The 144,179-nt window shown below is 34.6% G+C and overlaps 6 protein-coding genes and 2 pseudogenes across 10 annotated transcripts; 4 read left to right on the top strand and 4 right to left on the bottom strand.

Moving 5' to 3' along the window:
- Positions 1-7,756: 7,756 nt before the first annotated feature.
- LOC122303407 (ABA-inducible protein PHV A1-like) lies at positions 7,757-11,610 on the top strand. The gene is made up of 2 exons (XM_043115185.1): positions 7,757-8,335; positions 10,642-11,610. Exons 1-2 carry the CDS (start codon positions 8,072-8,074, stop codon positions 11,260-11,262), a joined length of 885 nt encoding a protein of 294 aa, XP_042971119.1. The 5' UTR covers positions 7,757-8,071; the 3' UTR covers positions 11,263-11,610.
- Positions 11,611-36,623: 25,013 nt separating this feature from the next.
- Positions 36,624-39,378, top strand: LOC122303403 (probable cysteine desulfurase). Its single transcript, XM_043115179.1, has 5 exons — positions 36,624-37,176; positions 37,369-37,870; positions 37,964-38,165; positions 38,286-38,789; positions 38,888-39,378. The coding sequence occupies exons 1-5, from the start codon at positions 36,816-36,818 to the stop codon at positions 39,320-39,322; spliced, it is 2,004 nt and encodes a 667-aa protein (XP_042971113.1). The 5' UTR covers positions 36,624-36,815; the 3' UTR covers positions 39,323-39,378.
- Positions 39,379-46,143: 6,765 nt separating this feature from the next.
- LOC122304527 lies at positions 46,144-62,492 on the bottom strand (annotated as a pseudogene).
- An 18,881-nt stretch (positions 62,493-81,373) lies between these two features.
- Positions 81,374-84,533, top strand: LOC122303404. The gene is made up of 5 exons (XM_043115180.1): positions 81,374-81,924; positions 82,116-82,617; positions 82,712-82,913; positions 83,372-83,875; positions 83,976-84,533. Exons 1-5 carry the CDS (start codon positions 81,579-81,581, stop codon positions 84,408-84,410), a joined length of 1,989 nt encoding a protein of 662 aa, XP_042971114.1. The 5' UTR covers positions 81,374-81,578; the 3' UTR covers positions 84,411-84,533.
- Positions 84,534-84,862: 329 nt separating this feature from the next.
- Positions 84,863-100,155, bottom strand: LOC122303401 (probable inactive ATP-dependent zinc metalloprotease FTSHI 4, chloroplastic). Of its 4 annotated transcripts, none has more exons than XR_006240667.1 (18): positions 99,883-100,155; positions 99,141-99,396; positions 97,904-98,279; positions 96,616-96,874; positions 95,754-95,885; positions 91,091-91,165; positions 90,891-91,016; positions 90,216-90,325; positions 90,055-90,133; positions 89,815-89,952; positions 89,621-89,732; positions 88,285-88,448; positions 88,067-88,172; positions 87,546-87,622; positions 86,509-86,652; positions 86,260-86,423; positions 85,424-85,490; positions 84,863-85,255 (listed from the first exon to the last, which is right to left on the bottom strand). XR_006240667.1 is itself a non-coding variant. In XM_043115178.1 (18 exons), exons 1-16 carry the CDS (start codon positions 100,153-100,155, stop codon positions 86,280-86,282), a joined length of 2,571 nt encoding a protein of 856 aa, XP_042971112.1. In that variant the 3' UTR covers positions 84,863-85,255; positions 85,424-85,466; positions 86,278-86,279. The 4 variants fall into 4 exon arrangements, 1 of the variants encoding a protein (XP_042971112.1); XR_006240665.1 differs by having other exon boundaries at positions 85,424-85,466; XR_006240666.1 differs by having other exon boundaries at positions 86,278-86,423.
- Positions 100,098-110,707, bottom strand: LOC122303405 (O-fucosyltransferase 38). Of its 2 annotated transcripts, none has more exons than XM_043115183.1 (11): positions 110,293-110,707; positions 105,952-106,030; positions 105,578-105,645; positions 104,491-104,579; positions 104,202-104,379; positions 103,282-103,410; positions 102,822-102,958; positions 102,261-102,474; positions 101,981-102,165; positions 101,794-101,889; positions 100,098-100,333 (listed from the first exon to the last, which is right to left on the bottom strand). In XM_043115183.1, exons 1-11 carry the CDS (start codon positions 110,488-110,490, stop codon positions 100,258-100,260), a joined length of 1,449 nt encoding a protein of 482 aa, XP_042971117.1. In that variant the 5' UTR covers positions 110,491-110,707; the 3' UTR covers positions 100,098-100,257. The 2 variants fall into 2 exon arrangements, with proteins under 2 accessions (XP_042971117.1, XP_042971115.1); XM_043115181.1 differs by lacking the exon at positions 100,098-100,333 and adding an exon at positions 101,331-101,532 and having other exon boundaries at positions 110,293-110,706.
- A 14,544-nt stretch (positions 110,708-125,251) lies between these two features.
- Positions 125,252-126,092, top strand: LOC122304526 (annotated as a pseudogene).
- A 4,987-nt stretch (positions 126,093-131,079) lies between these two features.
- LOC122303587 (probable indole-3-pyruvate monooxygenase YUCCA10) lies at positions 131,080-133,869 on the bottom strand. Its single transcript, XM_043115426.1, has 4 exons — positions 133,191-133,869; positions 131,770-132,003; positions 131,560-131,682; positions 131,080-131,439 (listed from the first exon to the last, which is right to left on the bottom strand). Exons 1-4 carry the CDS (start codon positions 133,797-133,799, stop codon positions 131,263-131,265), a joined length of 1,143 nt encoding a protein of 380 aa, XP_042971360.1. The 5' UTR covers positions 133,800-133,869; the 3' UTR covers positions 131,080-131,262.
- Positions 133,870-144,179: the final 10,310 nt, after the last annotated feature.

Raw genomic sequence — 144,179 nt, 5'->3', positions numbered from 1 at the left:
TCTGAAGCATTAGATTGCTTTAGACGATACATGAGTTTGGTTGAGAATCAATTAGACAGGAGTATAAAAGCTTTAAGAATAGACCGTGGACGTGAATATTTATCTGAGTAATTTAAAAAGCTCTGTGATGAAAAAGGAATTAAAAGGCAGTTGACAATGCCATATACGCTACAACAAAATGGCGTGACAGAAAGAAGAAATCGGACACTGCTTGAGATGGTTAGATCGATGATGGCGCAATCAAACCTACCAATATCATATTGGGGGGATGCACTTTTGACTACAGCCTATATCCTTAACCGAGTGCCCTCCAAATCGGTGTCGTTCACCCCGTATGAACTTTGGACCGGTGAGAAACCCAATTTGAATAACTTGCAGCCATGGAGTTCAACAGGCTTTGTTCACGATTCTTTCCATAAATATGGAAACCTGGGTCCTAGAGGAAAGAAGTGTATCTTTATAAGGTACCCTGATCACTCTAAGGGATATGTATTAATCGGTGAACAACCTGATGAGACGGTATCTGAAATTGAGTCACGAGATGTGAATTTCATCGAGGATGAATTTCCAATTAGAGGCGAGGTTGATAGGAGTTTGGAACTCCAAGAACTTGTGGATCAAGAGGAAATCACTCCAAGTGTCGTAGTTAAGAATGATGAAATTTCTCAAGCTCTTAGAAACAATGGGAGTGATTTAGCTCTGAGCAATGAAACACCACTTGTTGATTATTCACAACAGTTTCAACCACGTAGAAGTTTATGCGGAAATATTCCCCGTCGTCGATTTGAGATTGAAGGGGAGATTTTCATGGTGGGACTGCAAGATGATGATAAGCCTAGAACCATCCAAGAGGCTTTCTCATCTTCTACTAAAGATGAGTGGATAAAAGCACTAAACGATGAGATGGAGTCTATGAGGACTAATCAGGTCTGGGATCTGGTAGACCTACCGCCAGGACAAAAGGCCATTGGGAACAAATGGGTTCTAAAGGTCAAACGTAAAGCGAACGGGTCAATAGAAAGGCATAAAGCTCGCCTAGTGGTGAAAGGATATACCCAACAAGAGGGTATAGACTATGAGGAAACCTTTTCTCCAGTAGTAAGGTTTGCCTCAATTCGCTTGATTCTAGCCATTGTAGCACAATTGGACTTAGAACTCTATCAAATGGACGTTAAGACAGCTTTTCTCAATGGAGAACTAGATGAAGAGATCTATATGGATCAACCCACGGGCTTTGTGGTCAAAGGTCAAGAGCACAAAGTGTGCAAGCTCAAACGATCTATATATGGCCTAAAGCAATCATCTAGATAGTGGTACCTCCGATTCCATCAAGCCATTCTTTTGAATGAGTTTACGATGATCGCAGAAGACCACTGTGTTTATATAAAATGGTCCAAAACGAGTTTTGTGTTATTATCATTATATGTTGATGATATTTTAATGACTGGAAATTATAAGGGGATGATTGTCGCCACTAAAGAGTGGTTGTCCCTCAATTTTGAGATGAAGGACATGGGTGAGGCTGAATATATTTTGGGGGTTAAGATCTATAGAGATCGTTCAAAGAAGCTTCTATGTTTGTCTCAACAGACTTACATAAAGAAGGTCCTTGAACGCTTCCAAATGAGTAATTGTAAACCCATTGACAATCCCATTGCTAAAGGCGAGACCTTATGCCAAGAAATGTGTCCTAAAACTCCAAAAGAGAGAGAAAATGACTCGGGTTCCCTATGCTAGCGCTATTGGTAGTCTGATATACGCAATGATATGTACTCGACTGGATATATGCTATGCAGTTGGCTTGGTCAGTAGATTCCAATTTAATCCTGGACTGGCTCATTGGAAAGCAGTCAAGAGGATTTTCAGATACCTCAAGGGAAATGCAGACTATACATTGTGCTATCAGGGTTCAAATTTGCAGCTAAATGGTTACAGTGGTGCTGATTGGGGCAGTGACCTAGATGAGCGCAAATCGACAACTGGATATGTTTTCTTGCTAAATAATGGCGCCATCACATGGAGTAGCAAGAAACAATCCTGTATAGCTTTATCCACTATGGAGGCAAAATACATAACATGTTCAGCAGCAGTTCAGGAGGCTGTTTGGTTGAGGAGGTTCCTTCAGCACTTAGATATCGGCGCGGATTATTCTAATCCAGTGACGATTTTTTACGAACAGCATGGCTGCTCTCGCATATGCTAAGGATCCAAAATATCATGGAAAAACCAAACACATTGATATCCGATATCACTACATAAGAGATATGGTGGCACAAAAGGAAGTGGTCCTGAAACATTTATCTACGAATCGCATGGTTGATGATCCCTTGACAAAGCCCATAGCGAAAGTCGCTTTTATGACTCATGTTAGGAGTTTAGGACTGCGTAGATTGTGATTCAATTGGCACTGTTATGTAAACTTTCTTTGGAGAAATTAATGCAGTGTGTTTCTTTTCTTTTGATCATATTGCATGAATTGTACACACACACAAAGTATGTTAACAGACTTAGATCGACTCACTCACACGAGTGATCACCTTTGGCGCTGTAAAGAGATAGCGAGTAAAGATGAGACATTGTGTCACTTGTTACTTTTCCTGAGAGAGATAAGTATGACACAAGAGATATGTTGCCTTAGTAAGAACTAAGATGAGGTTCATTAAATTTAAAAGAACCGCGCATGGACACTCCACAATCCATGTAGCCTATAGTAAGCCAGATGTGAGATTCTCTTTGGCACCTTGGGGGTGAGTAAATTGAGAAAATCGAGTTAGACATGTGTCTAGACTAAGATCTATACAGTGTTTGATATGGACATACGCTCTTTGATAGAGAGAGATTCACCGTAGCATGTATTTCATACTACATGTGTTCTTGCGACCAAATATGGAAGTGAATGAATAGTTCCTTGTTTCTTCACTGTGTGAGTCCTATACTTCATATTTTAAAATGATGCCCTTTCATAACTTTTGACAATGTCATAAGATGAAGGTTTTGATGTTTGCTACTCTAGCATACTTTCTATGATCATGATTGATACGGTCTAAAGAGATATTGTTGGGAAAGCAGTTAGACTAACATTGAGTGACATGAGGGCAAAGGGAAGACTATTCGACAACGCATTTAGATTGTGTTTGCTGACGTCAAACTTTGGCGCTACAATTTGGTAGTGACAATTTTTGTGAACACATCACGAAAACTAAGAAGCAATTAAAGCATAGTTCTGGGTTTATTTTTAAAAAACTCAAAAATGGTTCGAATATGCTTGATTAGATGCGATCGAATGAGTCTAGGGCATACGAGACACTTTAGGGATGATGCTATGCTGGTCTTCTCGAGGAGAGATTTGGTATAGTGCTCCCAATTTTTTTTTTTTTTTTCAGTTGTACTCGGTGGTCGCACGGCCTATTTATTTTGTATGAACGAGATAGAGAACATGTTGAGACATATATGCCTGAGGATGCTCACTATGTGCGAGTGGGAGATGTAATAAAGCAGGGGCGCCCTTAGTGGGCATGCCCCTGCCTCTTACCATTTAGGGATGCTGGCATTACTCCAGGCGTTATGCCTGGAGTCAAGGGCCGTAACTTTGGATGACCATAAATGGTCAGCCAACGGTTACCATATGAAGGGGCGCGGACGACTGATAAATGAGTCTCCCATTTCTTGGCAGATGTAACTCTCTCTTGGAAAAATCTCTCTCTGTCTGTGAGTGAAAATATTTAGGTTGTGGGCATTTTGAATGTGACTCTAGATTCATTTACGTAGCACATTCACGCACTGAGTGGAGAAATCTATTTGAACACTGGATTCACTCGTGGAACAACTACACAGACTATCCTTGAGGTATTTCTTCCGCTATATACGTTTATATAATTACTAACAGGTCTTTTAACTCTTTTTATTTATACGTTAATATATACCTTTTATGGCGAAGTATTTCCATCGAGGAAGTCGTGAAAGGTTCTTGTCGCAAATACTACTTTATTTCTACCGATTTTAGGGGTTTTTTTTTCCACCAAAAGTAGTCATGGAAAACAATCTATATGTTGTTGTGTGCATACATCATGTGTGTAAGTGTGATGGATCATTTTCACGTTGGGGTCAGGAAAGACAGCTCTATTTTGGCTACTAAAATGGAGACAGGCCAGGTACGTACATATATATATATATATATATATGGGGCTAGCATAAGTTATAAGCTTGGTTTACAAATCAAACATATATATATATAATTAATTATCTTGGTGGGTTAAAAGTATGTAGTTTAGATGGCATGAGACTCAACTTCCATAAGAGAGATCCTGGTTTAATCCCCCTCTCCAAATTCCTCAATATATATATAAAAAAAAAAAAAAAAAAAAAAAAAAAAAAAAAAGGAAATCCTGATGGAAAATAGTCCAGTAGTACTCTTATAATGTCGTGATTGATTTTCTCTTTTTTATTTTAATTATTCCTTTAATGATCAATATTATTTCATCATGCGCGCGCACTATTTGATAAATACGTTATCCGTCAGTATTCCGGCCATAAACGAAGTCGGTCGATCAAAATCATAGCTCGATCGCGTGGTTGGAAGTTGGAACGGAGGTATCTTGGACCGGAGAGTACGACGTAGAAGTAATTAATAATGTTTAAAGCGTGTCATCGAAATCTTTATATTCTGGGAGATGGATATATTCCTATATATGTACGTATGACTTCGTAAACATCGCTCATTTATTAGGAATAAGATTTGTTGATGTTGAGTTTTAGACGTACAGGACGGTCGATGCGTGCATGATATCCGATGGGTCGATGAAAATAATTTAAAGTAAAACATTACACAAAGTGTAGGTTTTTCTGTGTAGGATAAAGCTCGATCACTTGGCGTGAAGATCACGAATTGACCAAAACCTTCGGAATTAATCGTTATACAAAGGAAAAAACATAAAGAAAGTAATGGCGCTTTAAATCACATCTAAGTTACATTTTATCATACACTCTTTTTTTTTTTTTTTAAATTAATTTTTTTAATATAAATTTTATATATATTTACTCTCTCTTTTTTTTTTTAAATTAATTTTTTTAATATAAATTTTATATATATTTACTCTCTCTTTTTTTTTTTTTTTGAAAAAAAATGTGTACCGATTGTGTGGGGACTAAACATATCATTTCTCTTATATAAAATGTGACAATTTTATTATGATTAAATTATTTTTTATTTTTAAAAAGAATTAAAATTGATAAAAAATATCACCTCAATAGAATAAAAAAAAATGATATATAAAAACTTCCAATAAAAAATGTTGGGATTAAGTGAATGTAATGATAAGTACTCATGCAAAAGGAAAGTTACAGAACGTGGAAGCATGAATACAAAAGTACAAACGGACAGAAAAATAAAGAAATTAGAAACAATTGATAGTTAATTGTAATGGCCAACACGACGTAATTATTGGGACACCACCACTTATCGACCTTCTTTATACTTATTCCAAAAGCCAAAGCAGGATAGGAAATCGGAATAGGAAAAATATAGTTATAAGTTTAATTATATATTAATTTATGTATTAATATGATGTGATTAATTAAAAAATAAATTTTATTAAAAATAATGTTAATTTAAATTTTAAATATGAATAAATTAGTATTGATATATAGATTAGTACGTGACTATATTTAAATGTAGTAAAACTCTCGAAATATTCCGCCTGCCAAAAACAACACTGCTCTGCTTTGTTTCTGGCTTTCAATGAATATTTTCCATTTTTTCCGAGTCATGAAAAATGATAAACAATGTCTCCAATAACAATGTATTTACTGTCATTTAATTGAGCCTAATATTGATCATCATTTTAATTTTAATTTTTTATTATTATTTTATAATGTGATATTAAATGATTTGATATTATTTATTATATTTTACTTATAAACCTACTATTTAATAAGAGGATGATTAGAAAATATACGATAAATAATTTTTTTAATTAATACAAAGGATGAGGATGCCAACAGTTCACACAATCTAAGAACTCGTGAGAATACAAAAGTTTTATATGTAGTTATTTTTGTGTGCTCTTTTGTGCACTCCAGTAATATGATTGGTTATATATTAAAAAAATTAACCCAACTAATTATATCAATAAAGTGCGTAAAGAGTATATAAAAGTGACTGTATTTAGCATACTCCGAATGAATATATATGAAAAATTCCATTCCTCATCTCCACAAACCATATATTATATATAATCTCTTATTTTTTTAATTTTTATCTTATGTATAGATGATAAATAAAAAATTCAATTAATTTTAAAAAAATAAAACAAAAAAATTTTAAAAATATATAAAAATAAAAATAAATATAGTGTGTGGGACTGATGAATAGTAAATCTCTCACTCTCTCTCTCTCTCTCTATATATATATATATGCTTGTAATTTGTATGTGTAATTATATATTGAAGGATGATGAAAAGATAGAGAGATTGTGACACCACACAATTATGAAAATTTAAAGGATACCTCTATTTCTTTTATGAAAAATTCTACTCACAAATCTTATACTACACACTAGTTGAGAAAAAAATAAAAGAATTGTTCTGCTCAACCAGAAGTATGGTGTATGGTTGCTGAACAGAATAATTTGTCTTTTATTTTTATATTTTTTTATTAGTTGGTACATATATAAAATTGGACATGTTACAAGAAAATTACAGATAAAAATGAATATGCCCTTTTAATTATGAGATCCTAAAGCCATTATTTTTAGAAGCATAATTTTTTTGATTGGCCTAAAGTTGGGAGTACCACTTAGTTGCGCCGTCATCATCGGCACAGCATATATTAGCGATCGATGACTGTCGAATAATCTCTTAATAAGTCATTAAGAATAGCCATCAAATGGGCAGGTGATTGCATTTTTTTAGATCTATGCAGCTGGAAGCATCCTCAAACTGAATTTTAATAGTCACCCCCCAAACATTTTTCTACATACTTATCAACATCACTATTGATAATTACAAAGTAATTATATTCAATTTATTGCATTTCATTAATGAAATTTTAATGCTCCATTGTTGCTTGCATAACCCCTCATGCCCATTTAAAACGATTCACTATTAAAAAAAAATTGATAGAGTCAATCATATTAATAGAATACGTAAAAAATAAATAAAATTGATTGTACATAAAATTTTTGTGATAATATATTTGTTATATCAATAAACAGATTAACAAATAAATTTCCTTTTGAACCAAAGGGATCAACAAAAAGACTCAAAAATATGGAAGGGTCACATAATTAAACCAAAAGAAAATGAATGTTTATTAAAAAAAAAACACAAAAACAGAATTAAATTGTTAATGGACCACTAATCCCATGTTCATCAAGGCGGGGGGTCCACATGACTAATTACAAACTCCAATAGTCCATATGCCAACCAGGATGGGAGGGACCCGGTTACAGAAAACATCCACCTCACATTACAAACGTCCACAACCCTCCAATCACAATTTCTCATATTCATAATATTCACATGCCTCGCTGTAAACGAGAAGCACGCACGCAACCCCACCAAACCCACCCAAGCAGCGAGAGATCCCTCGGTCAAACCGTCCGTTTTCACCCAACAATCTGTCGAAAACTCTGACAGACAATCTCCGGCCCTCCACGTCCCTTAAATTTTCAGTTCTCAAAACCTCCTATTCAATCCGAACAAGTTGCCCTTTATTTTTGTTGTTGTTTTTTTTTTTTTTTAATCCTCCTAATGATTTAACTAATCGCAACAGTCAGTAGAACTGTGACCCTCAAAAATTAACAGCCCGTGGCTGTGACCCTCAAAATAAAAAAGGAAAATGGCATTTGCAAACCAAAAAATATGTCATTTTACTATATATATTAGTATTGTGAAAGTTTATTTCTTTGCCGCAGAACAAATGTCGGAACTCATACACAACAGCCGAATTCTTTCCTTATAAAAAGCCTTCTCTGTTGGCCTTCAACAAGCTCTGGAGAGATAAACTAGCAAGGAGTTGTGAGTTTTTTTTATAGAGAGAGAGAGAGAGAGAGAGAGAGAGAGAGAGAGAGAGATGGGAGGGTGTGCGACTAAGCCGAAGGTCTTGAAGGAAGCGTCGGTTCCGGAGCCTGTGAAGGAGGAGAAAGCCGGTGCAGCTGAAGAACCGGTTAAGAACGAGAAGGCTGTTGTTGTCGTTAGCGTTAACGAGGAGGAGCCGGCTGAGAAGACTAATAAGAAGGAGGAAGACGATGATCATAAGGTCAAGGAGATTGTTGACGATGACAAAGTTGACGACCAAGATATCAAGCGCCGTTCTCTCAGCCACTTGTTCAAGGAGGTAATCATGGTTTCTTATTTTCCTCCTTTTTCACGAAGTTCCATAAATAAGCAAATAAAGAAATAAAAAGCTCTGATCTCATCTGGTTGACGTTTTTTCGAAATGGTTTTTTGTTGCTTCTGACTTCTGTTACGGAAGTAAAAATCCCTCCTGCTTTCGTTCCCTTTTGTTTTTTTTTTTCCTTTTCCCTTAAACTGCCCGATAGAAGTCTGTGAATTTTCGCTTTTGATGATTGGCGATCTTGTCTGGTTTCTGTTTCTCTAGTTTCTTGGTCAGAGAAACACAAATCGTTGTTGCGTTTTCAAACTTGGTAGTTCCTTAATATGCTTTTATCCGGTTAATAAACTGAACGAGAAGGCCGAAAGATCACTGAAAGATCATATTTTTCATATGCTTTGATCTTCGAATCCGGGTAATCTTAAAACACGACGGGCCTCAACGTTTTCCGGGGTCCCAAACGGAGTGCTGTTAATTTCGAGAACTTTAGCGAAGTTTGTGGTAGTTTATTTTGATGGTAGTTTATTAATCATTACTATACCCAGAAAAAAGAAAATTAATTATTACCATACTCCCTAGGCGAAGCTGGCCCATTTCTTTATGCTTTGCCGACTCCTTTGTCGCCATCCTCAATTTTCCTTTATTTTTGAAGAGCCATGCTTAACCGAGTGGGATTTGAGTTGTTTAAGGATTTAATTTATATAATATATTTTAATTTTAATAATATTATATAATTATATGGATCAAATCTCTCAAACCTTATCCATTATTTTCATATTAATTTCATATGACGTTTGTGACTAAAATGATCAGTTTTGAACGTCATGTGTCTGGTTTAAGTTGTGTGAGTTCGGATCATATTTAAGTCAATTTTAATCTGATCTATGTAATTCGCGGATCATTTTTTTTAAAATTTTGATTTATTGATTTTGTGTAAAATTCGCGAGTCCCAAAAACATTTGAGGCCAAGGACGACGTATTTAATGTTGATTGCTTTGGTTAGAATCTTTTTAGTGGTAGAGAATCAATATTAGGTATATTCATGATTGAATCACATCTTTGATTTCACGACAAACAAGCGTGTCCTAGTGGGAACCCCCACCAACTTCTTTGGATCCCGTTTGGATATTTTCTGCGCAGTTACGCGGTTGGTTCATGCTGCCGTACCCTTTTTGGAGGGCAAGCCATGAGATCTGTCTGCCTTTTCAAAGCTTATCTTGTGTATGTCTTCATCTCCTCTTCAACCAAAGTGGGGATTTGTGTTTCATTTTACCATGGAAAGTTGCACACAAACCCCGTACCTCGTTTTAAATTTTGCCATTCAATACTATTATGACTCTTAATTTATACTACTCATTTTGTCTCGTTAGTCCGCTTAGATATTAAAAATATTTTATCTTATCTCATCTCATCATTATAATTTTTTTAAATTTCTACACAAAATATAATAAAAAATTTAATATTTTTAATTTTTAAAATAATAATAATATTAAAAAAATAATATGCTAAAACTTTCAATCAAAATTCTCATCTTACCATCCAAATTGCACTTTAATGTGGCGCAAACATAAAATGATAGATAGAATTTAGAGTTTTAGTCTTCTTCTTTTTATGTTTTCGAGCCTCATTTTGTTTTGAATATATACTTTTTCAATTTTGTTTTTTAATAAGTCATGTAACACCATACTGTAGTACCACGTCCATCCATGGGTAAAGTGAGTAGGATGAAGTAAGAAGCATAGTAACATTTCTATTTTACCATTTTTTAGGTATATTTTAAGTAATATTAACATATGATATATACAAGTGGAGAGGTAGATTATAACTAAATCAACTTGGATGGCAAAATTAGACAGCTTCATGAGTAACTCTAATACTGTACTAAAGCTGGACTTTGATTGCATTGAAAATGATTGTTGATAAACATGATACAAGGATTTGCCCAGTTGGTGGGGACGTAATAAGGCCTGAACCTGATTTAGGTGAATGTACCAAATTAATTTTAAGACCATTTTGTACTGTTTGTGTTGGGAGCATTATTGATTTGATAAAAATGGGACCCCTTGCACGAGATTCCTCTAGTGGTTGGTGATGACCATTGAATTTCTCATCTTTATTTCCTCGGCTTCAAAATCATATCATTTGATTTGCAGGCATATGATTTAGATTCTGTTTTTTTTTTTTGTTTGGTTGTTGATTGGTGCACTCTAGAATTTTTAAGAACTAATTAATATATCACAGGAGATTATTGATGACATTTTCTTCCATAGCCTCTGCAGTAATTCTTTTGTCTTTTTATTGACTTGCAGAATGAAGTAGGGAAGGAATCAACTGATGGTAAACCTGCAATGGAGCCACTAAAACAAGAAGAATTATCAGTGACAAAAGAACCAGCAGATGAATCTGAGACCAAACTTTCGGAGGTTGAAAAATTTGAAATTTTGGTAGAACAGACCGCCGTCCCTAACGATGATGCTCTCGAGAAGGCCGCCGAAACAGAGAAAACAACTGAAACGGCACGGCCAGCTGCAGAGGACAAAACTGATGAAACATCCGAGGACAAGAAAATAGAAGACCCAGATGTTGCTGATGCTCCTAAGGAGCCTGAAACCCAAACCAATGAGAAAACAGAAGAAAAGGCCGAAACACAGGAAGCACTTGAAACTACGGCAGCTGCAGAGGCAAAAAACGATGATGCATCTGAAGGAAAGAAAATAGAAGAGAAGGGCGAAACACAGGAAGCACTGGAAACTACGGCAGCTACAGAGACAAAAAACGATGATGCATCTGAAGCAAAGAAAACAGAAGAGAAGGCCGAAACACAAGAAGCACTTGAAACTACAGCAGCTACAGAGGCAAAAAACTATGATGCATCTGAAGAAAAGAAAACAGAAGTGAAGGAGAGTGTTGAAGAAAAAGCCAATGTGTGATGGAAAAGGTCTTCTTGGCACGATAATTGTCGAAAAGTGACGATGCATTTGCCTCTTTATTCTACAGGGAAGGCTGCCTAGCGATCGCATGATCCCAAATAAAGATAAGTTCATTGGTGCATATAGCAACTTATTTAGAGGCGTTGTTTGGAGTTGTTTCTTTTCCTTTTGTTACATGTCATTCTTCTTTCCTCCTCGGCTCTTTTCCTCCCCATCTCGTGTTTTCTTTTTCTTTTTTCTGGTTCTTTAGTTTTTTCTTTTCTGCATGTGGACATAGATGGGTAATACTTTGTAGAGGTCTGCTTGTCTTTTTATAAGAGGAATGCTGTTTAAGTTTTTGCTGGCAAATTCGGTAGTCAGAATAACGTGGGATAATGTTTGTTAAGTTAGATGGGGTTCAAACTAATCTGTTAAATTTTTTGTTACACGAATTTAGAACTCATACTTACGTAAGTGAAGATAAGGCGCAGCCAAATAGACTTGAGGACTTGCAAATCAGTACTAAGTACGTCTGTTGTTGATGTGTACTGCCATTGAGTGTAGGGAGGAGAGAATATATATGATCTCCATGGACACGAGTGCAGAACTCCTTGAACTTGAGAATACACCCGTAATAACCCGACTCATATTATTAAAAATTGAACGCAAATAATTTTATCTTTCGATTTTCATATTATTATACAATTCTCTTATTGTTATTATTAGTATTATCAATTTTATTGGATTTTATGGCATTAATAAGATGTTTATATTTTAAGTACGGATCCATTGCCAGCCGTGTGCCACGGTGTTCAGGGGCATTGCTCCGAGAACAAAAAACACTGGTGGTCCACATGGTGGCCATTGGAACCTGTGCTACACCTCGATGCGATTGAGTCGAGGAGTTAATGGCCATTGCTGCGCCCATGTAGCATCCTGTAGTTAGGCAGTCAAGGACCGTCTATGACGTGGCTAGGTGCTCAATGATCGTCTCCAGGAAAACAGACAACATCAGAAGACCACAAGGTGGTCGCCTGCCCCCCAGCCCTGTCATGTGGTCCATCTAGTATGCAAGGAGAGGTGGACACAGGAGAGCTCCATTCACGGCGTTCACAACCCCTGCAGGAGGGGGTTGTCATGGCTGAGGTCATAAAACGACCGCCTATGGGTCACTGGTGGTCAGTGTAGTGGTCGGCAGAGGGAAGGAGAGGAGGGGAGAGCACAGAGAGGGGGAGAAAGAGGGATATAGAGGGAGAAAAAAAAGAGAAAGAGAGACGTGGCACATTGCTAGTATGCCACAACAATGTATAGAATCCCTTTGCATTTCTGGCATCTCTCTTTTTATACCTCTCTTTCCTCCACATTGTTTCTCCTTCACGCCATTATCTTCTCTAGGGTATTTTCTTGATTCAGAAGATATCGTATATTGTAACCGACTTATGCCCACTGAGTTGAAAAACTTTTAGTTTTGTAGCCAATAGATTCACATGAATCAAAACCTACACAACTTCTTTAGATACCCACGTAGCCCATGCAGATGCACGTCTTTCTTGTCGATTTCATCGTAACTAACTATACCTCAATGTATATATCTATACATATGCACGTAATTGACAGACAGTGCCCCTAAGTACGTAGGAAACCCCAGGCACTACCTAGGGTTGCCATCGACCACTTTCTACCAAGCCTCCTATTGATGTCTCCTCCAATCCACACCCAACACCCTCTTGGCCTCCTCCTCAACCACCGTAGCCAAGAACAATCCCTCCCTTCTAGCTTTGGAAACCCCCTAGCAACTCTAGGATCTCACCATTAGGCACGATAGCCCCACGTTTAGTTCTCTTTCACCAAAACATCGATGCCAGCCAACCACTATGAACCACCCAAAGAAACGACAACACCTTTGTTATACCAACCCGAAAACATAGCAGGAAGTCTTAGCCATGCCTAGCACCGCCATGTCATCTCCTCCACGCCACAACCACCTAATGGCACCTCCCTCATCCCCAGCCTTAGAACAACATCACAACAAGGGAAAATGCCACTGTCAGCTATCACATACCAAAAGATCCCCATGCACGACAACTGCATTAGGGAGCCATGAAACCAAAGTGTTTCAACCACCACCTTGCGGGAAACCATCGAGAAAGTCATAGAAAGTGCCGCCGGTTCACTCTCTGTTAGCATCGTGCCACTCTAGTAAGCCCATGCCGGGATTCCCTCATCTTTTTGTTGAGTTCTCAGTTTAATAGTTCTCTCTCTCTCTCTCTCTCTCTCTCTCTCTCAAAGCCCTCGCCACCACGCACAAACGCTTTCGCCACCGTGAATATTGGCATAATAGCCACATGAACTCTTGGTGTAAACCCAAATTGATATGGGGTATTTAGGTCTAGATTCTACGTTGATTGTGTTCAAGTACTGCTTTAAGAAGATGAATCTGTACAAATATGAAAAAAAAAACTTAATATTAGTTATTTTCCATCAAATCATATATTTATTTTCATTTTTGCCTTATTATTAAATATTTGGTTTTAAGTTTCAGAAATGAATTTGATTTTGGAAAAACTTTTAGTAGGATTCTTATTTATTTATGTATTTATTTCTCATACAATAATTTAGATTTTTTCAAAAAAGAAAAAAATCTTCATAATTTCAAATTTTGGAGCTATTTTTAAGTTCAGCTTGTGGATTTCATAAAGTGATTTTGAATTTTACTATTACTCAATATTATTTGAGTTTTTCTGTGTTTTGGGTGAATTTCTTGTCTTCTCCATTTCGATTATCTATTGAAACTAGCTGTCAAAATTAATCTAAATTATGTCTTGCGTCAAATGGTGCAAACCCAAATTGATATGGGGGTATCTAGGTCCAGATTCTACATTGATTACATTGAAATACTACTTTAAGAAGATGAATCTGTATAAAAATAGAAAGAAAAACTTAATATCTTCCTTGAACTAGGAAAATATTAGTTATTTTCTATCAAATTATATATTTATGATCATTTTTGCCTTATTAGTAAATATTTGGTTTCAAGTTTTGAATGTGATTCTAATTTTGATTTTGGCCAAATTTTTGGTAGGGTTCTTGTTTATTTATATATTTATTTCTCATAAAATAATTTATATTTTTTCAAAAATGGCAAAATCTTCATAGTTTCAAATTTTGCAGCTATTTAAGTCCAACTTGTGGATTTCATAAAATAATTTCAAATTTTACTATTAATCAATATTATTCTAAGTTTTCTTTGTATTTTAGGTGGATCTCTTATCTTCTCTTTTTTTATTATTTGTTGGAACTAGCTATTAGAATTAATTTAAATTATGTTTGGCGTCAATTAACATAAGAGTTTAAGCATATTTCCTAAGGTTATATCTCATCAATTTCCAAGGTTAGTGGTCGTGATCTTCATCGTGAGCAGGTTCCTAATGAGAAAGTTTTACACTGTGATCGTAGCGTTCAAGATGTGATAATTGAGAATTTGCAAAGATAGATTGCAAAGTTAACTCGGTGTCTAACGTCGCAGGATATCAGTAACCTAAAGATGGCAGATAACGATTTCAATTCCAATTTTGAGAACCTGTATCACAATCGTGCTTTATTTTAGAAGTATTATAGCAGGGAAGAGCATCATGGGGATCTCGATTTTAGAGTAGATTTATCAAAATTTTTAGTTACTCTTCAGGTTGAAAGTTTCATTGATTTATTGCATCAAATTAAGTAAATTTACTGCTCTAGGGAAGAAGAGCAGTAGATTAAGGATGGACATTCTTTCATAGGATGGATACCAATTTATGATACTTATCATGATGAAGATAACCTAGTAGATGAGGTAATTATTTTTATTGAAAACATAGAAAATTTGAAAAAAGAAAATAGTGGTGAAGTTTTGAAGTTTAAAGATCACTAAATAACTTTTGAGACAAATAACTATGCTGATTTTCTTGAAGTTGATATTTTTTTTCAAATTCTCATATGCAAAATATATTTTTTGGATTTGAGACATAAGAAAGATACTTAATTTTGGAGAATAAGATATTTCATATTATTTTATTTCAAACCGAACAAATCAATTTTAAATTTTTCATGATCATCAGGATGATACAACAAAAAGAAAGAAAAATTAGTCTAATTGGACATTCAAAAGATCGAGGCAAGAAAGTTTAGAATTCGAAGACAAATTCTCTTCAACCAAGTGAGAATGGTGCAAATCCAAATTGATACAAAGTATCTAGGTCCAGATTCAATATTGATTGCATTTAAGTATTACTTTAAAAAGATGAATCTATACAAATATAAAAGGAAAAACTAAATATCTTCCTTGGATTAGGAAAATATTAATTATTTTTCATCAAATCATATATTTATGATTATTTTTATCTTGGTAGTAAATATTTAGTTTCAAGTTTCAGAAGTGATTCTAATTTTGATTTTGGTCAAATTTTTTATAAAATTATTGTTTATTTATATATTTATTCATCATGTAACAATTTAGATTTTTTTGAAAAATAACTTTTTTTTATAATTTTAAAATTTACAGTTATTTAAGTTTGGCTTGTGAATTTTACAGTTATCTATTGGAACTAGCCGTAAGCCACAGCGCCATTTCTCTCGGTGAGCCCCCAGACCCGCCGTCGCACTGCTGATTTGCCTTTGTCCAGTCCAGTGGCCATGTTATTTCTTAAATAAATGTTTCCTTTGCTTTTGTATTTCTACCTACTCACTTATTAATACTACAAAAGTGCCATTTAATCCTTGCCGTGTAGTGTTTCTTGAAGCATGAGTTATTTTTAGTAAAGCAAGTGTAAAGCTTGTTAGATTGTTTAGCTTGGAGTTCACATGTGCCTTGTTGTTGGACTGGGCTTATTTTGGGCTTTGCCTGGGTTTCATTTTTTTTTGGACTTATATTTTGAGTTAACTTTGTGGTAAATAAATATTAGTTTAAACCAATCTTATATTCTTTCTCTATGGTGAAAAAATCAAGAGTTCGAGATCTAATTTTCACAAGAGGGTAGAAATCCTCCACTCTCTACTTCTCTCATTTTTCTATTCATCCACCTTATTTATCAACATTTTTTTTCTTAATTTTATTTTACTTTCTTCATAACCGAAAAAGACAGGTTTACAATTTTTCAGCAACTCCCGAAAGACACATATGACACAAACATAATCACAAGTTGAAAATCATTCTGAGAAAAGTGGTGCTTTTGTAAACATTATGGTGCGTGATTCTCATGCACCATCGCTTTCAACATCTCTTCTCGATACAGGCATGAGATTACCGGACTTGCCATCACCAGACGTTTCATATCTAACTTTTGTGGCTAATAAGAGACAAGTGTATTGCCTTCATAGGCCGTCAAAGATTCTGAAATCTACTAGAATTGGTTCAAACTGTAATCGATCTTTTTTTGCATCTATCTTATTGCTTTCCTTTTTTGTTTCCTTATTATTAATTAAAATAATAAAAGAGTTTGTCTCTCGGATGTTTATCTGTAGAGGTTGAGTCATCTCTTTTTATGAAATGTGAGATTAAGTCTCTGCCTAGACAAAAAGTTTTATCTCTTGAACGTTTATCTGTAGAGCGTATCGACAATAGTGAAGACCAAACCAGCCACGAAAGGAGCTAGTATACTGGGAGAGCTCCAAATATATTGTTTTAGTTTATGATGTCATGTCTGATATAGGAACATCCTATATTGTATCCGATTATGGATTAAAGTTTTTTTAATAAATGAATGATAACAATTTCCCTTAAAAAGAATTATAATAAGTTGGGTCTTATATATTTCATAACGGGCTTAGTTTTTAAATTGGACTTGTATTATAAATTTGGTTGGGCCTAGTTATATATTTTTCCAGAAAATCATTGTTTGTATGTGTATATATATATTGTTTTACATGGACTTGGTTTTATTGTTATTTTAAGATGAGTTATTTTGTTTTAAATTTGAGTAGGCTTGATGTTTAAATTAGACTTGTGTGCTATGAGTATGTTAATGGATTATTAAGTTGAACGTATTTTACATTGGGCCGATTATATGTTTAGAAAAACCATTATATTGTGTCTTACGTGGGCTTGATCTTAATTTAATATTTATATTACTAAGAAATCTTATTCTCAAAGAAAACATCTTAGAGATAAGTTAAAATATGATATTAAGTATTAAATTATGATTAGACTATAATAATAGTTTACGAGAATTTTAATATTAAGTATTCTTAAGCCTATTTTACGAACTAAATATTTTCACCGCTATTTAATAGATTTAAATAAAAAATATGTTCTTTATTGGATTATATTTGAAAGACTAGGTATGATATTATTATTAAAATAATTATATGATATTGATATTTACTAATTTTAGTATATAACTGAATATTTTATTAGAATTGAATTTAGTCTAAGTAATCTACTGAATTATAATATGTTATTTGTGTTTAAATAATATTAAAAAATAAACACTCTTTGATTTACGTGTTAAACAGAATATTTAATTGATTATTTTCAACCGTGTAAATTTAATTAAGTAGGATATCCAGTCACATTTTTCTAAACAGATTTAGTAACATTTAATGCTTTGTATAAGTGACAAGTTACAAAGTGAGATTCAAAAGGTAGTGCAGCTTATGTACCTCGTATGTTATGAGTTATGTAAGCTAGCATTCATTTTAGTTCACAACAATATTTAGTTCTGCATCACGTTTAATTCAGCATTCCATAATTATGTGTAAAGACACGAAAGTCTCGTTTGGTTACACAATTCATATGAGATGAGATGAACTATTTTAAATAGTAATAAGAATTTTGAATTAAAATAAGATGAGATAGTTTGTAAAAAAATATATGTTTGGATACTGAGATGTGATTAGATATTTTGTAAAAATAAGTGTGATTGGATAGTAAAATAAGATGAGATAGTTTTAAGTTTTTGAAAACTTGATAAAGTTGTGGATCACTGGGTCACCAATTATTGAAAAGTATTTTTAATTATTGGGTAGAAAATATTATAAATATATTAAATATAAGTAATATCTATTATTAATTTAAAAACCCATAAATATTTTGACTTTTCCAAAATATATTTTTTGTAGTTGGCCGTGGTTATTTCAATACTTCCAAATATCAATGCATTGCTTTGTTAAATGAAATTATTTTATGGCCTATTTATTATACTACATTTTTTAAAATTCAAAATCTGTTTTTTTAATTATATATTACAATAAAATAAAAAATTTTAATAGATAATTATATATATTAAAAATGTGGTAATAAATGTTACTGTAGCAATACTGTAGAGGCATATAAAACTTTGTAATGGTAATTAGGGGTGGCAATATGTTAAACGACCCGTTAACCCAACATGAACACGACACGATAATAGCGGGTTAGGGTTTAGTCCTAATAGGTTCGGGTCAAAACGGGTTGACCCGTTAAGACACGATTGCTTAATGGGTTGATAACAGGTCAACCCGTTATGACACGTTAAGAAAATTAAAGTTACAATTATACCCTTATACTTATAAGTAAAATTGTTAGAATTTTAATATCAATACTTTTATTGTTTGGATTGTAATTTTAGACTTGTATTTAGCTTTATATTTTTTTATAAATATTGTGATTTTTAAATTTATATAAAATTATGCTAAATTTAATTAGGTCAAATTGGTTAATTATGACCATTTTAACCTATTTAAATAAATAGTTTGAAACAGGTCGTATTATGTCGTGTTAACTTATTTTGTAATATTTATTAATGGGTCAAAATAGGTTGACACGACACGACCCGTTATGTTAACAGGTTATGTTAGGGTTTGAGATTTTGACACGATAAGGTTAACGGGTTGAGTTAGGGTTGAACTATATAGTATAATATATATACTTTGACACGACACAAACACGACCCATTAACACGATTTGACACCCCTAGTGGTAATGTATCGTTACTGTAGAGGTATTGCAATGGTTACCATAAAGGGAAGGGGCGTGAATTGAAGATAAATTTCAAGGAAAAAAAAAAGGATGGGGTCGCTGAAGAAGACTGCTTTTCATTGTTCACCTACTTTTTACTGTTTACTGTCAGAGACTTGGAGGATGGTGAGCGCGGGGGGCAAAGGCCAATTTCATCTCCTATATGGGCTTTGCCATCCGGCCGCCTATACCACACGTTACATCTTTTTTAATTATTATTTTTTATTTCTACTAAACTAGTCAAATTTTTCTACTGATCATTTATATATTAATTACTTGTTAAGAAAATAAAATAAAATAAAATAAAAATAGGTGTATAATATAAGAATGATGAGTATAATTTTTCTATTTGAATTATGCCAAATGCATTGAAACACACCCAAAGGCAAATGGATGCATAGCAAGTTTTTCATGCAAGAGATTGATAATCAATGAAATTTCCAAGATTTAAGAGAAGAGAATCATCATAGCATGGTGGCACAAGTAAAGGGAAATCCATTGGGCCATCAGGGAGACCTAGGTAGCACTGTTCATATGGGCTTGGTTTTTACTTGGCCCAGTCTGAAACTCGAAAAATTGGATTCTGGTTCTTGGTTCTGGGCCAAAACTCGGGTTGCAAAACTTGGACATGCTCGGTCTAGATAATGGTTTAAAACTTGGGTTATCTGGGTCTTTTTTAAAATCATAACCCCTCAACAAAACGACACCGTTTTCATTTTAGTTTGAGGGTTAAAATTAACCCCCCGATTCTCTCTCTCTCTCTCTCTCTCTCTCTCTCTCTCTCTCTCTCTCTCTCTCTCTCTCATGCCAAAACCCTAGCCTCAATTCAAACCATACCTCTCCTGATCAAAGCTCAATTCCTCATGGCCCTCATCTTCTTCTTTTTCATTCTATCGTCGAATTCTACAACCCAAAGTTAGTTTTTTTCCATTTCACACACTGTCTCTTCATTGGTGGTATTATTTCAATTTGGGTTGTGAGAAAGCATTGTGTTTGAAATGGGTTCTACTTTATTGCATTGTTGTAGTGCTCTTCTATGTGTAATTGAATGTGTTTGGGAACCTGATTCTCCTGTAGTGATGGATGATTTTTTCTAACTCATAGGTGAGAAAACAGAATTTACTAAAGGCACTATCTCGTGTATTTCAGTGATTATTTATTTGTTTGATTTTGTTGTTCTTTTTAATCCTCTAGCTGTTGAAAGAGGCTTATATATATGAAATATAATTATTTGATGGGTTGTTTTCTTTTTCTGGCAAGTGTGAAGATGGAGGATGAACAATAATTGGGTTTAAAAAAAAGACGTGCAAATTTGTACTGTCCATTGGATTTTCCCTTTCAATAATAATAATAATAATAATCTATATGCTTCAATTGGGTACAACTGAAGAAAAATCTATAAGTTTCAAATGATTTTCCCATCATCCTAACTTATTAGACATTCAAAATCTTTATGCACCGTTGGTGTTTTCCTGTGTATGAAGAACATTTTTTTAAAAATTTCCTACGTAATCTATTAATAAGAACCCATGATTTGGATATGCACTATGGCTTAAAAATTGGAATTTAACTCGATGTGTTGACCCCAGGTTGCTTTTCAGGCAGTAAGAAGTAACTGCATTGTCTCAGGGAGCCTCCCTTTCACTCCCCAATTTCACATAACTAGTCCAATTATAGGTGTGACTTCCAATTTGGCTTCCCAGTCTCAGCATACTTTAACCATTTTTTTTTTTTTTTTTAAATTTTATCTTCTTTTTTTCCTTTTTAATTGAAAATCACCTTTTTGTTCTTGTAACACTCAACTTCAGTGTCCCTGCCTCAATTAGGTAGTATCCCATTATTGTAGGAAACAAAAGATAACACATGTCATCACCAAATTCACTTTCAGGAAGTCTCCCGCTAATCATACAAACATTCCATCGAGGAGTTTAATGATGGACTACAAAAGGCTCAATACTTCATAATTCTTCTATACATTTAGTGTAAATTATTCAACATCGTGGAGTTTAATCCAAGTGCCTATTACCTATTTAACCTTGATTCTCAATTCTATGTTAGAAATTGGACACGGATTTTGAGAAGTCAGTACAAGATTCTTATAAATTGTTTTGGTCTAAATATGATTTCTACTATATTTATTATATGTGTGTTTGGTTATGTATTTGTTTTATTTGATAATTTATTATATTGTGTTTTGTGGTATTTATTAATTAATAATAGATGGAAAAAGATTCTATAAGTTATAATATCAGTACAATCCCTTGGGTTGGTAGTAACTCCTCTTCTATTCCAGTGGATGTGGAGGAGCATAGGAGTCTTCCAACCTCTTCATCCACATATACACAATACCCTACCCGTTCTATCCCTCATTTATCTAAGAAATCCATAAAAATACCTAGTAACCAATCGGTGAGTAGGAAATACTTTATTAAAGTGCAACCTATTGACCACGATATTCCAAAAGTTCAGTGTAATTATTGCGCTAAGCTATATATTTGTCACTATAAGAATGTCACTTCATTTATAATACACCACCTCCAGAATACATGTGAAACTTCCCCTCTTAGAGTTGAAGGAGTTGGAAAAAGTCAATCCTCTAGTGTTAAAAGAGATGCAGATAGAAGAATATGTAGCTCACAAGGATTAGTGAAATATAATGTAGAAAAACTTAAGGCGTCAATTGTTAAGTTTTTTATTAAATGTAAATTGCCTTTTACGCTTGTGGAGTATAATGAGTTTATTGAATTTGTGACTGAGAGTCTGGATTTACTTTGCTATCCTGAACCACTTTAAAATGAGATTGTATTAAACTGCATAATGAAGATAAAATACAGCTAAAGAAATTACTGGATAGTCAAAGAATCTATCTTACCACCAATACCTGTACATTGGTGCAAAATATGAACTATATGTGCATTATTGCACATTTTATTGATTGTAATTGGAAATTGCATAAAAAAAAAAAAAATTGAAGTTTTGCCAAATTACAGACCATAGGAGCCAACTTATTGGAAGGGTGTTAGACTTGAGATTGCTTGAATAAAATGTTGATAAAATTTTGACCATTACAGTTGATAATGCCTCCTCAAATGATATTACTTTTGACTACATGAGGAAAATAAAAGATAATGATTGTACTATATTGGGTGATGAATTTCTTCACATGCGATTTGCTATCCATATATTGAGTTTCATTGTTATGGATGACTTGAAGGATGTTTATGAATTTGCAACAAATATTAGGGATGTCATAATGGTTGAATTCTCACTGCCAAGATTTACTAAGTTTAAGGCTTGTGCAACAAAGGAAAAGATCAGTTGGAGGATGATTTGCTTGAATGTTCCTATTAGATGGAACTCTACATATTTGATGTTGAGTACTGCTGAAAAATATAAATAAGCTTTTGAACAATGTGTTTATGGATTAACAATTCGTGAACTCCACTAGACTACTAGTGATGATTGGAAAAATGTAGGGATTTTTGTAGAGTTACTAAAAATTTTTTATGATGTTATATTGAACATTTTTTGTTCTTTATATATGACGATTAATGTATATTTTGAGTAATTTTACATAATTGAAGAGGCATTAAATGATATGTACTTGAATAATGATATTATCACTAATACTATGGGTATAAATATGATAAACAAGTATGATAAGTATTAGAGTAGCACAAATAGGTTCAACTTGATGATATATATTACTTTTGTGCTTGATCCACGATATAAAATTATGGCAATGAAGTTTTGGTTACAAAAGTACAAAGGCTATGAGTTAGTGGATAAGATAGAGAATAGGATTAAACTCCTTTTCGGTTGTTTGATTGAACAGTATAACACATTTTGTGTGGCTAGTAAGGGGAGTTCTAATGTAGCTCAAGGGAGACTAAGTACTACTAATACAAATATTGGTAATGAGCCGACACTGCCTACAACTAAATTTTGGATCATGTTCACAAAATACCTTGAGAAGCATGGTGTTATGAAGTTTAGATCGGAACTAGAAAGTATTTGTTTGAGGTGTGTGTAAAAGACTCGCTCAGTTATGATATTTTAGATCAGTTGAGAGTTAATGTTATCAATTATCCTGTTCTTGCTGAGATAGCATGTGATGTGTTAGCTACCCTCATTTCCATTGGAGTCTCTGAGTCCGCATTCAGCATTGGAGGACGCATATTGGATCTTTTTAGGAGTTCATTGTCTCTGAAAACTGTCAAAACTCTCATTTGCACCCAAAATTGGTTAGAGACCAAACTAGTCGACATTGGAGTTGGAAAAATACATATAGTTGATGAACCTTGAAGGTAAATCTAAAATTTAAAATATTTTTTTAATATCTAACTAAATTAGTTTATTATCTATCTAACTTAATTTAAAAATCTTGTTTTAGATGATTATCTAACTTCATTTTCAACTAAGATTGCTATCAGTCTCACATCTAGGCCATCCCCATTCATGCTGAAAAATTTAGAATCGGTTATGAGAGAATATGTTCATCTTTAATAGAGGTAAGAGATTTGTTTCCTTTTATCTTCCCCCTTTCTCCTATTCTGTTTGTCTTTTTGGTGGAGTAACATTATATCAACTACATTAAACTAGCATCTCTTGACACTGCTGTATTGCATTAATCTAGAGTTTAGCCACATTGACATTGGCGTTCATAGGACTCTTAAATTATGCACAGTGCACCACTTGGGCCTCTCTTCTTTTCTATACAACCTACAGGCTTGGTCTTCAATTCTATAGGCCCCCCACTCAACTTTTAAGATTCCAAATGCATCTCAATGCAGTGTTTTGATTTCAAAAATCTCCAAATTTAGAATTGTTTGTTTAAAACTAAAAAGGTGAAATAATTATTGTGCAATGTTGGTGGGGGTTAATCTTGGCTATCCATTACATGTCATGCCTGTAAATCCTTCAAATATTAGGACATAGGAGGGCCACGGACTGAAACTCCAATATACAGTAATCCAAAGACTACTTCTCTATGTTTATTAGCTGTATGTCTACTCTTAAGTAGATTAGTTAGAGCTGTCCAAATCTTAATGGAAGCTTTGTCTACGACTTCCCATCTAAGAGTATTCTGCCACGTTGATCTGGTGGTTTCCCGCACTAATAAATTGAAAGCAATTATAAAGAACGGGCATTAAATGCTTGAAGCAAGAAATAAAATTTTTTAGCAAGGGAATATTTTAATCATAAAAAATTTATATAAAAATAAATTTATAAATTGATGTAATTTAATTATATCAAATCATATTAATTTATAAAAATAATTAAATCACATCACTTTATAAATTTATTTTTATATAATATTTTTATATATGTCGTAATTTTCTTTCTACAACTCTAGTAATAGGTGACTATTAGATAACACAATTTTTCTTTTATTATTTTACTTAAGTGTTAATATAATATAAATAATTAAATTTATTAATTTTTATTCATTTAAAATTTTAAAATAAATAATAATTTTACATATTATAAAAAAAAAATTATGAATTCAAATATTTACTCAACACTCTATTTTAATTAATTATATATTTTCAATATAGAACTCATAGAGAACAATTGGTAATCTCAGGTAAAATAATTCTTGAATGATCAAGTCTCCCTCCAGAATAAATTTCTTTGTTTTACATCCTTCGCGTATCTTTGCATGAATGACTGTACACGAAGATTACATCATCTTTTAGTCAAAGGAAAATGTTAGTCTGGTCAATGAATTTATTCTTTTATTTTAACCATTTATCTATTTTAATTTTTTTATTTAATTATTAAAAAAGTAAATTTTACTGTATTGATATATTTTTTTTATTTTAAAAATATTTAAACATGTAAAAAATTAAAAAAAAAATGTGACATTTATCTTATGGCCGCGTATAGCATAACTATCTTTTTGACCCGTGTGCACGTTTACTCGTGTTTATTGCACCTCTCCAAATTATAATGCTTCTTTAAAAGGATAATCATTCATGAAATAGAAATTTATCTACACTATAGCCGCCACACTCAAAGAGAGTATGAAGACTCATTGTGGCGTTAATAGTCAAAAGATAGCATGGCTCACTTTAATAGACCTCAACATTCAATTTTTCCACTTATCAACGATGACTAAAAGAAAAAGAAACTTAATTCACATCATCAAACTGAGTCAACATAATTGATTTATAGATCATACTCTTATAGAAAATGCTTTCATTAATCATTTTTTATTCATATATATTTATTCAAATCCAAGCTTTCTAGAAAATTTATTTGAAAAGTAAATTATAGACTAAGAAAATAAGAACCTCCAAGCAGTGCCATATGAGATAGAAATTTTCAGTGCTCTAAAACAAATTTCAAACCATAAATCACTAGGCCTAAATGGTATGACAGTGCTTTTCTACATGCATTATTGGAGCATTATAAAACAGGAGGTAATAGAAACAGTGCAAAATTTCTTCAGGATTGGCAAATTGCTAAAACAAATTAACCACACCAACATAGCTCTTATTCAAAAAAATTCAAAATTCAAACAATCCGAGCCACTCCCACGCAATCAGCCTCGCAAATGTCATTTATAAAATCATTATCAAAACCATGACCAATCATTTTTAAACAACATTAGATGCCATTATATCCCCACTACAAATAGTCTTTGTCCCAGGATGCAATATAAATGAAAACATTATAATTGCGCATGAACTTATTCATCATCTCAAGAGGAAAAAATGAAAAAAATATCTCATGGCAATAAAGCTAGATATGGAAAACACTTTCGATCTAATTGAATGGAATTTCTTGTTCTTGGTAATGAAGTTAGTGGGTTATAGTCTAAGCTGGATAAATCTGACCAAAGAATTTATTGCCATAGCAAGCTTTTCTATTCTCATTAAGGGTTTGCCACGAAGTTTCTTCAATGCCGATTAAGACAAGGAGATCCAATCTCCAATTTCCTCTTTATTCTAGTGACTAAGGTGTTATCTAGAATTTTATTAAAAGATGACGCAAGAGAAAAGATGGAAGGGATAAAAATAAGTAGACTTAGCCATCCAGTCTCATGCTTTCGGTTCACAGATGACACGATAATCTTTGCAAGAGCAACCATAGATATTGCCCAAGTAATCTCTGAAAGCTTAGCGAAATTCCAACAGTGGTCAAGGCAAAAAATTAATATGCATAAATATACCATCTTCATCATAAGGAATGTAAACTTAGTAATCCACTATTGGCTTTCGTACAAAGTCTCCTTGAAAAAAATGAAATATTTGGACCTCCCAACATCTTTTGGCAAAAATAAAAAAGAAAGCACCTAGGAACTACTAAGCAGAGTGGAGAAAAAAATTAGAAAAATGGAAATTAAAACTACTTTCTAAAGCAGGCCGAAAAATGCTGATAAGAACTGTAGCCAGTAATATCCCTACTTATTTTATGTCAACTTTTCAGCTTTCTAAAATTGTGTGCAAGATCCTATATATGAGCTTCAAAATTTTCTAGTGGAATTTCCCAAAAGATAAGACTCATAATTGGACTCTTAAATCATGGAAATCCATATGCTACCAAAAAAATTTTTAGGGTCTTGAAATAAGGCAAATGACTAATATGAACCAAGCACTGCTCACAAAAAAGGATAGGAAATGAGTAAAAGCCAGAATGGTCTTTTGTATGATATACTAACAGCAAAATATCTTAAAAATTTGGATTTTTGGCAAGTAACACAAAGGTAATCAGACTCATATTTTTGGAAAGAAATTCTACAAACTAGACTTAGAAAATGAAGATGCTTTCAGATTAATAATGGTCTCATGACAAATATTTGGGATGCACCATGGATACCTAGCCACTAGAATTACTGCCTCATCTCAACACCCTCGAGTAATTTTTGAAGTCGACTCTTAACAAGTTATCTTAGTTGTGGAAGACTCCACATATGCACCAAATTGGCATATTTCTCTATAATTAAAGACATCAAACACTTATTCGCTCTCCATAGGCACTGAAAATTTGCCAAAATCTATCGAATTGCAAATCGATGCGCACACCCTATTGCACAAAACGAAGCTACCAATTTTGTTTTTGGAAGCATACCCTTAGAAAGTTATTTTCATTATTTTCTTTTTAATCCTCCCTAAACTTTGTAATATTTTTTATAATTTATAATATATAAAACTTCATTAGAAAAAAAAAATTACTCTATAAATTATGTATAACTTTATGTTAAAGAATTATTTCTTTTACTTTAATTCAAAACTATTATCCTAGTAACAGTTTAAAGTACATGGAAAAGATAATTATTTAATCCTTAATTATAAATAAATTGTAATATGGTATTTTCTTCTTTAAAAATAGGCTTTACAATTTTTTTTCCCCCAATAAAAGGTGTCTTTTATCAAGTAGTTAATGCAGACGGCTGCATTAAAACCAACTTTTATGATATGGAAAATATTTCTTTTATAGGAAATTTTTATTGAAATTTTATATTATATTATAATTTATTTTACTTAATAATTAAAAAAAATATTTTTTTTAATTGAATTTATGATTTTTTTTAAATATTTAATTTTATTTTTAAAAAAAATTAACTATTGGGTGACAATTGATGTAGCAATGCCCTTCTGACATATTCATTTCTGCGTCATGTCACCAATGAGATGTCGGCAGTTGGAAGCCTTTATGTATGAGGAAAAGAGAGCCTGCAGGCCGGATCCGGTGAAAACCATCTAATTCGTTTATATATATATATATATATATATAAATTAAAAATTAAATAACATATTATTAAAATATTATGTTTAAATATAATTTTTCTTTTCAAATTTAAAACAAAATTAAATTATTTATTACATTTTATAAGAAAATTTTAAAAAATTTTAATATTTATTATATTACATCTTATCTTATCTACTAAATTAAATCAAATCAGCCTAACTTATATACCGTCTAATATATCAACAAGACACGGTCAAGTAAGCTTTCTCTCTCATAAGCTAAGAGCATAGCCATTGTAAATGTAAATCTAAACTTTAGTTACATGTGAAAAAAATATCTATATTAGATTAATCAATGATTTAAAGCTTAACACTTGAGTTATTGTAATTCTTGGATGCTTTCTAAATTTAGAGAGTTACTGTTCACATTCCAAAATGTTATTTTATAAAGTTCTACATTATATTGTTTTTTGATTAATTACTTCCATCCATTGCATTTTATCATTTGTCCAATATATTTGTTTTATGCATTCACCTAATATGATCATGTTGCTTTTTTTTTTTTTTTGTTTTTCATGTTATTAGTTAGTTTCATGAAATGGATTTTTTAAACAATAATAAAAGTACTACAAATTATTAATTAATATATGAAGTGTATTTGTAAAATATATATAAAAAAATTATCAAATATTATAAAAATTTATAATATTATATTATTATTTTACCTTTAAGATAGCTAGTCCAATGTGGACTCATCTATCTAAAACTTGATGCTATGGCCAAAATGTTGGTCCAATGCTCTAAGTTAAGCCTATGTCAAGACTTTCTTTCTTTATTAGAAAAAGCTGGTCTGCAGCCCCACTTGTATCGCTACAGTGTACGACTAGACATTTATTTTTACTTAGTAATTAAGAAAGTAGTTTTTAGTGTATTTGTGTATTTTTTTTTTTACATAGTGATTAAGAAAGTGATTACAAATATGAAAAGAAAATTAAAAAAAAAAAAAAAAACTTGGGCAGTACGCCCAACGGTATCCTCCAGGCGGCATAGTAGTCGCACCCTTCTTTATTATAAGAGCATTGACATGTCAAGTCTAAATTTTGATTAAAATTAGAACTTTTAGTTAAAGTCTAAATTAATAGAGATAGTGATTCATATTAGACTAGATATTTTAAAGTCAAAATAATAATATAATATTATATATATTGAAATAATAATTTTTTTAATTTTTTTTAATATTTTACAAATACACTCTGTATAATAATTAATAAAGAAAATTATTGTTTCCCACTGCTTTTCCCTCACTACATAGCAGTACTGTGAGAAGTACAGTAGGAGTTAATGAGGCTTCGATAGCTTCAACTGTGTTAATCTTTTCAAGTCGATCATCACTTGCCTCAAATTGAGCATAAACAAATTCAGAGCCACAGGAACAAAATAACAAATATATCATCAACCTTTGCTTCAAAAATACAATTTGACCCATTCTTCTATATTTCATAATCATTTACTTCACCATACCTTTCACTAAATGATTGCACATGATATAATTATAACTTCAATGAAGAACTAACAGTGGGGCAAAAATATCTCAAGTCCAAGGTAGATTTTGCTTTGAATAAAATTGAATCAATTCGAATACCATAAACAATGTTAGCATTGACAGTAAGTCTATTTTCAAACCACATTACACTTATGAAACTATCCCTTCAATGACCAACCTATCACTTCCTGCAACCGGCTGCAGTACTAACCCAACACAACTTTGCCTACATTATGTATGTGTTTTGACATTTCTACCAACATTTATAAACTAGCAGTAGATTCACATTTTAGTATCAAAATAATGTAGTAGCAGTACAAACAAGTTCATAAACCAACAATAGACTCACATTTCAGTATCAAAATAATGTAGTAGCAGTACAAACCAATTCAGAAACTAGCAACTTTAGTAAATTCACATTTCAGCCTCAAAATAATGTAGTAGCTCCACAAACCAGTTCATAAACCAGCAACTTCAGTAGCAGTATATTTCAATATCAACATTTCAGTAGTAGTAGAACAAATCATTTCATAAACCAACAACTCCTAATAGTAGCAGTACCAACACATCAACATCAACATTTGACACGGCTACTTCAAACAAAACCAAATAATTTCAGCAACTTCAAATACATACAAGTTCAGACTATGTCAAATACTAAATGGTACACACTCTATGTCAAACACAAAAACAAGCCACTTCAAGTTCAATCTAAATATATGACACCTAGTTGCTACCATGTCACATGTTTCTCCAACCCACATGTGGCTGGGCAGCCACTATAATCAGAACATTGTGAAATCCCTCCATAGTTAGTTACACATTAAGATAAGGTGTCGATAGAGATGTAGATGTACCTCCGGAATGGAACTTTGATGTCTGAAAAATTTCCATTTGAATATTATAAAAGTATTCTTGCTGCATGGCATTCATGCCAATAAGATCCAATCTCATCATCTTAGCCTCAAGTGTTTTTTTCTTTAGTTCAAATTCAGCACATCTATCTCAATCTGCCTTCAAAACACCTGCTCTTTGCTCTACCATGTACCGATGTCTATTGTTGGTCAATTGAGCTAGGTCATGTTCATCTCGATATCATGGCCATTCTAAGACTTTCGCTTCCACTCTCTTTCTTTCTCAACTTTTTTGTTAGGAAATCTTATTGTGATACTCCATATTTACGTGTATTTTTATTGAATGATTATCTAAATTATTATAATAAGTAGTTCTTTTATTTTAAATTCAACGTGTTTTTCGTTGTATTGTTTTATAATTTTTAAGTTGTAAGATTTAAGTAATTTGTTTTCTTGTTATTAATAATTATTTTGCATTTAACTTACTCTCTAGTTTGAATTATTTTATTGTTGGGCTTTAACTATTTTATTTTATTAATATTGAGTTGTAGTGTTTTATTTAACTTTTATTTATTTTATTATGATTTTTATTTTAAAGTAGTTTATTGTTGAATTCTATTATTTTATTTTATTGTATAAAGTCACTGTGTTTAAATTATTTTATTTAACTCACTGTTTTAAAAATCTATTTCGTTGGATCAGTTTGAAACCCAAGTTGAAAAGACTATATCTCATTTTCTTTCTCTTCTTTTTTCTTTTCCTCTTTTTCCTTTTTCTTTTTCTTCTTTCTTTTTCTTTCTTTTTCTTCCTCCCCTGCCTTCCAACCGCGCAACCCCCCTTCCCTGTTTTCTCTCCGTGCATTCTCTCCTCCCAGCCATCCATCATCTGCCATAGTCTGTAGTCAACACCCACCCCCACCACGGCACCACCTTCCCCTCATGCCGGCGACCACCTCCCTATCGGAATCAGCCTCCATCTCTCAGCCACCCTCTCTCTTGATAGCACCTGAAACCCACGAGTTTCTCCTCCTTGGGACATCGCCACCGCCACCAACCATCTCCTCCCACACCAGCGACCTTCTCCCCACCCCAATTTCCATCCCCATGGTCTCTCTCTCTCTCTCTCTCTCTCTCTCTCTCTCTCTCTCTCTCTCTCTCTCTCTCTCTCTCTCTCTCTCTCTCTCTCTCTCTCTCCGTGGCCTTGGAAACCCATTTGGGTTCTTTACTGTTGTGCTGCCGTGTGTCGCTTCCTGGCATCATCGCACCGTCCGTCAGCTTCGTCTCTCACTGGCCATCTTCTAGAACCAAACCTAGCCCCTAACAACAACTCTTTTCCCTCCATCGAACACCCAACCCGAAATGGGTTTTACATCCTCTCACGGCTAGATCTCCACTGGGTGCCGCCACCCACGACTCCAAACCACCACCACCTGCCTCACAACTCCTCCCTTAGCTCCTCCATGTCCCTCCATAGCTAGCCAAGCTCCCTTTTCGAAATTTCCTGTTTTAGACCCACAACGATTGCTTAGAAAAGCATTGTCCACCGCTACTCCGCCACTTTTGGCATCGCAGTGATCTTGTGCACTTTTGATCCTCCAGATTTATTGCCTTTAAAGCACTGTAAGTATTTTCCAAACAACTCTTGCGATTTAAATATATTTATGCTTTAACAAATATTTTTGTGGATTGGTTTGTTGTGTCAGACTGAGTCCGAAGAGTTTGGGGGTCGATTGAAATGGAGGAAGGAGTTGTTTGTTGCTTTGGTTGATGTTGGGATTTGCTGGATTATTTTGTGACTTGTTGCAAGCATTTCATGGTGCACGCATGATCATGGTTGTAAAATAAAAATGATATTTTTCCGCATGGTGCATGCATATTCATGGGTATGAATGGAAATTTGGGTTTTCTTGTAAAAGTAGATTTTTGGGTGCGTGTGTATCATGACTCCAAGCCAAAATGGAGCATTATCTCAGTGAAGCCCTTCTGGTCACTTGAGAGCGCAATATATTAAGTGACGTCTCCTGAGTTGTCGCTGGGAGACAACGTGAGCGGACGGGATGGTAACGCTCTTGTACTGACTCTGTGGCCCCTCTGCTGGCAGGGGTTAGAGGATACTTGGCTACGTACTCGCTGGACGCGGAACTGGGTATCGCTCATTACGAAGTCACATGCATGGTCGTTACCCATGATGTGATGAAGGGAGTTAAGGTGTGCAGATGGTCTCTAGGGAAAATCATGGTGCATACGGTTAAGAAAATCGGATATTGGTTTTGATAATAGATATTGGGTCATTTTTCGGAAAAATGGCGTGATTGGACTAATGGATTTTATATTTGGTCATTTTTTAGGAAAATGGCGAGGAAATGTTTTAAAGGAAATGTTTTGGGCCAAATGAGATTTTTGGCGTGTGTGGAAAATTAGTCTTTTTCAAGAAAATGATTATTTTGGAGTCTCATGCTTATGGTATTATGTTCATGTATTTTTTTTTTTTTGCATGAATGTATTTTTATCTCGATGTTTGTTTGGATTATTACTTACCTACGGTACCGTCTTTGGTACCGTAAACTTTGATGCAAATGAAGAGTAGGAAGTTGAATCTGAGGAGGCGGCTCCGCCGGAGTACTAATTTGGAGTTGCTTGTAGTATTGAAAATTATTTTACTTGCCTTTATATTATATCTTTTGGATTTGAGACAATGTTGAAACTTGTAGTATTTTATTACACTTGTTTTAAGCTAGTTTGTATTTAAGTAAAATTTTGGTACTTAGTTGAAAGAGTTTTTATTACCGTTGAGTTATATTTATGTATACGTGTTGCATGTACACACACTTAGCACTTAGCAATGAGATGCGTAATCCATGTTGTCATCGTCCTGATGTTTCGATTTCCATGTGTTCGTACGTGGGAGTTGGGGGCGTCACACTTACCATACATAAATGTTGGGTTGCTTGTGCATCTCCTAGTTAGTGTTTGAATCTTCTTGCACTAAGTGGATTCAAGAAAGTATCTACTTCAACCAACTAACTATTGTTGGATGGATGTAGGATGAGCACTTGTTTGTGATCTTTATCAAAGTACCTTATTTGGTAGTCCAGGCTGTATGAGCTACTGATTCCAGTTTATGGAAGGGTAGTGCTTTATTGATTCTAGACATTTTCTAACCCCAATTCCCGCCCCACTCCACCAAAAAAAATAACAAATAAATAAGGACAACAAAATTTGAAGATCACTGTCTTGTCTACTTAAGAATATGAAAGTTCTTTGGATGATTAAATTTGAAACTAAACATTTGGAAAAAAAAAATAAAAGAATAAGAAAAAAAGAACTTGCACAAACAATTAGTTTCAAATGTATATATATATGTGGTTTATGTATTTTTCCTTGATTTATGTATTAGTTTCAAACAATTGGAAACTTGTAACCATAAAACCCAAATTAGCTAGCACAAACAATTAGTTTCAAATGTATATATATGTGGTTTATGTATTTTTCCTTGATTTTGAAAATAAAGAAGCTATAGTTGTTGATTGAAACTTGGAATAGATTTTGCATAGATCTTTCCCAAGTACAGATTTTGCACAGATCAAGCACAAATTAGACATACCCAATGGACCAAAAGCCTACACAAAGAAATTTTACATGCCAAGCATAGATCAGATGGCGAATGGGTCCAGTCAAAATGGGTACTTGATGTCAATTCTTGCCCATCTTCGATTGTCCCTACCAAATGGGTCCTGAGCTACGCCAAGAATGAGAGAGCAAGTATTGGTGTGGTGAGAGATAACGAGTCTCAGTTTGGATAGAGAGAATGAGAGAGATGTCTCATTTGTTTATGGGATTTACTGTGCATCAGCCACTATTCATTTTACACACCACACACTTATAATTTTTTATAGAATGTATGGATACTTTTCATAGGGTATATGGATGTTTTTAATAGGGTGTGGTATGAGTAGTAAATAATAGCTGCTCCCAATATTTTCTCTTTGTTTATAAAAAAGAATAGGAGGCTCATCTATTAACCTGTTACTTGAAGATGTAAAGCAAGCTTTTACACCAAATCAGGTAAGAAGGCATAATGAACATAACAAATCAAGACTTTAATTAACACAATAGCTCGTCATGCAAATAGATTTTTTGTAATCTTGTTATGATCCTATGGCATGACTCAATAGAAAATGGAATAGCAGAGGGAATATGAAGAGAAGAAAAAATAATTTCATAAACACAGAAAAAAGGCAAACAAATGATAATTGGTAGCTCGAGGCACCCTTCCTCTAAAAAGAGTTCCACTAGTTACAAGCTCAAAAGATGATCTCTCTACGTTGCCATTTTTTCCCTTATACATCCCATATGCCTCTTATGTTTACAAGCTAGAAACAAAATCATAATAGAAAGTAAGGAATTCTATAAAGACTGTATAAACAACAATTTCTACAAGTTGCCTCACAGTCACAAAATGCAATGTTTAATGTAAAATAAAACACATTATTTCCTTCTTCCCAAAATGGTGTCGCTCCGTTCTTACCTAAGACTTCACTGTTATTTCATCTCCACTTCCTGTACCATTGTTTGAAATGAGACTTATCTATAGAAAATAGATAAATAAATAAAGTTTCCAAAATAAGACTGTTGTTTGGTGACAAAATGCAAAGTCAATCATTTTATTTTATTTCTTAAAATTTTAAACAATAATTAATTCAAAGGGCGATCCGTAATATCATATAAATATAATAAGATATGAACGTAGAATGTAGTACAACTTAAATAAACATATAACATGCTTATGCTTTCCACATTTATAAGTTATAATAGAATTAGGTGCTCGGGCACCGTACGACCGACTTGTTTTCTATGTGCAAAAACTTGCATAGTATGCAATTACTAGTGGGAGAGGGGCCAACCGATTCACGCGTGGAAGTCTACGACTACAGCCTGCCCCTGTTTATTAATTAATTCAACTTTCAGGGGGCAGAGCACTACAATTTGTTCTCTTTATTTATTTTAATCTATATGAGTTTAACTGTAATTAATTATTGCCAACAGAAACGCTCTAAAAGGTTAAAACCATGGCTCGGGAGTGGCAAAAATATTCTTCAATATAGCGTGACATGCATGAAGAGTCTAGAGATTATATGTGTCTTCGTTCTTAAAAGTATAAGTAATAAAACAAGGTTTGTCTCAAAATATATTAAATCCGTCATCGATGTAAGTTTTTTTTAAATGTGTATTAATCAATGAGAAATGATATTTGTAATAATAGAGCATCAGCGACCGCCTTTTTTTCTTTTTTTTAATAAGTAAATATATAATACAAACATCATAGAATATATATATTTTAGTATATAAATTATAGAATATATATATACATATATATATATATGTATAAGATCCATACGTACCAATCAGGTTTCACAAATGTCCCTCTAATGCAAGACAACAAAAACGCATTTTGAAATAGTAAGAAAATAACAAAAGATCAAAAAAAATCTTTTTAACTTTTTTTTTCTTTTTTTTTTAAAGAAAGCATCACTTTTTTAACTTTCTTAAAACAAAAGAAATGGCCAAAGCCGCCGAAAATAAATCTCAAGGATTCGAGATATATATTTTTTAATTAAATGACTAAAGAAGTAAATTTTAATGAAATTATAAATTTTTTTAATAATGTGAGACTTCTTATATATAGTCTCTTTTGGGGCTAAACAAAAATCTAAAAATCCGATTGCGCTTCTGATTTCATAAGTTAGACTTGGAGGTAGCGATATACTGACTCTAACTCTTGACTCCGATATAGATTCTAATATTATACATATTTTATAAAAATAAATACATTTTTTATATATTAATTTACAACAATATCAACAATAAATCTCCAATAAAAATAATAATAATTATTATGAGGCACCTGACTTGGGTGTACGTGGAAATTGCCCAGAAGTCAGAACACGCCCATACTTTACACCTTTTTGGTATTCTAGCCGTCGTCTGTCGTCATATGCCATGTCATCTAGCCAATGGCAAAGAGCCAATAGAGAGGCCGGTCAAATACAACTTCCCTCGTGGTCTGGTCGACAGGGTTAATAGTGCTTTGCTGTTCCACGTATCGCATATTTTTTTTATTTATTTTTTATTTTTTCAATCTTTTTTCAAATATTTTTTAAATTTATATTTTTTAAAATAATTAAATTCTTCTACTCATTATCTATATATCAAATATTTAATAAAAGAAAAAAAAATTAAAAAATATGTAATTGTGGTTTATTATGTATAGAATTTTCCGAGTTAATATCCACTACGTTTTTTGTGCCACTTGATTTTAAGACAGCCTCTTTTAGCACCAACCCATTGGAATTCATCGCTCTCTTTTCTATTTAAATTCCCTCCATATCCTCCCCAATCCATGAAAGAAACTTTGTGTTAATCTTCTTCTGATCTTCGTCATCTACTAGTACTTCATCTTTATTTTCTTCTACATTTTGTTTCTTTTTCATCTTCCTAGCTAATTCAACCATGGAGTTTGAGAAACTCATGTTGGGAGAAGCTCTTAGTGCTCAAAGAATGAACCATAACATGAATAGCAAAACTGGTACTGGGAGCACCGACGGCGAACTTAAACCCAGCAGTTCTTGGCCTCCTGGTGATCTTTGCCACGGCTCTCAAGCGGCCTCTAGGACTCTGGAGGTGGGTCTGCCAAGGAACGAATCGGCGGATAGAAAACTATCCTGGCTGCGCTCTCAAATCATCGGGGTAGATGCAGAAATAGATTCTCCATTCGGGAAACGAAGACTCACCTATGCTGATCACACTGCCACGGGTCGATCTCTTCGATACATCGAGGATTTCCTCATCAACAACTTACTTCCTTACTACGGTAAATTAGCATTACTTTTTTTAATCATTATCTTTCCTTTGATTACGATCTAATTGATTTGTTTCTCAAATTCGTTTGGCTAATGGAAATAAAAAGAAGGTTTGAAGTAGCAGCCAACTTTTAGCTGCTTCCAATTCCGTCATCATTATTTTTGTTCATGTTTGACTTGAATCTTGCCTTCCTCATGTGTAGGGAACACGCACACGAGTGACAGTTATGTGGGGCACCGGACGACAAAAACATTGCATGAAGCAACGAAGTACATCAAGAAATGCTTAGGTGGTGGAGAAGATGATGTGCTCTTGTTCTGTGGCTCGGGCACGACTGCAGCTATTAAAAGGCTTCAAGAAGTAATGGGCATTGCCGTGCCATCGATGTTGAGAGAGAGGCTACTAAAATGCCTTGGAAATGGAGAAAGGTGGGTGGTTTTTGTTGGGCCTTATGAGCACCACTCGAACCTTCTTTCTTGGCGGCAAAGCTTGGCTGAAGTAATAGAGATTGGTTTAGATTCCAATGGTTTATTAGACATGGAGACTCTACGACTGCAGCTTGAGCAATATCAGTCTGCAAACAGGCCAATTTTGGGTTCTTTTTCTGCTTGTAGTAACGTGACTGGAATTTATTCAGACACCCGAGCAATTGCTGAACTTCTTCACCAATATGGAGGTTTTGCATGCTTTGATTTTGCAGCAAGGTACGTAAAATTTGTGTATTAAGTTTATTTTTCAAACGTTTCTTTACGCATCAAGATGCCAACTTTCTTGGCCTAAAATTCCAATGTTTTCAGTGGGCCTTACGTGGAGATTGACATGAGATCTGGGGAGCTTGATGGCTACGATGCAATTTTCCTTAGTCCACATAAGTTTCTTGGGGGACCAGGATCGCCCGGCATCCTTCTGATGAGCGAGGCACTTTATATGCTAAAATCTTCTCCACCGTCGACTTGTGGAGGTGGAACTGTGATGTATGTCAACGGCTTCAACGAAAAGGTAAATTATATAAATCGATGGAAGATCAGAGCAAAAAGATGCTGAGGAAACTTCATGAGATGGTGTGTTACTTTTGAAGTCCTACTATATTCACTTGTTAATCTAGTCCAAGTTTTGCAGGACACATTATATTTGGAGGACATTGAAGAAAGGGAAAATGGTGGCACTCCTCAAATAATCCAAACAGTTAGAGCAGCTTTGGCTTTCAGGATTAAGGAATACATTGGTTACGAGAATATTGAAAAACTGGAGCAAACCAATATAGAGAAAGCGCTTGAGAGGCTTCTCCCAAATCAGAATATATGCATTCTAGGAAATACAAGCACCCACAGACAAGCGATCTTGTCTTTCCTAGTTTATAGTACCACTAATTCCTCCTCGGCTAGCCTGAAATATGGGTGCAATATTGATGGCAAAGAGAGCTTGGACGAGCAGCTATACATGTGGAGAGAGATGGGGAACAAGAGAGATAAGCCTCTTCATGGACCATTCGTCGCAGCTCTCTTGAATGACCTTTTCGGCATCCAAGCTCGAGGTGGGTGCGCTTGTGCTGGACCCTATGCTCACATTCTGCTTGATGTCGATGAGTCCCATTCACTGGCCATCAGAGCTGCCTTTCTCAAGGTAAATGATTCTTTAAGTGTTCCTGCCAGGAGCTCTGAAAAATATCTTGCAGAAAACTTGTGTGTTGAGTTGATTTTTTCTCATTTTTTGTTCAATAGGGTTATGTTGGATTAAAACCCGGATGGACTAGGATCAGCCTTCCCTACTACGTATCCGAGGAGGAATTTGAATTTATTTTAGCTGCAGTGGAATTTGTAGCTATTTATGGGCAGCGTTTCCTTCCATTGTACCACTTCAATTTTAGAACAGGAAACTGGGCTTTTAAGAAGAAAGCACTCCAGGAACTACTCGGAGAGGAAAACAAATGCTATGTACACGTAATGCCGTTGGCCAGTGCAATGCATGCAGCAAATCAAGAACAACGCAATTCAAAAGCGTTTGAGGATGGAGGAGCTAAGCAAGCCAAGAACATAGAGAAGTATACAGCATATTTAGAAGGGGCTAAGCATCTTGCCAGTCTCCTCCCCAAGTTTCCCTCTCAGCGTAGAGTTCCTGAGGACATAGATGCCAACCTCATTCTCTTTCGAGTCTAGTCATTTTTAGTACTCTCGATTAATACTTGTAATTTCAATATTACTATTCTATTATTTACTGAACTTTTCTTAGGCAACTAAAACCTCTTTAAATGAATTCGTGACAAACCGAAGAAACTGCACATGTCCAAGGACTACGATGGGGCAAACTACCCACACCTTTGGCGAAAAACAAAGGGAAATTATATTGTTTATAGAGCATATATAACTTAAATGGTTAGAAATGGGGAAGAATATGCAAAATATAAAAGTGACTCTTTTTTAAGGAACCCAACCGCTTGGTTGCGCCACACCTATATTCTGAATGTCTGAGGATGAATCAATCTTCAAGACCTTGTCATGTCTAAAGACAAATTAGCGATACCCTTATTGAATATGTTGAAAGAAATCAAGGACACAAACTGTTTGAGGAAAGACTACACACATGCTCAAAATTCATTCTTTTCTCATTGCGTTTTCAGTACACACTACTGTTCTATTTATAATGTATATTCTATAACAACCAATACAAATGTTCCAATACTTAGATGACACATGTCTATAAGAATCTCTTATTCTGTTATGGGAGTATCTTCTAGAATGTTGGTTTTGCCTGAAGCTTTTACTGTGTCTTCTAGGGCTGTACAGAAAACTGGAAAACCGGCCGAAATCGATCAGACCAGCTGCCGAAGTAAGGAATCGGCCGAAACCGGCAGAGAACCGGTCAGTTGGCGGTAGATTTTAAGTCAAACCGACGTCGGCCGGTTCGGTTTGCGGTTCGACCCAGGGAAAACCGCTGAACCGGTCGACGTCAGCTTATATATATATATTTTTAAATATACTTATATAGAACGACGTCGTTTCACTCATTTAAAGTGAAACGGCGTCGTTTTTAAGATGCAGTGTGTCAAAAATATATATGTAACGGCACTGTTTGGCATAAGCCAAACGGCACCGTTTTGAATTAGGGTAACTATATCCCTCTCAATCTCATCGTCGTCTTCAATGTGCATTTGTGTTCCCCGTAGCTTCTACACTCCCCAGCGGCGGCCACCCTAGCCTCTCGCTCTCTGAGTCTCCGTCGTTCCCCAAGCACTGCGTTCAAAGGGTTATATGGCTAAGCCTCAGCCTCGTCCCTCGCTTTCGAGTTTAGATCTCTCTCTCTCTCTCTCTCACAAGCAGCGCAACCATGGCCAACCTCTCCAATGATGTGATTCGTTACATCAAATCTTACTTCCAACTTCATTTTTTTCTTTTTTATGGATTGTGTTTGGAAAGCCTTCTGGTTTATGGTTTGCGAATGGTGATGGGAAACCGATTTTCAAACCGAAGAACCGATTGAACTACGGTCGGTTCCCTTCCCCCCTGTCAATCGGTTTCGGTCGAGAAAGATGAAGGTTTTAGGTGTCGGTGGGGTTTCGGTTTTGGACCGAAACCGCACCGAAGACATCGGTTTACAGGCCTAGTGTCTTCTACTGCTGCGGTAGTGGGTGCTGCTTTTGTAGTGGAGCCTTTGCGCATAGTGTGCAGAGGTGCCTTAATACCCTCCCGCGATGCAAGCGGCACTATGGTCTTAGCGAGGCTTGATCGAAGTTGACTGGACCGAATAGCAGACAGAGGCTTTGTGAGAATGTCAGCAATTTGTTCCTTGCTAGAAATGAATGAAACCTGAAGTGTTTTGGCTGCAACTCGTTCGCGCACAAAGTGGTAGTCGAGCTCAACATGTTTAGTACGGGAATGGAGGACAGGGTTAACTGATAAATAGGTGGCTCCTAAATTATCACACCATAAAACAAGGGGATGAGTAAGAAAAATACCAAGCTCTTTGACTAGTGATTGTAACCACAAAACCTCACAGGCAGTGTTGGCAACAGATTTGTACTCGACTTCAGTGGAAGACTGAGCAATAGTTGCTTGCTCTTTTTTTTTTTAGCCCCAAGACAAAAGATGTTTGCCAAAGTAGATGCAAAACCCTCCCGTGGATCTGCGGTCATTCGGGCATCCAGCCCAATCCGCATCAAAAAATGTTGAGAGTTGAAAAGAGGAAGAGGGAGAAAACCAGAGACCAATGGAAGAGGTATGACGGAGATAACGAATAATCCTCTTCACTGCCTGCCAGTGTGATATTCTGGAATTATGCATAAATTGGCAAACTCTATTGACAGCAAAAGAGATGTCAGGACGGGTAAAGGCTAGGTACTGGAGACTGCCAACCACACTTTGATAAAGTTGTGGATCCTCAAATGTGCAGCCTTCAAGGAGAGACAGTTTAGTCGAAGAAGACATGGGAGTGTTAATGGGTTTGGAGTTATGCATCTGAGTTTTATGTAACAAGTCATTGATATATTTAGCTTGGGAAATGAAAAGACCTGATGAATTCCTAGTAACCTCAATACCTAAGAAGTAATGCAGAAGACCTAAATCTTTGACAGGGAAGTGCAAGCCTAAGGCAAAAATGAATTTAGAAATGAGAGTGTGATTTGAGCCAGTAACAATCAAATCATCAACATAGATAAGAATGTATATACAACCAGTTTCAGTATGCAAAATATAAAGGGAAGAATCAGACCGAGATGCAACAAAACCAAGGGAAAGCAATTTATTAGTCAATTTGGCAAACCAAGCCCTATGGGCTTGTTTTAACCCATAGAGAGATTTTTTAAGCTTACAGACATGCGATGGATACTCTGGATGTGCGAAGCCAGGTGGTTGTTGCATGAACACAGCTTCTTCGAGGTTGCCGTGCAAGAACGCATTCTACACATCAAGTTGATGAAGCGGCTAATTGGAGGTTACAGCCACAGAGAGGATGAGACGCACAGTTACTAGCTTGAACACAGGGCTATAGGTTTCATGAAAGTCCAGACCAGGCTGCTGATGGAAGCCCTTGGCCACAAGCTGTGCCTTACGGCATTCAAGGGTTCCATCAACACGCCTTTTAGTTTTCAGTACCTATTTCGACCCTAAGATATTGAGATCAGGAGTGAAGGGAACAAGTTTCCAAGTTTGATTGAGAAGGGCTTGGAACTCCTCAAACATGGCCAAGCACCATTCTGGATATTTGTTGGCCTCAGTGAAGCAGGTGGGTTCCTCCGAAACAGAGGAGGAGAGGGAAGATTGGGCGAATGAAGAGGTAGTGAGAGAAAGAGATGGTGTTTTTGAAGGCCAGGGAATCGTGTCGTTTGTGCATACACGAGGATAGAGAGTACGTGTGTGGGAACGAGTAGTCATAGGATGATGAGAATGAGAAATCCGAGGAAATGAGTTTATGGACTCGGGGGAAATCAAAGGAGAAGCTTGTGTTGATGGTGATTGTGCTGCAGATTGAGTGGGCGAGTGAGAAAGAGTTGGGGACACGGGTTTGGCAGAGGAAGATGAAGACGAGCTAGGGCATGCATTGTTTGAAGAAGGAGATGTGGGCTGGGAGGATGTACGTGGACTTGTAGAGAGATTCAGGCCGGAAGAGTGGGCCATTAGTGGAAGAAGAAGGGTCGTAGAGGTAGGTGAGACAGGTCAGGAGGGATTTCATGAAGATGAGCTAGTGGGCTTAGATGAAAAAGGAAAAACTTGCTCATTAAAGACCACATCACAAGAGAGATATAGGCGACCTGAAGGCAAGTGGAGACACTTGTAGGCTTTGTGGTCTAGGCTGTAGCCCACAAAGGTGTTCAATTGAGACCTAAGATTAATTTTGTGGTGATTATAAGGCCTTAAATTGGGCCAACAAGCAGACCCAAAGACATGCAAAAAACTGTAATCAGGGGGATGATTCATTAATACTTCAAAAGGGGATTTGTCCTGAAGTACAGGAGTGGGCATACGGTTAATTAGATAGGTAGTCGTCTGAAAAGATTCACTCTAATATTGCTGGGGCATGGATGCATGAGCTAGTAAGGATAAACCGGTTTCAACAATTTGTCGGTGACGACGCTCAATAGTCCCGTTTTGTTGATGGGAATAGGGACAAGTGAGACGGTGTGTTTTCCATGTGTTTGAAAGATGGGACGGAGAGGGCGAAATTCCCCCCCACCATCTGTTTGTATAGACACAACAGTAAGGGAGAATGAAGTACGAACATATTGTAAAAAGGCAATAATGATAGATGACACATCAGACTTGAGATGTATAGGAAAACACCATAAGTATTTAGAAAAATCATCTATGATAGAAAGGAAATACTGACACCCATTTGTGGATAAAACTAGGGATGGGCCCCATACATCAAGAAATACAAGTTGAAAAGATTTATTGGACTGAGATGGGGAGGAGGGATGAGGTTGGGCATAGGCCTTGGCCTGGGAACACGTCGAGCAAAATGAGAGTGTGGCTGGACTTTGTTGGAAGCTTGTCTTTTTGAAGAGTGAGCCTTGTCGTGCGAGGGGAGGGGTGTCCTAAACGGTGGTGCTAGAGATCTGCAGACGTACGAGTGCCAATGAAAGCCTATGGAGAATAAGAAACAAAGGGGATAGGTGCAACGGAAGAACTGGGTGGTGATGGCAGAACGTAGAGCCCATTCTCAACGAGACCCCGAAGAAGCTCCACTTTGGTACGCAAATCCTTCACAGAAAAAATCAAAGTGAAACTCAAAGAAAACAGAATTATCAATGCAAATTGTCTAACAGAAAGAAGATTTCTAGAAATTAAAGGGATGTGAAGAAGATTATGTAAGAGAAAATTGCCATGAGGAGACTGGAGCTGAGCGGAGCCAACATGCTGAATGGGAAGAGAGGAACCGTCGTCGATGCACACTTGATCAGAGCCTTGGTACAACACAGAGTCAAGATTGAGGGTGGAGAGTTAGGGGTGAAGTGATTAGTTGTTGCAGTATCAGGAAACCAAGTAGAAGCGTATGAAAGTGTAGAAGAAAGATGAGAAAGATGGGCAGTCAAGGAGGAAGGGGCAGGTGCTTGAAACGCATGGTCAAATCAATGATAGCAGTTTAGAACTGTGTGATCTGATTTTTGGCAAAACTGGCAAACAGGACGAGAATCATTGCAGTTTGAGTAGGAATTAGAAGGATTGCCACAACCAGATCCAGAAAAGGAACGACCACCCTGACGACCCCGACCCCGTCTGCGAGAAAAGTTTCCACGACCACGAGTAGGAGAACCAAGTATGGATGGTGCTCTAGTGGCAGTGTAATTTGCAGAGAAAGAAGAATTGGAGAGCAATGTCTACGTCTAGTGTGAAAGACGTGACTCATAGTTAAGAAGATAGCTGTAAATTTGGTTAGGAGAAAGAGGGTCAGGACGGGTAGTGAGGGACGTGACGAGAGACTCATAATCAGTCCCAAGACCAGACAGGAGATAGACCAAGAATTCTTGATCCGTGAGGGTATGGCCAACTGCACCAAGGAAGGAGGCAAGTGATTTAGCTTTGTTAATAGTAGTCATAGATAGACTCTAATCCTTTTTTGAGAGTGGCTAGCTGATAGTGTATATGGAAGGCATGAGCCGAAGATTAAGCTTGAAAAAGATTGAGAAGAGTAGTCCAAACTTCATGGGAAGTTTTACAATCAAGAACTTGAGCGAGGACAGAGTCGGAAAGAGAGGAATTAAGGGCAGAAATAATGAGCTGATCTTGGATGACCCATTGAGTATACTCAGGGTTAGTTTTACCATCAATAAGAGCAACGGGGGGAGGTATAGTGTCAGTAACATAATCAAAGAGTTAATGCCCCGTAAAAATGGCACAATTTGAGCCTTCCAGAATAAGAAGTTGGTGTTTGTAAGTTTGATGGTGACAAAGTGAAAGGCAAAAGTAAGGAAGGAGGTGGGAGTAGGCGTGGAGGAATTTTTTTTGTAGGCCATGGAGGAGTGGTGACGCGAGTCCTAGGCTCTAGATACCATGTTGAAAGAAATCAAGCACACAAACTGTTTGAGGAAAGACTACAGACATGCTCAAAATTCTTTCTTTTCTCATTGCGTTTTCAGTACACACTACTGTTCTATTTATAATGTATATTCTGTAACAACCAATACAAATGTTCCAATACTTAGATGACACGTGTCTATAAGAATCTCTTAATTCTGTTATGGGAGTATCTTCTAGAATGTTGGTTTTGCCTGAAGCTTCTGCTGCGTCTTCTACTGCTGCGGTAGTGGGTGCTGCTTCTGTAGTGGAGCCTTTGCGTGTAGTGTGCAGAGGTGCCTTAATAGAATAACAGGCACCAGCCAAACACTGCTCATCAAAGAACACAGAAATATAGAAAGGAAAAATATAGTTGCAAGCACAATTATGCACTAATCTGTACACCAATATGATGTAATTGATCAAAAAGTAGATTTGATTGAAAACAGTGTTAATTTAAATTTTAAGTATGAATAAATCAGAATTGGTACACAGATTAGTGCACAACTGTGCTTTTGTGTAGCAAAACTCATAAAAATATGGGATATTAAGAAAAGAAGAAAACAAAGGTAAAGAGAGAGCGAGGAAATGCAGGCCCAACTACCTCATTCACTCTCGGAGCTGGTCCAACCCTGTGCACGAAAGAGGTTGGCAACCTATGGTTAATAAACGCATTAAAACTACCTATCAAAATAATAATAATAATAAAAGTAAGGAAGAAGCTTTATCTTTGTTTCCCTTCATTACATATCCCCTCTCAAGGAAAAGGAGCCCGTGGCTCTCACACCTTAGTCAGTGGCAACTACCTTTGGCTTTGCGCAAAGTCCAAAATTAAAATGTAGAACTGTGCCCCTACCCTCAAGAAAATAATAATAAAATAGCTAAGAGTACCCTCTCCATCCCAACTTATCTTGGTTCAACGTGAGACACTTAACAAAAACGTAAAAATATAGTGAGTTAAGCATAATGTACTTCATATTAGAGGCGAGATGAGTTCAATAAAAATCTTGTGTGCTTGTCAAGAAAATGTATATTGAAGATCTTCCATTTTTTGAACGTGAACATGAATTTTGGGACGTCCCATAGAGGAAAGCAATGTATAATTGGGATGGTGGGGGTAGTGACTAACAAAACTAAAATTTACACAAGAAGAATTTGCGTACAAACCAGGAAAAAATTGTTCATTTTCAAAGGAAATGGCTAACCATCAAAAGTTGTGGGTTTTTTGTCTTCTTCAACATCCATTGAGGCTTCAGCTCTTATTTCCTCAACCCTTTTATCCCAGATACCATCTATTAGCTTCCAAGTTTCATCACTAATGACTTGGGTCTGTGCAAAGATCGAGATGAATGTTACAAGCTGGACTATGATAACGTATGAAAGCATAGAACTCAAGTATACTTTTTCACATACCTCCATTGGGCGGGGAGCACCAAAAGTTGAATATCCAACATTTCCAGGTGCAAATGTAACCCTTCCAGGCAGTGTAATCCCATGGATTCCCCATCGTCCAGCATAAATTAGGGCTCCATATTCATCAGCCGGATTTACAGCTGGCTGAACATGTAGCAAAGAAGTTTTGACCTCAGGAACTTTCAAATAATTTGACCCAAAAATAAACCGTATAATGTATGCAAGTTAGAAGAATAATCTAAGGCAGCATCATTGCCATAGCAAGCCCACGGCAGGTTCAAAGAATATTAAAATGCAAAGCTGCCTCTAAAGTAACAATCATTGCTCTAGTCTGAAAATCTGAAAATAACTGCAACAATGTTATTTGGTGCATACCTGTCAATGGCCATGTCACAATGGTTTAGGAATTTATTCACGAATTCCAAAATATGTGCGCACATATATATACACAAGTTTTTTTTTGTTTGGGGGGGGGGGGGGGGGGGGGGGGGGGGGGGGGGGGGGGGGGGGGGGGCATAGCTTTTATGCTCAACTTTTTCTGCCAAAAATATCCCCCAAACTTCACCGTCCACCTGCAACTAGTAACTGAATATGCAACCATAAACCATACAAAACCTTATAGAGCAAATCTGTAACAAATAAATTGTCATTGCTTCTCACTTCATATATGTAATATACCACACCTTTTAATAGCCCTGTCCATGAAAAGCTATACAAAAAATATCACAAAAGAAGTTCTGATACTTAGAGATTTTTAAAATTCTAGGATCCTAAAGCAACTGACATAGAATGATTGATAATAGATTATTGCAGAGTACCTAAGGCAGCAAGGATTACAAAAATTATAAACTTAACATCTATACCATGGAATAACATTAAATGTAGGAATACTGAGTACTAAACATGAATTCTACTTGGATGTGATGACGACCAGCACAATATGACAATCAGTAATCTTTTCCTGAACTCAAGAAATACCTGAGGTATTCGTGGAGCCCTATTATATATGTCCCAAATTTCTCCAGCTTTAATCTCTCCCTTCTCAAGTAAAACATCTGCCCAACATGAAAACACGCAGCCTATCAGCACCAGCTATAACCTTAAACTGAAATTCAATCAAACATTTGAGCTTAACAACACAAATGAATACAATTTTCTCATAGTATAAACTAAATGATCACATTCACTACTTTTAATTAACTTAAGTTTTTTGGATAATTGATCGTTCAAAATAGTATAAGAGCAACAGGCCTGAGTTCGAATTTGATTCCACACTTTATATCCATTTTAGTTGAATATGCCACATATTGAGCATACTTATTAAGGGAAAGTTCTTACTCCCGTGTGAGGGGAGTGCTAGAATATAATTAAACATTGAATTCACCCCTTCCTATCAACTCAGGATTTTGGAACAACTGATAATTTAACACGTTCAACTGACAACCAAATGCAAGGCATTGTTCAATTAACTAATAAACGAATCAGAAATTAACATGACCTGTGATTGTCTCTACGGCTGAATGGTATTCTCTCAAGACTGATGAGCATTTTTCCACAGCATAACGCATGTATTCATCTCTAAGTACTTCAAGTTTGGCAGCAAGCTGTTTTAGTGATGAAAAGTAACTGATATTACATATGTACTCCAGAAAAGCTCTTGTTCCAAAAATAATACACACACACACACTTGGAGTTTTATGAGTTGATCTTTCAACGTACATTTGGCACAAGATCACCTTGATTCCTGTAGTATGCTTTCCCAAATGCTGTCATTCCCGTCTGTAGAATCAAGGATTCCTTGCGCTTTGAAGCTTCTAATGTAGCCTTTCCAGAGATCCAACACACATTGTCAACCCCAAACATCTCCTCCTCAATTACTCTTGCTAAACATTGGGGCCATCAGTGAGACATAATCACATTTACTAGAAACCAAACTCGAAATAAACATTTTTTCTTTTGTTAAGTAAGAAAATCGATATAAACATATGAATAGCATATTCAGCGAATCACTGTTCCTCAGTAATCAGGATTGGTTAAATCACATAGAAACACCTGCTAAGAATATGATCTCATGGCAAACCATTTAAGGAATCCACAAAATTAATTGAACATGCACACACTTTTTCTGTACATTATGCAGTAACTACACTTGCGGTTAAAATTCTTCAGGCCTAAATAGTAAATTCACTATACAGGTGCCATAGACTTGCTATGTGCGCTGGTAAATCAATAACTATGCAATCCAAAATCAAAACTTCATACAATCTATACCCCAAAAAGTTGGCAATATAGTAACGTAAAATATAGTTTGGACGCTTACAAGGTTTTGAACCTCTTTCCAATGGTTTAGAAAATCATACCTAGTAAAACATGTGTGAAAAGGGGTGCTCAAGATTGACCTGGAATCTCGACCCAACTTGAGATGGCAGCTTCCAACACACGTGAGCTCAGGTGGCCAGAGACCTATAGGCTTCTGACATGTAGTGGGTTGAATCAGAATAATGTTGGTGGCATTATGACTTCTGACAGAGCCCTCTCATGCTTCCTCTTCCAAATTTGTTTCCCACTCTCAATAATTCGTCCCAATGAACAATTAACTCATTATCTAGCCACATGGAGGAGAGAGTCCACCCAGCATGCACTACAGCTGTCAATCACGCGGTAGTAGTCAACGGAATTTAGGAAAGAATCATTTTAACCCCACCCCACCAAAAAAGAGGGGGAAAAAGAGGGGGGGGGGGGGGGAACCAATTTCAGTGACCGTATTTGACACCCAACTACATTCACCGCATTCCTTAAATGCATTGAAACGCCCCCAAAGGGATGCATAGGTTTTTCATGAAAGAATTTGATAATCAACAAATTTTCCAAGATTTAAATCTTTTAGAACATAGTTCTCTTGTCCATCAAATACAAATATAAATTAAGTAAACAGACAATGAACGGGGCACCAGACCACTCAAAAAGTAACATAAACCAACTGTAATACAACAAAGATAAAAGATAACCCATTCAAACATATAAAGCGAGTACGATGTATCGAGTCGTCATTATCAATTAAGTTCTGATTGTAAGAGGTTCATACATTACCCATTTTTTCTTTACTTATTTATCTTTCTAGCTAATATATATATATGTATGTAACTACAACCAACACATAATTTTTGTAGTCCCAGTCTATAAAAATTATAATGAGTAATACTGGCCAGCATGGACAATTTTAGGATGGGATTGATGCCACTGCTACGAAATATCAAGAAAGCAAGAATTTTAACTTCTTTGGTGTTTTTCTTGCTTTTAAAAATCCCAGTTTTGCAACAGTTGTGTTCTTCACTCCAAAATGGAATAAACATATTGAGCAAAAATACCTTTAATATGGCAAATCTACCATCTTTTGATGGCAAACCAACTCTTATGATCTTGTCAAAACAACCGTTCCTCAAAAGAGCAGGATCAAGAATATCCAATCTATTCATTGCACCTATGACCAGCACCTGACAATGTAGAATATGGCAGTCAAAACCAGATAATCTCTTCTTTCCATTCAAGGAGAAGATACAAAGCATACCTGTGATGTGGAAACTTTAAATCCATCCAACTCAGTCAGTATCTGAAGCAGGCCCTGTTCCCTTTCTGCACCACCCTATATGTACAAAGCAAATTACACATGCAAGGATATCAAGGCAGTCTGGAGCTTTATAAGGTTACACATTCTACTGACGTAACTAAGGTCTATGACTATGAAAAATAAGAGCAAGGCAAAACCATTAGTAGATTCTGAGGTTAACATGATATTGAATACACAAAACTCAAATCTGGATTTTCCACTAACATAGCTTCATATAATGATGTAGCCATTGAGAAAGAGTCAAGTAGCTTTCTCTGTACTAGGAAAAAGAAGCCTATTTATATGGCTTAAAATTCCAGAATATCACATCTATTGTGGATGTAAATCAGGCCCTCCCAGGAATTGAAGATTACCAATTAAGTGTTACAATACATTTTCAAGGACAAACCCCTCTCAAGCCAACCATGACCCAGAATTTCCAGAGAAAAGAAGAATATGCATAAAAAATTTAAATACAAAGCAAGGAATATGTTCACACAAGCAAACCATACATTTAGTTTTATATTTGAAACAGCATTAAAGAAAACATAGTAGAAAACACAACTACGAATTGGTGATGTTCAGTAACCATGTGCTTAAATTAAATTATCTTACCCCACCAATATCAGGTCCACCACGCTTGCTACCAATAGCATCTATCTCATCAATAAAAATAATGGAAGGTGCAAATGATCTGGCACTAGCAAAAAGATCCTTAACACGGGATGCTGCCACACCAACAAACATCTGGAAAAGCTAATCAGTAAGCCAATTCTTGGTCAAAGTCCAACAGTGGGAAAAAAAAAAAAAAAAAAGCTCAAACAAAATAAAGATGAATAGTGCAGTTAGCGTGCAGGTTGGTAAATGCTCATTTCAATGACCATAAAACAAAAATAAATAGAAGATTTAATTTTTTTTTTTTTTTTTTTTTTTGGTAAGTACAAAAATAAATAGAAGATGCGACCAATAGTTTCGGTGAAGGAGCTAAGAATCACAATAATACAGAGAAGATTGAAGCAAATCTAAGAAGTGAGGAAGGCAAATTAGGCTTCATGGAAGCATATCAGCCAATCAAAGGAACCGACATGAATTTTGAAGCATTGCAAACTAACTCAAGATAACAATAAAGTATATGCCCCCTGATATATTTATCATTCTATACACAATTTTAGAACTATTTATTTCCTGTTCACATCAGGGAGGCCAATATCTATTGCCATGTTCTTGGCCACAAAATCGAGATTTACTTTGAAAATACTTTTGGTTTACAAACTGTCAAATTTTAACTTTTCATATGGCTTTGAGTCCAAGCATCATGCTTTTAGGATCAGATGGATTGACGGTTCCATATTTTCAGCCACTCCATTATATTAGAAGAGATGTGCCTGGACTGAACTCAGAAGCTATGGTGAACCAATTAAATTTCAAACATGGCCCTTATCATTTGAAGCCACAATAGTTCTGAAGTGACAGCTATGAGGGGCCTTTTTACATAACCCTAAACGCCAAGAAAAATCATGCCTCACCTCGACAAAATCAGTGCCATTTGCTGCAAAGAAAGGAAGTCCTGCTTCACCAGCAATAGCTTTAGCCAACAATGTTTTACCGGTTCCAGGAGGGCCATGGAGAAGTACGCCCTTCGGGCTATAGATCCATTTGTCTTGGAACTCTTCATCATTTTTTAAAATCCGTACAATCTCCTTTAGTTCCCTCTTTATATATTCCTGGCCAGTGAAATCATCAAATGAAATACCTGTAGTCTCTTCTGCTGATATAAATTTTGCCCTGGGGGAAACATAGCTAAAAGTTAGATGCATGGAATTTTGTGGCAAAAATCATTTCTTCAGATATATTCACAACATGAATATGTATGGTTGTCACTTTTCAAATAAAAAGTGATATTAACAAAAATTACTATGTAAAGTTGTCATGATCTATGCAAGAACTCCAATGACAGAACATCCGAGGCTTTGATTTATCAAAGAAGCATCTTTTTCTACAGGTAATTGACCTTTTTTTAAGAGTGGTAGAACACCTTCAAGTCCAGTTTGCATGGTACACATCAATAGGGACCTACATATTCTGGAGCGTAATATATCCATAGTCAATATCTTATTAATAGCTACATTCTTAGTTAAAAGAATCTTTAGGAGAACCAGATTTCCCTAATGAAGTTCCTTGGGCTTTGCTCCCTGGCTCAGCCTTAAAAGAGCATCCCGATGAAATCAAGATCCAAAGAGAAGCATGCTGGTAGGTTGAAACTTAAACAATAAATCTCAACTATTTATGGTTCAAAATGCTCAAAGAGTCAAAGATAGTAGGGCTACACCATATTTAGCATCAAACTTGTCTCTGAGCCGCCACTTTCCTCAGCCCCTTATATCTGAAACTGATTTTAACCAATTCATTGCTTTGATTTTGCAGATTTTCAAGGAAAAAACAACTCACTCACCCTATGCCCACTCACAAAAAACCCCTACCCATTTCTCAATTAAGTACAGAGATTTGGCTTTTAGCAGGCAGGTGACTAACAAATCAACTCTACAAAGAAAAACAAAATGACAGAAATTAATAGTGCATATGTTACCAAGGAAATGCACAAGCATTTCTCAAAAAACTCAAATATATTACGATAGCATCAAATACACTACTTTAATGCATGGCCAAGAGAGGAAAAAAATACAAAATGTGGTACTTGAAGTTCTCGTGTACAAAAAGAACGGAAACAATTGACTGAAATCTCCCACCATGCACCACGGCACCTCCCATAAATAAATAAGACCCGCCAACTCCTCCCATAGTCGCCTCCTCTCACTATCCAAATTTGGACCATAAGTACCTGCAGAGGCCCATTCCCATCCATCAATCGTATTTTTAAAGCGACTGGCAACCGAAAAATTCCCAACACATTCCTCAACCGACTCCACCACTCTTTTGTCCCACATTAAAAGAACCCCTCCGGAAGCACCCAACAATGCCAAGTAGGACCACCCAACATATGAACACCCCCACAAGTTACGGATTATTCTTCTATCCACTACCCTCAACTTAGTTTCTTGAAAGCACACAACATCCACTTTCCATGACCGCAATAAAGATCTTATACGAAATCGTTTATTGCAATCATTCAGCCCCCTCACATTCCACGACAATAGCTTAGGCTTCATAGTTACAAAGAGTGCCCCTCCATTTCAATCTATCTCCCCCCCCCCCCCCCTCTTTCTTTAGCTTCATAGTTGATGGAGCAAGAAAGGCTTTTAAGTTCCCTTGCTCGCTTATTGGTCGACTTCGAATGACTATTTTCAATAGCAATAAGAAGGGCTCTAAATTGATCCTCATAGCCTCCCAGCGAGCGTTCGGGGACTCATCGCCACTCAGCAGCTATGGAGGAGTTCTTGGAGTTTGTATTTGATTCAGATCTTATGTACCTCCCTCTCCTCGGGGGCGAGTTCACATGGTCTAATGGTCGGAGATGGTCGAGATTTTCCTTGTCTCCCCATCGTGGGAGGCGTATTTTCCTGAACTTTATCAGAAATGATTGCCCCATGTGTGTTCTGACCATTTTCCAATTGGGTTGGATTGTAGAGGTATTATTGGTAGACGCAAACCATTCAAGTTTGAAAATATGTGGTTAGCGGCGGAGGGTTTTGTAGAGAAGGTGTGTTCTTGGTGGTCCTCTTATATGTTTACAAGCATTCCCAGTTTCATTCTAGCTTGTAAGCTCAAAGCTTTGAAGCAAGATCTTAAGAAGTGGAATTTGGAAGTGTTTGGTAGCATTGAAAATCAAAAGAATACCCTTATGAAGGAACTAAAAGATTTTGAGGCTAAGGAATTGACAAGAGACCTCTCGGAAGATGCCCTTGCTAGAAAAATGGCAGTTGTAACTGATTTGGAGAAGGTGTTATTGATGGAAGAGATTTCAAAAATCCAGGGCCCTTTGGCTAAAAGAGGGTGATAAATGTACAAATTTCTTCCATAAAGTGTTGAATTCAAATCGACGCAGCAACACTATTAAGACACTCCACTCAGGTACTCAAGTGCTTTCACCCTCTGATGATTTGGGAAACCATATTGTGCAGCATTTTGAGAACCTCCTTTCGGAACCAATATGCTTGAGGCCAAAACCTGATGGCTTGTCTTTCGAGTCTATTGATTCACAAAGTGCAAATGATTTGGAAAGGGAGTTTGAGGAATATGAGGTATTTAAGGTTATTCATAGCATGGCGAAGGACAAGACACCAAGCCCAGATGGATTCTCGATGGATTTCTTCCAGAGTTGTTGGGATGTAGTGAAATGTGATATCATGCAAGTCTTTGCAGAATTCCACTCTTTCCATAAATTTGAGAAAAGTCTCAATGGGACATTCGTTGCTCTTATTCCAAATAAACATGGGACTAAGGTAGTTGAAGATTTTTGCCCCATAAGCCTTGTGAGTGGAGTCTACAAAATAATCTCCAAGGTACTGGCAAATAGGCTTAGCTTGGTGATGGAACATATTATATATAAGCCCCAAAATGCCTTCATTAGGGGGAGACAGATTCTAGATTCGGTGCTTATTGCCAAGGAGTGCTTGGATCATAGGTTGCGGGAAGGCGTTCCAGGTGTTCTTTGCAAGCTTGATATGGAAAAGACTTATGACCATGTAAATTGGGACTTCCTCCTTTACTTGCTCGATAGGTGTGGTTTTGGTGACAGGTGGATTTCATGGATCCGCTATTGTATATCTACCGTCCGTTTTTTAGTGTTAGTTAATGGCACTCCAGCTGGATTCCTTGTCACCTCTCTTGTTTGTCATTGTTATGGAGGCACTTAGTCGGTTGGTGAAGGCTGCTGTTGGCGGAGGTTATTTATCCGGTTTTTCGGTCGGTAATGACACAAATGGCCTACTTCACTCTCTCATCTCTTATTTGCAAATGATACTCTCTTATTTTGTGATGCGGATTCTGGTCAAATTCAATCTCTGAAAGCTCTCTTGCTATTCTTTGAAACAGTGTTGAGGCTCAAGGTTAATCTTAGCAAATCCGATATGGTTGCGGTGGGTGCGGTGCCTAATATTAACAGCTTGGCGCGGTTGTTGGATTGCAAGGTGTCTTCCTTGCCTATGAAATATTTGGGTCTCCCACTGGGGATCAATTTTAAGGCTCAAGCCAATTGGGATGGGGTGGTGGAGAAAGTTGAGAGGAAGCTTGCTAGGTGAAAACGGATGTATCTATCGAAAGGAGGGCGACTTACTTTAATTAAGCGTTCTTTAACCAATCTTCCCAATTTTTTACTTTCACTCTTTCATTTGCCTACAGGGGTGGCAACTAGAATTGAGAGATTATTCCGGACTTTTTATGGGGGGGAATGGGAGAGGAAACAAAATTCCATCTAGTTAACTGGAACAACGTTTGTTCTCCTATTCCGAATGGAGGCTTGGGGATATGTAATTTGCGAACGTTCAATAAAGCTTTATTGGATAAATGGTTATGGAGGTACCACTTAGAGGAGAACACACTATAGAAGGAGATTATTGATTCTAGACATGGGAGCGTGTAGGGAGGTTGGTGCTCCAAGGAAGTAAGAGGGAGACATGGTGTGGGCTTATGGAAATTTATTAGGAGGGGTTGGCAGGGTTTCAAAAGTCACTTACGATTCGTGGTAGGAGATGGTTCTAGAATCAAGTTTTGGCATGATGTTTGGTGTGGAGAGTATTGCAGCTAACAGAGAGGCCTCTGTTGCAAATATGCGGGTATTCTCCCATGGATCTTATCAGTGGAATATTCTTTTTAATAAATTATTCACGATTGGGAACTACAAGTTGTGTCTGATTTCCTCATGTTGCTCTATTCCATGGGAAATAATAAGACTCAAGAGGATAGGTTGCAATGGAAGGCTAATGGTAGTAAAAAATGTACAGTCAAGACTTACTACAAGATTTTGTCAATCCATGGCCATGTTTCATTTCCATGGAAGAGGATTTGGAGATCACGGGTGCCTACTAAAGTACCTTTTTTCGTATGGACTGCCGCTCTTGGGAAGATCTTGACTACGGACAATTTGAGAAAGAAGGGAATCATAGTGATGGATTGGTGCTATCTGTGCAAAAAAAGGAAGAATCTGTAGATCACTTACTATTGCATTGTGAGGTCACAAGAGGGCTATGGAATGAGATTTTTAGAAGAATAGATATTGCTTGGGTAATGCCTTTGCGGGTGGTGGAATTATTGGCTTGTTGGAAGGAGCTTCAAGGCTGTCCCCAAAGTGGTGGCAGTGTGGAAGATGATCCCGTTGTGTATCATGTGGTGTACATGGTCGGAGAGGAATGAGAAATGCTTTGAAGATAGGGAACGCACAATGGAGTAGCTTCAGAATTTTTTTATGCGCACTTTAATGCTGTGGTTTCAGCCATTGTATTTGATGGAAACAATGTCCATGACTTTATTTCCTTAGATAGAATGTAATTAGGTGTTCTTTTATATACTTCCTGTGAACACGGTTTATACCTATTTCATTCGTATGAATAAAATTTTCTTATTACTTATCAAAAAAACACTTTAAAGTTATTCATATACAAAAAGAAACAGATTAATTTTCCAACAACCAAGTTACCAAGAAATCAGTCTCAACTTACTGACTGTTGCCCAATGATCCAAGTGCACGACGCTCAAGCGGCAACTTGGTACTTTTGCTAGGAGTTCCCAAATCACAGGGTATTAAATTTGCATAAATCGACCTCATTATGCTATCAATCTAGAGATATACCATATGACTGTGGTTGCAAAAGGAGTACACTTCCGCTGGTACCGAGTTCAGATTAAAAACATCAACATATACTATTTGCTGATGCAACTTGTGCCAAACATCATTCCAACAATCAATTAGCATATGGTCCACCGCATGATGCCAAAAAATAATATCTTTCTTTGAATTCCCATCTATTCCTTCCATTTTTCCGTCTCTGTAGTACGGCAGGATCAATGTGAAAATAGGTATATTATGAGTAGAAGATATCAAGGAATTAAAGATGATGCATGACTAGTTACTAAGTTCTAGGTAATCAACTGGCATTTACAATTACCATCGAGGGATGGAAGAGGCTAAACCAACCAAAACACCACAATGAATTGCTCAAATAACAATATCTATCGGCGTATTATTATTAGACCAGATGTAGCACTTGGACAATGCAACTGAATTTTTTAAAGTAACATTGGCAATGATACCAAATCATCAAAGCAGAGAATTAATATGCACATGCACATCAAACAACCAAAAGGAGAAGGAACAAGTGAAATCATGCCATTTTGGAAAACTATAGAGAAAAGACCATGATCTTGAATTCTAAGTTTCAAAAATCAATGATGCTATTCCACAGACTGCGTAGCCAACATTCGACACTCCAACAATTGTCATACGATTTGGTCCTCTCCATAACTCTAACCCATTCTAACATTGTCGCATGTCCACTAATTTTACAAAAGCAATGCACAATAGCCCCCTTACGCTCTAACACTAGTTACAGTTCTTTCTGTTTTTACGTTGCTTCATATTTCAGTCCGGTTCCATAGGTATGTACAAACTACTAATTGATATACATATCCAGACTTGCATGCTACAAATTGAGTGCTTGGATAGCACTTTAGTATTTTTTTTATAAGTAGATATCACTTTAGTTATAAACCTATCCGGGTGACCCTAATCCTAACCCTAACCATTCTCTGATTTTTAAGGGAAAAAACTATTGTCAATTTATCCAGTTAAACCTCTCTAAGTAATTTCATCCATATAGAAATAATCTGGTTGAAGGAACTCGGGAAAAATCCATGCTTAGACCACAATTTAAAATTAATGAAATGATCACTGTGGACATTATGGATATTTTTTTAATCATTTTTTTATAGGTAAAAAGAGATTTTATTCGAAGTAAATAGGCATAGCCCAAGTACACAGGAAGTATACAAGAGAATTCACCTAAGTACAAGCTAAGTAAAAGCGTTACAGATGTTGATATCCCTCACAAGATTGTTCACCCAAAAATTTAAAGTGTTAAAGAAAAAGTCCCTAAATTCCGTCATTGTGCGTTCACAATCTTTGAAACACCTCCCATTTCTCTCAAGTCATAAACACCAAAATAAACATAAGGGAATCATTCTCCACTCAGCTGAACTGCCTCCACTTCCCGCTGCACCTTGCCAGCAAGCCAAAAATTCCACCACATGAAAGGGCATCACCCAATCGATGCCTTCCTTTGCACATAACTCATTCCACAAAGCCGTCGCCATTTCACAGTGAAGATACAGATGGTTAACAGATTCATCATCATTTTTACACATGAAGCACCAGTCCATCACATAAAAACCCAATTTCCTCAAATTATCAGTAGTTAAAACTTTCTCAAGCGACACCAACCAGCAAAAAAATGCAACTTTACTAGGCACTCTAGCTTTCCAAATACATTTCCAGGGATATGTTATATTACCATGACTATTTAACACCTTGTAATAGGGTTTCACAGAAAATCTAAACTTAGTATCATGAATCCACTGCATCATGTCTTCCCTGGTCTGATCAATCTTAGAATCATAAAGTTTTACATAGAAATCAGCAGCTTCACTCACTTCCCAGTCCTGTAAATCTCTAGTAAATTCCACATTCCAATTTAGCGTGTTGTTAGAAAACAAGTATGAATCCGCCACAGCAGCCTTTTCATATTTAGCAATCCTGAAAGGCTAGGAAATGCTAATTTAAGAGCTAAATCACCACACCAAACATCATGCCACAAAAAAATATTGGACCCAGTCCCCACTTTGAAATTAGATTTTTTGATTAAATCTTCCCATCCCAATCGAATGGACTTCCATAAACCCACCCCAAACACCCCTTTTATTTCATTAGTGCACCAATTCCCCCACATCCTTCCATATTTAGCATCAACAATCTGTTTCCACAATGCATTATTCTCATTGTTATACCTCCAAAGCCACTTCCCGAGAAGAGCTTTATTAAAAAGCTTCAAATTCCGCACACCCAAACCTCCACAAGACACCGGAGTGCAAACTTTATTCCAACTCACCAAATGATATTTTTGTTCATCCCCAATACCATCCCATAAGAAATTTCTAAAAATCCTCTCAATTTGTTTTACCACCCCTGCTGGAATAGGGAAAAGAGAGAGGAAATAAGTAGATAAATTAGACAAGATGCTTTTAATTAAAGTAACTCTACACCCCATCCCAAATAGAGACAGATTTGTGGGGAGCCCCCAAAGGTAATCCAAGATATTTCATAGGTAAAGAAGATACTTTGCAGCCCATAATATTGGTCAAATCATAAATATTGCTCATTGAACCCACAAGGACGATTTCGGACTTATTTAAATTGATTCTAAGCCAGGATACAGCTTCAAAACATAACAATAAAGCTCTTAAAACTCGAAGTTGATCCTAATTAGCATCACTGAAAATTAAAGTGTCATCAGCGAAGAGAAGATGAGAAACAGTGACGCAGCCCCTTGACACATCTCCCACCATGAAGCCCGATACAAAACCTCCATCAACCACCACCTTGATCATACGACTCAAGGCATCCATGACTAAGACAAAGAGAAAATGAGATAATGGATCTCCTTTCCTTAATCCACGGGAACTACTGAAAAAACCAGCCGGAAAACCATTCACCAAAATAGAGAATTTGGTCGTCGAAATGCTATGTCTTATCCACGAACACCATTTCTCCCCAAAACCAAATCTCTTAAGCAAGAAAAGAAGAAAATCCCAATTGATATGATCAAACGCCTTTTCCATGTCCAATTTAACTAAAATTCCAGAACTGAAAAAACCAGCCGGAAAACCATTCACCAAAATAGAGAATTTGGTCGTCAAAATGCTATGTCTTATCCACGAACACCATTTCTCCCCAAAACCAAATCTCTTAAGCAAGAAAAAAAGAAAATCCCAATTGACATGATCAAAAGCCTTTTCCATGTCCAATTTAACTAAAATTCCAGATTGTCCCATCCTTTTTCTGCTTTCCAAACACTCATGAGCAATAAGTACTGAGTCAAGAATTTGTCTTCCCTTCATGAAAGCATTTTGAGACTTTGTAATAATCTTATTCATAACCACGCTAAGGTAGTTAGCTAGCACCTTCCTTAGAGATGATCTTATAAACCCCATTAACCAAGCTAATTGGGCGAAATTCTCTCATTTCAACAGCACCCGCCTTCTTAGGGATAAGAGCTAAGAAAGTAGTGTTAAAACTCTTTTCAAATTTTCTGCAGGAGTGAAATTCTTCAGAAACTTTCATAATGTCATCCTTCACAATATCCCAACAAGCTTGGAAAAATGCCATGGAAAAAGCATCGGGACCCGGAGCTTTATCAGACATGCCCCTAACAACATCAAGAGCTTCATCTTCCACAAAAGGCCTCTCTAACCAAATTGCAGTGTGATTATCAATGGAGTAAAAAACCAGCCCCTCTAACTTGGGCCTCCATGAAAATTCTTCCCGAAAAAGTCTCATAAAAATTCACAATATGATCTTCAATCTCCTCCTTATCCCAAATCACATTATCACCTACATGGAGAACTTCAATGGCATTATTTCTATGATGGGAATTTGTCATTTTATGGAAGAATTTCATACATTTGTCTCCTTCCTTAAGCCATAAAATTCTGGATTTTTGCCTCCATGAAATTTCTTCCATAAGCATAAATTTATCAATATCCGCCAGCACCCTTGCCTTCAACTCCTTTTCTTCACTATAAACTGTACCCCTCAACTCCTTTTCCTCCAAACTTTTCGACTGTTCCAGCAGGAGTAATCTATTGTTTTTGACATTGCCAAAAGTCTCTACATTCCATTTCTTTAAATCTTTTTTGAGCTCCTTTAATTTTCCTGCCAAGATAAAACTGGGAGTACCATTAAAGTGATATGAGGCCCATCATCTTCTAACTCCTTCAACGAAACCTTCCTCCTTCAACCACATAAAAGTCCTTTCATTAGTGAATTGGTCTTATCCCAATTAGTAGGAATTAAAGCTCACCCATTAAAATGAAAAGCCAAAAAGTTTAAGATTTGATATCAAAATAATAGCAATTAAGAAAAAAGCGCAACCTCATACTGTTGACCACAATTCGAGTACCCCAAGAACTGGACATTGTTTGAGTTCAGAAGTCTCCAGAAATCACTAAATTCAATCCTGTGTGAGTTCTCAGAATCCCACTATGTTCCTTTTAACTTTCCGTGAATACTCAACAAGGCCCTGCTCCAATACGAGGCCATGACAAGCTGCCTCTCTAGCTGCATATTGGCCTTGTTCTCAAGCTCTTCCAACTTATTTATCCGTTGCCTCTCTGCATCCTTCAATTTCTGAAACATTACAAGACTGAAAAGTTTCAGAAATTGAGAAATCCAATGAGTTATATATAATAGCCAAATGGGTATCGGGTTTTTCTCAAAACATGAATTAAGAAACGTCGGGGACTACAAACTCTGAAATAGTTGTTTTCCAGAAAATCTGCCACACCAAAAATTGAGTATTAAAATAATACGATTCACACATTTTTTGCATCCTCTTTAGATTGATATATTCGTAATCCCATGGACACGTGAGTGGTTTAAATCATAGAAATTACGAATTTTTAGTACATGGAAAGAGAGTGAATTCACTAACACCTATATCTCCATTCACATGACAAATTCCAGAATTACACACGAACGCAGTATAAGTCGTCAATACGAAAAACATCAAATTTCATAACCAGTTCAATTAAGCCTACTTCAACTTAGTTTGGCTACAGTCGATTTTCTCATTACTCAATAAACCCAGAAAAGTTGAAATTTGATAGCAAAACCTCGAATAGCTGAGCGGACTCGTCTTCCTCTGCCTTGGTGGATCCTATAACTGAGTCCGAACCGAAGCTCTAAAGGCACTAATTCTGAGCTTCCTCTGGTCAATTAGGACTGGCAGATTCTTGAAGCGTAATTTGGTTCTATATACATGAGTTTTACAAGGTGCGCAAAAGGATAAGAAATGTGGGTACTGGGTGAGAAGGGTTTTAGAGGGGTATAAGGGCTTTAGGAGTTTAATGGAATCAACAGGATTCGAGAGGTGGGTTTTCATATTCTACCATCAAAAAAGTGGGTCTCTTTCTCCATTTCTTCTTCTTTCTCTCTGCTTCCAGGGTGAGAAAATAGCAGAGAAGATGTTCAGAACTTCGGAGTTGTATCTAGTACAAGCGCCTGCGGCTGAGTTTTTCTGGTTGGTCCCTTGAGAGAGTGGACAAAAGCGGCGCGTGTTGTTCTGTCCAACGAAACAAATCGAATTAGAAAGCTCGATTTTATGGCGACATTATAAAAACCATATAACAATTCATCTGTATTATTCTGTTTGGACAATTACAATCAGAGTGATATTAGTTACAAGTTTTAAATAAATAAGTTATAAGTTATTTATTACAATGACTTATCTATTTGAGACGTATATAAATTATTTTTCTTATAAATAAATCTCAATTGATTAAATGCATTTAAATTGAATGAAATAATAATAATGCTTAATTTCTTTGAATCCATATGATTAACCTAAGATTAAGAGTAATGATATTCTTACTGCTGATTAGTATTTGTCTACCATCCAAAATCTACATGACTTTCTGTTTATGAAAAATGATAAGGATCGGGATAATGGGTTTCGATAACGAGTGTTAATAATATTTTTTTAAAATTTAGTTATTAAAGAAATGTTTTTTTAATGATGATGTAATTTTTTAAATTGTTTAAAATGATAAAAAAAATATATATATATACATGAAAAAATTAAAAAAAATACAAATATCGGGAGAATTCTTCAATATAAATTCTCACTTATTATAGTGTCAGCTTTTTATTTTTATTTTTCTTTTCTCTTTCTGCCGCACCAAGCTCTTACATTTTGAAATTCAAACACAAGCGAGGATGCCAAAGCTTGTATTTGGCGTCTAAGCTTGTATTTGGATTTGGAAATGCAAGAACCGCCGAGCTTGTGTTTGTACTTCAAAATATAAGAGCTCGGTCGGATAAAAAGAACAAAGAAAAATAAAAGAAAGCCAGGTAGATTTTGGGTAATAGAAGAGTAGTAACAAATAATAAAAATAACATTACCTTAGAACAACATCAGAACTTCTTCAAAATTCTAAAGAAAAACACAACACAAAATATGATTTGTAAATCTGGCCATTGAATTGGAAATTTCGATTCATTTATATACTTTCACTAATTTGGCTGTTTGTTTTAAACTTTTCTTTTGGATTAAAATAATTTAAAATTGATAAATACAAATTAAAACCCAAATTGGGTATCTAGGTCCAAATTCTATATTGATTGCATTGAAATACTACTTTAAAAAGATGATCTATACAAATATAGAAGAAAGAGCTTAATATTTTCCTTGGACTAGGAATATATTAGTTATTTTTCAAGAAATCATATATTTATGATCATTTTTGTCTTATTAGTAAATATTTGGTTTTAAGTTTTAGAAGTGATTCTGATTCTGATTTTGATTTTGACCAAACTTTTTGTAGGATTCTTGTTTATTTATATATTTATTTCTCATACAATAATTTAAATTTTTCTAAAATTGAAAAAATATTCATAATTTCAAATTTTCCAGCTATTTAAGTCTCACTTGTGGGCTTCATAAAATAATTTCAAATTTTACTATTAATTAATATTATTTTGAGTTTTCTCTGTATTTTAGGGGAATCTCTTGTCTTCTCTATTTCAATTATTTGTTGGAACTAGCCGTTATAATTAATCTAAATTATATTTGGCATCAGTTGGCATAAGAGCTTAAGCATCTTTCTTGGGATTATATTTCATCAGTTTCAATGGTTAGTGGTCGTGATTGTATTTGTCGTGAGCAAGTTTTGAACAAGAAAGTTTTGCATCATGATTGCAGCATTCAGGATGTGATAATTGAGGGTTTGCAAAGATAGGTTGTAGAGTTAACCTGACGTCTAACGTCACATAACATCGGTGATCTTGAGATAGAATATCACGATTCCAATTCCAGTTTGGAAAATCCTTATCACAATCGTGCTCTATTTTGATAGTATTGTGGTAGGGAAGAGCATCATGGGGACCTTGGTGTCAATGTAGATTTATCAGAATTTCCTAATACTCTTTAGGCTAAAGGTTTCATTGATTTGTTGTATGAAATTAAGTGGATTTACTATTCTGAGGAAGAAGAGTTTAAGGATAGACATTCTTCCATGGGATAAAAGTCTATACCAATTTACAATACTTATCCTTATGAAAGATAACCTAGTAGATGAGGTAACTACTTTTATTGAAAACATTGAAATTTTGGAAAAAGAAAATTGTGTTGAAGTTTTGAAGTTTGAAAATCACGAAACAATTTTTGAGACAATTAACTATGTTGATTTTTTTGGAGTTGAGGATTTTTTTTTTTTTTTCAAATTCTCATATACAAAATATTTTGTGGGATTTGAGATGTGAGAATAAACTTAATTTTGGAGTATAAGATGCTCCATATTATTTTATTTCGAGCCGATCAAATCAATTTAAAATTTCCCATGATCATTGGGATGATACAACAAAAAGAAAGAAAAATTAGCCTAATTGGACATCCAAAAGATTGAAGCACAAAAATTTAGAATTCGAAGGCAAATTCTCTTCAACAAGTGAGCATGGTGCAAATCCAAATTGATACAAGGTATTTAGGTCTAGATTCTGCGTTGATTATATTTAAATACTACTTCAAGAAGATGAATCTGTACAAATATGGAAGGAAAAGTTTAATATCTTCCTTGGACTAGGAAAATATTACTTATTTTTCATCAAATCATATATTTATGATTATTTTTATCTTGATAGTAAATATTTAATTTCAAGTTTTGGAAGTGATTCTGATTTTGATTTTGGCCAAAATTTTTATAGTATTCCTGTTTATTTATGGATTTATTTCTCATACAATAATTTAAATTTTTTAAAAATAAAAAAAAAAATCTTTATAATTTCAAAATTTTCAGATATTTAAGTCCGGCTTGTAGGTTTAATAAATTAACTTCAAATTTTACTATTAATAAATATTATTTAGAATTTTCTCATAAATCTCTTATCTTCTCTATTTTAAGATAAATTCTACAGGCAACTAGCCTGCGTACCCACTGCTGCCTTGTTGCTGATGTGGCAACTGAATATTTAAAGAATAAAAAAATAAAAGACAGAAACCCAAATATTTTGTAAGTGTTGAAGAACCAGTTCTTCCCTATCTTCCATTATAAAGCTATTATAGGGTTGAAGAAACCCTTTGACTGCATTGTCTACCTCTGTGAATCTGAGCCTGAAAACAAACTCAGGTTGTTGCCAAGTGCTATTGGAAGGAGCAAAAGAGAGAGCTTCTTCGTTTCAAAGATTTGGCTCAAAGGGAAGAAGGAGAACCCGAATACATTAGCAGATGCATCGAGGTTGGTGGTCTCATTCTAGTTTCCGATGCACGGGAGTGTTGTAGCTGAAGAAGATTTGAAGGCCAAGAATGGAGATGGGGGTGCAAGGAGGAGAATTTCTGAGATTAAAATTGGGACGGGCGAGAATGGAGAGAATGAATTTTGTTGTGATGAGGAAAGGCAAAGCTGTAACATTTTGGATTCTCAAGCAAATTTACCATCTTTTGCAAGGTAGACATTGCTTTGGCTCACTCGAAAACAGAACAAGGTCGTTCACTTGTCCTCGGCATCAAATGTCTAGTTTCGTTCTATTTCTTCTTCGATTTTCTTTCTTAGATTAATTTAAATTTGATTGCCTAATCATAAAAGGTATAATTAGAACATCTGTAGTTGAAAATAGAAATAACAGATTTCAAGCATGTAAGATATCTGAAGTACTAAACTGGACACAAGACTCTCCTGCATTTCACTGATAATGTTTTTTCTTTTCTTTTTTTAATGTTCTCCCAAACTCAGAAACAAAAAAGTCTCTGCCACAGAAAGTGTGCAAATAATATTTTTTTTAAAATATTCTTTCAGTTCTATTTAGAATTATTTGTCTCCATTATTATATTGTATTTATTCTTTGAGTTAATCTGTTGAGCACATCTAGCTTTTTGCAAGTATTTTCTATAATTATGGAATAACTAGGAAATACTTGCCAACATTCTTTAATGGTGATAGAAGTCGTCATCCTTTTGTTTTAATGAATGAAGTTGTGAGATTTATTCCGTCTTCATTCTTTCATCCGAAGTAGCTTTATAGACGAAGGGCTTCAAAGACGAAGAGTTTTATATCGAGCAGCTTTCGTTGTTTCTATCTTTTATTTTTTTATTTTTTAAATAATTTGACTGCCACGTCAGCCATGAGGCCACAGTGGGGACGCAGGCTGGTTGCCTGTATAATTTCTCCTATTTTAATTGTCTATTGGAATAGCCGTAAGCTACCTCGCCATTTCTCTCGGTGAGCCCTAGACCTACCGTCGCACTACTAATTTGCCTTTGTCCAGTCCAGTGGCCTTGTTATTTCGTAAGAAAGTGTTTCCTTGGCTTTTGTATTTCAATTCTGCTAGGTACAAGCGGTTTGGTGCCCCAAACCGCGTACTGACGCTGACATGGCGTTTTCAATTATAAAAATACATAAGAAGAAATGAAAAAAAATGAAGAAAATAGAAACAAAATGAAGAAGGTCCTGTGTCTCGCGAAAGAAAAGCATTTCCATCTTTTTCACACCAACTGGGTTGAGTGGCTGCAAGGAAACCGTGGCTAAGTGCCTGATCGGAGAGGAGTTTGAGCTGGGATTGAAGATTAGCCGATGCATTCTGGCGACCAACAGCTACATCGGAGACCGTTCGATTTCATCGATGGCCTATAAGTAAGGTCTTTTAGCAAGAAAAAACCTACCCGACCATGGTGGAAAGACTTATAAATTGAATTATTTAGCAGACCAAATACTAAAGAGTAGCCCTACAATTGCCAAAAACTCCATTGCAGCAGCCACCTGAGAAAACCACTATCTGACCCACTACCATGAACAAAAGGACTACCCCATATGCAAAAAAAAAAAGGCTATAATTGGAGGCAAGGGAATATCAACATGGAAATGGAAATTAAGCTAAAATAGATGCCTAATCAATCTCGTACTAAGGGTAATTTTGCAACAAGAAATTCTCTTAAACTACATCCCATTACGGCTCATCAGAGTCCAACAATATTCAACTATCCTCTGACAGCGTTGGCAGCTCCATTCCAAAAAGTTAAAAGGAAAAAAAAAACGAAAGAGAGGGAAGTATAATTTTTTTTCGCTTTAATTATCTTACTTCAGTATATAAATTTAGCAAAAGCGGGTGCTTCGCTAGAAATATTGGAAAATTTTGGTTGCAAATACAATTATACACTAATCTAAGTACCAATTTAATGTGATTAGTTAAAAAGTAGATTTTATTGAAAATAATATTATTTAAATTTTAAGTATGAAGGAATCAGTATTGATACGCAGATTAGTATGCGACTTTATTTGTATGTAGCAAAATTTAAAAATATTTAGTCTGATGTATTATTGGGAAAGATATATATACGGAAGAGAGAGAGAGAGAGAGAGAGAGAGAGAGAGAGAGAGAGAGAGAGAGAGAGAGAGAGTTTTTTCTAGGATGGAGGAAATGGAGGTGTTGCTGGTGATGGTGAAGGCCAGAGGCCAAGCTTGGACAAGTATGTATTGTTGCTTTGCTTTGCTTTGATTTTTGGTTTTTATGTCTTGACATGAATTTTTAGAGCACGAAAATGAACCGTTCACTTCGGTGCATTTTGATGCATAAATACGCCTGCCAGAAGACTTTTCGTTTGTCTTTCTATCTACACATTTATTAAATATTATGAAAAATTTAGTTGCAAGTATAATTGTATATTAATATGTGTATCAATTTAATATGATTGGTTAAAAAATAAATTTTATTAAAAATAGTGCTAATTTAAAATTTAAATATAAATAAATTAATATTAATATATAAATTATTACACGACTTTATTTATATGTAACGTAACTCCACTATTAATATTACATACAAAAGTGCCATTTAATCGTTGCCGTGTAGTGCTTCCTGAAGCAAGAGAGTTATTTTTAGTATAATTATGTTTCTACCCTTCGTGTAAAGCTTGTTAGATTGTTTAGCTTGGAGCTCACGTGCACCTTGTTGTTTGAACTGGGCTTATTTTGAGCTTGGCCTGGGTTTGCTTTTATTGGACTTATATTTTGAGTTAACTTTGTAGTAAATAAATATTAATTTAGACCTATCTTCTATTGCCTTAAGTTTTTATAATATTCTTTCTCTCTTGTAAAAAAACAAGGGTTCAAGATGTGATTTTCGTAAGCGACTACAGTACACCATTCATTATTGAACCTTTTCTTATGTACAAAAGAAAAGTATGAAGAATAATCTTTAAACGATAACAAATGCCTTTAATTATATTGGATCTCCCTTTTGATGAATTCTGGTTCTAAATATTAATTAATTACGAATTATATGATCAGTAGTACTGTTAAACTGGTTAATGAACTTGGACTCGTGTACAATAAAAAGAAAGCATTCCAAGCAAGCAGCTTGATTCAAGTACTTATTACCTATTTAACATTGATTTTTCAACTCTATGTGAGAAATTGGACATGGATTTTGATAATTCAATACAAGATTCTTATAAATTGTTTTTGTATATATATGATTTTTACTCTATTTATTATAAGTGTGTTTGGTTATGTATTTTTTGTATTTGATTATTTATTATATTATGTTTGGTGGTCTTTATTACTCAATAACAGATAGAAGAAAATTCTATGAGCTGTAATGTCGGTACTTGGGTTGGTGGTGACTCATATGCTATTCCAATAGATGTGGAGGAGTATAGGAGTCTTCCAACCTCTTCATCAACATATACACAACACCCTATCCCTGTTCCATCTCACCTTTATCCAAGAAATTCATAAAAACACCTAGTAACCAATCGGTGATTTAGGAATACTTTACTAAAATGCAACTTATTGACTACGATAACCCAAAAGCTTAGTGCAATTATTGCGCTAAGCTATACAGTTACCACTATAAGAATGACATTTCATCTATGATACACCATCTCTAAAATGCATGTGAAACTTCCCATCTTAGAGTTAAAGGAGTTGAAAAAAGTCAATCATCTAGTACTGTTAAGAGGGATGTAGAGAGAAGAATGTATAGCCCACAAGGTTTAGTGAAATATGATGCAGAAAAATTTATGGTGGTAACCACTAAGTTTTTATTATGTGTGAATTGCGTTTTAGGTTTGTGGAGTATGATAGATTTATTGAATTTGTGGCTGATTTATAGTTTCGATTTACTTTGCCATTTCAAACCACTTTAAAAAAGGATTGTATTAAGCTGTATAACAAAGATAAGATACAGCTAAAGAAATTGTTGGATGGTTAAAGAATTTATCTTACCACCGATATCTAGACGTCGGTGCAAAATATGAACTACATATGCCACATTTTATTGATTGCAATTGGAAATTGCATAAAAAAATACTTAAGTTTTGCATAAAAAAAATACTTAAGTTTTGCCAAATTCCTGACCATAGGGGTGAAATTATTAGGAGGGTATTAGACTTGGGATTGCATGAATGGAGTGTTAGATAAAATTTTGACCATCACATTTTATAATGTCTCCTAAAATGAATTTGCTGTTGATTACATGAGGAGGAGAATAAAAAACAATGATTATACTATATTGGATGATGAATTTTTTCACATGCGGTGTGTTACCCATATATTGATTCTAATTGTTATGGACGACTTGAATGATGTTTATGTATTTGTAACAAAGATTAGGGATGTCGTTAGGTATGTAAAATCCTCGTTATCAAGATTTGTCAAATTCAAGACTTGTGCAGTAAAGAAAAAGATCAGTAGGATGATGATTTGCTTGGATATTCTTACTATATGGAACCCTACATATTTTATGTTGAGTATCACAAAAAAAATATAAACAAGCATGTGAACAATATATGTTTGTGAATAAACAATTTGTGAACCCTACTAGTAATGATTGAAAAAATACATGAATTTTTGTAGAGTTTCTGAAAATTTTTTATAATGTTACATTGAACATTTATTGTTCTCTGTATGTAAAGATTAATTTATATTTTGAGAAACTTTACATAATTGAAAATGCATTAAATAATATGTGTTTTAAGTAATGATATTATCATTAGTGCTATGAGTATAAATATGATAAACAAGTATGATAAGTATTGGAGTAGCACAAATAGATTTAATTTGATGATATATATAATTTTTGTACTTGATCCATAATATAAAATGATATCAATGAAGTTTTGGTTATAAAAATATAAAGAGCATGAGTTGACGGATAAGATAGAAGATATGATTAAACTTCTTTTAGAACACTTGATCAAATAGTGTAACATATTTTTTGTGGCTAATGAGAGGAGTTGTAAAGTAGGTTAAGGAGACTAAACATTATTAATATAAATATTGATAATGAGCCGCTGCCAACTTTGACTAGATATCCGATGATGATGTTCACCAAATTGGTAGCATCTTTTGACATTAATGTATTGCATTAAACTAGCGTTTAGCCACGTTGACATTGATGTTTATAGGGCTCTTAAATTGTGTACAGTGTACCACTCGGGTATTTTTTTAATATATAAAAAATTACGTATAAGTAAAGTTACGTACTAATTTATGTATTAATATTAATTTTTTTTATATTTAAAATTTAAATTGATATTATTTTTAATAAAATTTATTTTTTATTAATTATATTAAATTAATATATATATTAATATATAGTTGTGTTTATAGCTAAATTTTTTTATATATAAATTACAGTATACTCTTGTCTGTAACAAGAGTTCGGTCTTCAGCTCTACGGGGCTCACTTAACTTTTAAGATTCCAAATGCATCTCAATGCTGTGTTTTGATTTAAAATAATCTCCAAATTTATAATTGTTTGCCTGCAAATAAAAATGTGAAATAATTATTGATAAATGTTGGTTGGTGAATAAGAGGTCTAATCTTGACTATCCCTTACATGTTCTGGCTGTAAATCTTCCACATCACTGCCTCCTTCAATTATTAATTAGGGCATAAGAGGGCCATGGACTGAAAATCCAATATACAGTAATCCAAAGACTACTGCTCTATGTTTATTAGCTGTATGTCTAGTCTTAAATAGATTAGTTAGAGCTATCCAAATATTAATGGAAGCTTTGTCTACGACTTTCCATCTAAGTTCTACATTGTTTAAGTAAGATTTTTGTATGGTTTTGAAATTCTATATAAGGTGACTTAAGGTATCCATGCCATTTATAATCTTGTGAACAAGTCTCACTCTCTTGTGATTCTTGTAAACAAGTCTAACAAATTATAATATATATTTATATATATATAATTTGTAAAATATATATTTATATTTATAAATATATATTTATAAATATAAAATAAAGTACGGGACGGGGTTGAGCCCTGTCTGCCCGCCGCCCCCACTTAGTATGTTTCATGCAGGACGGAGGACCCCGCCCCGGCATGTGCGGTGCGGGGTATCCCGTCCGCCCATGCGGAGGCGGGGCGGACGAGGGCGGGGCTGCCCACCCTTAGCTGTGCCACCCAGGTCTTTTTTTTTTGTCAATTTTCTTTCCACATTGTTTTAATATATTTAAATATTTTAAAAAAATATTAATACATTTAAAATTATTTTCTTAATTATTAAATAAAAAAAATTTGTCAAGCAGTACACTTGAGACACCACCCAGACGACACGGTAGCTTTACACCTCTTTTTAACCCGTGTGCACGTTTGCTCGTGTTTATATCACCTCCCCAAATTATAATGATACTCTAAAAGGATTACGATACAACACTAATTACTCTATAAATTATGTATAAATTTATGCTAAAAAATTATTTCTTTTACTTTAATTCAAAACTATTGTCCTAACAACAGTTTAAAGTACATTGAAAAAATAATTATTTAATCGTTAATTATAAATAAATTGTAATATGGTTATTATATCATTTTCCTCTTTAAAAATAGGCTTTACAAATTTATTTTTTATTTTTAAAAAATATTAATTTTTTATTTTTTATTTTTAAAAAGTTAACTGTTGGGTGTGAATTGATGGAGCAATGTCCTTCTGACATATTCATTTCTATGTCATGTCACCAATGAGATGTCGGCAGTTGGAAGCCTTTATGGACGAGGAGAAGTGAGACCCTGCAGGCCGGATCCGGTGAAAATCATCTAATTCGTTTATATATATATATATATATAAATTAAAAATTAAATAAAATATTATTAAAATATTATTTTTTTATTTTAAAATTTAAAAAAATTAAATTTTTTATTATATTTTATAAAATTATAATATTTATTATATTATATCTTTTCTTATCCATCAAACTAAATAGAATTAGCCTAACTTATGCACCCTCTACCGTGTCAACAAGACAGGATCAACTTTTCTTTCTCTCAAGCTAAGAGCATAGTTATAGTCAATGTAAATCTTTTTTTTTTTTTTTTTTTTATGAAATAATGGTCAATGTAAATCTATATTTTAGTTTGACGTGAGAAAGAGTCTGTACATTAAACTAATCAATGGTAAAAAACTCAACATTTTAACTATAATTATTTTTAGGTGCTTTCTAAATTTAGAGGGTTATTATTCACATTCAAAAAGATTATTTTATAAATTTTCACATTGTACTGTTTTTTGATTAATTGCTTCTATCCATTGCATTTTATCATTTATCTAATATATCTGTTTTATACATCCATCTGACACGATCATGGTGTTTTTTTTTTTTTTTTATTCACGTTATTAGTTAGTTTCATGAAATGGATTTTTTAAACAATAATAAAAGTATTAGAAATTATTAATTAATATTTATTTTGATAAGTAAAATAAATATTGTATTTAATTATTAATTAATATATAAAGTGTATTTGTAAAATATAAAAAAAATATCAAATATTATCAAAACATAAGATATTATATTATTATTTTACCTTTAACATGACTTGTTCAATGTGGACTCATCTACCTAAAACTTGATGCTATGGCCAAAAGGTAATATTCTAGCTAAAAGTCAAGCCTCTGTCGAGACTTTTTTTTTCTTTATTATAAAAGCATTGACATATCAAGTCAAAATTTTGCACAAATCAAGTACAAATCTTTCCTAAGCATATATTTTGCACAGATCAAGCACAAATTAGACATACCCAATGGACCAAAAGCTTGCACAAAGAAATTTTACGTACCAAGCATAAATAACATGGTGAATGGGTCTTGCCGAATGGATGCTTGATGTCGATTCTCACCTACCTTTGATTGTCCTTACTGAATGGGTTTTGAGCTACGTCCAGAATGAGAGAGCGAGTCTCCATCTGGTGAGAGATAACAAGTCTCAATTAGGATGGAGAGAATGAGAGTAATGAAGACTGGTCTAGTGTAAAGGGAAGAAAATGAGAGAGAGGAAGGCCACCCTGGTATAGAGGAAACTAAGAAAAAAATAATCAAGAGAATGTGAGAGAGAGAGAGTCTCGGTCTGGTGTGGAGGGAAGAGAAAAACAGAGAGAAAAAAAATGGAAAAGGTATTCGGCATAGGAAGAAAGAGAGAGGAAGGTGGGCATCGAGATGGAAGGAATGAATACAGATATTGAATTTGTTTTTGATAAAATAATCCTTTGCCCTGTGAATAGTCCCTAGTCAAAGATGACTTTATCTTTCCCATTATTGCAGTTCAAAGCTTCACATCATTTATCTTAGCTAGTCCACTGTAGGCGTTTCAAGTGAAAATGGGACAAATTTTCCATTGGCCTGACTTTTTAGCCAGGTCCGTTTAGTCAAGTAGATGGGATAAGTTTAAATAAAAATTGACTAATATATTATTAAAATATAATTTTTATTTTAAAATTTGAAATAATTGAATTGTTTATTATATTTTGTGTAGAATTTGAGAAAGTTATAATAATTAGATAAGATAAATTGAGATAATTTGTGTAATCAAATTAATCTCCCTCTCTCTCTCTCTCTCTCTCTCTCTCTCTCCTCTCAAGTCTAGCCCATCGGTCTCTCTCTCATTGAGGAGCTAAATTTCAACTTCAAAACAAACCTAAAGTTAAACTTTAATTTAACAATATGAAAATGTTGTTCAAAAATAACGTGCTAAGAAAATGTTTGAATGCCAGGAAAAAAACATGTGTTTGAAAAAATGGAAGTCAAGTTACTTATCAGAAAAAGAAATATAGAATTTAAAGTTACAAAACTAAGATTTTGGTTAACATCAAGAACTTGGATTTCATATACAAACTTTGACACTTTTTATAGGTATTTCCTATGGTTTTCTTTATATGTATTTGATAATTTCTTTTGATTTTCTCATTATCCAAATAAATGATAAGTAGAAAAACCTAGAGGTGATCCCAAAATAAAAAATAACTGACACAAAACTGAGAATTAAAGAGGACTTATGATGAGGGGAAAAATTTTAAAAATCTGAAAAAAAAAAACTTCGTTTCCAAAACTTCGTTTCCACTCTCTCTCTCTCTCTCTCTCTCTCTCTCTCTCTCTCTCTCTCTCTCTCTCTCTCTCTCTCCCCCCTACTAACAGAGGAAGAAATCTAAACAAAGTAAGAATTTTTAACATAGGACTAAGAATAAAGAGGACCAGACGAGGGAAAAGTGTTAACAAGATATTAGAATTAATCAATTAGCTAATGAGTATATGAATATTTTGAGCCCACTCTTTGTTGTAAAAACGATAATAGAAAAGTAAAATGTAGTACAACTCTTTGTTGTGAACGTAGAATGTAGTACAACTCAAACAAACATGAAACATGCTTATGCTTTCCACATTTATTAGTTAGAATAGAATTAGGTGGTCCGTACGTCCAACTTGTTTTCTATGTGCAAAAACTTGCATACCATGCAATTACCAGTCGGAGAGGGGCCAACTTATTCACGCGTGGAAGTAGTCTACGACTAACACCTCCCCCTGTTTATTAATTAATTTAACTTTCAATCTGTTCTCTTTATTTATTTTAATCTATATATATATATATGAGTTTAACTGTAATTAATTGTTGTCAAGATAAACGTTCTAAAAGACTAAGTGCTCTAAAAGACTAAGTGTATGTTTGAGATTATTATCAAAATATAATTTATAATTTTAAGGTTTATAATTTATAATTTAAGTAACAAATTTTATTATTAAAAATTTATTTATTATTTGGTAGTTATATATTTAAAACACTTTCAAAAATATTATATTTGTTTAGAAATAAATTAAAAAAATATTTTCTAAGGTAAAAATGATGATAATTTAAATTTTTAAAGATTATGACTATATCTTTAAAAGTTTGAAAGTTATAATTATTTAAAAATTATATGTATATTTTCTTTTATTGATAGTCTTTTTAAAATTTAAACTACATTTAAGATTATCCAAAAAAGTGCGTTTAAAGAAAAATACTAAAATCTTTAAACGTATTTTTTAACTTATTTAAGATTAAAAAATTCTTTAATATATAAGATTATTTTTTTTAGTTAAAATTTTTTTAAGACTATTTAAACACCCTTTAAAACTTCAAACGAAATCCAAACAGATCCTAAAACCAAGGCTCGGAAGTGGCAAAAATATAAGAAGGAGCGATAGCTTGGAGGGGTCTAGCTTTTTCTAATGAGCAATGTTACATACAGTCGTGGGATTACAAATACCGTGCAATCGTTTTGAAAAAGAGTGGGGTTCACGATTAAAAAATTAGTTTTTTTCATGTGGATCCCATATTAATTCATTTTTTTTAAAATAACTGCACGCCGCTTGCACAATCACGACTGTAAATATCATTTTTCTTTTTCAATATATAATATATATAGTCTCTTTCATTGCCGTTCCACTTCTTGACTTATCTTAGGCAGTCATTAAACGAGGAGGGTTGCCTGATCTAATTCCATGTAAACTATGCACGTACGTGTTGTTAATTAATAATTACTGAAGTTGGCGGTCGGGCCAAGGTGTTTCGCTCTCCTTCGATCGAGATGCATATATAAATCCATCCATCCGACCACATGCACCTGACTTGGATGTACGTGGAAATAGCCCACAAGTCAGAACACGTAACCTTACCGTCTTTGCTGGAATTCTAGACTTTCTAGGTCCTTATACGTCATATTACCCCCTTCTTCGTATTCTAGGTCCTTATACGTCATGTTAACCCCTTCTAGGTCCCTGTACGTCTAGACTATAGAGGGGTGAAAAATAAGAAAACCGATTACTCGTCGCTTCGGCTCTAAACCGATTCGATTTTTTAAAATCGATAAACCGTATCAGGTTGAATCGATTCATATATATGCTCTATATATATATATATACACTCTAATAAAGATAACGTGCATTGCACGTATGCCTAATTGATAAATATTAAAAAAATAAAAAATATTACAAAATAAAAAATGTGAAGATAAAAAGAAATTTAAACAAAATATACAAAATGAAAAACCAAGTATAGACTTTACATATAATTTAATGTCTTAATGATTTAAGTATATAATTACAACAACGAGAAATTTAAAAAGAAAATATTTTGAATGCTTATGACGTAATTTGATTTATAGGATGAACAAAAAGTACATTGAGTTTATTCTAAAGCAATTGTTCATATTGATTTATTTTTACGTGCAAGTACATAATCCGTTTATTTTTTAAAATTGTAGTTACAATATTTGTTAAATATAGTAAGTGCTCTTGTAATAATAAAAAAATATAAAGACATAATGTTTAAACATTCTACCTCACCTATGTGTTTGAAGAGATTAACAGTTGTACAATTCAATATTTCTTTTACTATCAATTTGAAGATAACAACAGTTATACATTCAATATCTTTCTCTACTTCTAGATAGACTTGAAAGTTAAAATTAATGATAATATTAGTGATTGCGTAATTTTAACAATTACGCAATCATTTAAAATAATGAGATAAATTGATTTACCATGGCTATATAAGACGCTCATGTTTTTACGATTATAGCACACAAATTCTTTGTTGTAGTCATATCTGGTTGCTTTATTACAATTTGCACGGGACATATAGTGAAACTTTAATGTGAATGAGATGTTGCCGATCTAGGCTATGGGAGGCTTCCGGCATCTCTTGAGATTGACTGCTTGCATCGGTGGCTCACTGTGTATCTTAAATTACAGATATGGGTGATCCTGTGAGTTTTCTTTTTTATATTAAAGCTCCACTATCTCCTGAATCTTGCGTATTTTATTTATTTATTTATCTACACAAGTAAATTTATTAATTATCACTATCTTGCTCACTGCTAAAAAACATTATTGTTATCACTCGAAAATCAAAGAATTTAACAAAGAAATTAATTGTTACCAATTTTTTGTCTTGCCCTCTCTTTTAATGTCTACATGCTGAAAAATTAGAAATAATATTTCATTATTTCTGCCGACTTTAATAGAAAATTTTAATGTCTAATTTATTTTAGGATATTTATTTTATTATTTGGCATCAATTTTTATTTTTTGTAATAAATTATTACTTAAAGTAGGTGGGAATATTATACCGTAGAAATGATAGATCTTGAAAAGTAAGACAACCACATAGACTTTTTTTTTAAAAAAAAATTATAAATTTATATAATAAGTTAAACTTATTATTTAAAAAATAAAAAAATATTTTTATAAATAATTTGGAAATACTTTCCCTCACTTGTTAAAATATTTTTTAAGTTAATTGTTTCGTCATTTGACAGGGTTCTGTATTTCTATTGTATAAAATTATGAATCATTAAGTATAATTACTAGATATATATATATATATATATATTCTATCTTTCTTTTTTATTTTATTTTATTTTATTTTTTATTTAAAAAAAAAAGCAAAATCACAATAGTTTCTAATATGTGTTGAAATGAATTAAGTGCAAGAAATAATTAATATAGGTTGAATTAAAATCAAAGTCAAGAATATAAGATTTGGTAAAGATATTTCTTCTTTAAAAAAAATTAAAAATAAAAATAAAGATGATTCCATTAGCTCTAGGCATTGGACTCACCATTTGATAAAGAGAAATTTTATTTGCAATTTTTAAATGGAGATTACATGAACATGCTCTTTATTAAAAAAGAAAAAATCTCATTTTAGGAATGATATTTTAGTAATTTAAAAAATTTTTAAATACAATATTGTTTATGCTTGTATTGCAGTCTCTAAATGGGGACTGTACGTAACATTACTCTTTAATAAAATAGGAAATCAAAAAACTGAATGTAATAAAGTAATGGATGAGGTGTAGTTTAGCACTCCTCTATAATATAATTTTTTTAAAATATAAAGAGATTCTTTTAAATGTAACTTTTTTTTTTAATATTTGATTCTTATTTTGGATTTTGTTACAGAAAGTATTTATTATTATAAATTTTTTAAATTAAATTTTCTCTTTTGTTGTTTATTTTTATTAAAAATTATAATATTTAAATGATACAAAAAAATAAATTAATATATAGTATATTGTAAAAATTAATATATAAAATAAAAAAAATTTAATAATGTATTTTAAAAAATAAGAAAAAAATTCTATTAAAACTATTGATTTGATTATTTATTTGTAAACAGATCACGATGAAAGTATCCATCATGCATTGTCCAAAGTGTCCAAAGTAAATGAGGTGGGTTGTTGGCATTAGAAGATGTGAAATTAAAGTTGAGAGAAAATATTTCTTTACTTTCTATACTATTCGAGGACAAAATATATATTCACAATAAAATAATACTCATGTGATATATCTTTGCTTTATCCCCTTATCCTTTTAAGTTGGGTAATGTTATGAAATTGTAGCATTAACCATTATTATACAAAAAAACTATTATTGGTTTGTAAATTATTAAAGCGGATCAAGATATAATTAAATTAAAAAAAAAAAAAAACTTCAAAATTCACTCCAAAATTAAAGAAATGTTTTTGTTTATTGGGTACAGGAGGCGTTGGAATTCTATATTTAATATATTTATCAAGACATTTTTATCTTTTGTAGGTTACTTTAAAGTAACCCACTAAAGTAATAAGTATATGTGCATGCATTCCTTTTTCATTTATTGATCGATGCTTGACGAATGCTTATATGTTTGTAAATAAAATAATTAGAGTTTATCAAGTTCTCTGTTTTTTTAATATAAAATCATTGTACTTTAAAATAATTATTAACAAAACCATTAAACTTTCAAAATCATTAAGTCTCATTTGGATTAGGAGATGAGTTGAGATAATTTGTGAATAATAGTGAGATTATTGAATTGAGATGAGCTAAATTGAGATAGTTTTTGAAAATTTTGTGTGTTTGAATTGAAAGTAAGATGAGATAATTTTAAGTTTTTGGAGAGGAAATAGATGTAAGTCCACAAATAATTGTATAGTGTTTATAATAATTTTATTTTATTTCTATATAAATTATCTGCTCAAATATAATTTTTATAATATGTTTCATAATAAAATTATAAGATGATAATATTTATATTATTAATTTAATAAAATTAAAAATTAAATTTTTTTAATCCAGTTTTAATTTATTTTCTATTTATATATCTAGTTTATTTTACCTTCCCTATGTTAAATCTCCATCATTAGATTAAAATTAAAAACCCTAAGATGAAAGACCGGGATTCTAGACTCCCATCTCACTCTCTCTCTCTCTCTTTGATTTCTCCCTCACACCACCTCTCCTCAGCCAGCCGCTACAGCACGTTGTCACTGGCGAGTTTCCCACCCTAGGTCCTTCTCTCCCTTCCTTCCTGAAGCCCCCTCTCTCTCTAGCTCTTGGATTTGCTCTCGCTAGCTCTCGAAGCCCTCTCTCTCTCTAGCCGTGAGTGCCACCACGAGTGGTCCCCAGCTCTCCACCAAAGCTTCCCCTCTCCCTTGCCATCAATCTGCTCCCTCCCCTCACGGATCTTCCACTGAAACTACCTCCAAACAAAGAGGCTTGGAGTTGGGACACACCATCGAACATTCCTCATCCTCAACTCCATCTTGCACCCGGCCATGAATAAATGAAAAAAAAGGGTTGCGGCTAATGAAGAAAGAAATCGAGAGAAGCTTCTCGATTGAGATAGAGAGATGGGAGACATTTTTGTAAAAGCAAAAGGAACTCGGTATAAACGTACACAAAGTAGGGGTAAAATGGGAAGAAAAAGTATTAGACGAAAACACTGTTCTTTCCTCATTCGCGTTTATATATATAGTAGATATATGAATTCTTTATATTATATATAATTTTTATATTTAATATATATAATTATATATAAAATAATGTTTTATTATTTGTTAAATTACTAATTAAAATAATATTAAATCTTAAAATCTTATATAAATAACTATATATTATCACTATAGCATGTAATATTAATATTTATACTAAGAGCATTGGCAATGGATTCTTCGTCTTTATTTTTATTTTTAAATTTAAAGAATATGCTCTTAAAATCAATATTGACTTATTCATATGTAAAATTTTAAATAACTTACTACAATTTTTATTCAAAGATAAAGACCACCTTTTCATTATTCAAACTATATTTTTATTATTTTTTCTCTCTCCTCCCAACTCTCTTTTTTCTCTATTTTTCTCTCTTTTTTTTTTCTCTTCTCTCTCTTTATTATTTTATTATTATTTGATCAAAAAATATATAATCTAATGTAGAAATTTTTCTTCATATTCAAAATCAATCTTCAAAATATGTAATTTTACATATGAAGATAAAGAATCCATTGCCAATGCTCTAATGCAATATCAATATATATTAGAATATACTATAATATATTACTATATTATTATATACTACAATATATATAGCATATTGTATATGCTATATATAATATATCAAAAAAATCGGATATTCCAACCGAATCAAATAAGTAAAACTGAAAATTACTGTTTAAGATTGTAATTGATACTATATCTATTTTACAAATCTCAAAATTAATATATACGACTTCGGGTATAAAGTATATCTAAAATCAAACTATTGGAGATCTAACGTCAAATGCTATGCTATGTAGCCAACGGCAAACAGCCAATAGAAATGCCGGTCAAATACAATGTCTTATATTAGCTTTCGCAAGTTATAATATCCAGTTCTGCTATTCGTGATCTGGTCACATGCATGCAATTCAATTTTCATTACACAGTAGCCAAGTTAAGACAACGTCTTTTAGCAACCACCCATTGGAATTCAACGCTTTCTTTTCTATTTAAATTCCCTCCCCCGCCTTCATGAAAGAAACTTCATTTTCTTCGATTTTCGTCATCTACTAGTACTGCATCTTCATTTTCTTCTTCGTTTTGTTTCTTTTTCATCTTCCTAGCTAATTAAACCATGGAGTTTGAGAAACTCATGTTGAGAGAAGCTCTTAGTGCTCAAAAAATGAACCTTAACATGAATAGCAGAACTGGCGGCGCACTTAAACCGAGCAGTTCTCGGTCTCCCGGTGATCTTTACCACGGCGCTCAAGCGGCCTCCAGGACTCTGGAGATGGGTCTGCCAAGGAACGAATCGGCGGATATAAAACTATCCTGGCTGCGCTCTCAAATCATCGGGGGCGATGCAGAAATAGATTCTCCATTCGGGAAACGAAGACTCACCTATGCTGATCACACTGCCTCTGGTCGATCTCTTCGATACATCGAGGATTTCCTCATCAACAATTTCCTTCCTTACTACGGTAAATTAGCATTATTTTTTTAAACATTATCTTTCCTTTGATTACGATCTAATTAATTTGTTGCTCAAATTCGTTTGGCTAATGGAAATAAAAAGAAGGTACGAAGTAGCAGCCAACTTTTAGCTGCTTCCAAGTCCGTCATCATTATTTTTGTTCATGTTTGACTTGAATCTCTCGTTCCTCACGTGTAGGGAACACGCACACGAGTGACAGTTATGTGGGGCACCAGACGACAAAAACAGTGCATGAAGCAACGAAGTACATCAAGAAATGCTTAGGTGGTGAAGAAGATGATGTGCTCTTGTTCTGTGGCTCGGGCACGACTGCAGCTATTAAAAGGCTTCAAGAAGTAATGGGCATTGCCGTGCCATCGATGTTGAGAGAGAGGCTACTAAAATGCCTTGGAAATGGAGAAAGGTGGGTGGTTTTTGTTGGGCCTTATGAGCACCACTCGAACCTTCTTTCTTGGCGGCAAAGCTTGGCTGAAGTAATAGAGATTGGTTTAGATTCCAATGGTTTATTAGACATGGAGACTCTACGATTGCAGCTTGAGCAATATCAGTCTGCAAACAGGCCAATTTTGGGTTCTTTTTCTGCTTGTAGTAACGTGACTGGAATTTATTCAGACACCCGAGCAATTGCTGAACTTCTTCACCAATATGGAGGTTTTGCATGCTTTGATTTTGCAGCAAGGTACGTAAAATTTGTGTATTAAGTTTATTTTTCAAACGTTTCTTTACCGCATCAAGATGCCAACTTTCTTGGCCTAAAATTCCGATGTTTTCAGTGGGCCTTACGTGGAGATTGACATGAGATCTGGGGAGCTTGATGGCTACGATGCAATTTTCCTTAGTCCACATAAGTTTCTTGGGGGACCAGGATCGCCCGGCATCCTTCTGATGAGCGAGGCACTTTATATGCTAAAATCTTCTCCGCCGTCGACTTGTGGAGGTGGAACTGTGATTTATGTCAACGGCTTCAACGAAAAGGTAAATTATATATATCCATGGAAGATCCGAGCAAAAAGATGCTGAGAAAACTTCATGAAATGGTGGTTACTTTCCGTTTGGATACACAGTTGAAATGAGATGAAATAATTTGTAAAAAAAAATGTGTTTAGATAGTGATATGAGATGAGATAACTTTTAATTTCTAAGATTTGAAAAATGTGTGAGTCCCACTATTTAATAAGGATAGCCAAATAGTCTACTGTTTATATACAGTTCATATCAAATTATACTGTTTATATACTGTTTACATCAGATTTTTACTATTTATGTACTGTTCATATACTGTTTGTGTAATGGGATGTTTTTAAAATTTAGATATGAAATATGGTGTGTTTAGATAGAGAAAATAGTATATATGAAAGCATCTCATCTGTGTTGGCCATCCAAACCGGGTAGTCCTACCATATTCACTTGATAATCTAGACCATGTTTCGTAGGACACGTTATATTTGGAGGACATTGAAGAAAGGGAAAATGGTGGCACTCCTCAAATAATCCAAACAGTTAGAGCAGCTTTGTCTTTCTGGATTAAGGAATACATTGGTTACGAGGAGATTGAAAAACTGGAGCAAACCAATCTAGAGAAAGCACTCGAGAGGCTTCTCCTAAATCAGAATATATGCGTTCTAGGAAATACAAGCACCAAGAGACAAGCGATCTTGTCTTTCCTTGTTTATAGTACCACCAATTCCTCCTCGGCTGGCCTAAAAAATGGGTGCAATATTGATAGCAAGGAGAGCTTGGAGGAGCAGCTATACATGTGGAGAGAGATGGGGAGCAAGAGAGATAAGCCTCTTCATGGACCATTCGTTGTAGCTCTCTTGAATGACCTTTTCGGCATCCAGGCTCGAGGTGGGTGCGCTTGTGCTGGACCCTATGCTCACATTCTGCTTGATGTCGATGAGTCCCACTCACTTGCCATCAGAGCTACCCTTCTCAAGGTAAATGGTTCATAAATTGTTCCTGCCATGGAGCTCTGAAAAATATCATGCAGAAAACCTGTTTTTTGAGCTTATTTTTTTCTCATTTTTTGTTCAATAGGGTTATGTTGGATTAAAACCCGGATGGACTAGGATCAGCCTTCCCTACTACATATCCGAGGAGGAATTTGAATTTATTTTAGCTGCAGTGGAATTTGTAGCTATTTACGGGCAGCGTTTCCTTCCATTGTACCACTTCAATTTTAGAACAGGAAACTGGGCTTTTAAGAAGAAAGCACTCCGGGAACTACTCGGAGAGGAAAACAAATGCAATGTACACGTAATGCCGTTGGCCAGTGCCATGCATGTAGCAAATCAAGAACATCGCAATTCAAAAGCGTATGAGGATGTAGGAGCTAAGCAAGCAAAGAAGATTGAGAAGTATACAGCATACTTAGAAGGGGCTAAGCATCTTGCCAGTCTCCTCCCCAAGTTCCCCTCTCAGCGTAGAGTTCCTAAGGACATAGATGTCAACCTCATTCTCTTTCGAGTCTAGTCATTTTCAGTATTCCCGATTAATGCTTGTAATTTCAATATGAACCCTGCTACGGCCACCGCTGGGGGCTCCCGCTGGGAGCTCCCGCTAGGCCCAAAAAAATTCATTTTTTTTTCTTTGTTTTTTCGTTTTCACATCATTTTTTTAATACTTTTAAATATTTAAAAAAATATAAAAAATTTACAATAATATTAAATACTTTTTTCTTAACCACTAAGAAAAATAAAAAAAAATAAAAAAAAAATAAAACCCAGCGGGGGATCTAGTATTATTTTTTCAATATTACTATTCTATTTTTCACTTGAGTTTTCTCAGGCAACTAAAACCTGTTTAAATGAATTCGTGACAAACCGAAGAAACTGCACGTGTCCAAGGACTACCAAGGGGCAAACTGCCAACACCCTTGGCGAAAAACAAAGGGAAATTATATTGTTTCTAGAGCATGACTCAAATGGTTAGAAATGGGAAAGTATATGCAAAACATAAAAGGATACATGTGTATGTAACAGACCGCCTGATTTAGGAGTTACTGGAATTGGTGTCAATTGATATCGCCATAAACTAATTGGCTTCAAAATCAGAAAAAAGATTAATAATAAATGAAAATCTTGTGCACCCCCCAACAAAGAAAAATAGAAGAGTAAAAGGAAAAAATCATGGATGACAGAGGAGTGCAGTTATATAATATGATGAATAACAAAAGTGACTATTTTTTAAGGAACTCAACCACTTGGTTGCACCACACCTCTGGCCCGAATCTCTGAGGATGAATCAATCTTCAAGACCTTGTCATATCTAAAGAAAATTAGCCATACCCTTATTGAATAACAGACACCAGCCAAACACTGCTCATCAAAGAACACAGAAATATATAAGCTTTTAAACTGATGAAGACTGCACTGACTTGCTCAAAGTTGGTTCATAAAAGTCTTCATGAACCATAGAAATATGGGATATTAAGAAAAGAAGAAAACAAAGGTAAAGAAAGAGCGAGGAAATGCAGCCTCAACTACCTCATTCACTCTCTGGGTTGGAGTGATGTAGGCTGGTCACCCCCTGTGCACGAAAGAGGTTGGCAACCTATGGTTAATAAACGCATTAAAACTACCTATCAAAATAATAATAATAATAAAAGTGAGGAAGAAGCTTTATCTTTGTTTCCCTTCATTACATATCCCCTCAAGGAAAAGGAGCCCGGGGCTCTTTCACACCCTAGTCAGTGGCAGCTACCTTTGGCTTTGCGCAAAGTCCAAAATTAACAAAAAAAGCTACACAATCTCTTATTATTCACACAACCTCCACACACCATATTTTTTTTTAATTATTATTTTTCTTTTATCAAATATTTAATATATGGATAATGAATAGAAGAATTCAATTAATTTAAGAAGAATAAACTCAAAAAAAAAAAAAATTAAAAACATTAAAAATTTTAAAATTTTAAAAAATGTGGCGTGTGGAGGTTGGAGAGGTTGAGTAGCATTACTCAAAATTAAAATGTAGGGCTGTGCCCCTACCCTCAAGGTAAAAGAGAAAAAAAAAAAAAAGAAAAAAAAAGGGAGCTAAGGGTACCCTCTCCATCCCAACTTATCTTGGTTCAACATGAGACACTTAACAAAAACGTAAAAATATAGTGAGTTAAGCATAATGTACTTCATATTAGAGGCGAAGATGAGTTCAATAAAAATCTTGTTTGCTTTTCAAGAAAATGTAAATTGAAGATCTTCCATTTTTTGAACGTGAACATGAATTTTGGGACGTCCCGTAGAGGAAAGCAATGTGTAATTGGGATGGTGGGAGTAGTGACTAACAAAACTAAAATTTACACAAGAAGAATTTGCATACAAACCAGGAAAAAATTGTTTACTTTCAAAGGAAATGGCTAGCCATCAAAAGTTGTGGGTTTTCTTCGTCTTCTTCGACATCCATTGAGGCTTCAGCTCTTATTTCCTCAACCCTTTTATCCCAGATACCATCTATTAGCTTCCAAGTTTCATCACTAATGACTTGGGTCTGCGCAAAGATTGAGATGAGTGTTACAAGCTGGCACTATGTTAACGTATGAAAGCATAGAACTCAAGTATACTTTTTCACATACCTCCATTGGGCGGGGAGCACCAAAAGTTGAATATCCAACATTTCCAGGTGCAAATGTAACCCTTCCAGGCAGTGTAATCCCATGGATTCCCCATCGTCCAGCATAAATTAGGGCTCCATATTCATCAGCCGGATTTACAGCTGGCTGAACATGTAGCAAAGGAGTTTTGACCTCAGGAACTTTCACATAATTTGACCCAAAAATACAAAGCCGTATAATGTATGCAAGTTAGAAGAATAATCTAAGGCAGCATCATTGCCATAGCAAGCCCACGGCAGGTTCAAAGAATATTAAAATGCAAAGCTGCCTCTAAAGTAACAATCATTGCTCTAGTCTGAAAATCTGAAAATAACTGTGACCATGTTATTTGATGCATACCTGTCAATGGCCATGTCGCAATGGTTTAGGAATTTATTCACAAATTCCAAAATATGTGTGTGTGTGTGCACGCCCGCATATATATACACAAGTTTTTTTTTTTTTTTTTGTGGGGGGAGGGGGGGTGTTATTTTTAATTTTGGACCAAATACATAGCTTTTATGCTCCACTTTTTCTGCAAAAATATCCCCCAAACTTCACCGTCCACCTGCAACTAGTAACTGAATATGCAACCATAAACCATACAAAACCTTATACAGAAAATCTGTAACAACTAAATTGTCATTGCTTCTCACTTCATATATGTAATATACCACACATCTCTTCCTAGCCCTGACCATGAAAAACTATACAAAAAGTATCACAAAAGAAGTTCTGATAGTTGGAGATTTTTAAAATCCTAGGATCCTAAAGAAACTGACATAGAGTGATTGATAATAGATTATCGCAGAGTACTTTTTTTTTTTTTTTTTGGATAAGTAATTATCGCAGAGTACTTAAGGCAGCAAGGATTACAAAAATTATAAACTTAACATCTATACCATGGAATAACATTAAATGTACGAATACTGAATGTACTAAACATGAATTCTACTTGGATGTGATGACGACCAGCACAATATGACAATCAGTAATCTTTTCCTGAACTCAAGAAATACCTGCGGTATTCGTGGAGCCCTATTATATATGTCCCAAATTTCTCCAGCTTTAATCTCTCCCTTCTCAAGTAAAACATCTGCCCAACATGAAAACAAGCAGCCTATCAGCACCAGCTATAACATTAAACTGAAATTCAATCAAACATTTGAGCTTAACAACACAAATGACTACAATTTTCTCATAGTATAAACTAAATGATCCCATTCACTACTTTTAATTAACTTAAGTTTTTGGGATAATTGATCATTCAAAATAGTATAAGAGCAATAGGTCTGAGTTCGAATTTTGATTCCACACTTTATATCCATTTTAGTTGAATATTCCACATATTGAGCATACGTATTAAGGGAAAGTTCTGACTCCGGTGTGAGGGGAGTACTAGAATATAATTAAACATTGAATTCACCCCTTCCTATCAACTCGGGATTTTGGAACAACTGATAATTTAACACGTTCAACTGACAACCAAATGCAAGGCATTGTTCAATTAACTAGTAAACGAATCAGAAATTAACATGACCTGTGATTGTCTCTACGGCTGAATGGTATTCTCTCAAGACTGATGAGCATTTTTCCACAGCGTAACGCATGTATTCATCTCTAAGTGCTTCAAGTTTGGCAGCAAGCTGTTATAGCGATGAAAAGTAACTGATATTACATATGTACTCCAGAAAAGATCTTGTTCCAAAATAATACACACACACAATTGGAGTTTTATGAGTTGATCTTTCAACGTACATTTGGCACAAGATCACCTTGATTCCTGTAGTATGCTTTCCCAAATGCTGTCATTCCTGTCTGTAGAATCAAGAATTCCGTGCGCTTTGAAGCCTCTAATGTAGCCTTTCCAGAGATCCAACACACATTGTCAACCCCAAACATCTCCTCCTCAATTACTCTTGCTAAACATTGGGGCCATCAGTGAGACATAATCACATTTATTAAAACCAAAATCAAAATAAACAATTTTTTTTTTTGTTAAGTAAGAAAATCGAAATAAACACATGAATAGCATATTCAGCGAATCACTGTTCTTCAGTAATCAGGATTGGTTAAATCACATAGAAACACCTGCTAAGAATATGATCTCATGGCAAACCATTAAGAAATCCACAAAATTAATTGAACATACACGTACTTTTTCTGTACATGATGAAGTAACTACACTTGCGGTTAAAATTCTTCAGGCCTAAATAGTAAATTCACTATACAGGTGCCATAGACTTGCTATGTGCGCTGGTAAATCAATAACCATGCAATCCAAAACCAAAACTTCATACAATCTATACCCCAAAAAGTTGGCAATATGGTAACGTAAAATATAGTTTGTATGCTTACTGTGAAGGTTTTGAACCTCTTTCCAATGGTTTATAAAATCAGACCTAGTAAAACATGTGTGAAAAGGGGTGCTCAAGATCGACCTGGAATCTCAACCCAACTTGACATGTCAGCTTCTAACACACGTGAGCTCACATGGCCAAAGACCTATAGGCTTCTGACATGCCATGGGTTGAATCAAAATAGTGTTGGTGGGATTATGACTTCTGATAGAGCCCTCTCATGCTTCCTTTTTTGTTTTCCCAGTCTCAATAATTCATCCCAATTAACAATTAACTCATTATCTAGCCCAATGGAGGAGAGAGTCCACCCAGCATACACTACAGCTGTCAATCACGCGGTAGTAGTCAACGGAATTCAGGAAAAAATCATTTTAAATCCCCACCCCCCCAACAGGGCAAAAAACCAATTTCAGTGACCATATTTGTCACCCAACTACATTCACCGCATTCCTTAAAAATGCATTGAAACACACCCAAAGGGATGCATAGGTTTTTCATGAAAGAATTTGATAATCAACAAAATTTCCTGTCCATCAAATACAAGTTCATACTTCTTTGAACTCAACTGAAGCCATACTCAAGATAATACATCAATTCGTTCTATTAAATAAAAGGAAAAAGAAGCATGCAACATATTTGGAACAAAATCTCAGAAATAATGAGCAAGAAAAACAAAAGCTGCAGGGAGATATCGAAGATGATTATGCAAAACAAGGTAATATTTTGTTACTTACGAGCACATGCACGCACAATTGAGTTCACATAATCTAATTTTCTTAAGAAAACTCTTCCTGAAATTTCAGCATACTGCATATTTGGCTGGCTACGAATGGATTTTATATCTGTCTGCAGAAGCCATTTGCAAAATTTTGTTTATACTCTATCAAGATGGGGAACCTTTGAACAAATGAGATGACATGAAAATGACCTCAGTGAAAGGCCGATAGGAATCTGGGAAGTAGCATGCAAGAACAGCAACTGCTGCTTCTCTGTACGCCAATCTCAGTTTTAATTCCTCTGGAATTTCTCTACTATCTTCTTGGCCTGTTTCAAATGTGCCCTTTTGCTGCAACTCGTTAAATATACAGAGAAGTGAAAATGCATTAATCACATGTCCAAGCAAAAGGGCTTAATCTTTTCCAGTAAGAGATAGGGAGCCACAACAGACCCTTTTCAAAGCCTCTAGCAGCTCTTCTTGTCCAATGTAATCTAAATCCTTACGGGCAGTCAATATTCCAGCTTCATTCCTGTCATTCAATTGAAGAAAGTGTCAGACTCTATCTTCTAGCGTTGAATTGAGAATGGATATATGGACTAAAAATTTATCACAGTATATTCTGCAACTCTGCCCCAGTAAAATCATCTGTAAGATCTGCAATCTCCTGAAGGAGAGCTTCCTTTTCTCCCTCAGAACGAAAATACTTATTTCTAGCATGCACCTGTATTGCACAAAATATAAATTAAGTAAACAGACAACGAACGGGGCACCAGACCACGCTACTGTACAGCTCTTTCTTTGTTAATGTATTACTCAAAAAGTAACTTAAACCGACTGTAATACAACAAAGATAAAAGATAACACATTCAAACATTTTTTTTATTGGTAAACAAAATTGGTTATTGATAGATAACCCATTCAAACATATAAAGCAAGTAAGATGCATCAAGTCATCATTATCAATTACGTTCTGATTGTAAGAGGTTCATACATTAATTTGTTCTTTACTTATTTATCTTTCTAGCTAATATATATATATATTTATATGTATGTATGTATCTACAACCAACACACATAATTTTTGTAGGCCCAGTCTATAAAAATTATAATGAGTAATACCTGCCGGCATGGACAATTTTAGGATGGGATTGATGCCACTGCTACGAAATATCAAGAAAGCTAGAATTTTAACTTCTTTGGTTTTTTTCCTGCTTTTAAAAATCCCAGTTTTGCAACAGTTGTGTTCTTCACTCCAACAATGGAATAAACATATTGAGCAAAAATACCTTTAATATGGCAAGCCTACCATCTTTTGATGGCAAACCAACTCTTATGATCTTGTCAAAACGACCCTTCCTCAAGAGAGCAGGATCAAGAATATCCAATCTATTCGTTGCACCTATGACCAGCACCTAACAATGCAGAATATGGCAGTCAAAACCAGACAATCTTTTCTTTCCATTCCAGGAGAAGATACAAAGCATACTTGTGATGTGGAAACTTTAAATCCATCCAACTCAGTCAGTATCTGAAGCAGGCCCTGTTCCCTTTCTGCACCACCCTATATGTTCAAAGCAAATTACACATGCAAGGATATGAAGGCAGTCTGGAGCTTTATAATGTTACACATTCTACTGACGTAACTAAGGTCTGTGACTATGAAAACTTTTTTTTTTTTTTATAAGTAATATTAAATTTTATTAATGAGAAGAAGGCATAAGCCAGGTACACTGGAAGTATACATGTGAATACACCGTTTTAAGAGGTAGAAAAAGTTACAAGGAAATCATGGAAGCTGAGACCATTGAACTCTAAAGCCATGGCCCACAAAAATAAAGTCTTCCATAAAAAACCCCTAAATACTTCTATAGATCTTTCCTGGTCCTCAAAAAGCCTATTGTTTCGTTCACTCTAGATGCACCATAAGATACAGATGGGGGCCATTTTCCATAGTGCTGCAATCTGCTCTGTCCCAGATATCCCTCTTCAACTTGCCAATAATTCAGCTACCCTTCCCGGCATTGTCCATGCTAACCCCATCCTGCTAAAGAAATGATTCCAAGTGTCCCTAGCAAAATCACAATGTAGGAGGAGATGATCTACTGTTTCCCCACTCTTTTTGCACATACAGCACCAATCCATCATTACAAGACCGCGTCTTCTTAAATTATCAATGGTTAAGATCTTCCCAAGGGCTGCTGTCCAGCCAAAGAATGCCACCTTGGGAGGTGCTTTACTCCTCCATATACTCTTCCACGGGAAGTTAGGCAAAGGTGAGGCTGCAAGAATCGCATAATAAGAGCCTACCGAGAATTTTCCTTTCCGAGATGCACACCAAACCAGCTTATCATCAATTAAAGCATTAGGGGAGATGTTATGAAGTAGGTTAAAAAACTCTACCAGCATGCTTACTTCCCAGTCATGAGCCTCTCTAGTGAGATTTATGTTCCACACTTGAGTATCATGTGTAGTACCCCACAAGTCTGCCCCATTCGCATCTTTTTCCCTCGCAATGCTGAAAATATCAGGGTAAGCCTCCTTAAGAGCTGTATCACCCACCCATACATCATTCCAAAAGCTGATTCTCTGGCCATTCCCCATACCTAGCCTGGTGTTGCTAGAGAATACCCCCCACCCTTTTCTTATATACTTCCATAACCCCACACCATGTGCCCCCCTTTCCTCATTAGAGTACCAATCTCCCCTAACACTTCCATACTTTGCATCAATCACCCCTTTCCATAGTGCTTCCTTCTCGTAATTATACCTCCACAACCATTTCCCAAGTAAGGCCTGATTAAACGGCCTCACATTATGGACCCCCAAACCACCCACACGCAAAGGTGTGCACACCTTTTCCCATCCAACTAAATGAAATTTAAACTCATCTCCTATGCCTTCCACAAAAAGTCCCATTGTAATTTTTCAATCTTGGAGGCAATGGTAGTTAGAAGGGGAAATAGAGACAAGAAATAAGTGGGAAGATTAGATAAGTGCTCTTGATAAGTGTTATCCTCCCCCCCTTGGACAAATATAATCTTTTCCACCTAGCCAACCTACGTTCTAATTTTTCTAGCACCTCCTCCCAAATTGTCTTCGCTTTGAAAGATGCCCCCAAAGGGAGCCCAAGATACTTCATTGGCAACGAGGAGACCCCACACCCCAAAATACTGGCCAGCCCCTGAATATTACCTACATCCCCCACTGCCGCCATTTCTGTCTTCGCTAGATTTATCTTTAAACCGGAAGCCGCTCCGAAACATCTTAAAATGGCCTTCAAGGATTGAATATGTGCCACATTATCATCACATAACAGCAGCGTATCATCTGCAAATAAAAGATGAGAAATAGTAATAGGCCCATTGCCCACTGAGAATCCTGAGAAGAAACCACCTGCTACAGCGGCCGACACCATCTGACTTAGGGCCTCCATCACGATCACAAAAAGTAAAGGAGATAGTGGGTCGCCTTGTCATAGCCCCCGCGAACTATTAAAGAAACTCACAGGTTCACCATTTACCAAAACTGAAAATCAAGCTGTAGAAATACAATGACGTATCCATCCCTTCCATTTTTCCCCAAAACCACACCTTCCCAAAAGATAGAGCAAAAAGTTCCAATTGACATGATCATAGGCCTTCTCCATATCCAATTTACACAAAATAAATGGGATCTTTGACTTAAGCCTGCTGTCCAAACATTCATTGGCTGCCAAAACCGAGTCCAGTATTTGCCTTCCTCGTACAAATGCATTTTGAGACTTCGAAATGATCTTATCCAAGACCGTACTGATTCTGTTGGCCATGACTTTTGCAAGAATCTTATACACACTGCCCACTAGACTAATAGGCCTGAAATCCTGTGCCTCTCTTGCACCCGGTTTTTTGGGGATGAGTGCTATGAAGGTAGTATTTAAACTCTTCTCAAATTTACCAAAAGTAAAGAACTCCCGGAAAACCAGCATAATGTCCTCTCTTACCACCTCCCAACAAGTCTGAAAAAATGCCATAGTAAAACCATCCGGCCCCGGAGCTTTGTCTTTGTTTAATTTCTTGATGACTTGATGTACCTCAACTTCTTCAAATGGTCTTTCTAACCAAGTCATAATAAGACAATCAATGGTATCAAAAGCTAACCCATCTACTGTAGGCCTCCATGCAAACGGTTCTTCCAACAAATGCTCAAAATGTCCAGCCACATAGTCTTTGATTTTTGCTTGATCAGAAACTACCTCGCCATCAATGTTCATGGACTCGATTGTATTGAACCTTCTATGGGAGTTTGCCACTCGGTGAAAAAACTTTGTAGATCTATCTCCCTCCCTTAGCCACAAAGCCCTTGGAATCTCCTCCATTAATATCAACCTTTCTAATTCTGTAACTACTTGCCCTTTTCGACCTTCCTCATTTTCCACACCCTCTAAACTTTGTAGCTCTTGAAACAAGGATTTCTTCTTTGCTTCTACATTACCGAATACCTGTTCATTCCAAGTCTTCAAGTCCCTCTTTAAGGCCTTCAACTTTCCCGCCAATACCTTGCTCGGAGTGCCCTGCATTTGATACGAATTCCACCATTGCCTGACCAACTCCACAAATCCTTCGGATTTTAACCACATATTCTCAAATTTAAAGGGCCGTTTGCCCTCCGGTATTCCCCCACAATCTAACAAAATAGGAAAATGGTCTGAGCATAACCGAGTGAGTCTTTTTTGACAAGAGTCTGGATATTGTATCTCCCATGAAGGAGATATAAGGAATCTATCTATTCTTGACCAGGCGTTGTTGCTAGACCAAGTATATCCACCTCCCAAGAGAGGTATGTCCATGAGTCCCAACTTTGAAATGAAATCTGAGAATTCCCCCATAGCATGATTTTGCCAACCCTCTCCCGACCTTTCACTTGGAAATCTTGTCACATTAAAGTCCCCCCCTATGCACCATGGCATCTCCCACCATGAGCATAAACCTGTAAAGTAACCTCTGTTCACCCTCTAAATTAGGACCATATACCCCAGCAAAAGCCCACTCAAAACCATCTTCTGAATTTTTAAACAAGCAACCCACAGAATATTCTCCCACAAACTCATCAATATTCTCTACCACTCTTTTGTCCCACATGACCAATATTCCCCCCGACGCCCCATCCGAAGGTAAATACACCCATCCTACATATTGGCAACCCCAAATACTCTGAATGGTTCTTCTTGTGATTTGTTTCAATTTAGTTTCCTGCAAACATATGATATCTACCTTCCATTGCCTAAGTAATGATCTTATTTGAAGGCGTTTATTGATGTCATTCAGCCCTCTTACATTCCATGTCAGGATTTTAGGCAACATTAATCAACTAATCCAGCCCTTCCTCCATGACGCACCCTACTCACGCTCCCCTCTCTACCTTCATAATTGAGAGACCAAGTAAGCCTCTTTAACTCCCTATTTTCCTTCACCCCTGTTCCCCCTTTTTGGTGTCCCGTCTCAATGGCAATAAGGAGTGCCTTGAACTGTTCTTCATATCCTTTACAGGATATCCTTATCCTTTACTGGTCTACTGGCATGAAGCTCCTGTACAGGATATCCCTATCCAAATTACACATGCAAGGATATGAACGCAGTCTGGAGCTTTATAATGTTACACATTCTACTGACGTAACTAAGGTCTGTGACTACGAAAAATAAGAGCAAGCATAAGCAAAACCATTAGTAGATTCTGAGGTTAACATGATATTGCATACACAAAACTCAAATCTGGATTTTCCACTAACATAGCTTCATATAATGATGTAGCCATTGAGAAAGAGTCATGTAGCTTTCTCTGTACTTGGAAAAAGAAGCCTATTTATATGGCTTAAAATTCCAGAATATCATATCTATTGTGGACGTAAATCAGGCCCTTGCAGGAATTGAAGATTACCAATTAAGTGTTACAATACATTTTCAAGGACAAGCCCCTCTCTAGCCAACCATGACCCAGAATTTCCAGAGTAAAGAAGAATATGCATAAAAAATTTAAATACAAAGCAACGATGTTCACACAAGCAACTATACATTTTGTTTTATATTTGAAACAGCATTAAAGAAAACATAATAGAAAACACAACTACGGATTGGTGATGTTAGTAACCATGTGCTTAAATTAAATTATCTTACCCCACCAATATCAGGTCCACCACGCTTGCTACCAATAGCATCTATCTCATCAATAAAAATAATGGAAGGTGCAAATGATCTGGCACTAGCAAAAAGATCCTTAACACGAGATGCTGCCACACCAACAAACATCTGGAAAAGCTAATCAGTCAGCCAATTCTTGTTCAAACTCCAACAGAGGGGAAAAAAAAAAAAAAAAAAAAACTCAACCAAAATAAAGATGATTAGTGCAGTTAGCATGCAGGTTGGTAAATGCTCATTTCAATGACCATAAAACAAAAATAAATAGAAGATGCGATGAATAGTTTTGGTGAAGGAGCTAAGAATCACAATAATATGGAGAAGATTGAAGCAAATCTAACAAGCGAGGAAGGCAAATTAGGCTTCATGGAAGCATATCAGCCAATCAAAGGAACCTCAAATGAATTTTGAAGCATTGCAAACTAACTCAAGATAACAATAAAGTATATGCCCACTGATATATTTATCATTCTATACACAATTTTAGAACTATTTATTTCCTGTTCACATTAGGGAGACCAATATCTATTGCCATGTTCTTGGCTGCAAAATCAAGATTTATTTTCAAAATACTTTTGGTTTAAAAACTGCCAAATTTTAACTTTTCATATGGTTTTGAGTCCAAGCATTATACTTTCAGGATCAGATGGACTGATGGTTCCATATTTTCAGCCACTCCATTATATTAGAAGAGATGTGCCTGGACTGAACTCAGAAGCTATGGTGAACCAATTAAATTTCAAATATGGCCTTTATCATTTGAAGCCACAATAGTTCTGAAGTGACAGCTATGATGGGCCATTTTACATAACCCTAAACGCTAAGAAAAATCATGCCTCACCTCAACAAAATCAGTGCCATTTGCTGCAAAGAAAGGAAGTCCTGCTTCACCAGCAATAGCTTTAGCCAACAATGTTTTACCGGTTCCAGGAGGGCCATGAAGAAGTACGCCCTTTGGGCTATAGATCCCTTTGTCTTGGAACTCTTCATCATTTTTTAAAATCCGTACAATCTCCTGTAGTTCCCTTTTTATATATTCCTGGCCAGCAAAATCATCAAATGTAACACCTGTAGTCTCTTCTGCTGATATAAATTTTGCCCTGGGGTAAACGTAGCTAAAAGTTAGATCCATGGAATTTTGGGGCAAAAATCATTTCTTCAGACATCTTCACAACATGAATGTGTCTGGTTCACTTTTCAAATGAAAAGTGATATTAACAATAATTTCTATGCAAGGTGGTCATGATCTATGCAAGAACTCCAATGACACAACATCCAAGGCTTTGATTTATCAAAGAAGCATCTGTTTCTACTGGTAATTGAACTTTTTTTAAGAGTGGTAGAACACCTTCAAGTCCAGTTTGCATGGCACACATCAATAGGGACCTACATATTCTGGAGCGTAATATATCCATAGTCAATATCTTATCAATAGCTACATTCTTAGTTAAAAGAATCTTTAGGAGAACCAGATTTCCCTAATGAATTTCCTTGGTCTTTGCTCCCTGGCTCAGCCGTAAAAAAGCATCTCAATAAAATCAAGATCCAAAGAGAAGCATGCTGGTAGGTTGAAACTTAAACAATAAATCTCAACTATGTATGCTTCAAAATGCTCAAAGAGTCAAAGATAGTAAGGCCACACCATATTTAGCATCAAACTTGTCTCTGAAACACCTCTTTCCTCAGCCCCTTATATCTGAAACTGATTTTAATTAATTCATTGCTTTGATTTTTCAGATTTTCAAGGAAAAAACAACTCACTCACCCTCTGCCCACTCACAAAAAATGCCTACCATTTCTTAATTAAGTACAGAGATTTGGCTTTTAGCAAGCAGGTGACTAAAAAATCAACTCTACAAAGAAAAACAAAATGACTGAAATTAATAGTGCATATGTTACCAAGGAAGATGCACGAGCATTTCTCAAAAACTCAAATATATTACAATAGCATCAAACACACTAATTTAATGCATGGCCAAGAGAGGAAAAAAATACAAAATGTGGTACTTGAAGTTCTCATGTACAAAAAGAATGGAAACAATTGACTGAACTTTAATGTTATTCATATACAAAAAGAAACAGATTAATTTTCCAACGACCAAGTTACCAAGAAATCAATCTCAACTTACCGACTCTTGCCCAATGATCCAAGTGCACGACGCTCAAGCGGCAGCCTGGTACTTTTGCTGGGAGTTCCCAAATCACAGGGTATTAACTTTGCATAAATCGGCCTCATTATGCTATCAATCCAGAGATATAAGACAATAGATAGGGCAAGCCGCATGGACCATATGACTGTGGTTGCAACAGTTGAGTACACTTCCGCTGGTACCAAGTTCAGATTAAAAACATCAACATTTACTATTTGCTGATGCAACTTGTGCCAAACATCATTCCAACAATCAATTGGCATACGGTCCACCGCATGACGCCGAAAAATAATATCTTTCTTTGAATTCCCATCTATTCCTTCCATTTTTCCGTCTCTGTAGTATGGCAGGATCACTGTGAAAATAGGTATATTATGAGCAGAAGATATCAAGGAATTAAAGATGATGCATGACTAGTTACTAAGTTCTAGGTAATCAACTGGCATTTACAGTTACCATCAAGGGATGGAAGAACAATAAAAATGTTTTTAGAGGCTAAGCCAACCAAAACACCACAATGAATTGCTCAAATAACAATATCTACCGGCATAATATTATTAGACCAGATGTAGCACTTGGATAATGCAACTGAGTTTTTTAAAGTAACATTGGCAATGATGCCAAATCATCAAAGCAGAGAATTAATATGCACATGCACATCAAACAACCAAAAGGAGAAGGAACAAGTGAAATGGTGCCATTTTGGAAAACTATAGAGAAAAGACCATGATCTTGAATTCTAAGTTTCAAAACTCAAAGATGCTACTCCACAGACTGCATAGTCAACATTCAACACTCCAACAATTGTCATAGATTTGGTCCATTAGATATCACTTTAGTTATAAACCTATCTGGGTGACCCTAATCCTAAGTTATAAACCGCATCAGGCTCTAACCCTAACCATGCTCTGATTTTTAAGGGAAAAAACTATTGTCAGTTTATCCAGTTAAACGTCTCTGAGTAATTTCATCCATACAGAAATAATCTGGTTGAAGGAACTCAGGAAAAATCCATGCTTAGACCACAATTTAAAATTAATGAAACCATCACTGTGGACATTATGGATATTTTTTGAATCATAACATAAAAGTCCTTTCATAAGTGAATTGGTCTTTATACCAATTAGTAGGAATTAAAGCTCACCCATTAAAATGACAAGCCAAAAAGTTTTAAGATTTGATATTAAAATAATAGCAGTTAAGAAAAAAGCGCAACCTGATATTGTTTGACCATAATTTGAGTACTCCAAGAACTGGACATTGTTTGAGTTCAGAAGTCTCCAGAAATCACTAAATTCAATCCTGTGTGAGTTCTCAGGATCCCACTCTGTTCCTTTCAACTTTCCGCGAATACTCAACAACGCCCTGCTCCAATACGAGGCCATGACAAGCTGCCTCTCTAGCTGCATATTGGCCTTGTTCTCAAGCTCTTCCAACTTATTTATCCGTTGCCTCTCTGCATCCTTCAATTTCTGAAACATTACAAGACTGAAAAGTTTTAGAAATCGAGAAATCCCAATGCGTTATATATATAGCCAAATGGGTATCGGATTTTTCTCAAAACATGAATTAAGAAACGTCAGGGACTACAAACTCTGAAATAGTTGTTTTCCAGAAAATCTGCGGCACCAAAAAACTAAATATTAAAATAATACGATTCACACATTTTTTGCATACTCTTTAGATTGATATATTCGTATTCCCATGGACACGTGAGTGGTTTAAATCATAGAAATTACGAATTTTTAGTACTTGGAAAGAGAGCGAATTCACAAACACCTATATCTCCATTCACGTGACAAATTCCAGAATTACGCATGAACGCAGTATAAGTAGTCAAGCAGAAAAACATCAAATTTCATAACCAGTTCAATTAAGCCTACTTCAACTTAGCTTGGCTACAGTCGATTTTCTCATTACTCAATAAACCCATAAAAGTTGAAATTTGATAGCAAAACCTCGAATAGCTGAGCGGACTCGTCGTCTTCCTCTGCCTTGGTGGATCCTATAACTGAGTCCGACCCCGAAGCTCTAAAGGCACTAATTCTGAGCTTCCTCTGGTCAATTAGGACTGGCAGATTCTTGATGCGTAATTTGGTTCTATATACATGGGTTTTACAAGGTGCGCAAAAGGATAAGAAATGTGGGTACTGGGTGAGAAGGGTTTTAGAGGGGTATAAGGGCTTTAGGAGTTGAATGGAATCAACAGGATTCGAGAGGTGGGTTTTCATATTCTACCATCAAAAAAGCGGGTGTCTTTCTCTATTTCTTCTTCTTTCTCTCTGCTTCCAGGGTGAGAAAATAGCAGAGAAGATGTTCGGAACTTCGGAGTTCTATCTAGTACAAGCGCCTGCGCCTGAGTTTTTCTTGTTGGTTCCTTGAGAGAGTGGACAAAAGCGGCGCGTGTTGCTGTCAAACGAACAAATCGAATTAGAGATTTTGAGGAGACATAAAACCATATAACAATTCATCACTATATCTTTTTGCATAATGCTACTTTGCCGCCCGGCGATACCATTCAAGTGTGTTACTTGGCAAATTTTTTTTTTTTTTATTTAATGATTAAAAAAGTAATTTTAAATATATTGATATACTTCTTTATTTTTTAAAAATATTTAAATATATTAAAAAATGTGAAAAAAATTTAAAAAAAAAAATTAAACTGGATGACACGGCCGTCAGTAAAAGCTAGGCAGCATAGTAACCCAGTCCTAATCTTTTTGAACAATTACAATTATTAAATACTAGTCCCAAATAGACAAATTACATTCAAGGTTTTTTTATTTTTTGGTATAAAAATGAATTCCATTAATAAATAATAATTTTTTTTCATTTTTTTAAGATAGATTTTGGATAATAGATAGGTAGTAACGGGTAATAAAAATATCATTACCCAGTACAACATCAGAGCTTCAAAATTCAAAAGAAAAACACAACACAAAATTTGATTTGTAATTCTTGCTTATTGAATTGGAAATTTCGATTCATTTATATACTTCCACTAATTTGGTTGTTTTGTTTAAACTTTTCTTTTGATATAGATGAGGAGAGGAATCGACAAGTCGTTTCTATTGGGACGGTATAGCAACTATCTTTTAGACAAGAACAACGATATTTTAAGGCCTATACACCACATATCATCCCTGTGATATAATTTAATTTATAAAATTCAAATTTTAAAATTTACTTTTGAAATCAAATTATCTTCTATTCAAGACTGACAGTTAATATTGCTTGACTCATTTATTTTAAGAGTCACATTTTAATCGATTGGGTAAAATGAAAGAAAATAAATAATTTAGGATCCAATTGAAGTGAAAAATGACAAAAATAGGTAACAATTTGTGAATGAAAAGTGTAATTAAACCCCATTCCCCCACCCCCCCCCCCAAAAAAAAAACAGAGCTTGGCATTGATAAGAATGATTAAATTAAGGGTTAAGTGAACCCAAAATAGCACTGTCAGGGCATTATGTCATTTGAAGCTGCCTTTTTGAACTACATATACATTCAGGGTATGGATTTTCATAAAAGGATTCTTCAGTCCTGAAACGTGCTCGGCCTTTAATTCCTGGCAGTGAACCTCTTCTTTTCCTTGGAGCTCCTTGCCTACAATTTTGGTGAAGAAAAATATAGAAGTTCTTTGGTTCTACATAGCTTGTAAAATCTTGTTATACTAGGTCAATTCCATAAAGCAAATACGTAATTAGAGGCTAAAAAAAACTACTCTTTAATTTGGTGATGTTACTGTTAGTAATGAGCAGCACCATTAACAGAGCTAACTTGTGTTTGAAAAATACAATGGGGATATTTAATTCCCAGTTAACAATCCCGTCATAAAGCTATAGCATACATGTTCTTTTATATTACCTGTTCTCATGCATCTGGCGAACAAGAAAAGACAATGCGGATCCTTCTTTAAGCTCCCCAGTTTCCAGCTTATCGAAAACTTCGACTAGTCCTTTCCTGAAGATGTAGTGGATAAAAGAAGGGAAATAAGATATGAGAAACAGTTCCTGGACAAGTCCCTACGATAGGTTCTTCGACTGATTACTACCTGTCAGGTGTGATTGTCTTGCGGTGGCCTAGATATCTACGGTGCCCCTCGACAGCTCGTGCCATATTACCAGAATATGATGGGACAAACACATCACTCTCTACAGAGATAATGTAATCAAGAGCTGCATTTTGAGACGCATGATTATTGAATGCTTCCAATTCTTCCTGGGTTGCAAGTGTTTCCTGCCACCAATACAGCCGCCATTTCATCATACTCACAGAATTGGTGGCACCAAACTAATTTTCCTAAGCAGTTAAACTACAATTTGTTAACAAACCTTGAAAGCTATGTTTGGGAAGCTGGACGTTAGCTCCGAAAGGTGAGTATTACCACCATAAATTTCTCCAGCCGCAATATAAATTAATGTTGATTGAGGATAACCAAGAGCCCGAAGAAATATCCCGACCTCTTTGGGTGTTAGTGGACAAAAGCCTCCAATTCTCTGTTCTGTAGAGTTTATCACTTTGACCTTCCAATGGTTTGTAGTCTCCCTGAGAGGGAAAGAACAATCAGCCAAACAGCATAATCATCCCTGTGGATTTTTTTAATCCCTTCTAGTTTATTTTATTACCAAAGCAAGATTTTTTCCACAAAAGCGGCACTTATAACTGAAGGGCATATAGAGGATGCAATCCATCGCTCTAATTTTTCTCTCTGAATAATAATACCATTGAGTGCACCTACATGGTGATACATATACAAGAGGCTAGAAGGTTGCCTATGTACCTAACATGCAAGGGTGATTGCAAGCGTATGTGTGTTTATGTCCATACTTAATATGTGTGCATGCTGGCATGCACGAATGCATGCAAAACACACAACTGAGTAATTTTCTCACCTCATAATTCTCAGCTCTTCAGATTCTGCATCAGTCAAACCATAAGTACAACCAGTAAAAGACAACATGTCTTTCTCATATCTCAGATGAAGAGCTATGTATCTTCCTCCTCGTGCTCTCAGCCGCTCCACCAGCTTCTGCGGTGTCACCATCATGCATGCTCAGAACCTAATTTAACAGGAAGCCCCATAGGAGACCTCTTAAATGAATCAATACAGATATGGAAAATAAACCCGCAATCATGTTCACTGTGGACGTATGTATTTGTTGCATGGTTTTAAACAGTAGCAGTAGCATGATTTCAAAAGTACAATAACCATTTCAAAATTTGTGAGCAATCCAATCTAAATCTCAGACCAGTTGTTTCACCATCAGTACTTAATGCAATAAACTAATTCTTAGAGCCTGGGATCCAGACTTCCAATCACAGGAAAAGTACAAAAGAATCAGCAATTCAAACCTTTCCCAGGCTCTCGATTGGGGGAGAGAACCGGAGTGCATGATATAGAGCACGACATCTCAACCTCTGCATATCAAGAGGCAAATCATTGTTTGCGAGTCGAGAATCTGATTTTGCAACATGAACTACCTGCACATATGCACTCATTAATCATCCATGAATTCAGCAAACTTACACTCCTGTAGCTATAATTTTGTATACCGTATTTAACTCCACAATCCCAACCCAAATACTTCACAATTAACAATAATGGGACATGCTTGGGTATGAGGAAATCTATCCCACCACTTGACGAACCAATTGTGAACAAGGATATCATTTTTCTTAGCATAACTCCACTTCAAAATCCAGGGAATTTTGTATTTCCTGCAGAAGTGGAGGGAAACAGGGAATTTCTGACCATATTTCTCATCCACCACCAAATGCCAAAAACTCTCCCTTTCAGAAGCATAACGTCATAACCACTCCTCAAGAAGCCGCAATTCAAGATCCAAAATTAAATAGAGAAAAAGGATTGTTTCAGTTAGAAATCTAATTAGACTGAATAAGAAAAAGGTAGATAACATCCCCTTTGTTGAGGGAATTCTTGTACCCTCAACAATCAAACAGAATAAGGTTTCCTACCCCATGGTTGACTAACTCCTCTAAAGTGTACTGTCCCTAGAAAGCATAGGATCACTTCTTTTTTATATATAAGCATGAACATGACTATAAAAGCCTTCTTCACTTCTATGAGTAAAAATTCCCCTAAAAAAAAAGATGGAAACGGGAAAAGAATTGGTAATTTCCCCTAGCAACAATCATCAGTGGCACCAAGCTCAGCAGCAGGAACCTTTCAAAAGTAAGGTAATTTCATCACTCCAGAACCAGATCTTGACCGGGAAAAAATATCGAATCCTACAAACAAATATTCTACATACCTGATATTCCTTCCATAATTGTGTCCGCTCTTCATAGTAACCCATGCCAGACCAGGAAGTGAAATGCTTCCGAGCCCGAGGAATGGTTTCCAACTTCTTCGGGAGCTCCTTCACAACCCTGATGTCTCCTTTTAAGGCTTCAATGAAATGAAGCTCATCAAATATATCTGAAAAAGTACTGTGCATTGGGGATACATGACAGAAGAATGTGTAAGAAAAGAAAAGAGAGAAATAAAGGTACCACGAAAATCCAAAGTGCTGAAAACGGAAAAATAATTCTAATGACTACCTAGAGTCTTGCCAGAATGAACGCTTATCTAGTTGAGGAATGACTAGGGTAGCATTCATGATGCGTGCAACAGCAACCATGTCAGATATCTTCAAAAAAACAAAGAATTGCAGCTGAAATTCAATTGACAAACTATATAAAGCATAGATTGGGTTAAACTAAGACAAACCACTTACATAACTAACTGATTCCAATAATGTATTAAAAACCTCTATAGATCAAACATCAGTTAATTTTAAATATTCAAACTTTCAAAGGAGTTATTGTACAACCACAGGCTTTTATGTCTTCTCATACAGAGTGGCAATATAGTTTACTACCGACAAAGTCTCTTACATAGCTTTTGCATACATAAATACATTACATGATGCCATTAAGACAGATGGAGCCAGCAATGTAAGTAAACATCAGTTCCATCTGTTTTTGATTAATACAACTTGTTTATTCATAAAAAAAAAATGTAAGTAAACATCAGTTTTAGAATTCAGATCCAGCACAGATGCAGATATATCATATCAGTTATAATTATCGAAACAATTATGGGCCCATTCAGGATGATGGTTCAGCTAAAAAGTAAGAACCAAACACATGCATCCAAAAGGTAGTTTCGAATAACAGAACCAAAGCATAAAGTGCCTCACAGAGAAATATTAGGATATTTTCGCAATGCAAGGTTTCAATTCCAGGTCAACATTTGCTTTCACAAAACTGGCATGAGGAACTCCACACGGACATCCAATCCTTTTTGGAAGACATGAAATTTTGGGAAAAATGGAAATATGTTCAATTAAGCCCCAACAGCACAATAAATTCTACAATAGGTATAGGGGTAGAACTAACCATTAACAAGATCTGAATTCCCCTATCAAAAAAAAAAAAAAAAAACATGATCTGAATTCTTGCATTGATTTATAAGTTGGACACACTATCCATGAAGTATGTCCACAAAAACACCATGTTCAGCAAGAGGAGCTATCTTAACACACAATATTTTTCTAATTTTAAACAACAGCCAAAACGTATGACTTAACACACAAGTGGAGACAGAGGGAAAAAAGTGCAGGATATATAAAGGTCAGTAACTTACACCAGTGCGCATTTGATTTAGTCCTCCATTACTTCGAACAGTTATATAGTGCTCTGATCCTTGGGCAACTGGCATAGTGAAAGAAAATTCAGAGACACTGATTCATTCACTGTGACTGAAGAATTTGAAGTATGGGAAGAGAGATCTGCTCTGGCATAACCAAGAAACTACCATACACTTGACAGGAACAAATACAAGAGCCATGGTTTTAAGAGTAAAAATTTCATCTACATACGTCAAGAGAGTAAAAGAGAGTAAACTTTTTTTTTTATAAGTCAGTAAAAGAGTAAACTTAAGAGGAGCAAACAAACATTTTCCATCCTAGAGAGAGAGAGAGAGAGAGAGAGAGTATGAAAATATCATGTAAGTGTAACCTTTATATTTAGAAGTAGGCTTGACACATGGGTGTAGTCCATAGCCGAAAGGAGAATCCCAAAGTTTTTCTTCGGGAATCTGCATCATTGGAAGTGGAGGACAGAAGAGTTATTCATATTTATTAAACAAAAGGCAAAACTTGTACAAAATCTTTCCCAAAATCAGTTTGTAAAATTTGTAACGGCTGTTGAAGATTATGGAAAATGCATCACATTTACATTATTTCGGCCATATCCACTTCATGAGAAAAAAGTTTTTTATTTATTTTTGATAAGTAATAAAAGCTTCATTAAGATAAAGATGGGCATAGCCCAGGTACACTGGAGGTATACATGAACATACACCTATTTAAGAACTAGAAACAGAAGCAAGAAAATCATGGCAGCTTAGGCCATTAAAATCATGGCAGCTTAGTATCATAAAAGTTTTTTATGATACTTATTAGGTGAAATTTAACTTTTTACACTGTCTTGGAATGATGAATTAAGTAGCAAACATGTCAATAAGGAAGGAATAGTACAAAGAACAATAAAGTCACATTATAATTTATAATTTATAATTTTCAAGTTCCCAGAGCAGTACCTGCAGAGTTAGCATCTTTCTCTAGTAAGCACATTCTGTTCCTTGTCTTTTATTGGGTTCCCCCACCGCGGGGGGTGGGGGGGGGCAGGGGCGGGGGTTGCTCACAAAGACTGGCACTATGTAAATTTGTCGTTTCTTTCTTCCCCGCCTAAAATGATTTAGTTTTTTTTTTTGGCACAAAGTCACTAATCCTGGGAGTGCATAGACCCTCGACAACGAGTTTCCTGGTACACCTTGGGTAATTCAAGGGGAAGTTCTCCCAATCCGATGACCCTAGAAATTGTTTACACCTAAAAGGATTTGAATCTTAGCCCTGGAGGAAGCATACCACCAAAACCAAGATTTTTTACCACTTGAGCCAACCCCTAGGGATTTGATGTACATTAGTTACAACTGTTTTTTTGATAGGTAAAAGTAAGTTTCATTAATAAAAGAGGCATAACCTGAGTACACTAGAGGTATACAAAGAACAAGCCAGGTTACAACTAAGTACTAGTGAGAGTTACAAGCAAAGTATGGAGATTATTGGTGTTACAAATAATGGCCGAAGCCCAGGAAAGCAGTGTACTGTAGAAAAAATGTTTCAGTTCAGCCATAGAGTGCTCCATATCTTCGAAACACCTCTTGTTTCTCTCCAACCACACACACCACATAATGCAGTGAGGTATCATTCTCCACACTGCAGCAATTTGAGCATTTCCCAGGATACCTTTCCAACAGCACATAAGATCCCGAACACTTCTAGGCATGACCCATGCCACCCCTATCCCATTAAAAACTTCATACCATAAACACCGGGCCACTTCACAGTGTAATAAGAGATGATCAACTAATTCCCCATCACACTTACACATATAACACCAATCCGAAATAATGAACCCACGTTTTCTCAAGTTATCCGAGGTAAGTATCCACCCAATAGATGCTATCCAGACAAAGAATGCAATTCTGGAAGGTACCCTGCACTTCCAAATAGCCTTCCAAGGATAGCTATGACCATTGGATAAACCCAAGAGAGCCGAATAAAAGGATTGCACCAAGAATTTTTTTATTTCCACTTGGATTCCACGACAGCCTATCCCTCATCTCATTTCCAATTGATATAGCATATAATGAGTCAAAAAAACCAGAAAACATGTCCAACTCTCAATCTTGAGCCGCTTTTGAAAATCTCAAATTCCAATGAACGGCACCATTAGAACGTAACAATAAATCAGCCATAACAACCTCTTTATCACATGCAATTTGGTAAAGCATAGGAAACACCTGCTTAAGAGCCATGTCCCCGCACCAAACATCGCGCCAAAATAAAACACTGTTGCCGCTTCCAATTATAACTCTGAAAAATTGAGAAAATCTGTCCCAAACAGCTCTTATGTTTTTCCACAATTCCACTCAATGTGCACCCCTGACTTTGTTAGAGCACCAACCCCCAACCCCCCCAAAACACCCCGCGTGTGCGCGCGCGAAGACTCCCATACTTGGACTTTATCACTCTCTCCATAAGCCCTCTCCTTCACTATGATACCTCCACAATCATTTCCCCAATAATGCTTTGTTGAAACTTTGATAATACTAATTTCATGCTCATAAGCATTTTCAATGTCCAATTTACATAACAGTCCTGACTCCCACAATCTCAATCTACAATTAAGACATTCATTGGTAGTTAACTGAGTCAAGTATTTGCCTTTTGGTTACATATGCATTTTGAGAGTTGGAGATGACACCAATTTCATTCTATATGCAATAACTTTGATCTTTTGGCATAAGGGCCATGAAAGTAACATTAAGGTTCTTTCGAAGTTGCCCTGCATAGGAAAATCTCAACACACTTTAACGACACCATCCTTTGCTACATCCCAACATACTTGGAAAAATGGCCGTAGAATAACCTTCTGAACCCCATGCCTTACCACCATTCATGACACTACCTCCCACAACTTGTTTTCCTCAAAAGTATTGTCCAACCACAAGGCCTCAACTGTTGGGCTTCTTTGTATAGAGTATTGTTTTGTTTGTGTGCAGTCCGGTTTGATAACCCAACTTGACAAGTATCTGTTTGCAATTTTTTGAGGGGATTTTCAACAAGGCCTGGGTATTACAAATTACATGGAGATTTAAATTTCTGCCATTCTATTAATCAAACTTACCTTTATTCTCTGAGATAAGATACACAAGGAAGAGAATAAAGGAGTAATACCAATCCTCTTTATAGAACAAGAAGTTGATTATTGCTCCTTTATTTTCAATAACTTGTATATGCTAGGACTGAAGTCTTATCAATTTGTAGATGGAGATTCGACAGCAGCTAAGTCTAGAGGGAAATTATGAGCATTACCTTCACGCATAACTTTCATACCAAGGTTAGCACGGTTAATAATATCACCCCACATATTAATTACGTGCCCTTGACAGCCCAAATTGGAGCAATCATGGACAAGTCTCGTTGTTCGGGAAAATTTTTTAACCTTTCTTGGCTCTTAATCCGACTCAACCTGCTAATTAGAGTTTACCATATATTGTACTAAACCGTTGTACAGCCGCCGCACTGCATCCTTAATTATCATTTGATAAAATCATCTGCAGCTCTGTGGACGTAGGCACATTGCCGAACCACGTAAGTCTTGTGTTGTGTGTGATTGCTTCCAATTTTGCTTTTTTTTTTTTTTTTTTTCTTTTATCATTCCTAACATCGACCTCCTCAAGCGAAGGGAAATTCCATCCAACTTAGGTCTCTAAGTGAATTGTTCCATGTGCAAATTGTGCAATTTTATGCACAATGTGATTAATAATCTTCAAAGGATCAAAGTGTGCCATTAACAAACAAAGAATCAATGGAATTATTCCTTCTAAGTGAATTGGGCACCCTTACAAAAATTATACATTTATCCCCTCTAGAAGCCCCTTGATTTTTGTCTCTAACAGATTTCTTCAATTGGGATTGTCCTTTCCAATCACCAAGTGTTTCCTTCCTCAACTTCTCTTTAACATCCAAGAGTCCTTTTACCAACAAAAGAAAAACCTCCAAGAGTCTTTCTTCCCCAATCATTTCTTTAACCCTTCAAAGGGAAGCTTATTCAATCATTTCAAAGCCCTTTAACCCTTCAAAGGGAAGCTTCTTTCTTTTGCCAAAACCACCACCACATTCCAAACTTGTAAATCACTTTCCGAGCTTTTAGTATACGTGTCAAGGTACAAGTTGAAGAACCTTGAAAACTGTAACTGTAGGAATCACACTAATAGTCTAATATGCTTATCACACGTTTTATTTATTCTTCAATTTATCCTATCAAACAGCAAAAGCCAAGCTCCAGTTCTCTTCTCGTAAATATTTCAATTAGTTAATTACTTTTATAATCTCTTTTAAGAATAGTTGCCATTTCAACCGAGTGAGTATCGATATCCATGCTCAAAATCTCCAATTTCGGATCTATCTCAGAAGCAAATCCAAGTATCCATAGACTTCGCCGTAACCAATAATCAAACACATGTAAACATAATTAAAAAGAAGAAGAAGAAGAAGAAGAAGAAGAAGAAGAAGAAGAAAGAAAAAGAAAAGGCAAAACAAAAAAAAAAAAAAAATATCCATACGATTATAGCAACGAAAAAAGGAAACCCAGAATGGAAATGCAAAGATCAAATCAAAAAATCGGCAAAACTGCAAAAACCCCAACTACCCATAAAAAGTTACATCACCAGAAGCAAAACACAGAGCTCAAAACCACCAAAACAGAAAGGTTGAAACAACGTCATACCTGCTCTGATTGCAATTCTCCAAATAAAAGCGGTTTTCGCTCGTCTTCCTCCAAGATACTCCTCGTATAGAACAGAAAGACGAAGATGGAGAAAGCAAAAAGAGATATAATGTAAAGTGTGAGAACATAAGGCGACGGTTTTCGTGGGAGAAATCTGATAGCTAAAGTCCTGTTGTGGGAAGACCCTCTGTTCACCATTTCGGCCACTACAAGAAGGCTACAACGGAATCAGATCTACTTGCATCGCAGCCACCGCTCGCTGCTCTCTTTATTGGCGGCACCCACCAAACAGGTCGTAGGTGTGTGCGATCCTTCACTCTAGTAGAAATTTGGATGGTATGTTAAAAGCTGATTGATTGTGGCTGGCCATGAGTCCATGAGTATTGAAAATATGCCGGGCCATTTAGCCCGAGTGTCCGCCTCGAATTAATGTAATGAGAACTTCGTTTTTCTTTTTCTTTTTTTTTTTTTTTTTTTTTTTTACCTCCAAAAAAGAGTATAGGGGAAGAGGCCAATGAGCAATACTAGATACAGTCACTTTCGCGTACTTTTTGTACATTCCATTGATATGATTGGCTGGATTAATTTTTTTTTAATATCCAACCAATCATATCATTAGAGTGCACAAAAGAATGCACAAAAAAGACTACACATAAAATTTTTGAAGGCGAATATGTCTTTCCCTACGCAATAAAGAAGCACAGCCATGGACCTGTCATGCACGCACAGAAACCCACGAGACTTCTCGTACATACTGCAGTGAGTTCTAAGGCTCACTTGATTGTATGATTAAAATGAGATTAATTTAATTTAATTTAATTTTAAATTAATTTTAATATTAATTATTAAATTATTAAATTTATCTCAATTTAAAATTTATTTATATGAGAAATTTATAATTTTTTTTAACTCAATACTTCTTTATAAGTAGGACTCACAATCTTTTTTAATTTTTCATAAATATCTCTAAATTTATCTTAACATTCAAACACATCTAGATTCAATTTTAAGTAAGCTCTATAAAACTCATTACATCTTCTCAACTCACTATTATTTATAAATAACTTAATTCATCTCAATTTAATTCAATATCTAAACACAACCTTGTTATATTAATGTCACATCATTAAGAAAAAGCAATCTCTAAAAAAGTTTTAAATTTCTTATTCCCTCCTGTTTTTCCTCTCTCAACAAATATATCCTCATTTTACAGTAATCAAAACAAATTATTGAGTTGTGTGTTTTAATCCGTACAGAAAATGTCATCTCTTTGTATTAACAAAGAGAAGAAAAAGGTCGAGATATAGAGATATTGCATAGTAGAATAAATATATATTTAGCAGTAATGTATAATTAAAATATGGAAAATATTCTAGTTACAAAAAGATTACAACAAAAATAATTTCACAAACTGATGTGATTTGATGTAGTTCGTCTTATTATAAAGTTATTTTTATTATAAAGTAGATCTAATAAATCAAATGAAACTACATCAATTTATAAAATTTTTTTGTGGATGTAGCAATAATTTTAAAATAGTGCCTAGTTTTACTTTTTTATTACAAATATCCTATAATTTTGGGTTTCAAGCTTTGGTTCTTTAGCAAGTATTTGTAGATCAAGGTGGGATATAGTAGTTAGTTTTGATACAATAACAAAATCCACCACAAAATTCATGTCCTCTCTGGAGGTCAACAAGCAAAATCTAACAGTATATAGCTTATAATTATATTTGCATTGATTAATGATGATGAAGTTATTGTTAGGCCTGTGCAAAAGGAGCTGGATTTGATCCTACCGAATGACCTTATCGAGCCCGCCCAAAGAAAATCAGGTTGATTGGGTTAAGCAACAAGTCGGGCTTTAACACAGTTAAAACCAATCACCCGACTATAACATTTTTCTTTCTCCTCAAACCCTAGCCGCCATTCTTCCTCGTCTTCTTCTTCCCTGCTATATCACCACCCACCAAAACTTGTATCTTGCAGTTCGTCTTCTTTTCTTCAACAGAAAGTAACCCTAAACCTTCTACTTCCTCTCCTTCTTCAGCACATTATTCATTTTTGTCATCATTTTTCTTCTCCAAAGGTTACCGAAAATGGAGGTTGAAAGATTTTCTATTGTTTCAGAGCACATTGAAGGGTCAAGCAATGGAGAAAGCTCCAAGATTAAAAATGTACGAGGCTCTGTTTAAGACCAAGCTTACTAAAGACTTAAAAAAAACTCAAGCTTCCGATCAACGAACAATGTTGGATCAATATCAAGCTCAAGGAGAAGAGGATGACTTTTTGCCCACGAGTTGCATTACACAATAAACTAGGTGGTTTCGAAGGAGATGAGGAAGAAGACATTCTTGCCTTACAAGCAAGGGTTCAACCCTAGTGTGCATGAGTTCAACAAGGGTTTTGGATCTTAGACGTTGATGATGATCCAGATCTCTCTTATATGTCCTTGTTTAATAATATATATATTCTCGTTATCTAGGTTGTTTCTTATATTTGTTCTTTGATTCATGTCTCTATTGATATGAGAGATTGAAATCATATCAAAATTGTTTGTTTCGATTATAAAACGATTATACGGGTTTCGACCCAACCTTAATTTTACTAGTCAGGTCAGGTCAAGTTGGTCCAACCTTATCTACTGGTCGAGTCGGATCCAAATCTAGCATGGATGATTCAATGTGTAGGCCTAGTTATTGCTATAGATGTCCAAAGCATGCATATACCAAACAAATCGAAATTAACTCTATGCTATAACGTATTTAGTCCCATATCATGTGCAATTTTTTTAAGAATTAATTCAATGCGATGTGAGATTTAAAAATAAGACTAATTGTTAATTTTTTTGTCATAAAAATGTAAATTGAAAATATTTTACTGAATTACAAACAACCACGTGCCACTTTATTTTCTTACAATTTTTTTAAAAAACTTATTTTTATTTATTAGAATAAAATCAAGAGGCTTTCTGTGGGGTGGTGGCAACCACCACTGGAGATAACAATGAAGGTGAAATTTTTGGTAATTCCTTCTTCAACGCATGACAACACCACAACATAAATGACTTTTTGTAAGGAAGAAAATCGTTGTAAATAGTCCAATTTTCATTACAAAAGAGTATTTGCAACGAATATTTGTCATTATTTTACTCTCGTAGAAGCCGTGTTGGGGAAAGTCTATCCCTCCAATGATTTTTTGGGTTACAAATAGTCTATTTTAGCCACGAGACTTTATCGTTGCAAATTCATATATTGTTAGTATTGTCCATATAGGTGACGTGAATGGTCATCGCAAACAATTAGTCTTTTACCAATGAAAGCATGTTTCATTGCAATTATTTTTATTTGTAATCAATCTTTATTGTTGCAAATAGTGGTTTGTGCAAATAGTTGGCCTTTTACCAACTAAAGCATGTTGCAAATATAATTTTGCAATGAAGGTTACCATTGCAAATATATTTTTGCAATGAAATGATAGCGTTGCAAATATATTTTCAGTTTTACAAATATATATTTGCAACGAAAGGCAAAAATTGCAAATATATTTTTTCAAAAAAATGTTAGTATTACAAATATATTTTTACAATGAAAATCAACTGTTGTAAATATTATTTTACAAATATATTTCAATTGCAACGAGATAAAATGTTCCATATTACTAATTGCAATAGAAGTAAACTCGTTGCAAATATATTTCTAGCTTATATTTTATTGCAAATGGTTTTAGGTTGTTGCAAACAATTTAAATAATTTCCGCCATTGATGTTTGTAATTATGCTAAATGTCACGATTGTGAATTGGATCCTATGAAAGAACAAGTCCTTTCAATAAGCCCTACATGTCTATGGTATTGCATTTAATTCAACTACTAGTATTTTAGGATGATTTCAAATGCATAGATATGATATAATGTAGAACATGTTATTGCACTATGTACTTACAAAAGACCTCTTATTTATCAATCTTACATGACTACAACATTCACGCAAACATTACTAGACTTAAAAAACACATTTATTCACAAGAACATCAATTCATTTGCAACAACTATGCAACATGTACCTAAGCAGACTGACCTTTTACAATCTCATCTTACATGATTACGCCATCAATCAATCCAAACATATAAATTTAAATTATGTATTTCACTAGCACATCATTTTCAGACAATAATGAAATATTTCTTTTGCACAAGCACAAGCTACAAGCACAACAATTTCATTCAGAAATTAGCATAATACATTACTAAACCACTTCAAAACAGTTCCATTACAATATAAAATTCTTATAAAAATTCACAAAACATTAATATGCAACTATCCTATATATAGTTTGAATTGCGGTTGCATACAAGTGTACATGGTGCCTTCATTCCAATCCTAACAGTTAGGTCTTACCTATTTCTTCACAACTATTGTCACCTTACACTTACATCAATGTCGTTGACGTTTTACAACCACATATTTACATTTGTTACCTAACATATCATGTATTTTGCTTAACAAAATATACATGCATCTAGTTCAAAAGGCCAAACCTGCCAGACCAAACAGAAGATTATGCTCGAAACTATCTTATCAAACATTTTCAAAACAACTTGTCTAGGACTATATATATACCTCTATAATTAGTTGCATGCCAGCTTTTTATAAGCCAGCATATGGATCTCTTCTGTTTTCTCTCTAAGACTCCATCAATGCCAACATCATGTTCATTCATATAGCCTTTGATTATTCTCCATGACTGCTTGCAACATCCTTATTAGTTCCTCACACTTCTTTTTGTACATCTCAACTTATTGTGCTAGATTGTTTGCTCACTAAAGAAAAGCATATTTTAGGTTCAAGTGTGACAGAACGGCCAAATCCTCAAACATATCCAGATCTGTCCCCTAATACGTCTTTAAATACTATTTTGCTACATCTTTATCCATTACAGTAGGGACCTTTCTCTTTCTATTAAAAGACCATTTGATTATATCCTACAATGTTCATATTGTAGAAAATAAGTTAACCTTATATATCACAAAATAACTTAACACGAAAACAAATAAACCAAATAAAAGTATTGTTGCTCACATAGTCCTCTTCACTATGCTCTATTACAAATGTCTCATTCTTCCAAGGTCACTGAAATAACTTATAGAAACCCACTAAGTTATCCACTTCTTCACACAGCAAAATAAATAATAAAAATAACCTTTATACATCTGGTATACAAAGATTTATCAACTAGAGATACTAAAAAAAAAAATCAATTCTTACATTTTCAGTGATTAACCTCACAAACAACTTTAACCCAACTATGTGATTTAATCGTGCCTTTTTCCTTTTCATCTTGTTTTGGCCGGATAACTTTTGAGTCATCAAATAAGTGTAAATAAATGATATGCCACCTATTTACATATTTAGAACATGTTTATGCATAACAAAATCATCCATGTCAATCACTTGCAATGACCAATAAACCAATTAAACCCAATCATGGGCTTTGATTGAGATGTCAAAAAACATAGTATCATCACTATAACTATCATTATATTAGAGATCAGTGGGATTTATTTTCACGATTTATTTAATTTAAACTAACCCAATTTGGATATAGTTATATTTAGTTGAAAGGCAGGAGATAACCATCATTCACACATTTTTTTTCCAAACTGGTGCATCCACCATCCTTGAGCCTTTAGCCTAGGCTGCTACATGTGTAAGACTTATCTTATATTCCACTTATAGTTGATGATGAAAGACATTGTAATTACTTTGTAATTATAATCTGACACATTCTCGGCGATTCGTGCCCTCCTAGTCCAAGATGAAATCCGCCTAATAACATATTCTTATTTAATTATGATGGTTATTTAGCAATAATAGCAAGTAACAAATTAGTAATGGAAAACCACTCACCCTCACATGTTAAGTGAGGTCCTCTTCCTTATTGTCTGGAAAAAATCTCCAGTTATTATATATCATGTTTACATGGTGCTTGACAATCCATGTCATTCTCCAGTTATAAATCTTAGCATTATCACATAAGGATGAGATGAGGTATACCCCTCATAAATTACTACAGGAATGGACCTCAAGGAATGAAGCTTTGCAAACAACCTCCCACTTGCTACCCGATGACCTTGCTTTCTTGTTGGTTGCACTACATATAATACACAATACAAACTCATTATTAGAATAAACATATGAACATCTACATTTAAGCTGACTCATTTTCCTTGTTTGTTAATTTATCAAAAAATTCTCACAATACCGACATTATATAAAAACACCCCACACTACAACATGAACTTTAATATTATACATGGCTCAAAGCCAAAATATAGAGCCATAAAATTGGTGTGATACGAAAAGACATGGAGACTTGTTGTACACAAAAATTTGAAAAATATCCATATAACATTTTGGTTAGACCATATGACCACCATGTTCCCTACCAGCCGATGTCTAGTTTTCCTCAAACAAACCAACAAACAAAGACAAAGTAAATCTAAAAAACACAAAGTAAAGGCATTTTATTCATGCAGGTGATCAAATATGAAATACAAGTAATAAAAGGTTGTACCTTTATTCAATAATTCCTAAATGTCCATTTTCAAATCGTCCATTGTTCAAACTTTAAAAGAACCTAACTTTATCCAGTATACAAAAGCCCCCCAAACCACAATAGTTTAAAATGAAAGTAGAGAATGAATTGCCACTCCTATATGTGTTGGTGCGTGATGGTGTGTTTGTGTTAGATTTCACAAAAAGCAATGCTATGTACAGTCTCCATTTGGGGACTGCAATGCAGGTATGGGCAGTTTTATCTTTAAAAATTTTTAAAATTATTAAAATATCCCTCCTAAAATGATATTTTTTTCTTCTTTAATAAAAGGTCTGCACATGCAGTCCCCACTTGAAGACTGCAAATAGAATTTTTCTTTCAACAAATGAGCAATACTACGTACAGTCCCCATTTGGAGACTGCAATGCAGGCATAGGCAATTTTATCTTTAAAAATTTTTAAAATTATTAAAATATCCCTCATAAAATGATGTTTTTTCTCCTTTAATAAGGACGTCAAAGACTCAAAAGAATGGCATGTAACTATCTCTGGTCTAGCCCCACCATACATGTGGTAGAGCTTAGAGACACCGAAAGACTCAGTAAACCTGAAAGGGCTGACGAGAGGAAGAAAACTTATAATGCTGTTCAGACTTTAAACCTTAACATATGCCTTTTGTCTGAGAATAGAAAACAATTTCCCCTTGTGTCTGGATAGATTTTAGACAAGCCTATATATGTAAGATATTTTGCTTGCTACTTTCAATCCTCCCTAAATGGGCCACCTCAATTCTCCCACCTGAACATAAATAAGGGAAATTATATTTGGTCTATTTGTGAATAGGACTATATAAATGATTAATATAAAGCAAACTCATTTTAGAAAAGTCTTTATTTCCAATTTTAGAGTATGTACTTTTGGCGTCCAAATATTAGCCATATGTGTGCAAAATCTTTTGTTTATTTTTCCATCAAAGCACTTTAATTTAAGTCCAATTTTTCTATAAATTATAATCATTTTTTATTTATCAACGCAAGTTATTTGAACAGAAGGTCGAACGAAAACTGGGCCTCAAAAAGTTATTCTAACAGAGTGGCCAAATAGTCCACTGTCTGTCTGAGCATCTCCGTGTTTAATTTGCATAAGCTTCTAAGAACTGCTCGAATGAAACAAACAAGCAATCTCTTGTTTGGACTACTGGGGTTAGATTTGCATGGGTCACGCATAGAGCCACTCGAACAGAACTACCGAATAGTCCCTTGTCCGAATGTGTCTACTTTAACTTACATGTGCATCTCATAGATGCTCGAACAAAACAAACAAGGTCTCTCGTCCAGACTACTGGGGTTGGATATAAATGGCTCACTTGCAGAGATAGTCAAACGAAATTAAAAAAAATACCTCAACCGAACGGAGCCACTTTGAATTACACCAGATGGTTAAACAGAATGAATGGTTCTCACATGTTGAAAGAGCCTCAGACAGAGATGTTCAAACGGAGCATCAAAACAATCTCTCATTCGAATAGGTACTCCTTTTATAACCCCTTTGATACGCAATAGTGCTTGGAGTTTTTTTAAAAAGCCCCTCTCCCTCGACCTTAAGCCAAGGAAGCTACACAAAAAAAAAAAAAAACTCATATTCTGATGAGGTACTTGGTGGCTGGCTTTCAGAAGAAGATAATAAGGGATAAACATACTCAAAGCCAATCCAACCAATGGATTATCTTTAAGAAACTAGAGGATTTCGACTTTCAGTAGACTCTGAGTACTAATTTGTTCGTCTCTTTAATAATTGTTGGGGTATTTTTTTTTTTTTACTATATATATTTTTTTCTCTACTTACATCAAAGGTTGTGTTGTGATGGTTGTTGTTGAAAAGAGGATTTCACATATGTATTGAAGGCAATTTTTTATTTCTCCAATATACATTGTTCTCCCCTTATCAAATCATGCACATCAAGTGTTTGACAAAATATCTCAATAATATATTATCCATTACTTTGTTTTTTCATTTTTTTGCATAAATATTTTCTATACATGCTTATCGACAAATATATATTAACTCTATCATTTTCTTCTATCATTACTTATTTCACAACTATTGGATATATTACTAACGCAATGTGCTCATATTTATAATAGACACCAACATAGATTCCTAACTTTCCACAAGACCATAAAATTGTGCAACTTGTAATGGTGTAAAGTGGCTTAGACATGCTTATATCCTACAATTGACATCTTCACCATTCATATCTTGACATGGTCACATATTATTTAGAATGCTTTTATAATTAATTGATAAAATTGAGTTCTTACAAGATATATGAAATGAGTGATGGCTAGAGTGAAAAGAAAGTGCTACAAGATGCCTGTGTAAAAGCTAAAGAAGCATAAAACTCATGTCAGGCCATCTTTGACACCATCAATGAAAATGGGTAACAAGTTCAAGAATCGAGGTTATGAGAAAACGTACTATGACAGATTCTACAGCTGACTCATAATTAGGGGTGTAAGAATAAACCGATAAACTGGAAAATCGGCCCGGCCAGGCCCAAATTGGAGCCGGTTGTTCGGTTTGATTTGGTTTTCAACTGGTTCAGTTTGGAATCGGTTCTTTCATTTTAAAAACTAGTCAAATCCGATCTGGAATCGATTTTATATTTTTCAACATTGAACCGAACCGGATCGGACCGGTTCACATATTATATATAATATATTTTATATATAATATATATAATTATGTATGAAACAATATATTATACTTTATAACATAATATTTTAATCTTAAACATGAATATTTATTTACTCATATGTTTTAAATATAAAATCTATATATTAAATACATTTTATTGCCTAATAAATTCTAATATATATTTTTTTGATAAATATATTAGTAATACCAATATACTTAATATATTAAAACAGGAAAACTGGACCGAACCTAAATCGAAACTGGTAAAACCGAACATATCGGTTTAGGGATGCAACCGGTGCGTAATCGGTTTTTAAAAATACAAAACCGGTACATACCGGTTCGGTCCTAAATTTTATCCAAAACCGGACTGAACCGGACCGGTTACATCCCTACTCGTAATATGCAAATGAACTATTTAGCTATCACAAATATGTGACAAGGCTTTTAGATTCGTACCACAACATTTGGAGTCTTAACATTGAGAGTATTTGATTTCAAACCAAGATTTATTTGTGTTGAACTCATTTGCGATATACAAATTTCTCATCATTAATTGAGGATCCTCTAACATTTTTTAGGGGCACTCAATTTGAGGTAACACCTATTCTTATTTCACATGTTACCGGTATTCCTATGGTAGATAATCCTTTGAATCTCTATCTTAAGTTTAATGCTCCTTCAAAACAACTTATGTTAACAAAGTTTGACATGTAAATAAGTCTTGTTATTGGTGTGAGTAGGATAGTGTATTTAGTTTGGCTAATATATTAATTTATGTGCGTTTACTGAATACTTTTTCAAAACATTTGTCTTGTCGACTGCTTCTTTGACATTAACATTCCAAGAGTTGAGTTCCTCTATGTCATGATTAATAATAATATTATTTGTTTTCTATCTTTTACTATTACATCATGGAGGGGGTCTTTCTTGAAAGAACACCAAGCTTGCCTTATATAGTAGTGATTACTTGACTTTTTTGTCATCTATCCATGAGTCTTCACAAGTCTGAACTAACTCAACATCCTTAAGAGTCTTTCTCTCAATACACTATTTAAAAGTCTGTAGCCCAACTTTCTTAGATAAAGATGAGATTCTTTGATCACAAGACTATACCCGATGGATCAAGCAATACCATGCAACAGGCAATAATTCATTAGGGATCTCATCTGTAGGGACAAATGACATAGTTATCCATAGCGAATTGTCTTCCATATGGGAACAACTATCTCAACTTCACTCCATCTCAGGTGAGTTACAGGAAGGTTAGGCAATTATCAGAACTCGTCAGATCAAACTTCAAGATCAATTTGCACGTGATCATGATCTTCTGATGCAAACACAAATAGATGTACAAGCTATTCTTCAGTATATGACTGATAACGATAATATAGAGGATAATTGAAAATGATGTAGAAACATAGAGTTCTTATCTAATGATTGGCCAAGTATGAACTATTTTGATTATTTGTATCAACACAGGAGAATGTACACAATGTCAATCAATACATTGCATAGTTTGCACTATTTGTAATGTTGTTCTACTTTGATATTTTTATATATAAGAGGTTGTGAGAAATCAAATTGCCACGATTAGCTTGTTAAATTCAACTATCAGTTTTTGAAATGGGTAACACATGCAAGCTAAATAAATAGTAAATACGCAATAGCATTTCAATGTAGGGTATTACAAAGTTAATTAATCGTCATTTTACAAGTATTAATTCCTACATATCACCATGAATGTGACTTATTACATAGCTTGCATACCATCATCACTATCACTATCGATGTTTGAGTCATTTTTTGTGAGGAAGTCATCTTCCTCATCCTCTCAATTTTCATCATTTATAAAATCAATAAAATCTGTAGTTTGTCAATGTTCTAGAATGGTTGATGCATCAACTATTAAAGTTGGTACATTTTCGCTACATAATGGAACATAGTTGGGCCCTAAGGTTTCAGGGGTTGGATACATACATAAAGACTTGTTGTCTTGATAAGCCTTAGCTGGTTCTTCATCTTTGTGGTTATATGTTCGTACATGCAAGACATCATATACATTCTTGCCAACAATTTTTTGCACAACTTTCCAATTACCATTCCATATAACATCATCGAAATAAAATACTTGTTGTGCTTGAGATGCCAATACAAATGGCTCTTCCTTGTATCACTATGATTACTAATATCCCACCAATCACATTTGAATAGATATACATGATGCCAACCCATGTAGTACAACTGCAATATATCTATAAGCACACCATAGTAGTCCTTTAAAGTTTATACCCTTATTGTATCCCCCACTAACTACCACACCAAAACATTGGATGCAGTGGTTTGCTTCCCAATCCTTCATATGGAATCTTGTTTCATTGTTTATACAACTCAAACATGACGCAATCTAAATGTCAGGACCACATGCCAATTAGTACAATTCATTAGAGACATTGTTCAGAGCCAACATACGCCTATATTTTAAATGTTGGATATGGAGATAGTAAAAATGAATTACGCACAAATAATATAAGTGGATAGGAGTATAAATCATTAAAATGAGTAATGTACACATGCTTTCAACCACTCCAGGAATTCTATTTCGTGCCTTTCATTAACATTATTGGTGCATTCTACATTGATCTTCACATAATGCATGCTGCAACATGAAATGCTTCTAAGTACAACATTTTAGATATATATATATATATATATAGGTATAGAAAATGAAAGAGAGAAACATAAAATAATTAAAACCAAAAACTCACTTGATATAGTCACTAATCTCCATGTAATTATTGAGTACATACCAATGTACTTTGTGAACATAAACGATATGATGATTTGGATCCTAATTAATGCAAATGTTGAGAAAAGACAAAATGTTGGCCACTCTAGTTATTGAACAACATCCATATTTTGCTCTTGTCGGTTAAATTTGGTCTCAATATCATTGAGGTACTGGGAGAAAAAAGGTCAAGCATTCCATATAAATGTAAGTCTCGATCATAAATCCTTCAGAATGAGATCTATTTCACACATAATGATTAAAGCATCCAAGATATCTCTCGATCAGGTACATCCATCTATACTAAACTAGATCTGCTAGCATGCCTCATGTGGTAGATGAATAGTTAGATAAACCATTATATTAAAGAAAGCAAGTGAGAATATTCTTCCCAACTTATAAAGAATAACAGAGACGTCACATTCAAGTTTTTTCAAGACCTCCACATTCAAAGTTCTTGTGTAAAGTTCCTGAAAAAATTTGCTCAATTATATGATTTTCAATCTTATATATTTTGTAAATAGTTGTGAACAACTACCGACAGTTGTCGTTGTAAAAATACGAGTGAATCATGGCTCTTTACTCCAAAGATCTTACAATGAATCTCATTCACATATCTTGATATATTTGGGGCAAATCCATATGGAAATTTCATTGATTTCAACCATACAAAGAACCTCCGAGCTTCCCCAACTAACGTGTAATAGGCGGGCCTTATTAAAGAACGAGTATCATGCTCCTACAGATGTAGGTCTTTCTTTATACCAAGCCTGATCAAATCCTTTTGAATTTGACGATGTCTTTCATTTTTTCCTCAGTATTCATAACCATTTCTAAAACATTGTCACAAATGTTTTTTTTAGTGTGCATAACGCCCAAGTTGTGTCTTAAAATTAAGGTTTCCAACTATGATAATAGGAAGAATATACTCTTCTTTGTCCAATTCAACTCTTGTAGGGACTGCTTCATTTTCTAGAATCATTTGATGAAATTTCTGCACTAAGGCTCATGAGTTGCTCTAATATATTACGTTCAAAACATTCTCTAGGAGTCATACCACACTCTTCCCCAATGTCAAACAATTCTAAATTTAGTCATATGATCCCTTTGTAAGAATCGACGATAATGCATATAATAGGGTTTTCCACCATATGTCAACCATGCCAAGCCTACCTCTATATTACACACATGACATGCCAGTTTTCTTATAATACTCCATTTAGAGAGGTTTGCATATGCAAGGAATTGTTAATAGTCCATAATAAAGAATGTAAACAAAATGATTGATCAAGGGAGGCATCATATGTGACCACACCTAATTCCTACATATGTTTTAACTCATCAACCAAGGCTCTCAGATACACATCAATGTCATTTTCAGAAGCTTTTGGACCAGGGATAAGCAATGTCAAGTGTTAACATGAGGTATAATTCTTTTCATACATAACGTCTATGGAAGTAGATTATAAGGTACCAATACAATTGGTCATATGTTGTAAGTCTTGCTTACATTATTAAACGAGTTGAATCCATCGCTTGCCAAGCGAAATCGAATATTGTGAAACTTGTTCGTAAACCAACTATGCCGGTTGTCAAAATATTTCCATACCAAAGAGACACTGGGATGCCTAAGAGTACTAGAATTGTTCACTTGATTCTTTGAATGCTAGATCATATGTGAGTTTGTCCGTGATGTTATAAATAACTTTTGGACCTAATAAACTACACTAACAAACAAGGAAGGGGAGTACTTGTGCTGATACTCAGTCAATTAGGGGCGAAATCAAACGACAAGAACAAAAAAAAAAAAAACACAAAGCTCGGCCACACAAGGACAAAATGATAAAAGAGAGAACCAAACGATAAAGGCAGTACTACTGATTGCCCGATTTATTGAGCGGTGCTACTCTGTTGCTCAGAGTGCACCGCTCAAGCTAATCGCAAGGCCTTTTTATTTTTTACACTTTTTAATATTTTTAAATAAAATAAAAAAATATATCAATACACTTAAAATCACTTCCTTAATCACTAAGTAAAAAAAAATTATGATCAGCAATCACTTTGAGGGGGTAAGGGGAGAGGGCATAGTGGCTTTTCCCATATATATATAGTGGCTTTAGTTTAATATATATGTGTGTGTGTGTTTGTGTAGATATGTGTGTGTGTGTGTGTGTGTGTGTGTGTGTGTGTATGCGTGTATATATATATATATCATTAGATTCTTCCTCTAGTAGGCCGCCCTAGCACCATTAACATCCAAACTGCATGCACCATTGAAAGCATCTAACTAATTTCTTAAAAATTGATCGACCATTTTGTCCTATATATAGGTCAATTCAGCATTATTCTTCATAATAATTCATCTCTACTAGTTGTACTCTATATCTTGGTTCTTATATTAGATATAGTGGCCTGATGGCTTCAAAAGCTAGAGCTATTTACTAGAAAATCATTGGAGCTAGCTAGCAATTTAGATTCAACCCTTGATGCATGTTGCCATAAAACAAGGATAATCAAGCCAGTATAGTATGGAACCTAGCCTTCTGGTCATCTCAAGCAAATTAAGAAGGATGATCATCAAGCTTCATTATCTCTTCCTCCTCCCCGTGGCTGTTATTATATGACTTACTACGACTTTGTGTTAAGGAATTTTATTACATGACACTCTTTTTTTATCAGAACAATAATCAAACTATGTGATCTCCAGTCAAGCTACATAATTCAGTTTGTAATATTGAAAAATTTAATGCCTTTAAAAGTTCAATAAATTATTGTTATCAAGGCCTTTTATGCCTCAAATTCTAATCGTTTCTCACCCGATTTTTATAGCCACTAAAGGGTTTTTTTCTTTTTATATCTGCGTATATATTGATCTAAGCTATATAATCTACATATATAATCTAGATGGGAATAAGGTGATGATGGAGTATATAGGGGCTACGGGCATTCTAGTTACATTCAATCATGTTCCCATCAGCAATAGTTTTGACTTCCATTTCATACTCAGCTTTGCAATCGATGCAGACCCCTCAAACAATGCCCAAAACGGCAAATTCTCACCATATTGGGCAGACACATTGACACCAGACTCCATTGTAGCTCTCAAGGCTCGCCACCACCCCAACGTTGTCCCCAACGTCGTCAAAGCCTTAGCCACCCTCTTCAGTTGGAGCCTCGGCAAAAAAGTCCTACGTTGGTATGATCCCAAAGACCCTTAACTTTGGATATCCAATGCTTTCAAATCCCTCAGATCCATTATTACCACTTACCATCTTGATGGCATCAACATTGACTATGAAATCTTTCGAAAAGGCGACTCAACCTTTGCTTTCTGCATTAGGGAGCTCATTTCCATGTTGAAGAACGAAAACTTGATTTCGGTAGCCACCATTGCACCCTTTTATACCACTGCTAGACCCTAAATCGAGCTCTTCAATAAGTATGGAGGTTTCATTGACTTTGTTAATCATCAGTTATACCGATAAGGTTAGATCCCCGCAAGGGTACTATCAAGCCTTTAGGCTTAGAGCTACACAATTTGACAGAGATGAGTTGCTGCTTAGCTATGAAGTCAATGGAAGAGAAATTCAAGGAGATGCTTTTTTTGAGGCTTTGGATCTTCTGAAGAAGAATGGATTTGATGTTAATGAGATCATGATCTTCTCGGCTAATGCTTTTGCCTTCAATAACTACTATTATGAGAGGAAATCCCAATATTTCTTGCTTAACTCTACTATCTATAAGAAAAAGAACAAATAGAGAGAAATTGAGAAGAAGAACCACACTTCATTTCAGATATTACATATCCTTATATACATCATGTAGTCAATGAAAAAATAAATACAAGATCATTATAACATATACTTTGATTCACAGAATAGTACAATAAAAGAAAACCACAATCTTCTCCATCAAATCTTCACTATATTAGAATTGGTAAGATCCATAATTTTAGTAGTTTCAGCATGATGTTTGGTGGTAGACTTTCCATCTTTGACAGACTTGATTTTCTTTTTTTTATTTAGCACAAATGCTGCATAATGGTTAACATCCCCCCTCAAGTGCATGGGAAGTTGCCTGACCATGAGCTTGTCTCTTAACAATAGAAACCGAGCTGTAGTTAAACTTTTAGTAAACACATCAACAGTGTGATCTAGGGAGGGAATATGCTGCAATGAAATATCTTTATTGAGAACCTTTTCACGAATGAAATGATAGTTAACTTCTATATGCTTGGTTCTTGCATGAAAGATGGGATTGGATGCTAGTGCTAAAGCACCTACATTGTCATCCTAGACTGTAGGAATGTGAGAAATGGGAACATGTAAATCACGAAGTAGCATCCTCAACCAATACATTTATGCTATTACCAGAGCCAAGGATCTATATTCAGCTTCAATACTTGACTTTGAGACAACAACCTGCTTTTTAGCAGTCCAAGATACAAGACATGGACCCAAATAAATACCAAAACCTGTTGTAGATCTTTTATCATCTATGGAGCCGGCCCAATCTGAATCACAAAATGCATTCAAGTTAAGTGAACCACAAGTGAAGAAGAGACCATGATTTAGTGATCCTTTAAGATATCACAGGACTCTTTTAGTAGCTGTCTAGTGTGTAAAGGTAGGAGAATGCATAAATTGGCACAGCTGATTGACAGAGAATGCTATATCAAGTCTGGTTGATGTGCAATATTGTAATCACTTATAATTTGCCTATACTCAATGCCATCATCAAGAGGAACATCATTAGTTTGAGAGAGTTTGGAGCCGGAAACAATTGGAGAATAATATGGTTTTGCTGCAGCCAATTCGGCTTTGTTGAGAATCTCTATTATGTATTTGGCCTGACTTAAATGAATTCCAATATTGTCACGTATAACTTGAATGCCAAGAAAGAATGATAAAGACCCAATATCCTTCATTGCAAAACTTTGGCTGAGATGTTGAATAAGCTGCTCAATGTGATGTAAATGTGTTCCTGTGTTGATGATATCATCTACATAGACAAGTACAAATATATTAATGGAGTTAAAGTGAAAAATGAAGAGAGAGTGATCCACTTGTGATTCATGGAAGCCAAGATTAGTGAGAACTTAAGAAAGTTTGTGAAACCAAGCTCGAGGAGGTTGTTTAAGACCATATAAGGACTTTTTCAGTTTACAAACATGATCTGGATACTGCTTATCTATAAATCCTGGTGGTTGTTCCATGAAGACATCCTCATTTAACTGACCATGGAGAAAGGCATTTGAGACATCTAATTGTTTGATTGGCCATTGATGATGAACTGCAATTGCCAAAACCACACGAATGATGGCTGGTTTAATGACTGGACTGAATGTTTCAGTGTAGTCAATACCATCTTTTTTTCATATCCTCGGGCAACAAATCTAGCCTTGTATCTGTCTAGTGATACATTTGATTTTTGCTTCACTTTAAACACCCATTTGCAGCTTATGACATGTTGCTTGGAAGGTCTTGGACATAAGGTCCATATAGAATTTTTTTACAAGGCAGTGAACTCAGATTGTATGGCAGTAACCCATTCAGGCAGTTTTGATGCTTGTTTAAAGGTTTTTGGTTCAGTTGGCAATAGTGGGGCATGAAGGGCTATTATTGGGTGCATGCTAGAGTAATATAGCTGATAACTAGGAAAAGATTTGGGTCTAGATGTCCTAGCTTGTGCTCGAGTTACCATTGGATGATAGGGTTGAATAGAAGGTTCAGGAGATAAGTGATGATCAGATTGTAAAGTGAGTTCTGGACAGAATATTTATGAGGTGATAGATGCTATAGTAGATGGAACATTGAAAGATGGTGGAGAAATGAGAAGAGCATTACCTAAGGAAGATTCTTTCTCTGTTTGGGAGGTGAGAATGGCTGCAACTCGAGCTGGGAAAGAATTCTCATCAAAGATCACATGCCTGGAAATGAAGACTCTGTTGGTTGAAGTGTCAAGGCACCTATAACCTTTTGTATTTGAACTGTAACCCATGAATATGCATCCTTTTGTTCTGAAGTCTAATTTATGCTTATTGTAATGTGTTAACAAAGGAAAACAAGCACAACCAAAGACTTGAAAGAATCCTTGTTCGGCAATTTAGTGTATGGAGAAGCAAAATTTAGTGTTAGAGTGGGAAGCCTGTTAATTAGATAGACAGATGTGACAAATGAGTCAACCCAGTAGGATTTTGGAAGACCAGTAGTGGTTAGGAGTGCTAAACCATTTTCCACAATGTGTTTATACTTGCGTTCTGCCACACCATTTTGTTGAGGAGTGTGTGGGCAAGATAATCTATGAAGAATCTCATGATTTAAAAAAAAAAAAACTTAAACTGATTTGAGGTGTATTCTCCCCCACCATCTGTTTGCAAGGTTTTTATTTTATGGGATAATAGATTTTCTACTAAACACTTAAATTTTGATAAAGCAAGCAAATACATCATATTTGACTTTTATTGGAAATAACCATGTGAACTTAGAATAGTCATCCACAAAGAGGACAAAGTATTTGTAGCCACTATTTGATTGGATGGGTGATGTCCACACATCAGAATGTATTAACTCAAGTGGTATAATACTTTGGCGAGTAGAATTAGTAAAAGGAAGCTGTTTATGCTTAGCCAACTGACATGAAGAACATAAAGGCATTTTATTAATTTCATGCTTGATAGGAAGATTAAAATTTTGCAATATTTTTTGAGTTACAATAAGATGAGGATGGCCTAATCTATGGTGCCAGACTAAGGTGGATGTTTTGATGCCAAGTAAAACTGTTATTTGGCTGGTCTTATTTTTTGAAATTCTGCCCATATGGATCAGATCATTATCACTCATTCCTTGCAGAAGAATCTTCCCTGTGGCAATGTCCTTAACATAGAAATGATCATAGGTAAGTACAAAAAAACAAGCATTGTCATTGCAAAATTGTTGAATGGAAAGTAAATTGGCAAATGCTTTTGGACAGTGTAAGATATGCTGTAACATAAAAGATGCACCATTGGCTTGAAGAGTGGTTGAACTAGTGTTTGTAATGCTGAGATTAGATCCATTTCCCATAGCTACAGATTCATTTCCATGGAAAGGCTGTTGGAAACTCAAGTTCTCAAGAGAAGTAGTAATGTGTTGATTTGCTCCACTATTTGCAAACCAAGGATCAGTGTCTTCCATTTGAGCATTTGTCTGAGCAACCATTGCTGCTAGTTGGTGAGAAGGGTGTCTTCCTTGAAATGAGTAATCCATCCTGTGAAAACAGTCAAGGGTTTGATGATTAGTCTTGCCACAAATCTTACATGGAACTCGATTATTATTTTGAAATATGGATGCAAATTTTGGTGAAGAAGAATGATTGGAAGAATGGGGATGAAGTTGTTGATTGGACTGCTTGGAAGGGAAAGTTTTTGAGTTTGTGGACTGTTTAAACTTTCGAGGATTGAAAGGTTTATTGCCTTTGTTTGTGAAAAAGGCAAAGGAACCTTGAAATTCAACAAAGGTCATTGGATTAGTTCGAGTTGCAAGGGAAAATGATGTGACAAATGGAGTGTAAGAAGGATGCAATCCACTAATGATGAATGATATTAAATCTTCATCATCCATAGGCTTGCCAACAGCAACAAGCTGATCTGCCCAAGATTTTGCTAGTTGCAAATATTGAGTACAGGTCTTAGAATCCTGTTTGAGGGTTTGAAGTTGTCTCTTTAGATGTTTGACTCTGGACCTAGAATGAGAGGCAAACCTAGAGGATAAGGAAAGCCAAACTTGACGTGAGGTATTGAGTCCAAACACATTGGAAAGGACACTCTCAGTCAGAGTGGCATTAATCCAACTCAGAAGGTACTGATTCTTCTTGTTCTAGAAAATGTAAACTGGATTTAGAATTGGTGTAGATCCTTCCTGGTAAGGGAAGAATTGTGGGGGGACAAGACTCCGTCCCATCAATGATTCCTAGTAGATCATGTATTAGCAACATTGGTAAGAACTAAGAAACCCATAAGAGATAGTTGGTGTCGTTGAGTTTAATGGAAATCAACTTAGTAAGATTGGGAATGAATGAGGAAAGGGAAGCTGTATCAAACATTGTAAAGATGCGATGTTAGCCTTGTTTGGCTCTTGATACCATGTAAGAAAAAGAACAAATAGAGAGAAATTGAAAAGAAGAACCACACTTCATTTCAGATATTACATATCCTTATATACATCATGTAGTCAATGAAAAAAATAAATACAAGATCATTATAACGTATACATTGATTCACATAATAATACAATAAAGGAAAACCACAATCTTCTTCATCAAATCTTCACTATATCAGAATTGGTAAGATCCATGATTTTAGTAGTTTCAGCGTGATGTTTGGTGGTAGACTTTCCATCTTTGATAGACTTGATTTTTTTCCTTTTATCTAGCACAAATGCTGCATAATGGTTAACACTATCGTGTAATGCAGCTAGGCCTTCACTCAAAGTTGAGTGAATAAATAATTAAAGGATTTCTTTTTTCTTCTTTTTCTAAATGTTTAATTTTAGGATTTAGACTTATTGTTTCTTTTAATTTATGTGTAAAAAAAATCAGTGCAAAAGAGAAGAAAAATAGTTGCCGAAATCTATATACCATATATAAATTCATGCTATTTAATTAATTTGCAAGATCACCATCCATGTATATAGAAGGCCACATGATCTTGATCAATTCAACAGAAACACACAAATATCAACCGTATCTTAAAGCTAGCCATGGAATATATAGGTCTTAAATTGGGGCCGGAAGCCAGCAAAGATACCAATTTATTAATGTAATAACGTCTATAGTTTCCATAATAAGTACTGCTGATAGCACACACGTGCAAAGACGTTCCAAGACACTAGTATACTGCTAGCTGCATGGTGAACGACACATGGTGAAGTACAGTTGTTGGAGTCCGCTTCTACTTTTTGCTGGTATAAACCTTGTTAATATCGTCGGCTATAGCAATTGCATCCGTAGTTATTCCAGCAAGTCCTCTCCTTGAAAAACCAGCACAATGCAGGCCATTCTCTCCCTTCCAGTGAGATGGAAAACTCTTGCTTGGCATTCCATCCTCATTCATAACATATTTATAATCCTAGACAAGAAGAATCAAGACATGATCAAAATACATGCTTTTCATAATTAATTTAAAGATAAAAATCACAAAAGTTGATTATATATATCTCCCAACGTATCATGAGTCATGTATATATACCTTAAGCCAACGAGTAACCGTGCTTTTATAACCAGTCGCGAAAACAATCGCATCAAACTTCATTTCCTTGCTATCATCGAACACCACATTGTTTCCATTAATTCTCGAGATCCCCGGGAGAACCTACAAGTCCGAACATATCGCCAAGAAAAAAACGTATGCATATCAGATCAACAGATTAACTTACTTAATTTATCTATCTGGATCTACCTTTAGCTCTCCTGATTTGATCTTTTTGACAGTCCCAACATCAATGACAGGAGATCTTCCAGTTAAGACTTTTTGAAAGAATGGGCCTAATTTTGGTTGATGAATCCCATACTTGGATAGGTTGCCATATGTGAATCTTGCCAGCAACAAGGTCACTTTATCCACCGCGTCAACTGAAAACCATTTCAGTAGAGACATTCCTAGATGCACCATTCCTTTGGTGAGCACGTGAAACTGCAAGGAGTAATTCAATATTAATTACTAGAAAACATCAATAGTATAGAAGAAGGAAATAAAATATGGCATTTATGGTAACGAAATAAGGTCCAGTACTGTTACTTCATAATATAATTAAAGGCACAATAATATTATATATATCTCACTTCGTGAAATCCAAAACGAGGATGTACATCATGTTCCTGCATGCATGCAACTATATATATTATATGCAAAAAGCCACTATTAATTAAGTAATTGATGTGTTCACTCCTATCCATTTTCCTTTCAATTGAATAATACTAAATATAATTTTAGAGTTTATAATTAAGTTTCATGTATTTTTTTTTTTTTTTTTTTGAAAAAAAGTTGAATCTATTCTTAAAAAATTGATTTTGTGAGTCTCAAATTTATCAATTTTTTAAAATATATATATATATATATATATATGCGAGTGATCTTGCTCGTGTATATATATAATTTTTTATTCCATCTGTTTTCCTTTTCCTCTTAGCAATAGATTATTTACCCGGGGAAAAGAGACTCTCTTTAAGAGAGTAATGTAGAGAGAGATTATCTTCAACAGGTCTAAAGACAAGAAAAAAGGAAAAAAAAAAAAAATTGAAATAAGCTATTTTGGACTGTAGAGGAAAAAGCATCGGTAGTTCTACTAATTTGGTTCTGCTGCCTGCATGTACGGTACAGCCTATCAGCCTTGCTGCTTGGAACGGTTAGTTTCTTCTCAACCAAACATTTGCCCAAACCAAAACGCACAAAGTTGCCAAGCCGCATGCAACAAGGAGGGAGGGAGAGAGAGAAAGAACTAGCTAGAGAACCTGCAGACGTGGCTAATTAGATATTGCAGAGATGCATGAATGCTTTTCTAAGCTAAAAAATTATCTCTTTTAGCGTATCTGGACAAGATAACAAAGAATTTATGGTACTATTTATTATGGCCTTGCAAGGAAAGCAGCAATGCTTTTATAGGTAAAAAATTATCTCTAATATATAGCATTTAGGATATTGCCAAGAGATTTTTCTTTTCTTTTTTTTTTCTCTGCTCAAAATCTCCCAGGCCAGCAACCCTGAACAAGACAAAGTTGTAAACAAATACATACTGGTAGAATTGCCATCGCGGGTGTGTGTGTGTGTGTGTGTGTGTGTGTGTGTGTGTGAGAGAGAGAGAGAGAGAGAGAGAGTCTTACAGGACTTCGAACTACAATGGATGTTCGGGCATGGTAATTGGAGAGATCATAGGCAATCTCCATTCCAGAGTTACCACATCCAACAACTAAAACGTCCTTGTTTTCATATTTCAAACCAGATTTGTAATGGCTGGAATGTACTACCTCTCCCGGAAAGCCATCCAAACCGGGTATATCAGGAATGTAACCCTCACTATTCTCACCAGACGCAACCACCAAGAAACTCGCAAAATAAACTTCTATCTTCTCATCTATGGTGTTGTGAGCCTCAATCCGCCATTTCCCTTGAACTTTGTCAAGCTCGGCAGATTCAACAGAGCGGTGGTAGCGAGGGGTAATTTTGAAATGGGAGACGTAATCATCTATGTATCGAAGAAAAGCATCCTTCGAGATATAAGTTTTTGCTTTTCTGGGGTGTTTCGCAAAAGGTAAGTAGCAAAATTCTTTGGCCAAATGGAGACTTAAGCGATCATAGGTTCTCTTCTTCCAAAGAGAAGCGTAACAATCCTCTCTCTCAAGAATGATAAAGGGTATGGAGTGAAGGGTCAAGCAAGCTGAAATTGCGAGGCCAGAAGGCCCGGCTCCTACGATCACCGCGACAGTTTCCATCCTAACTGGGAGCTAAAGTTTGTTTGTATAGAGAAAAGGCTTCAATTGCTATGAATTGTGGTGCGTGACTGATCAGATTAATCTTATTTATAGTGGATGTAGATTGGCATTATAATAATTATGACAATCTTGTACCCCCATCTCTTCAGATTGTGGAAATCTCCGCGGCTGAAACAGATGGAAGGAGCCTGATAATATGTGGCGTCCTTTCTTTGCATCGCATCTACTGCATGCAGGCTGCCACTCTTCCACGTAATAAATGCCATGGCTGGGTGCATAATAGCTGAAACTTTCTGCATGTAACGGTTGCTAGCTTGCCATACATGGAGACCCAGATTTAAACTAAAGTAGGATTTCAAGGAAAAGGGGCAGATTTTGCAATTATATCTTAAAAGGATCGAACAATCAATTTCATAATTATAATTCTTCTTCTTCTTCTTTTTTGAAAAAATGATATATATATATATATATATAGTAAACATTCATTCATAATGAAAAATCTAATTACTTGAACCATAATTACATAGCAGCATCTAATTAACATCACTTAGAATTCCTTTCTTTTTCTCAAATTCGAACGTTCATTACAATTTCAGAATTCCTGCATTTATCTCGATTTCTGCTTTGATTAGAATTTCAACGCCCTTTTGTGATAATTTTTCTTTCCAACCTTGCAATTCATTACCTAATAAAAACTTAGCGTCACTTATATTACCTGATCATTATTAGTGGCGCCGTCATTCTTGTCGAGACACGCTAATATTTAGGATATCGTTTGTGTAATTTATAGTAAACAGAATTGAATATAAATGAAGACATGAATATATTCTATAATAAGTATCCGACACAAGAAATAACATGTACTCTCCAAATTACTCGGCCGACAAATTAACCACATGTGTATATCATGTGGAAGAGAAGATCACAAATGAAGATATATGTTAGGATGAATCTCTCACACACACATAGGGCTATAATCAAGCCGAACCAAGCCAGTCTTTGGCTTGTTGAGCTCGGCTCGATTCAAAATACTCGAGTTTGAGCTCGATCCTGAGTTAAAGATTTTTACTTATTCTTTATTCGAACTCGGTTCGATAAGCTAAATTTCCAATTCGAGCTCAAGCTTGGATTGAATTATTTATTTTTTGAATAAGATTTACTAATTAATAAATTAGATAAAAAAATATAATATTGAATTTGTACAATTAATAAGTAGAACGTCTATTGAATTATAAGATATTAAAAATTTAAAAGTAATTAATATCTAACTAGTTGATATTTGTTCATAATAACAATATATTATATGTTTATATAAACTATTAACACATACACATAATATAATAGTATATATCTATCTCATATATAGTTCCCACATATTAGTATATGAAATCATTAAATCTTATCAGCTAATTATTTTACAAATTATAAAATATAGCTATAAAGTATATTCAATATATAGAAATAAGTAATTAGGTTACATATTATATATTTAATTATAAAAGTGTTATGATTATACTATTAGCTAATATACACACACATATATATATACGTATGTATATATATTTATCAATATATGAATGAGTTTAATTTAATCAAGTCGAGCTAACAAATCGACTCAAGCATAAACGAGCAGGCCTTAACAGACCTTAGCTGAGTTTTGTCGAGTTTTGCTTTCACAGGCAATTTTTTTTTTTTTTCACGAGTCGAGTTCAATTCAAGTTTAACCAAATGAGTACTGAACAGGCTATCGAATAGACTGGTTTATTTACAGCCCAACAACACACACACATATATACACATAAAGATAAATGATATTTACATTTTTAAGATGTAAAAGTCCTGCGTAATAGTAATATTCACTTTGAAAAAATTAGGTAAATCTGACATCTACATGAAAGAAATCATTTTTAAGATAAATATTTTAGCTACAAAGATATTCTACAAAAATAAATTTACAAACTGAAATAGCTTGATATAGCATGTTAGATTGTAAAACTACTTTTATAGTAAAGTAAATATAACATATCATATAAAATCATATTAGTTTGTGAATTTACTTTTATGAAAAATTTTATAGCTTTAGCACTTCTCTTTTTTTAATGGTAGATCCTATTTTTTAAAAACAAAATGTATAGTACTTGTGGGTAAAGTGAGGTGTAAAGTTAATTATGAAGATCTTGGACTATCAATTGATCAGATAATTGCTTCTTCATATGTTAGTTATTAATATGTTAAAAATCATAAAATTTAAAATTAAAATTTCAAAAAAAAAAAAAACTAATAAAATGAGTCATATAAATAAAAGTGTAGATAAAACTGTATACCATGGGGCACTACTATGCATGATTTCGGGTGGATCTGACGGATAATTATGCATCTTGATAATTTGTGCTGTCCGACATCGATCTATATATGTACTCCGCCTCTATTTGCATGACATCTATATCCATGCATGTACGACGTTATTGGTTGAGAAAGGCATGGTGAACTGGATCTGTATATAACCGTTGCTAGCTTTGGGAACTAAATCCCCCAATATATGCGTAAAAGTTTGGGGTCCATAACTTTTTACTCCCAGCTGAGGAGAGAACATTAGATCTTTTCCTTCATATCTGAAACAATTATTACAAAGGAATCCATTACACTTTTGATAGTATGGTTCCATTGATCATGTTGTCAGGTTAAGCTGTATAATTTGTGCAATAAACATATTTTACTATTCAAAAAATCAATTCATCAATTTTTTTTATCAATCCTTCGATACTAGGTAATAAGCTTATAAATAAAATAAAATAAATAATTTTTAATTATTTAATATCAAATTAAAAATAATAAAAAAATTAAGATAATGAATAACATTACTCTTTATGATTTTATCTATATATATATATAGATTAATTAGGTAAAAAGTTGCAGATATAGAAAATTGTTAACTCGAAGTAGAATTTTTTTGTACTTTTTAATCGACTAAACTTTCTTAATTGGCTTTTATTATATGAGTTAATTACATTTTACTCATTCGAATTTTCACTCAATTTATAATGTGCCTTCAAAACTAATAATTGTATCAAGTAGACTTCCTTACTTTTAAAACTCATCAATCCCCCTTTCGTCTACCAGTAGCGTCAAATGTAACAGAAAGTGTCTGCCTCCACGTGCTGCTCACATGCATAACATTCACTGCAAATTAAAGACAAAAGCATCCCTGGCTGCATTGAAATTATTAGTTTTTGGGATATATTGTGAATTGCATTAAAGTTCAAAGATGGGACAAAGTGCAGTTAACTCTAATTAATAAGTCTAAAAAAGAAATATCAATTTGATGTAAAATAAATTAAGAGAAATATATGGTCTAAAGTATGTTAGTTAAATATATGCAGATTTCTATCAATGTGAAAGAAATGGTTGTGCTTCAATGACTTTTTTTTTTTTAACTTTAAATAATTTTACTAAGAAATATGTTATATATAGTCACTTTTTAGTATTTTATACGTATTCTATTGATGTGATTGACCAAAGCAGTTATTTTATATTAAAAAAAGTGACGCAACTAATTACATTACTGGAGTGCATAAAAAATATGCAAAAAAGTTTGCAAATAAGATTTTTTTAATTAACCCATTTTTAACAATAATAGAAAATATCAATTGCAAACGATTTTATTAATATTCTAAGAAACATTTATAAATAAATACGAGTGACGTGTATTCTATCAATTTGTTATTATTAAAATCATCAAGAATATATTTGAATAAAAAAATGCAATTTATACAAAATTATGTTAGATTTAATTTTTTTTCATTTAAATAATACATATAAATTTATACAGAATAGTATATTCACATGTATTTTTTAATATATAGTATAAAATTTTCTAAAATACACAGCTCATTTCACTTTGCTTCCTTGAACTTTCACGCAATTTCACTTTACCTTCATGAACTTTCAAGCAAGTTAGGGGTGCTTTTGTCTTTATAGTGAATGTTATGCACGTGAGCAGCACGTGGAGGCACTTTTTGTTACATTTGATGCTGCTGATAGATGGAATTGGGGGATTGATAAGTTTTGAAAGTAAGATGATCCACTTTGATGCAATTATTAGTTTTAGGGGCCGGTACATTATAAATTGAGTGAAAGTTTAAAAAGGTAAAGTATAATTAACCCTACACACACACGCATGTAGATTTTGTGGTTAAAACAATATTAATGTCTATATTATATATATATATATATAAAATAATTATCCTAGCTATTTTCTAGTGATTTGAATTATATTAAAAGGATTAATTAGTGTACGTATGATTACATCATTTTTTTTTTTTGAGTTTCATTTTCAATCCCCTTATATTTTTTTCCATGGCTTCCTTAGACCCTATTTAGATTTAGAGTTGATATCAATTCATCTCATCTAATTATTATAACTTTATCAAATTTTCATACAAAATATAATAAATAATCCAACTTTTTTAAATTTAAAAAAAATAATAATATTTTAACAATATTTTATTTAACTTTCAATCTTCATATCAACTCACTATCCAAATCTCACCTTAGTGTCCCCCAAACCCAGTCCCTGCATTTTCGGTAAAGCATTTCTATTTCTTCTTCTTCTTTTCTTCCACTTCAAAGTGATTCTCATGCATATTTCCCCAAACAATGTTATAATGGAGATCTTCACTTGTTTTTGTAATTTCTTCCTCTTTCTCATTTTATTTTTTTCGACTGAAAAACACCACAAACATGATTGCCAAGAAATCAAGACCAGCAAAAATTAATAGAGCAACAAGCCAAAATCTAAATGAACTAAACATCCTATCTATCACTACAAGCTTTGAAAATCCATGAGAATTATTATTTAGCAAGTGGTTGTTGCTTTTTACAATATTAATTTCATCAAAACTACCAAGTTTTCTTGACATTGCAACTTCCTTTGCTGTCAAACCATTTAGAGAGAGAGACAGAGAGAGCGAGAGCTGGGGGTAGAAGGATGTCGATAGGACTGAGGCACAGTGAAAGGCTCTCTGTCAAGGGACTTAGGTTGGGAATGAAGTAGAGGTCGTAAATCGTGTTAATGGGTCATGTTCATGTGATGAGAATCAACAAGCACCATTAAAGGATCCATTGCAAATTCCAGAATGTCCAATCATAAGGTCAAGAGTTAAAAAGATCAATGAAGTAATGTAAGGATTGGTGCAATCCACTTGGGTCAAGTTTGCAAATTCATCTAGTAAGATCCCAACATTCAAGATGAGTTTAAAAGAAAAAGAACCATCTTCAACCCATGTGATACCAAGCTACAGAGAGAGGGCGGCATAGCCTAGGGTTTAGTATAGACTCTTTATTTCAATAAGTAAGGGCGTGTGGGCCTATTTTATATTTCTTAATTGAACTATAAACTTATTAAAGGCAAAATCTTTGTGGCATTCTCATCAAATCTAGGTTCTTGAAACAAGATTTCAACGGGTCTAGATCTTCTTGATTTGATTCTTTGCCTTTTTGGGTAAGTTTTCAATTTGATTGTGGGTTTAAGAGGTTTCAATCCCGCAGATTCACATCATTTGATATTCAGAACTCGGTTCCAAATCAAGTCTGATTTATCATTTTTAATTCTTGCATTTGAGTTTTATCTTAGGCATGTTCTAGGGTTTCCTATTCTGATCTACGATTCCTTATTCATTCTTGTTAATTTCGTGTGTTTGAATTCAGATCTATGATTTTCACAATTGATTACTCATGCACTTGATTCAAAAATTCAGGTGTATGAATTATTTAATTGATTACATGAATCTTTGCTTTAATTTCTAGAGTTGTAATTTCCACAAGTTTGGCTATATTAGAAAGTAATTCTTAACGTTAATATGAGTGATGGTGCAATTAATGTTGGGAGCTATCATATTTTATAGTTGCATAAGTTATATAAAGAATAAATGGTATTTTTGATGTACAGATCTTCGTTGTGGGTTCCAATTTGCTTATTGGTCTTGGATTCAATACCTTTCACATATGAGCACTTAGTGTCCTAACTATGGGCCCCCAAATTAATTAACTCTTCAACCAGTGAATACTTTGGTCTTAAAACCCATTTTTTTTTCTTTTTTTCCTCCACTCTTGCACTGTGCTTATTGTAATAGGTTGTTTGTTGGAGAACCCCACCCCCTCTTCATGTATCTTGTTTTCCTTTATCTGAATGATAATTTGCTTGTTTAGAAAAAAAAATACTTTATTTATGTGTTGTTGTCTATAAAAGTGTGCATTTGCTTGAATAATTGGACAAGTTAATTGTTAGTTTGTTGCTAATAGATCATCTGAGTTTTGTTGTTTAATGGTCTCTGACTCTCTTCTCATTGTGTTGAGTAGAAATCTCGAGTCTCATATCCTTAATAATTGATTTTCCTCTTTAAGTTGGGGTTGAAAGATAAAATAATCTCAAGGAATGCAAAAATTTTGAGTTTCCATTCGTTTCTTAATTTAAATATACTTTAGTGTTGGTGAGCGTATCATTGATTAGTTTAGGAGTGTATTAAAACTAGATTGGTTAATTTAAATATAACCAATCTGCATAAGAGATTGGTTATACGGTGAGCAAGGTAAAATTGTTTTTATTTTATTAAATAATTGACTGTAATTTTTCAATGTAATAATTTTATTTAACATAAAAATTTACTGATGCAATTTTTCTAATAGGAACATAATATATAAAATTGGGTGAGTTAACTATAGATATATAGAGTTGGAGATCAACAATAGCAAGGATGACACTTCACTTCCTTAGCCAAGTTCTAAATTTGTTTAGATATATGTGTTTATCATATTTGGGATTGTAACATTAATATTATTACAATTTATGTTTTATTGTTTGGATTCTAACTTTGGACTTATGATACATATTTGGGATTTGTGTGTTTACAGTATATGTTTATCATATTTGGTATTGTTGGGATTTTCGTTTCAGTATTTTTATTGTTTGAATTGTAATTTTGGACTCAAATAATTAGTTTTATATTTTTGGTAGCTATTGTGATTTTAACATTTATATAAAACTATACCAAACTTAATCAAGTCAAACATATTAATTTCGGGTTTGTTCAATCCATTTACATAAACATATTGAAATGGGTCAGATCGACTTGTGTCAACCTATTTTGTAGTATTCACTTACTAGTTGTGTTGTGTCAACTTATTATGTTAATAAGTCGTGTTAGGATTAAGCTTAACAGATCTTGTTTGAGTTGACCTATGTGGTATAATATATATGTATTGGCACGACACGAATACAACTCGTTAAAATGATTTGCCACCCGTACTTCCTTCCTAACTCAAGCATTTAGATAGAGAGCCTTTCGTAGGCTTCTTCGCCGATAGTTCTCCCATGCCTTAGTCCCATCAACATCACTCTATCCTAACTCTCTCTTGTTCTCTCTCTCTCTCTCTCTCTCTCTTTCCCTCTCTGAATGGTTTGACAGCAAATGAAATTGCAATCTCAAGAAAATTTGGCAGTTTTGAAGAAATTGATGTTGTAAGAAGCAACCACTTGCCAAATAATAATTTTCATGGATTGTCAAAGCTTGCCATGATAGATAGGGTGTTTAGTTTATTTAGATGTTGGCTTGTTGCTCTATAGGTTTTTGTTGGTCTTGATTTCTTGGTAATAATGTTTGTGGTGTTTTTCGGTTGAAAAAATAAAAGGAGTAAGAGGAAGAAATTACAAAAAAAGTGAAGATCTCCATTATAACATTGTTTGGAGGAGATATGCATAAGAATCACTTTGAAATGGAAAAGAAGAAGAAGAAATACCTTACCGGCCGCCGACAGAAACAACGAAGTGAAAAAACACCCAAAAATGCAAGGACTGGGTGTGGGAGACACTAAAGTGAGATTTCTTCCTCTTGTTGAGATGAGATAAGTTGAGATATCTAATTACCACAATTTGGCTAGGACTAAGTGATTAAAATGATATAGTTTATCCTATCATTAAATTTGTATATTGGATTAATGTAAATTATTTATTGACTTTATCTATATTAATATTGAGTTTATATAGGAGATATTAGAGGTTTTTTTAGATAAGTCATATGTGTGAAAATTCATTCCCAATAAATCTGCAGTTATCTAGAAAAAAAAGTTGAAATGAGATCAGTCACTCTAGAGAGGATTTATCATAAGGTGTCAACATTTTGTTAGAAGATTTCTTTGCAACAAATTCACTTTGTCAGTAGAGTCCTACTGCAACTGGAACTTCTTCTAGAATTAATATTTAAAGGAATTCGATTGGATAACTCCAGAAAAGATTTTTGTCAGAAACTATTGAGAGGGTATTCCGTGAGCTTGTGTGAGAAAATTCACTTGAGAATTTTTTTCTTGTTTTCATATCTCTCTTCGAGTGTAATTGTTCTCCATATTGGAGATTTGATTGGTTGAGTTTTAGCCACTGGAGTTTCAGAAGAAAATCAAATATTTGAAGATTGTCAAAGGTTATGGACCGAGGTAGAGGTAAACGGGTCATTTCTCGTGTCAAGTAAGAAAATCAATTAGCAAAAGTTTTATAATTGAGAACTTGCTTATAACTTGATTTTCAAATATAAAATTGAATTTTCTAGGTTTGGTTACTTTGTAAGATTTTACATCTAAAGAGTTCTTTAAAGAGTTTCTTTTTGTTACCAATCGTTGTGTCATGCAATTTAATTATTTATTTTATATCTTCGTTTGATTAAATAATTGCAAGATTGAGATCTAACCAATTTGTTGAAGTGAATTAGTAGATATTTTCATGAATACATAGGGGTACTTGGGTAATTTCAAGATAAAGGTTAAAAATTGAATAAAATATTATTAGAATGTTATTTTTTAATATTCTTATTGTTTTGAGATTTTAAAAAAATTGATTTGTTTATTATATTTTGTGTAGAAATTTGATAAAATTATAATAATTAGATGAGATGAAATTATATGAGATGAGTTGAAAACAAGTTTAAATCTAAACGGAGTCTAAAGAAGCCATGGAAAGGAATGAGAAAATCTACTCCTAATCCAGTTTTCAGATTACACACCACACGAATCTTATGTGGCAAATTCGGTCTAATTTAAATCCGGTCTACTAAAATGAAATTGACCCTTTCTCGTGTGCCTCTCCCTCCCTCTCAATTTGAATCCTTCTCCTTAATTCAGAAATCTCTTCCCTCAACAAATCCCTTTGCCCCCTTCGTCAATGACTATCCCTCCTTCTAAATCCCTCTCCCCCTTTAGAAAACCTAAACTTTATCTACTGTGATTTTTGGTGCTTCGATTTTCTTTGCAAGTTTGAGTTGAAGAGGGCGATAAGTCTCTCAAATGAGATCTCCATGTAGAATCGAATAACAAGCATTGATTTGAACGCATATAATCATTTTTCGTCTTCAACCATTTTTAAGAGATTTTTTTTATAGAAAGTGTTTGGAATATATAGGATTTAGGGCTAAAATTCATTTTTTTTTGGTTTTTTTTTGGGTGGGGGGGAGGGGGGGAAGGAGGGGGTTTGAATTTTGAATGGAATAGGCTCTCGGTATTAAGGTCAAGATCTTCACAAAGAAACGCTATGCGGAGGAGGCTCTAATGAAGAAGATGTGAGTCATAATTTGTTATTCTTTTTTAGTATCTTTGTTTCATTTTCAGTTTTTTCCCCTCTAAATTTCACTATTTCAATCCATTTTATATGTTAATGTTTTTTAGTGCTATAACTTTTCGAAAGTAAGAATTTTAATGAATTTGTAAAGATGTGCCATGGAACCTTTTAGGAGCAGTGGGCATAAGAAAAACAAAGATTAAAAAAGGATTTCAGCAATAAAAAAGAAAGAGAAAACCTAAATGGGAAACCATAGCTTCAAAAATCTCACGACATGAGTTGGTTGTGTGAATATGGGAGGGAGGAGGGCCAGGAGTGGAATGGTCTCTCTAAACACATGTGTTTAATTAAAGCAAAAAAAAAAAAAAAGGGCCACATCACCAGTTTCGTGTAGTGTATATGGGAAGGGGGCAGATGAGTAGAACTTCTCAAAGAGGAATACATGACGAGAATTGAAAATGAAACTATAAAAGAAGATTGATGTGACACAATATATACTAATTTGTGAGATTGAGATCCTCTAAACCCTCTTGTATAATATTGGAGTGAGATTTTCATCTATTTATAATGTCAACATACTCACTAAACTATCCAATATCCAAGTAATTAAAAAGGTAAGCATGCATTGAATTGATTGCACCATAAACTAAAGTCTACGTGGTAAAGAAAAAAAGACCATAAATTTAGCATGCAATATTCCACTTCATGAATTCCTCATGAAAAGCAAGTGAATTAATTTAGCACGCACAAGTGATTACAATTAATAAGAAGTGATAATTCGA

This window comes from Carya illinoinensis, chromosome 3 (assembly GCF_018687715.1).
Source record: "Carya illinoinensis cultivar Pawnee chromosome 3, C.illinoinensisPawnee_v1, whole genome shotgun sequence".
NCBI lineage: Eukaryota > Viridiplantae > Streptophyta > Magnoliopsida > Fagales > Juglandaceae > Carya > Carya illinoinensis.
The sequence above is the reverse complement of the archived record's forward strand: the minus strand, read 5'-3'. Positions and strand labels throughout refer to the sequence as shown.

Bases quoted from the DNA above. Each gene is read 5' to 3' on its own strand.
- LOC122303407 (XM_043115185.1), top strand. From the start codon at position 8,072: ATGGGAGGGTGTGCGACTAAGCCGAAGGTCTTGAAGGAAGCGTCGGTT. The intron at 8,336-10,641 runs GTAATCATGGTT...ATTGACTTGCAG, and splicing joins TCAGCCACTTGTTCAAGGAG to AATGAAGTAGGGAAGGAATC.
- LOC122303403 (XM_043115179.1), top strand. From the start codon at position 36,816: ATGGAGTTTGAGAAACTCATGTTGGGAGAAGCTCTTAGTGCTCAAAGA. The intron at 37,177-37,368 runs GTAAATTAGCAT...CCTCATGTGTAG, and splicing joins CAACTTACTTCCTTACTACG to GGAACACGCACACGAGTGAC. The intron at 37,871-37,963 runs GTACGTAAAATT...CAATGTTTTCAG, and splicing joins TGCTTTGATTTTGCAGCAAG to TGGGCCTTACGTGGAGATTG.
- LOC122303404 (XM_043115180.1), top strand. From the start codon at position 81,579: ATGGAGTTTGAGAAACTCATGTTGAGAGAAGCTCTTAGTGCTCAAAAA. The intron at 82,914-83,371 runs GTAAATTATATA...CATGTTTCGTAG, and splicing joins TCAACGGCTTCAACGAAAAG to GACACGTTATATTTGGAGGA. The intron at 83,876-83,975 runs GTAAATGGTTCA...TTTGTTCAATAG, and splicing joins TCAGAGCTACCCTTCTCAAG to GGTTATGTTGGATTAAAACC.
- LOC122303401 (XM_043115178.1), bottom strand. From the start codon at position 100,155: ATGAAAACCCACCTCTCGAATCCTGTTGATTCCATTCAACTCCTAAAG. The intron at 98,280-99,140 runs GTTGCGCTTTTT...CTATTTTCACAG, and splicing joins TTATGGTCAAACAATATCAG to TGATCCTGCCATACTACAGA. The intron at 86,424-86,508 runs GTATGTGAAAAA...ATCTTTGCGCAG, and splicing joins GTGCTCCCCGCCCAATGGAG to ACCCAAGTCATTAGTGATGA.
- LOC122303405 (XM_043115181.1), bottom strand. From the start codon at position 110,490: ATGGTGAACAGAGGGTCTTCCCACAACAGGACTTTAGCTATCAGATTT. The intron at 103,411-104,201 runs GTATGTAGAATA...GCATATGTGCAG, and splicing joins AATTATGGAAGGAATATCAG to GTAGTTCATGTTGCAAAATC. The intron at 102,475-102,821 runs GTGAGAAAATTA...TTTCCCTCTCAG, and splicing joins GAAGAGCTGAGAATTATGAG to GGAGACTACAAACCATTGGA.
- LOC122303587 (XM_043115426.1), bottom strand. From the start codon at position 133,799: ATGGAAACTGTCGCGGTGATCGTAGGAGCCGGGCCTTCTGGCCTCGCA. The intron at 131,683-131,769 runs GTAGATCCAGAT...TCGGACTTGTAG, and splicing joins TCAAATCAGGAGAGCTAAAG to GTTCTCCCGGGGATCTCGAG. The intron at 131,440-131,559 runs GTATATATACAT...CTTCTTGTCTAG, and splicing joins CGGTTACTCGTTGGCTTAAG to GATTATAAATATGTTATGAA.